The sequence below is a fragment of the Echiichthys vipera genome, assembly GCF_963691815.1.
Source record: "Echiichthys vipera genome assembly, chromosome: 7".
NCBI classification, from domain to species: Eukaryota; Metazoa; Chordata; class Actinopteri; order Perciformes; family Trachinidae; genus Echiichthys; species Echiichthys vipera.
This window is the reverse complement of record NC_139832.1, coordinates 2,828,067-2,948,066: the sequence shown is the minus strand read 5'-3', so window position 1 is coordinate 2,948,066 and position 120,000 is coordinate 2,828,067. Positions and strand designations below refer to the sequence as shown.

Genomic DNA, 120,000 nt, shown 5'->3' with positions numbered 1-120,000 from the left:
CAAAAATAAACACATACAATTCAAATAGACACATAATCATATATTTCCACGATCAAGCAAAGCATTTACCACAGTGACTGCACATAGAGGATGTAACTTTATATACTTTTCTCTCTCATTTGTATGCAGCGTAGTGTTTGAACCCAGTTCAGAGAGAACAAGAAGTGCAGCTTGAGTTAAAATGTCCTGTGACCTGACATTGTAAGTGCTGTATTTCAGTGTAACCAGAGAACAGAGGTAATTCTGTAGGTTTTGCAGCAACGGTGTGTGAACAATTTACCTTTTCTAAAGTCAAATTCAAGCACTTTTCAAGCATTTCAAGTTGCATTTTCAAGCATTTCCAGCACCTTACAGCTGTGGAATATTATATATTTACATACACTAAGTATTGCACTTCTTCAGCACATCAAATTAGATGTTGTTTGCTTTAAACCAAAAACTAAAAGTATGTTCCCTAACAGCGTTCTTCATTCGGGTGAACTATCGAAGTAGAACATTTCATGTTTCTAATTAGACTTGGCATGTCTTTAACATAAACTCCAATCGTTTTTTTAAGCACTTCATTCAAAATCTAAGCACTTTTCAATCCTTGAAAACATCATATGAAAGTGTTTTTACCTGTTTTTACCAGAATGAAAGTTTTGCTTTTCCATAAAATATACAGTATATTTAGTCTGAATTAATATTTTAAAAATGTTTTACGGGTTTGACAATGACTTCCTGTCCCATTCTGTTGCAAGGTAGCCAGGTCTGTCTGTTGTTGGGTGCAGCTACTGTAGGCTGGCACTGGGTGAAATAGAGTTTACCAATCCTGCAGCTGCTTATTTGTCCCAGCAGCTGAGTGAGCAGTGACGGGTAAAAACCAGAGTCAATATAGGCCGAGCATTCACTCCATGGACTGAGAGAAAGGAGAGGAACGCCATTCAAACGCACGCCCACATGGCTACGCTTCTCCCTGATCGGCTAACGCTAACGGCTAACGCTAAGTGTCAGTCAAACTCCTCTAATCCTTGTTTTTATGGTGTGATTTTCTGGAGGGGACGGGTTCAAACAGGTTCAAACAGACTCTACCATGTAGGCTACTGGGCCGGGTCTGACCAACCTGGCAACCCCACTGCTGGACTTATTTTTTGTTGTTGCGACTACGATCTTGAGACACAAGATGGCGGAGTTCTGCCCATTCTCCATATTCAACCTTTAATTAAAGAAACATTTGATTTATGACCTGAAACCCTTGAGACATGATGCTGAGCTGCATCTCAAATTCGATGCAGCTCAGCATCATGTGCCACTTTTTCCACTTCCTCCATGGTCTGACATCATCAAGCCTTTGCCGATTTTCAAATGAGGTCATCCGCTCCAGGCACAGCACGCTGGTCACGCCCACGAATACAGCCGGTTTGCTGCATGTAGCTACATGCTAACGGCAGACAAAGCTGTAATATTTGTTGCTTGTTTTGCTCATTACTCCCTAGTTTCGGAGCACACTCCTGCTGCTCCTGTCCGGTTGTGTTGTGTTTGGTTTAGAAGGCTTTACTTGTTACCGTTGAGCTGCGGTCTCCCCCACGAACGCCCTCTTTCTCCCGCCCTCACCCCTCTAGAGAAAGGGGGATGAATGGTGACACAATAACTACGAATGATAGCAGTGTTTCTTTAAATGCAGCCACTGTTAAATCTTCAATATCCTGACACAGAGCGTCGTTTACTTCCCGCTCGCCTCTTTTGGTTCTCTGGTGAAGATCAGGCGCTCGCCGGTCCGCGCCTTTCAAAATCAATTAGCGACACCTGGACCTGAAGTCTGCAGAGGCTCGAAAAGAGCTACAACCCTTTACAACCTCGTGATTTTGTTTCTGTAATGAGCCCAGGCGGGTCGACTTGTCGGTGTCTGTTAAGACCAGACCGGGGCCGAGCCACGCTGCTCTGTGCTGACAGGAGTTTCCCAGGCCGCGGAGTCACTGACCTCATTGGCAGATAGAATAAAGCTTTTGCATAATATCGCTGCAAAAACTGTTTTTTTACCCCCCGGGACTTCCTCGTCCGACCCTCCCCTCGATCGCACTCCTGCAGCAAATACGAAAATGTCTTTAAATAATCATTTCCTCAGCTCAGTAATCCTATTAACCGTAGATTAAATATCTCCTCTTGTCCGTTTGCCTTTGAAGTCTTTGAACTCTGTCTGCCATCAGCTGCTGCAGGGGTATTTTTGTCCTCTGAGGCCTGATCTCCAGAAAGCCTCGACCTCCTGCAGACACAGCTGAGTCACCGCCTCACATGTTCATCACCTGCTTTTCAAGGTTGTTTTTTTTAGTTTATTATCATTATTTCATAAAGTGCAGTGCAGTAATTACGCCGTGTGGTCACAAAGGCGTGGATCACTGTTTGAAAGTGCTTTTTCTGGAGAGTTTGAATGCAAAACTGCAATGCGACTGATTGGCGGAGGCGGGAACTACCACAGCTTCATGATATCATAGTTGTCTGTGTCAAGATACAGTCACGAAACTTAACAGGTGTGTAGTTGAGATCAAAAAGAAGCCTGAGTTCAAAGACGGGTGTCGTCCGAGCTTGGCCGCATGGAGAGAGGGAGTGTAGAAAGTAGGGAAGCATCCACCACTTTGCACCCCCCTGGCATGATTTGGTGTCACAGTTGGTTTGATCCCATCACAAGAATGAACGTCTTAAAGTGGGATTAAGGTGGACGACGTGACTGCTCCTTGAAAGTGAAGCTGAAGCATCTGCAGTAAAGGTCGTTAGTCCCGCCCCCTTCTTGTTTGCAGATGGGACATGGACCGAACTAAAAATAAAAAGTACATGCAAATACATTTTCCCCTAATATACACGATGGTGTAGTGGTTAGCACTGTCACCTCACAGCGAGAAGGTTCCAGGTTCGTGTGGAGTTGTGGAGTTTGCATGTTTGGAGTTTGCATGTTGTCCCCGTGTCTGCGTGGGTTTTCTCCGGGTTCTCCGGTTTCCTCCCACAGTCCAAAGACGTGCAGGTGTTCGGTTCATTGATGACTCTAAATCACCCGTAGGTGTGAATGGTTGTCTGTCTCTGTTCGTCTCTATGTGTCCTGTGATAGACTGGCATCCTGTCCAGGGTGGACCCCACCTCACGCCCGATAGTCAGCTGGGATCGGCTCCAGCACCCCCGCGACCTCGACCCCGGGATAAGCGGTTGAAGATGAATGAATGAATGATAGTTTCTGTCATAAGTGGGAAGGCTTGACTGCTCCTTGGAGCGGCAGTAGCTCAGTCTATAAGTGACTCAGCTGGGAACCGGAGTGTTGACGGTTTGAGTCCCTGTGTGTGGACCATGAATGGAGCGTGGGCTGGTGGCTGGAGAGGTGCCAGTTCATCTCCTGGGCACTGCTGAGTTGTTGAGCAAGGTACAGAACCCCCAACTGCTCGGGCGCAGGTCCATTGGCAGCCCCCTCGCTCTGACATCTCTCCATTAATTGCATGCATATAGATCCTGAATTTCAAAGTAATTCTTCTTAAAAGTGAAACTGCAGTAAAGGTCGTTAGTCCCGCCCCCCTCTTGTTTGCAGATGGTGCATGGACCGAACTAAAAATAATAAGTACATGCAAATATGGTTTCTGTCCTTTCACGTAGTTTTGATCACACTGATGTTTGTTCCAGTGTCTGAACGGGGGGTTAGACTGTTTATCTTCAGGCTATGACCGACTGCTACCGTAGAGAGAGAGAGAGAGAGAGAGAGAGAGAGACCAGCTCCAAACATCCAGAGCATCAGAGTTTGGACTCAAGAAGTTAATTCTCTTATTTTTAGTTTTCACCTTTTCACTTTGTAAAGTCAGACGACGTTTCCAGGAGGAACAGCAGGAACCACAGTGGAGGCAAAATGGCTTCAGGACACATTCAGGGACCCGCTGTCAGCTGGGAAAAGTGCAGTCACAGATCTTTTTCTGTCTGACTGGATCACACTGTGCAGACTCCACTCGCAGGTTCCTGCTCTGAATCAGGCAGTGGAGGAAATTGGTGAAGTTGCTGGAAAGAAACAGAGGTGAAGAGAGAGTATGAGCTGTGTTGAGTAGAGTTTATTTAGCCCTGATCGTGAACTGTACTACGGCAACTATATACGAATGTCTATTGCTCTGCATCTTCGCTACGCCATTGTTGTTTTGAACTGCCGCCACTCTTGTCCTGTTTGCACGTCTGTCTCTGTCTGTTGTTCCAGACACCGGCTTTTCATCAGGGATCTGTTAAATATCAACTCCTCTGGTGGAAGTTTGGTAAAAACACTTCTTTTCTCCAGCTGTACCGTCAAAATAAAAGCCTGAAAGGCCAAAAAAAATCATCTAATCATCTAAAAAAACAACAACAAGCTCTTCTTTTGTGGGCGCAGTCATCAAACACCACCTGAACAATAACAGCCAGCTGGACCGCATCGCTGAAGTCCACTGACTCATCTGGACCACAAACCCTTTTGCAGCTGTCGATGAAGCTTTGGAGCTTCTGCACTGCATCCAAAGACACTCGTCTACAGCTGTACGTCAATCTTTTATGACCATTGAATGACATCATGCCTCGTTTACAATCCCGCCATGATTGAAGGCCTTTCTATGTCTCATCAGAGTTTACGTCGCTTTAAACGAAGCCTCTGATGCAGAGCTGGCGTTCAGAGGCTGTTGTCCTGGCTCAGATAAGAATTTTGTAACGGAAGTTGTGAACTTTGGCTGATATGCAGTCATGAAGGCATTAATCCCAGATGATACTGATAACACTGATAAAGGTAAGAGCAGGGAAAGCCGTCACCGAAGATGGCTGAAGATATCATCAGAGTGCTCAGTGAAGAACAGCAGGACTGAATCTTTGACGTCTGAGAGTTAAAAAGGAAAAACTAGTCTGTCTGTACGTCGGCGCCAGGCACCACTACCCGCCAAGAAAACCTGGATCGTCCTCCTCTCTCAGCGTGAACTCCGGGCCGACGGCGGGCTGACTCCTCTCTGAACTCAGACCGCCCCCTCCGAAGCTAAATTCAGCTCTGCAGCTGTTAATTACGCGCAGTCTTCAAAACCTGCCGCGTCCGTGGGCTGATGCCGCGGCTCATCTGAGGGTTTTCAGAGAGCTGTTTGTTTGTCTCTCGAGGGGCATTTGTTGTCGTCTTGAAGGCTGAACACTTCATGATGATCACAGCCGGTGAAAGGCTCAAAAGTTTAAGACCCGGAAACAGAAAAAACTCCAAACAATCAAGGATTTACGGCGAATTGGACAATGTCGAATATTTTCTTAACATTTAGGGCGCTGCGTAGGAGAGTTTCGTGTCCTCAGCTCCAACCTTTAGACACGTAACATTGTCTGAAACAGCTGTTTTTATGATTTTAAGTAAAGTTTTCTGGATTTCTAATCTTAGAAGCTTGAGTCTAAGGGCGCACTCACACTGTCCTTCCGCACCGCGCCCCGTGCTTTAGGGTCCTTGTCCCCCCGCGCCCCAGGCCCGTTTGTACTCACACTGCCTGGGCCTCGCGCAAATGCGCACAGGAAATTACCTCAGAACCGCCGTAGGCCTCGTGCTCGTACATGTGCAAACGTGCTTTACTAAAGCCCACCTCTCTCAGGCGGGCCGCGGACGCAAACTACCTTCATCTGGTAAAGTCGGTTGGTTTATTACATTAAGCTAGCAGGAGTTAGAAAACGTTGATACGGTATCAGTGAAGTGAGTGCCCTCGCTCCCCTCTCCTGGCCCTCGTCATCGTTTTCTCACTTCTTGTGTGCCACTCAGTCAAACAGCCTGATAGTTCATTCATTCATCTTCGACCTCTTGTCCCTGTCGGGGTCGCCGGGGGGCTGGAGCCAATCCCAGTTGACATCGGGCGTGAGGCGGGGTCCACCCTGGACAGGACGCCAGTCTATCACAGGACACATAGAGACGAACAGAGACAGACAACCATTCACACCTACGGGTGATTTAGAGTCATCAATGAACCTAACGTGCATGTTTTTGGATTGGATTGAACCTGGAACCTTCTCGCTGTGAGGCGACAGTGCTAACCTCTACACCACCGTGTAGCCCAGCCTGATAGTGACGTACGAAAAGCAAAGACAAGTGTGTGCGTTAGTTTTAGCAAACGAACACTTAAATCTAGATGTGATAAATTTAAAAATTAGTCGCCACGAAGTCGCAGCAGACGCCTGAGAGCTGCAGGCGTGCAGAGAACAGCTGACGGTCGTCATTGATCTGCTCACTCCTTCACTCGTCTGGTGTTTCACTAAAGTGTCACCGAAAGAGCGACTTTCTTCTCTTAAACTCCGCAGAAGATATTCCTCTCATTCAAGCGGTTTACAGTCAAATAGTGTGCGTGTGTGCGTGTGTGTGTGCAGCAGATTAAATGGAGGATGTGATGGTGTTGTGTTTGCGCTGACGTTCTGTCGGCTCAGTGGCGGCGGAGAAACTCTCCGTTTTCGTCCTCAGAAGTGTGAAAGCCTGCAGGAGATAATCTGCTTTCCTTTCTCTCCTTTCTCTCGGCTCCTCATCCTCCTCCATCTTCCTCCTCCTGGACTTCTTTATCCCTTAAACTATTCCTTTCTTTCTCCCTCTTGTATAAGACGTAAATACTCTCGGTCTCACCTCACCTGTCCTGTGTCAAGTTTTCATTTTTTCGCACGTTGCTTTTGTCCGTTCTCGGAGGAATGTTCTCTAGTTCTTTTCTCCTCCTTGTCGCCCGTTAATCCAACTCTCTTCCAATTTTCTCGTCCGCTCTGTTTCTCATTTCTCATTTTTCCTGGAGAGCGGCGTCCCCGTCCAACTGCTCTGCATGCAGCCTGCAGAGTGGATGAATATTTCATGGCGAGGGATCCCTTCACCTCTCCTCCCTCAGGAACACGCTAGCAGAGCAGAATTAATCATCCGTGTAGTCAGCGGCTCACCTTTTTACTCGAACAAATAAAGAACACACGCCGTCCATTAGCGTCCGCTAATCGAAACGTGGCGAGGTGAAAGACGGCTGAACTTGTTTCCTCTCAGGAGTTCAAAAACAAACCGCGCCAAGAAAAAGGACGTGAAAAGGCGACGAGAGTAAGAATTTATTGACTCTGCGTTATTTCTAATGTAATGTGAAGTGTCTCCACTTAAAGCTGCATTCTCTCTAATGCCCAGCAGGAGGAGACTCCACTTAAAGCTGCATTCTCTCTAATGTCCAGCAGGAGGAGACTCCACTTAAAGCTGCATTCTCTCTAATGTCCAGCAGGAGGAGACTCCACTTAAAGCTGCATTCTCTCTAATGTCCAGCAGGAGGAGACTCCACTTAAAGCTGCATTCTCTCTAATGTCCAGCAGGAGGAGACTCCACTTAAAGCTGCATTCTCTCTAATGTCCAGCAGGGGGAGACTCCACTTAAAGCTGCATTCTCTCTAATGTCCAGCAGGGGGAGACTCCACTTAAAGCTGCATTCTCTCTAATGTCCAGCAGGAGGAGACTCCACTTAAAGCTGCATTCTCTCTAATGTCCAGCAGGAGGAGACTCCACTTAAAGCTGCATTCTCTCTAATGTCCAGCAGGAGGAGACTCCACTTAAAGCTGCATTCTCTCTAATGTCCAGCAGGAGGAGACTCCACTTAAAGCTGCATTCTCTCTAATGTCCAGCAGGAGGAGACTCCACTTAAAGCTGCATTCTCTCTAATGTCCAGCAGGAGGAGACTCCACTTAAAGCTGCATTCTCTCTAATGTCCAGCAGGAGGAGACTCCACTTAAAGCTGCATTCTCTCTAATGTCCAGCAGGAGGAGACTCCACTTAAAGCTGCATTCTCTCTAATGTCCAGCAGGAGGAGACGCCACTTAAAGCTGCATTCTCTCTAATGTCCAGCAGGAGGAGACTCCACTTAAAGCTGCATTCTCTCTAATGTCCAGCAGGAGGAGACTCCACTTAAAGCTGCATTCTCTCTAATGTCCAGCAGGAGGAGACGCCACTTAAAGCTGCATTCTCTCTAATGTCCAGCAGGAGGAGACTCCACTTAAAGCTGCATTCTCTCTAATGTCCAGCAGGGGGAGACTCCACTTAAAGCTGCGTTCTCTCTAATGTCCAGCAGGGGGAGACTCCACTTAAAGCTGCATTCTCTCTAATGTCCAGCAGGAGGAGACTCCACTTAAAGCTGCATTCTCTCTAATGTCCAGCAGGGGGAGACTCCACTGGCTCCATAAAGAAGTGTGATTGTATAGAAGTCAATGAGAAAATGAGCCTAAACTTAATTTTCCTAATGAGTTTATGTCTCAGTCTCTAGTTTCAAGTCTTCTTCTGACAGGATAGTAGTTTAGCGATACACGCTGTCTCAGGACTTTGACCCTCTTCACAGTGTTTCACTACTAAATGTCTTGATCAGTTGCACCTTGCTTACGTTAGCTAGCACTAGCGTTAGCTAGTTACTTAAGGAAACTGCCCAATATCAACTGGCTCTGTGTAACTGCAGTGAAGCTCCCAGCTCCCCAGCCGGCTCAAAACTTGCATTAGCCGGTTGAAAAAAGACGAAGAGGACTATTCAAAACATTGTTACATAAACCGATGGAAGATGTCACGGTAGCTTTGTTCGTCTCTATTTCACCGTCTCTGCTTGAAATGTCAAATCATGTGAAGGTTATTCTGCACTGAAGTTATGTGAGAGATATTCATACAAAGTAAAACAGCATAGTTCCTTAAATCCTTGTGTTTCTCATCTCATCTCATCTTCAGCCTCTTATCCGGGGTAGGTCGTGGGGGCAGCAGCTCCAGCAGGGGACCCCAAACTTCCCTTTCCCGGGCCACATTAACCAGCTCTAACTGGGGGATCCTGAGGCGTTCCCAGGCCAGTGTGGAGATCTAATCTCTCCACCTGGTCCTGGGTCTTCCCCGAGGCCTCCTCCCAGCTGGACGTGCCTGGAACACCTCCCTAGGGAGGCGCCCAGGGTTCATCCTTACCAGATGATCCTGAACCACCTCAACTGGCTCCTTTCAACGCAAAGGAGCAGCGGCTCTACTCCGAGTTCCTCACGGATGCTGAACTTCTCCCCCTCTCTCTAAGGGAGACTCCAGCCCCCCTCCTGAGGAAACACATTTCGGCCGCTTGTACCCGCGACCTGGTTCTTTGGGTCCTGACCCAGCTTTCATGACCACAGGTGAGGGTAGGAACCAAGACTGACCGGTAGATCCAGAGCTTTGCCTTCCTCAGCTCTCTTTTCGTCACAACGGTGCGGTAGAGCGACCGCAACGCCGCCCCCGCTGCTCCGATTCTCTCCTTGTGTTTCTGTTTCTTCAAATCTATTTCCGATACGGGGAAAAAACACAAAGGGCATTGTGTTGTTCTGTGTGTTTTCATCGACGTTCCATGACTGAGGGCAGGAAGGCAGCACAAAGAGCTTGCCATTATTTCTCCACCTACCTCGTTAACATCTTATTATTCAGTGAGTCATCTGCACAGGCTGACATCACCGTGGCAACAAAGGCCATCACATAACCTTGATTACCAGATAGAGAGTCTTATTTTTTCGTCTTTTCTTTTTAAGAGGGGAAATATAATTTTGCTTTGGATCTGATTCTCTCTAATGTCCACTTAAAGCTGCATTCTCTCTAATGTCCAGCAGGGGGAGACTCCACTTAAAGCTGCATTTTCTCTAATGTCCAGCAGGAGGAGACTCCACTTGAAGCTGCATTCTCTCTAATGTCCAGCAGGGGGAGACTCCACTTAAAGCTGCATTCTCTCTAATGTCCACTTAAAGCTGCATTCTCTCTAATGTCCAGCAGGGGGAGACACCACTTAAAGCTGCATTCTCTCTAATGTCCAGCAGGAGGAGACTCCACTTGAAGCTGCATTCTCTCTAATGTCCAGCAGGGGGAGACTCCACTTGAAGCTGCATTCTCTCTAATGTCCAGCAGGGGGAGACTCCACTTAAAGCTGCATTCTCTCTAATGTCCAGCAGGAGGAAACTCCACTTAAAGCTGCATGCTCTCTAATGTCCAGCAGGAGGAGACTCCACTTAAAGCTGCATTCTCTCTAATGTCCAGCAGGAGGAGACTCCACTTAAAGCTGCATTCTCTCTAATGTCCAGCAGGGGGAGACTCCACTTAAAGCTGCATTCTCTCTAATGTCCAGCAGGGGGAGACTCCACTTAAAGCTGCATTCTCTCTAATGTCCAGCAGGAGGAGACTCCACTTAAAGCTGCATTCTCTCTAATGTCCAGCAGGGGGAGACTCCACTTAAAGCTGCATTCTCTCTAATGTCCAGCAGGAGTAGACTCCACTTAAAGCTGCATTCTCTCTAATGTCCAGCAGGAGGAGACTCCACTTAAAGCTGCATTCTCTTTAATGTCCAGCAGGAGGAGACTCCACTTAAAGCTGCATTCTCTTTAATGTCCAGCAGGAGGAGACTCCATTTAAAGCTGCATTCTCTCTAATGTCCAGCAGGGGGGAGACTCCACTGTGTTTGTCATTGACCAATGTCAAACACAAATACTACAACTAATATTTGCAAAAGAGGCATCTGGAAGCTCTGCACTTCCTCAAACATACATTTATTCCTTTTATTGTAAAGACATTTTTAGAAATATATCGCATTTATCTTCAAGTTCTCTCAAAGTTTTGACCTCAAACCCCAAATGGACGCGAAACCCCCCCCCCCCCAATCGACACTTACTGGGTTATTGGTCTTCTGACTTGTGTTGTGACTAAACGCTGCTATTTTCCATCTGTCAGCTTTTCCACAATACCAACAAAACGGTTCCCTGGTGCAGGTTTTTACGGCGAAACTCAAACCTCCACTGCCGCCGCTCCTCGGCTTCTCCTTCCACAATGACAGGAAATTGTAATTCGAAATAATCTGCAGGCTTTTTGTGTCGCGCAGTTAAAAAGAGACAGACGTGAAACAAGGGTCCCATTGTGGAGCCCTTTCTGTATCCGAGCATCAGAGCGAGGGAGGAGCTGCTTTTCACTGAATGTATCATCAGCTGCAGGAAAACCAAGAGCGCTCCAATTATCCACAGCTTGTTAGCGATGACGAGGTCGCACTGGAAGACAAAGGTTTCCTTTTTATCAACAGTTCTGTTAAAGAGAAACAGAGAAAATGTGCGTTACATCTTTCTGTTCATTTCAAAATATAGATTCAATGTGGCCACGTTTTGCATAAACATACAATGGCAGCATGTTTTAGGGTTGAAGTTTGATACCGAGGACCTTTTTTCCAACACTTTGTGCATCAACTGTCTTTTAAAAAAGTTGTGGCAGTGTTATGAAATGTGTTACACGACTCTCAGCGCGTCTCGTTGCCTCGTGCAGACACTTTCTCCTTGGGTTTCAACGGAACGAGGATTCATGATTTCTTGTCTTCGTCCCTGTGACGGACACACACAGAACAACCTTGAGTGGTATCACACTATCAAAAGGACAGAAACACAAACCGGTGCTTGTTCTATCTTCATGTCACATTAAGGAGGATGACCTTAAAGGGGTCACTGTCACTGTGCGGGTGTCCCGTTTGATTACATTGCAGCCCGGTTCACGGCGGCCATGCTGCAGCGCTCACACTCGCTACTGGACCAGTTTTGGGTCTTTTTAAGTTCTACTGGAACCTGTGTTGAAGATATTTCATTCATGTATTCATTTATTTCAGGCAGCATTCATTACAACAGCATTTGCACAGGAAACAACAACATTTGAATGCAATTTGTGCCTGAAAAGGAGAAGAAGAAGAACAAATCTTATCAGTTTTAGACTGTAGCAGACGTGTGCATGTGTCGAAACAGGAGTATTTACGCTTTAATTGGAGTTAAAAATATGTAAAACAAGACTCAAAGCTCCGCTCGCTCTCTGTTCTGATTCACGTTAGAAATGATAAAGATCTGAATGTGTTTGAATCCCTGAACGTGCAAAGTTAAGAAGAGATGGGGGAGAGAGAGCAGAGGGAAGTAAAACGTGACGAAAAAGGGCTTAAAGTGCATATTTCAGGTGCTTTTTACGACATTTCAGAGGGGAATATTGTACGTTTTATCCACTGAATATCGCTGCATTTCAGATTGTACGTATGAAACATTAGATTAGTTTGTAAAATATAATGCATTGTTATTATAAAAACTACACTACAGTAAAGTTGCTCACGCGATTCTTTCATATCTCAAAGCAGCTTGGCTCCAACCACCCCGCGACCCTGACAGGGACAAGCGGTTGAAGATGAATGAATGAATGAATGTGTTGGCAGCATTCATTACAACAGCATTGGCACAGGAAACAGCAACATTTGACTGCAATTTGTGCCTGAAAAGGAGAAGAAGAAGAAAAACTCTGTTTCTCATCAAGTGTCTTTAACAGAACGTGTGATGTCACTTCCTGAATTTATGCAAATAAATGTAAATAAACAAAAACACACACAAAACAAACAACACCTTACATCATGTTCAGGTAGCTGATCCACTTGAAGTAACTTAGACTTATTATTATACTTTTATATTCGATCATAACGGCGTTTAGCAAAGCAACAAATAAACAAACAATTGATTTTGATTAAAGATGACCCTCCTTATACATGTTGTGACCAAATAAAGCGTTTGCATAGTAATTTAAAATGCACAATCTAACAAAAACACAGCATTCAAGTGTATTTTTGAGACGTCAAAGATGCAAGTATTTAACGGACACTGTCAGAGTCACAGAGACATGTGGCTGAAGTTACCAGATAACTGTTTAACGAGCCCCCTGGATTTAAAATAATCTCTTTTTTGTTTAGTATAAAGATATGTCATGCCCAACTTAACATATCCTAGAGGGATCCTCTTTAATGCTCTGATAATTGGAGAGCATGACTGCGGGTGTCTCTCAGATCCTCTGGGACCGGTCTGCTCTGTGTCCCCAGAGTCACAGCGAGACACGGAGAGTTTTTGTGCTTTATGCTCCACAAATCTGGAACAAACTCCCAAAAAAGTTCTGTAACTGAGCTCTTTTACATCAGGACTGAGGACTTTTCTGTTTTCTGCATTTCATCAAAAACTGCTTTTACTGCACTTTAACTTCTTTCTTTTATTTGAATGTCATTTTAAATGTGATTTGTATGTAATTTTATTTATGTGCTTCTATTCAGTCTTTTTAAAAGATGTACTTAAGAATTGAGATATGTTGTTTCTAGCGGCCTCTGTGGCGGTGAGATGTAACTGCAGGCGAACCTGTTTGTTCAGAGCCTCCATCTTGTCACGGAGAGAGATAAAGACAGACACAAAGACAGACGAATGGACCGAGAGAGATAAAGACAGACACAAAGACAGACGGATGGACCGAGAGAGATAAAGACAGACACAAAGATGGACAGAGAGAGATAAAGACAGATGGACAGAGAGAGATAAAGACAGACACAAAGACAGACGGATAGACCGAGAGAGATAAAGACAGACGGATGGACCGAGAGAGATAAAGACAGACGGATGGACGGAGAGAGATAAAGACAGACACAAAGATGGACAGAGAGAGATAAAGACAGACACAAAGATGGACAGAGAGAGATAAAGACAGACAGATGGACAGAGAGCGATAAAGACAGACAGATGGACAGAGAGAGATAAAGACAGACACAAAGACAGACAGATGGACAGAGAGAGATAAAGACAGACACAAAGACAGACAGATGGACAGAGAGAGATAAAGACAGACAGATGGACAGAGAGCGATAAAGACAGACACAAAGACAGATAGATGGACAGAGAGAGATAAAGACAGACAGATGGACAGAGAGAGATAAAGACAGACAGATGGACAGAGAGAGATAAAGACAGACACAAAGACAGACAGATGTACAGAGAGAGATAAAGACAGACAGATGGACAGAAAGAGATAAAGACAGACACAAAGACAGACAGATGGACGGAGAGAGATAAAGACAGACACAAAGACAGACAGATGGACGGAGAGAGATAAAGACAGACAGAGATAAAGACAGACACAAAGACAGGTGGATGGACAGATAGAGATTAAGAGACAGATGGACAGAGAGAGATAGACAGACACAAAGATGGACAGAGAGATAAAGACAGACACAAAGATGGACAGAGAGAGACAAAGACAGACACAAAGAAAGACAGATAGACCCTTCTGGAGATGTAAGCAACCACAAAAGTAACAGTAACTATTGTAACTATCGTCATTTGAAATTTTAATATCAAACATGTTCAGTATTTACCATCCGATATCCTGTTTTCATGTGGGAAAGCTACATAACACCCTTTCAAAATAAGATTTCCGGGTCCAAGCCGCTCCGAGCCTCGTATTTCTACAACGCCGCAGTCCTGTGTTGCCCGTGGTTTGAACGGCGCTGATTTTTGAAAAACAACGTAATTGTCATTTTACGTCTTTCTTAAGGATGAAAAAGATTTCAAACTGAAGAAAGAGGCGATCGTAATTGTTCACACGTTCGACTGTTGTTGTTTTGTTTCAACGGAGCGTTTGGACCCGGAAATTGTATTTTGAAAGGGTGTAATGTCAAACTGAACATCCGCATACCATACAAACAACATACTGTCAGATTTTATTCACCGTTCGTCGACCGCCAAAGACTCTGACTCATCAGGTTTCTTCCTTCCCTCCTGTTTTGTCAGCGGGTTCAACAGATGTTGGGTCTAGGCTGTCGGAGCCAGCAGGAACATGGCGCGGCACTGTCCTCCTCACCTCCTCGTTTGCTTCACGACTCATGAAACGATGCTTTAAATGAGCTCATTAGAACTTTTGCGCTCAACCTGAAGGGAAGAGATTTTAATGGGGAGAGACGCACCTTTGCTGGTTACCGTCTCTGATTTAATATTTCACACAGATGCAAAGTTTGTGTGTCTTCTGCTTAGATGCTTGGATTCATATTCGGACAGTGAAGCTTCAGTCACTCCCTCACGTCTTTAGCTTGGTTTTCTAGGTTTTCTCATCTAGCACCACAGGTCATCTCTGCGGCAGTGCAAAAAGATGGATTTCATCGAACCTAGGCCTGTATCTGATTTAGTTTTTATCTTCGGATCAGCTGGATATGAATGACTTTAGCACAAATGTTGGTTTGTAGACTTGAACACAAGATTTTCACCTGGTGGTTGAACAGTACGCAGTAAAACACAGTTCAAGTGAGTTGAGGGTTCATTCTAGTTTTATTTAGTTTATTTTTCATATCATTCTGTTGCTTCCCAGTAGTGTTTCCTTTGTATTCAAATCCAGACATCTACACATCTTTCAAAGTCGTGTCCTTCAAGAAACTTTTTCAAGGTGGTTCAGGATCATCTGGTAAGGATGAACCCTGGGCGCCTCCCTAGGGAGGTGTTCCAGGCACGTCCAGCTGGGAGGAGGCCTCGGGGAAGACCCAGGACCAGGTGGAGAGATTAGATCTCCACACTGGCCTGGGAACGCCTCAGGATCCCGCAGTTAGAGCTGGTTAATGTGGCCCGGGAAAGGGAAGTTTGGGGTCCCCTGTTAGAGCTGCTGCCCACACGACACGACCCTGATAAGAGGCTGAAGATGAGACGAGACCTGACGTAGGTTTCTGTTTGATGATAAGTCGGCTAACTGCAGTAAAATCACTGTTTGTCAAAGGCAACTTTGAATTGAGTGATATGTACAGTAGCCTACTGCCCCACTGTGCAATGTGACGGCTGATTGACGCATTTTCTGTCATTGTTGGACGTCCAATTCGGTTTAGTTACAGCAGGTGACGCCTTTTTTCTACGCTTACTAAACATCCAATTTTGACGTCCGTGGGACCTCCGTGTAAGGGCTATTTATAGTCCAAATGTGGTCATTTGTGGACGTCTTTTCCGCATCAAATTTAGACAAAATTTAGACTACTTCTATAATAATATTAATAATAACAACATGGCAGTTTTGTACAGTCACTACAGGCTCATTCATCCCCTACAGCCCCTTCGACCACCACCTCAAACGTACAGACGGGGCGCGGTGGGTGAAGTGTCTTACCTGCATTTTCTGTCTCGTAGTATTTGACTTTTGGAGAGTTCTGTCATAATAAGGTGATAGATAAATGCAAAAAAACATATATGCATACATAAATACCTTGATTATTTAATATAAACCAGTTTGAAAAACAGGAAAATGTAAAATGACAAAAAAAAACACATCGTACATTTCCTGCACCTCTTCATAGACGTCCAGAAAAGTTCAAAGTTCCAGGTCAAAGATCAAATGATGAACGTCAATATTGGACGTCCAACCATGACCCAACTTGGATGAATAGATGTCCCGAATTGGTCATGGACCAACGGACCCACTATAGACATGATCTGCGTGTCTATCCGATGTCCAGTGTTTTGTGGGGCTGTGGAAAAGAGATGCAGCAAAAGTATTTTAGCCACCTAGATAGTATTTGTGATAGTCTAGTGATAGATAAATGCAAAAATACATATATGCATACATAAATAACTTGATTATTTAAAATAAACCAGTTAAAGAGAAACAGGAAAATGTAACATAACAAAAAAAAACACATCCTGCACCCTTCATAGACGTCCAGAAAAGTTCAAAGTTCCAGTTCAAAGATCAAATGATGAACGTCAATTATGGATAGATAGACACGCAGATCATGTCTATATTGGGTCCGTTGGTCCATGACCAATTCTACCACTATTTGGACGTCCAACCATGACCTAGCTTGGACGTCCAAATAGTGGTAGAATTGGTCATGGACCGACGGACCCACTATAGACATGATCTGCGTGTCGATCCGATGTCCAGTGTTTCGTGGGGCTGTGGAAAAGAGATGCAGCAAAAGTATTTTAGCCACCTAAGTAAAAGTAAAGAAAACCTGCTTGGATCCGGTCGGCTAAAGGTCCGGCGGATAATTTCTCACCAACTGTTTGAAGGTGGACGTCTCTCCCTCAACTACAGTCTACTTCCATCATCACGTCTCTCCTCCTCTTTGCGTTTGAAGATATGGAGCTCATTTTGTGGTATCTTGGCGGACCGTGCCTACCTCTGGTGCCTTTCAAAGGACTCGTAACGCTGTAAGTTGTTTCATGTGGGTCACCGGGGCCGAGCCGGAGCTGGAGCCAAAATCTCTGCTCCTCTTTAACGACGGGCCCAGACTCTGGCTAAAAGAAGACCTTTCCCGCTGCAGCTGAAAGTGTCCCGATTCTGACTTTTATTCCCTGTCGTGTGGATATTTTTAGAGCCGTGTGAAGCTCTAGTTCAAACCTTCTGGTTCTGATAATGTGAGATCTGTGAGTGAAGCGGGCTGTAAATCATCCTCTCCGGTGTGAGTTTTGAACATCAATTTGAAATGGTGGGTTTTATGGCGCACTCACACTGTCCGTCCGTCCCGTGCCCCGTGCTTTAGGGTCCTTGTCCCCCCCTCCAGGCCCGTTTGTACTCACACTACCTGGGCCTCGGCGAATGCTTCTTGCTGCCTATACGTCATCACGCCGTAACACATCACACGCATTGATGACGTCATGGCGATGCGTGGCTTTGTTTCCAGATCTTTCCGTAGACCTCTGAGTTTTTGTGCGTCTTGTCGACTGTTTTTGAATCTTTTCATCGACCAAATCTGCAGTAAACACTCCACCTCCGCATCACACCAACTTGAACCTTTCACCGCCATTGTTTGAAATGTCCGCGCATGGTCCCTCCTTCTTTTTTCTATGTCCCAACAGGCGCACAGGAAATGACCTCAGAACCGCCATAGGCCTCGTGCTCGTGCTCGTACATGCGCAAACGTGCTTTACAAAAGCCCACCTCTCCCAAACGAGCCGTGGCCGGCAAGCTTTACCGCTCCTAGGCGCGGTGCGGTTGCACTCACACTGGTCAAACGAACTAGACTTTAGCCGTGGAACCTGTTTGGGCACGGTACGGATGGACAGTGTGAGTGTGACCTTAAAGAATGAGTCTCAGAGGGAACACTGATGTTTAATTAGACTAGAAAGTGGCTCCACAGGTGCTCGCCAAACAGGCAGCAGCCTTTAAAGCCAAAAGGCTGCAATTATGCTGACTAAACAAATACTCACATGGCTTTTGACTCTCCGTCTCTCCAGTCCTTTCAGTAGTTGTAAAGACAGTTTGCTGTGTGCTTTAGGGTCCATTTGCTTATTGTTCCTTTTGAATTCCTCATTGAACGTAACAGCATTTAGCTTTTAAACTTTGCAAGAAATAAATGGTGCTAAAAGGTTTTCTTTATAGCATTTCCACATCGAAATGTCTAAACACAACTAGACATCTGTAAAGCTCAGTTCAGACCAAAGATTCGTGATGAGACGGATCCGCTTTAAAACGTTGCAGGTGAAAGTTGCAGCGGTGTGAACTGACCCGTCTCGTCTGGACTCACACCGACTGATGTTGTCTCCTGAGACTCACCCGGTCAAATCTTTGTCATAGTCTGTAGCACTTTGTGATTGTTTTTAACCATGAAAAGTGCTTTAAAAACAACACACGTCATCTAACGACGGTCGTTGGCACTTGGAGCACAAAGTGTTCCAGTGACATCATCAGCCTTGTGAGAGGTTAAATACCTGGATCTCACACCAGTTAGTTGGACCAGTCCCAGCCTGGTCCTGGTCCTGGTCCTGGTCCTGGTCCTGGTCCAGTCCCAGCCTGGTCAGATGCGTACATGAACTGATGAAGCCTCTTGGATGAGAGGTGAAACGTCTTCCTAGACAAAATAACCAAGTCCAGTTGCTTTTGACTGAAATTGCTTTTGAGGATAACACACGTCATCAAGTCTTAGCAAAGTCCGCTGGTCAAGTCACTGACAAACAGACATCTGGTTGAAAAGGCCGTTATGGACGGGACTCAATGTGTGTGTGAGAGAGAAAGAGACGGAGAGAGAGAGAGGGTCAAGTGAGTAATAATACAATGAATCAGGGAAATGAAACGGTATTTTCACCGTTTCATCACAACTAGAAATGCAGCTGTAACGAGTGTCTCACTGTCTCTGTCCTCATTTATATTTCATAATGCTACAAATTATATCCAGCCATGAAACAAAGCCTGAAAAGTCGGAGGTTAGAGCAGAAGTACAGAGAGGCGTTGCTATGGAGATGCTACAGCGTCTCGCCTCGGCTCGCCAGTGTGAACTGGCAGGTTCCAGAACGCTGCGGACCTGCAAGTTTCAACTCGTCTCGTCGTGAATCTTTGGTCTGAACTGGACTTTGGATCTGGTATTATGCGAAATCTTTCCAACAGTGTTCAAACCAGAGTAATTTAATCAAAGTAACGGTTGCATTTCGTTGCCTTGAAGGATGTCTGGACATTTTCAGAGAAGCCGAGCAAATGTTAGCGTCAACTCGGTTCACTGCCCCTCCACAAATGAACCATTGAGCATTGGAAAAACACTGATTTCATATGTGAAGATGAAGCATTCAGGGTTTTTATCAGTTTTAATCACAGGGTGTCTGTTTTGTAGAGGATGAGACGTCTTTGGGCATCGTCTCCTGGTAAAAACAGGACGACCGCAGCGTCTTTTCTTATTGTTTTGATTAAAACCTCGGCAGATAATTGCTTCTACTTTCAAAAAGTTCTGTTTAGATCTGTAAACACCTTTCACTATCTTGATGTCTAAACACTGGCAGCCCCGATCGGCTACAGAACTATTAATGATCGGTTTAAATAAATGTTTATTTTGTATTTAATGAAAGTTAAACTGTGAAGGTTCACCTGAGGAAAAGAGTCCCCGCACAAGCCGGGAGAAGCTGCAGCTTTTTGCTTTAAAGGTGGACTGAGAGCTTTGTTGACACACTGCTTTACTTGTTTCATCTGGCTTTCAAGTCAAGGCCGTGCACGAGTTACCCGGGAAACCTTTCATGGTCCGGCGTTCAGCGCCTCAGAGGCGAGGCATGAAAGAGGCGAGCGTGCGCGTCCGTCCTGTTTCTATCAACTCGGTGTTTTTTGAGGAGCGGCAGCAGAGGGGGGTTACTCACTGATTAACACTTGCTTCCATGGTGAACTGTTAATTGAAAGGTCAGCATAAAGGCTTTGCCAGAGGCTATTTGTCATTACCCATAATTCCATTAGACGGCGTGCCTTTGAATGTTCTAGACGTGCTTATTTAGTACGCTTTGAGCTCAGTCGCTCAGTCGCTCCCGCTGTGAGACTTTTCCTCGGCTGAGATGAGAAAGCGCAGTGAAATTGCATTTATTCCCTCTCTTTGGTCCCGTGTCCCTGTGATACGCTTCATTTGATTCCACATCATTAAATCTGTGCCGCATTAAAAAGCTTGTGTTTGCGTGTGAGAAGACAAAAGCTTTAGGTTGAAACACAGTTTTCCAGCTCACATTTGACACTTTTGCTAATATAGAACTTGAACAATCCTCAGGTTTGCCTTGAAATGACACCATGTTTTCCCAATGATGGGGACTGTTATTCATGTATTAGAGTAAAAATTTGAGGTACTTTACGTTCTTTTCATGCTACTTTCTACTTCTACTCCTCTATCCCTTTAACCACGTCACTGTCTTTGCAGTTTGTGTCTCCATATGCCAGTTGTTCCTAAACCTTTTCAGCTTCAGACCCATTTTGAGTCCTGAATATAAAGATGAATATGAAGATCGACAACGCGTGAAGCCAAAATCTTTAGGAAACAGTGTTTAAGTTTTGTAGTCAGCGTCTGCGGCATCGTGATCGGGCGGTACCGATACACCTGTTCCCCCAAACGTGAGTCGATCACAGACGTGCATCATGACGTTCACCCCTGTTTTATAGCATCAGATGACTAATTACAACTAAATTCATAAGAAAAATTAACACTTTTTGAACAAACATCACCCATTCTGCAGCCAGATGTTTTGAGTTTAAGACCCTAACTCTCATGAACATATCTCATCTCAGCTCATCTTCAACCGCTTATCTGGGGTCGGTTCTTGGGGGCAGCAGCTTTAGCAGGGGACCCCAAACTTCCCTTTCCCGGGCCACATTAACCAGCTCTAACTGGGGGATCCTGAGGCGTTCCCAGGCCAGTGTGGAGATCTAATCTCTCCACCTGGTCCTGGGTCTTCCCCGAGGCCTCCTCCCAGCTGGACGTGCCTGGAACACCTCCCTAGGGAGGCGCCCAGGGTTCATCCTTACTAGATGATCCTGAACCACCTCAACTGGCTCCTTTCAACGCAAAGGAGCAGCGGCTCTACTCCGAGTTCCTCACGGATGCTGAACTTCTCCCCCTCTCTCTAAGGGAGACTCCAGCCCCCCTCCTGAGGAAACACACTTTGGCCGCTTGGACCTGGACCTGGTTCTTTGGGTCCTGACCCAGCTTTCATGACCACAGGTGAGGGTAGGAACCAGGACTGAGCGGTAGATCCAGAGCTTTGTCTTCCTCAGCTCTCTTTTGGTCACAACGGTGCGGTAGAGCGACTCCAACACCGCCCCGCTGCTCCGATTCTCTGGCCAAACTCACGCTCCATCGTCCCCTCACTCTGTATGTCCTTTATTTTGAATTTAGCGCTTTCCCGGGTGCTCAAAGACGCCTTCCTTCTGCAATATCTAGAATTCATTTATCGTACATATTACCCTTCTTTTGTACTTGCCCCGTGGGTCGGAGATAAACATACTGTCGCTTCCTCTGTATGTCTGGCACACGTTGCAGAATTGACGTTGACATAAAGTAGAGATAAATCGATTTAACAGAAACTATAGGTCAAATATGAGGATTTAATGTTTTTCCTTGTGATTCTTTTTAAAATGCTGAGGTTTGGATTGTTGGTTGGACAAAACAACATTATAAAAGTGTTTTTTCTGACATTTTGCATGAAAATGATGTTGTAAAATGCCCTAAAAGTTTGATCCTTTAGGTCTAAAATAGTCTGCTGTAGGTCAAATACGAAGCAGTGAACCAGGAAGAATGTCTGTCTCTGAAAACTAATGAATAGAGCAGTCTCTTCAGCCCCTCGGGGATGTTTGTGGCGATGTTTTGAGGTGAGAGTTGAGCTGCTCAGAGTAGATTTATCATCGTGACAGAAAGCAGAAGGTCTCCGCGTAGAGAAAGTAAATGCTACAGGCGACACCAGCTCCAGAGTGATAACAGACTGCAGGTAACCGACGTCCAAATGGGAAACAGTTCAATGAAAATAACCTTTTAATATATATTTGCTTTAAAAAGAGCTACTAAATGAGGTAATTATTTTCTGTAATATATATATATTAGTATATCTGTAGGAGTTTCAGTTCAGTGCAGCAGCTTACAGCAGAGATGTTCCCTTAAGAGCTTAAAGTAAATCCTCAGGATGTTAGAAGCTGCAGGGATTTCCTTATCTATTTCCAGTGAATGGGAACACTTTCCAACATTATCACATCTGTGTGTGTGAGAGAGTGTGTGTGCGTGTGCGTGTGTGTGTGTGTGTGTGTGTGTGTGTGTGTGTGTGTGTGTGTGTGTGTGTGTGTGTGTGTGTGAGGGAGAGAGTGTGACTGTGCTGCATGTCGGAGTGTAAATTGCAAATGACAACACTTCACGTCGGCTCTGTTAACTGATTATTTCCCACTTTGTCGTCCAAAGTTAATTTAATGGATTTGAGCGCAGCAGGCGGAGAAGCCTCAGCCTCAGCCTCTGATTCTCCACTTTGGTTTTCACATCCTGGAAAAAGTCTCCACTGAAGCTGAACCTCATTAAAAACCATGCCGCGTGTGTCCATCTTTATTATTTCCACATTCATCTTCGGTGGATCCAGAGAGCCCCTCGTCCATTCTTACAGATCAACGTGTTTGTCAGAAACAGTTCTGAGCGTAATCTGTGCTGTGCCTTATCTGATGTTTCACCGCGTTCTCATGAACAGGTCCGTACCGAATTCTACGAAAAGTTATGGACAGAAATTCGTACGAAAAAACACCCTGACGGATCACAGGACAGGAAGTAAAATACGCCGAGCCGGACGTGCAACAACGCACTAAAAAACGAACATTACGTGACCGATTTTAGCCAACAAAAGGTAACGGTTAGGGTAAGCCACGAAAAACATCTGGTTAGGATTAGAAAAAATGCTTTAATGGACTGGAAAAGCGTCAAAATGTCGCCAAACCGGAAGTGCAACAATGCCAACAAAAGATGACGGTAAGGGTAAAGCTGCGTTCACACCACCGGGGGGCGACAAATTGCTTTAAATTTGAGTAATGTGTCACGTGACCATATTTGGGCCATCGCTCCAAACGCCTTAATGACAATGATGACGCTAACCTACTTCTACCCGACAGCCGTAAAACAGCAGCTCAGAGTGCCGAAGTGAAACCGTCTGCTCTTAAAAAAGTCGGGTGCCGGCGTGCCGGGTCTCGCCTCGGCACGCTGAGCTGCTGTTAGCTAGCTGTCGGTCGCTCGTTGGTGGGTGGCGCTGTGACAAAACAACTAGGGCCCACATTGGGACGCAACTCGTCTGAGAAGTTCAATATTTTCCATTGGTGCGTTTGACGCGATCGAAGCATCACTGGGTCCACCTTGTGGTGTGAAACTCACCTGATGTACCTAAAAAGTTGCTATAGTGCATTTAATGCTGTAGTCTTAATCAAATAAATCAAACTCCTAATCTCAGACGACTGATCTGATCGACTTTCTTTAAGTAGTTTCTGCAAAAGTAAACAGTTACACGACACGGAGCGCTTTTAAAGATTGAACTTTAGCTCCAAGATATTCATCTACCCATCCATTCACTCCTTCCAAAACACTCATTTCTTCATGTAGCCTTCATGTATCCGGCTAACCCATGTAGCCTGTAGTCCGGATTGGGGGGGGCACGCGTGTCCGGGCTTGTGTGTAACGACACTCGCTCTGATTGGCTACCAACAAAACATGACTCTGCCTTAGCCAATCGCTTCTCCGGTTGTTAACCCACCTGTTCTCCTCGCTACCAGTTTGTGTGTGGAGCATGGAGCCAGGGTTGCGTTCGGGTTACGCAATCAAGACATAGTAACGCACCGCATTTAATGTTCAGTAGCGGTAACGGTGCTATTACGGCAGACACAGTAATTAGTTAGATTACCCCGTTATACTTAAACGCTGTTACTCCCAACACTGATGGGGAATACACCCTAAATGAATACCTGGAAAACACATAAATAACTGTTCATCACTTTCCGTTTTTATATGAACGTAAACTGCTTGAGAACAGCCTGGATGATCACGAACCCACTGACACTGAGGCTAAATCCTAACTCGTCCACCACCATTCACTTGTCTGCTTCGGCCTCTGCAGCACAGATTTCCCCTGCGTTCACTAAGCGTCCATTCAGCGCACTGACCGTCTATGAAAGTCCTTCTGTTGCTGTCCGACTGCGAGCACAGAGCAGAGCTCGGTTTGTTGTGTTGAGATAAAAATCAGCTCTGAGGTTCATTAACTTCAGGAGAGTGAAGGTCACAGCAGAGCCTCGGCATCACCGCTGAGATCTCTGTTGATAAAGTTAATGTGAAATGTTTTTATGAAACCATTATTGATAAAGACGTTCCAACGCGTTCGTTTGTAGATAACACCCGACTGCTGGAACGTAAAGGGGGAAAAAGGTATTTAGGCCTTGTAGTGTGTTACGCTCTACAAGACCAATCAACCCAAGGACATTGGGAACTTTATTTTGAAGGGCTGCTGTAAAGGTCAAGGTCCACAGCTCAACCCAGAACCTTTAAAAACACATGACACACCGTCCTGCTGCCACACACACTCACAAGATCCCCGAATGTGGTTTTAATCTGCTGCTGAAAATAGTCCCTTCACAGTTTCGTAACATTTTACAGATGAAACTTTGAATGAAACTCTCAGGATTTACAGCTTCAGAAGGAACCAGCAAACTTGTGTGTGTGTGTGTGGTATCTTGGTGCAGATGATAGGAAGTTGTTTTGTAGAAAAGCCCGCTGACACCGGTCTTATTCAAGTCTCTAGAAACATTTGGAGACTCTCCAGCCAATATGAGAAGTTTCAGAGCTTCGGTTCTTATAAGGGTGAGGACAAAGGGAGGGCAAACACAACCAAGAACATCTGGTTGGGATTAAAAAAAAGCTCTAACGCACTGGAAAAACGTCAAAATGTCGCCAAACCAGAAGTGCAACAGCGCCAACAAAAGGTGACGGTAAGGGTAAAGCTGCGTTCACACCACCATGGGGTGACAAATTGCTTTAAACTTGAGTAATGTGTCACGTGACCATATTTGTGCCATGGCTCCAAACGCCTTAATGACGATGATGACACGAACCTACTTCTACCCGGCAACTGTTATACAGCAGCTCGGAGCCGAAGTGAAACTGGCTGCCCGGGTCTCGCCTCGGCACGCCAAGCTGCTGTTAGCTAGCTGTCAGTTGCTCGTTGGTGGGTGGCTCTGTGACAGAACAACTAGGTCCCACATTGGGACGCGACTCGTCTGAGAAGTTCATTGTTATCCATTGGTGCGCTTGACGCATCACTGGGTCCACCTTGTCGTGTGAAACTCACCCGACGTGTCGCTCGTCTTGAAGTCAATCTGTACATCGACTTTGTATGTAATACTGTCGCATTTGTCGCGTCTTTCACCCCAAGGTGTGAACGCAGCTTATGGCATGAAAAACACTCTGAAAAACCAGAAGTGCATCAACGCACAAAAAAAGCTGATGTACCTAAAAAGGGAGGGCAAAAACATCTGGCCCAAACAAAGTGAAACATATCAATCATGTGAGGCCCTCTCTTCCCAAAACTGGACGTTTTAACCCAAACATCATATAGGTACCGTATTTCCCGCACTATAAGTTGCACCTAAAAACCTTCAAATGTCTCAAAAGCCGACAGTGCTCCTTATAATGCGGTGCTCCTTATATATGGACCAATATTGAGCCACAACAGGTCTCCAACTACGGTGAGCAGCCGCCGACTCTATTTTCCCCCGTAGAAGAAGTAACGCGCGGTGCATGTTGAGATATACGACTGCGTGAAGCGTGCCGTTTCATTTCCATGTGTGTGTTTGTGTAAAGAGCCCAAAATGGCTCCTGTTAAGAGACACGCTTACGACGCAGAGTTTCAACTCAAGGCCATTAGTCACGCAGGAGAACACGGGAATAGAGCAGCAGCCGGAGAGTTGAACATGAACCAATCAATGGTGCCGAAGTGGAGGAAGCAACAAGACGACCTGCGCCAAGTAAAGAAGACTAAACAGAGTTCAGAGGGAACAGAGCGAGACGGCTGCAGCTGGAGGACAAACTCCAACAGTGGGTTGTTGAACAGAGAGCAGCAAGTAGAAGAGTCCATACAATCACTATTGGACTGAAGGCAACAGCGCTAGCCAATACTGTACAGCTGCAGACCCGGAGCACAAGCCCCTCACTTGACACAAGCCCCTCACTTGTCACAAGCCCCTCACTTGACACAAGCCCCTTGCTTGACGGAAGTGACGCAAACGTTTTTCTCCCAGTGAGGGGCTTGTGCTCCGGGTCTGCAGCTGGATGCTACTCGCGCTAGTACGCAAACTTAACATCAATGAATTTAGAGGCGGTCCTTAACGTAACCCCAGCCTCGACTGTAGCGTCTATTCTATGCGCCTTACAATGTGGAAAATACGGTATATGTCAGATTTCATATGTTCGTATTGAGACAGTGTTTTTGTTTGGGTCCGTCGTGCGCGCTGGTGATGAAATATCTCTATATATGAAGGTTTTTCCTTTAACCAGAGCAGCCGGAGATTCGAGCTTTGTAAATTTTTGAAGGTGTTGTTTGACGGACGTGTGACTGACGGATGTTAAAGGATGGTTAGTTGCCTGCTGTTAAATCCATAATGTAGCTGTCAGTGAGATACCATGATGCAATAACATCACATGGCTGCGTATCAACAACCTTCCCTAAAATATAAATCAGCGCTCTGAGCAGGAATCGTTTCAAAGAGGCTCCGAGTTCCTGAAAAGGAGCGAAATTGCTCAGTCTTCAATGCATCGATTACATAAACCCACTCTTGTTCGTCTGAATACATAATTGCACGACCCGAGATTGTGAAAAGACATAATAACACCTCTGTTTGCTTCCCCTTCCTCCTCTCTGCACCTTGTGAAAATGATTGTTTTACGCATCTTTTTCAAACTGTCTGGTGCTTTGTTTGACGTCCTCCTCCGGTCCGTTCCACTGAGTGGCGAGTAAAGATAACCCCCTCTCTCGACTATTGGAGATATTTCCCTTCACGCTCTAATCAGCCTGACACTCAAACCTTCAAATATATAATCCCTGGAGGTGGGCTCGCGCCTGCACACGAGAGGCGCCGCAGCTCCAATCTCGATGGCCTTATGGACCCGTGTAACGTAGGAATGAGCTCAGAATCAATTTTACTCTGAGAAGCGTCTGCATGAAGCCGCGTCGCCTGGGAGACGGCCCCTCTCAGCGCGCCGTGGACGGAGCGATGATGATGATGATGATGATGATAGTGTGCAGCCGAGTCTTAAATGTTTCTTATCTCCATTTCCTCCCCTGGAGCCTCTGAGATCAGCCTGAACAGATCTGAACTCCGTGACATTTCTTTAATGTTATACAGAGTTCTTCCACCTCTTTATTCTACAGGTCCCTCATTTCTTACTCATTTATTCTTCAGTTTCCTTTGTACTTTAACTGTTCAGGCCGTTCTCATGCATCCAAAACACAGGAATTTAAGCCAGGGGGGCGGGGTTCAATTCCCGTCCGTACTAAACCGATCCACAGCCTTGTTTCTAATCCTAACCAAGTGTTTTTCATGTCTAACCGCCACCTTTTGTTTGCTAAAATTGGTCACTCAACGTCTTTTTGGTGCGTTGTTGCACTTACGGTGGTGCGTATTGTACTTCTGGTCAGGTCCTGTGGTCCATTAGCATGTTGTTGCGTATACATTTCTGTGCATAACTTTTCGTAGAATATGGTACAGGCTTGTTGACCATCCCCGTTTCTTGGCTAAAATCGTTGTTTTTTTTAGCATTATTGCACTTCTGGTTCAGCGATTTGTCGTTTTCTGGTCTGTTGCGGCCTTTCTTCGAATCCTACCCAGATGTTTTTCATGCCTAACCCTAAATGTCACCTTTTGTTGCCTAAAATCGGTCACCCAACGTCTTTTTTTGCACGTTGTTGCATTTCCGGCTTGGCGTATTTGACTTCCGGTTCGGGGGTCCGTCAGCATGTTATTTCGTTTGATGATGATGATGATGATGATGATGATGATGATGATGATGATGATGATAGTGTGCAGCCGAGTCTTAAATGTTTCTTATCTCCATTTCTCCCCCTGGAGCCTCTGAGATCAGCCTGAACAGATCTGATCAGATACTTTAACTGTTCAGGCCGTTCTCATGCATCCTCCGTACAACGGAAAGCAATTTGCTAATTTCCTTATTTTCCACGTATTTATCTTGTGTGTATTTCACGTTTTGAAAGCAGGAGATGTAGAATAAGACGGCGACTCTCTGCTTTAAGAGGCAGGATGGGGCCCAAAACACAGGAATTTAAGCCAGGAGGGCGGGGTTCAATTCCCGTCCGTACTAAACCAATTCACGGCCTTGTTTCTAATTCTAACCAAGTGTTTACCACATTAACCAGCTCTAACTGGAGGATCCTGAGGCGTTCCCAGGCCAGTGTGGAGATCTAATCTCTCCACCTGGTCCTGGGTCTTCCCCGAGGCCTCCTCCCAGCTGGACGTGCCTGGAACACCTCCCTAGGGAGGCGCCCAGGGTTCATCCTTACCAGATGATCCTGAACCACCTCAACCGGCTCCTTTCAACGCAAAGGAGCAGCGGCTCTACTCCGAGTTCCTCACGGATGCTGAACTTCGCCCCCTCTCTCTAAGGGAGACTCCAGCCCCCCTCCTGAGGAAACACATTTCACACGCTTGGACCTGGACCTCGTTCTTTGGGTCCTGACCCAGCTTTCATGACCACAGGTGAGGGTAGGAACCAGGACTGAGGGTAGATCCAGAGCTTTGCCTTCCTCAGCTCTCTTTTCGTCACAACGGTGCGGTAGAGCGACTGCAGCTCCACCCCCCCTGCTCCGATTCTCCGGCCAAACTCACGCTCCATCGTCCCCTCACTCGTGAACAAGATCCCGAGGTACTTGAGCTCCTTCACTTGGGGTCAGGACTCATTATGTTGAAATGAAGCTTCACCTGGTTGTCACACATAAGGTCAGACTTTGGGTCCCTTCAGTCTTCAGAACTAGTTTTACCTTTTGATCCGTTTGCTGCAGTAAACTTTATTCTCTAGTTCCAGTTTCCTCCTGAACCTCTCAGACGTGTCTGCTGTTCAAACAATCGAGGTCAGAACGAACAGACGTGATTCTTTCCAGCTCGTTTTTTCTTTTTCTCTCGAGATTTTCCTGCGACGTCGGCCGGTGAGTCGCAAAAAAGAAACCCCGCTCCAGGGCCAATTAAGCTGGAATATCTTACAGTCTGAGGCTTCTTCTACTGTACTTCACTTCACTTCACGACAGAGGCACAAAGTTCATCCTCACAACTCCGCAGCTGCTCTCATTTATCTGTCCCAGGGGGGGGGGGCGAGGCGATGCTGCAGGAACAATATCGCAAACTTCAAGTGGGTTTACAGCGTCGGAGTCTTCCGTGAGGACGAAGCAGAGGGTTTAATGATGTGACGCAGAAACAACATTAACTTTCAGCACTGAACCGTGAAGAGAAACCAGCTCTTTGCAGCAAACGCAGATGAGGAAGCAGAGCAACAGGAATAAAAGACATGAATACGAAAATATAATAAAGAAAAAAGGACGATTAGATCAAACGATCCTTTTGTAATTATGTTGGAAGTCAACGGTGAGGTGCCTTAAAGCTGCATTCTCTCTAATGTCCAGCAGGAGGAGACTCCACTTAAAGCTGCATTCTCTCTAATGTCCAGCAGGGGGAGACTCCACTTAAAGCTGCATTCTCTCTAATGTCCAGCAGGAGGAGACTCCACTTAAAGCTGTATTCTCCCTAATGTCCAGCAGGAGGAGACTCCACTTAAAGCTGCATACTCTCTAATATCCAGCAGGGGGAGACTCCACTTAAAGCTGCATTCTCTCTAATGTCCAGCAGGAGGAGACTCCACTTAAAGCTGCATTCTCTCTAATGTCCAGCAGGGGGAGACTCCACTTAAAGCTGCATTCTCTCTAATGTCCAGCAGGGGGAGACTCCACTTAAAGCTGCATTCTCTCTAATGTCCAGCAGGAGGAGACTCCACTTAAAGCTGCATTCTCTCTAATGTCCAGCAGGAGGAGACTCCACTTAAAGCTGCATTCTCTCTAATGTCCAGCAGGAGGAGACTCCACTTAAAGCTGCATTCTCTCTAATGTCCAGCAGGGGGAGACTCCACTTAAAGCGGCATACTTTGTTTCCAGATCTTTCCGTAGACCTCTGAGTTTTTTGTGCGTCTTGTCGACTGTTTTTGAATCTTTTCATCGACCAAATCTGCAGTAAACACTCCACCTCCGCATCACACCAACGTGAACCTTTCACCGCCATTGTTTGAAATGTCCGCGCATGGTCCCTCCTTCTTTTTTCTACGTCCCAACAGGCGCACAGGAAATGACCTCAGAACCGCCGTAGGCCTCGTGCTCGTACACGTGTGCATGCTCGTGCTCGTACATGTGCAAACATGCTTTACTAAAGCCCACCTCTCCCAAACGGGCCGAGGCCGGCAAGCGTGCCGCTCCTAGACGCGGTACGGTTGCACTCACACTGGTCAAAGGAACCAGACTTTACCTGTAAAACCTGTTTTGGCCCGGTGCGGATGGACAGTGTGAGTGCGCCCTAAGTCTTTTTTTAAATAGAAGGAGATATTCTTCCTGCTTCTTCCTCGTTCCTCCCTCTCTTCTCTTCTCCATCACCATTACTCTTCTTTTTCCTCGTCTTTCTCTTCATCCACTGGCTGCTCCTCCTCCTCTTCTTCTTCATCCTCTTCCTCGTCCACTGCCTTTAAGCCCGACAAGACAAACCAAAGCAGATCAGGCCGTAAAGTTTGGAACGAGATGAAGTCAACTCAAACCAAAGTCCATTTGTATTTTCTTGATTTCTGGGGTAAAGACTTGATTTCCTGCAGTTCGACGCTGCACGGAGGAAGGATTAGTGAGACGCCGGTGATAATTTGACAGTATTTAGTGTCTTTCAGCATCAATAAACCCCCTGACCTTTGTTTTTACCGACTGCTGATGAAGCTTTAATAATCTCCGCGGTGACAAACCACAGCCGCGCCGCGACGCTAACAAGACAAACCGTGAAGATAATTAAAACATTGAAGGGTAATGATATCGCGGTCAAAAGACAAACAGGAGTGGAGACGAAGCGCCTTCATTCACTGATTTTCAGGTAGAAGCAGATGTGGTAACGCGTTCGATGCCAGATCTTCGCACTGCTGAGCGCAGAGACACAAAGAGAGGAGTGTGTTAGAAACATGTGGAGTAGTTTTGCATCTTTTTGAGATGATTTGCATCTTATTTTGGTAATTTTGCATCTTTTTGGGATGATTTGCATCTTATTTTGGTAATTTTGCGTCTTTTTGAGATGATTTGCATCTAATTTTGGTAATTTTGCGTCTTTTTGAGATGATTTGCATCTTATTTTGGTAATTTTGCGTCTTTTTGAGATGATTTGCATCTCATTTTGGTAATTTTGCATGTTTTTTAGATGATTCGCATCTTATTTTGGTAATTTTGCATCTTTTTGGGATGATTTGCATCTTATTTTGGTAATTTTGCGTCTTTTTGAGATGATTTGCATCTAATTTTGGTAATTTTGCGTCTTTTTGAGATGATTTGCATCTTATTTTGGTAATTTTGCGTCTTTTTGAGATGATTTGCATCTTATTTTGGTAATTTTGCGTCTTTTTGAGATGATTTGCATCTTATTTTGGTAATTTTGCATCTTTTTGAGATGATTTGCATCTTATTTTGGTAATTTTGCAATCTTTTTGAGATGATTTGCATCTTATTTTGGTAATTTTGCAATCTTTTTGAGATGATTTGCATCTTATTTTGGTAATTTTGCGTCTTTTTGAGATTATTTGCATCTTATTTTGGTAATATTGCATCTTTTTGAGATGGTTTGCATCTTATTTTGGTAATTTTGCATCTTTTTGAGATGGTTTGCATCTTATTTTGGTAATTTTGCAATCTTTTTGAGATGATTTGCATCTTATTTTGGTAATTTTGCGTCTTTTTGAGATGATTTGCATCTTATTTTGGCAATTTTGCGTCTTTTTGAGATTATATGCATCTTATTTTGGTAATTTTGCGTCTTTTTGGGATGATTTGCATCTTATTTTGGTAATTTTGCATCTTTTTGAGATGGTTTGCATCTTATTTTGGTAATTTTGAATCTTTTTAAGATGATTTGCATCTTATTTTGGTAATTTTGCATCTTTTTAAGATGATTTGCATCTTATTTTGGTAATTTTGCGTCTTTTTGAGATGATTTGCATCTTATTTTGGTAATTTTGCATCTTTTTGAGATGGTTTGCATCTTATTTTGGTAATTTTGCAATCTTTTTGAGATGATTTGCATCTTATTTTGGTAATTTTGCAATCTTTTTTAGATGATTTTCATCTTATTTTGGTAATTTTGCGTCTTTTTGGGATGATTTGCAACTTATTTTGGTAATCATGCGTCTTTTTGAGATGATTTGCATCTTATTTTGGTAATTTTGCAATCTTTTTGAGATGATTTGCATCTTATTTTGGTATTTTTGCATCTTTTTGAGATGATTTGCATCTTATTTTGGTAATTTTACATCTTTTTGAGATGATTTGCATCTTATTTTGGTAATTTTACATCTTTTTGAGATGATTTGCATGTTGTCCCCGTGTCTGCGTGGGTTTTCTCCGGGTTCTCCGGTTTCCTCCCACAGTCCAAAGACGTGCAGGTGTTGGGTTCATTGATGACTCTAAATCACCCGTAGGTGTGAATGGTTGTCTGTCTCTGTTCGTCTCTATGTGTCCTGTGATAGACTGGCGTCCTGTCCAGGGTGGACCCCGCCTCACGCCCGATGTCAGCTGGGATCGGCTCCAGTGACCCCGCTAGGGACAAGAGGTTGAAGATGAATGGACGACAATGAATATATGTGAAAATAATTGTGTATTTGTCTTTATACCCCCCCCCCCCCTCTCTCTCTCTCCTCTCAGGTGGGGTTTGCATCGCTCAGTCTCTGAAGGTTCCTCGGGAGCCCAGACCCGGCGAGTTTGACAAGATCATCCTGCGTCTGCTGGAGACGCCCAACGCCCGCGCTGTCATCATGTTCGCAAACGAGGACGACATCCGGTAAAACACAAACACACGAGCAAACGCACACACAAGTCTGAGTCTTTACAGGACGCACTGGTTCAGTCATCCTGTCCCTTTAAATTAAATAACAGGTTACGTTTAAATTACTTTAAAATGCTAATGTAAGGATTTTAATATGGAGATTATAGGAGACACCTATAATTTAGTCATTTTGCATCTTTTGTGATGGTTTTGCATCTATTTTTAGTCATTTTGCATCTTTTTTTGGTGGTTTTGCATCTATTTTTAGTCATTTTGCATCTTTTTGTCGTGTTTTGCATCTATTTTTAGTTATTTTGCATCATTTTGTGGTTGTTTTGCATCTATTTTCAGTCATTTTGCATCTTTTTGTGGTGGTTTTGCATCTATTTTTAGTCATTTTGCATCTTTTTGTGGTGTTTTGCATCTATTTTTAGTCATTTTGCATCTTTTTGTGGTTGTTTTGCATCTATTTTTAGTCATTTTGCATCTTTTTGTGGTGGTTTTGCATCTATTTTTAGTCATTTTGCATCTTTTTGTGGTGGTTTTGCGTCTATTTTTAGTCATTTTGCATCTTTTTTTGGTGGTTTTGCATCTATTTTTAGTCATTTTGCATCTTTTTGTCGTGTTTTGCATCTATTTTTAGTTATTTTGCATCATTTTGTGGTTGTTTTGCATCTATTTTCAGTCATTTTGCATCTTTTTGTGGTGGTTCTGCATCTATTTTTAGTCATTTTGCATCTTTTTGTGGTGTTTTGCATCTATTTTTAGTCATTTTGCATCTTTTTGTGGTTGTTTTGCATCTATTTTTAGTCATTTTGCATCTTTTTGTGGTGGTTTTGCATCTATTTTTAGTCATTTTGCATCTTTTTGTGGTGGTTTTGCGTCTATTTTTAGTCATTTTGCAACTTTTTGTGGTGGTTTTGCATCTATTTTTAGTCATTTTACATTTCTATGTCGTCGTTTTTCATCTATTTTCATTCAAGGAGCATCTCTTTTTTTTGCTCCTTCTAACCCGGATCTATGAGGCTGATAAACACTGGTTACAGCCATTTAATGGAGTGATAACGTCTGAAGAGGGTGAATGATGTAGACACACAGACACACACACACACACACACACACACACACACACACACACACACACACACAGACACACACACACACACACACACACACACACACACACACACACACACACACACACACACACAAACACACACACACAAGGTGAAAACAGCTAAATACTGAAATAAATGTGTTGATCATGCACTGAAGGACGCTGCAGTGAATACAAACTACTAACACCCACTTCCCCACAGTTCATCTGAAATGAGTCTCTAAATATAACATCAAACACACACACATGCACAAGCACACACACACACACACACACACACACACACACACACACACACACACACACACACACACACACACACACACACACACACACAGACACACACACTGTATCTGTATCTGTATGTTTCCAGTGTATTTAATCAGTTCATCTACCAGCTGTTAAGTGAAGATTAAGATAACAAGCTTCCAATTATCTATGAGCTAACACACGTGCACACACACACACACACACACACACACACACACACACACACACACACACACACACACTCACACTCTGTATCAGTGTAACAGCTGATGTAGATCTGCAGCTCTGAGTCACAGAGTCTTCATGGAGAACCAGATTGATCGTCTCACTTTGGATCTCACTGTTCTCGTCCTGCACTCGTCACACGCGTCACGTTATTACCGCACGTTTGATGTGTTTATACATGACCATGGTCATTTTATACTGATACGGCGTCGTTGTCAGGACCTGTTTGAAGTCACTGCGCACGCTGTTTGAACCCGGGGAACACCCGTTACGTTGTGAACTTAAATCAAACTACGTTATTTTAGAGTCAGTCGGCCTCAGATGTGCTTTAGTTCAGTGTTTAGTGCTAATCAGCAAATATTAGCATGCTAAACTAGCTTCCCTACCTCCTTTTCCCTTCTCCACCTCCTCCTATCTCCTCCTTCCTTTCTCCACCTCCTTCTTTCACCTCCTTTCATCTCCTCTTTCCTTCTCCACCTCCTCCTTCCTTCTTTACCACCTCCTTGCCTTCTTCACCTTCTTCCTTTCTCCACCTCCTCTTTCTTTCTCCACCTCCTTCTAACTTTCTCCACCTCCTTCTTTCACCTCCTTCCTTTCTCCACCTCCGAACTTTCTCCACCTCCTTCTTTCACCTTCTCCTTCCTTCATCTCCTCTTTCCTTTCTTCACCTCCTCCTTCCTTTCTCCACCTCCTTCTTTCACCTTCTTTCTTTCTCCATCTCCTCTTTCTTTCTCCACCTCCTTCTAACTTTCTCCACTTCCTCCTTTCACCTCCTTCCTTTCTCCACTTCCTTCTTTCACCTCCTCCCTTTCTCCACTTCCTTCTTTCACCTCCTTCCTTTCTCCACCTCTTTCTTTCATCTCCTCCTTCCTTCTTTACCTCCTCCTTCCCTTCTCCACCTCCGAACTTTCTCCACCTCCTTTTTTCCCCTCCTCCTTCCTTTCCCTATCTCCTCTTTCCTTCTCCACCTCCTTCTTTACCTCCTCCTTTCTTTCTCCACCTCCTTCTAACTTTCTCCACCTCCTCCTTTCACCTCCTTCATTTCTTCACCTCCTTCTTTCATCTCCTCTTTCCTTTCTCCACCTCTTTCTTCCTTTCTCCACCTCCTCCTTTCACCTCCTCCTTCCTTTCTCCATCTCCTTCATTTCTCCACCTCCTCCTTTCACCTCCTCCTTTCTTTCTCTAGCTCCTTCTTCCTTTCTCCACCTCCTCCTTCTTCCTTTCTCCACCTCTTTCTTTCATCTCCTCCTTCACCTCCTCCTTCTAACTTTCTCCACCTTCTCCTTTCACCTCCTTCATTTCTCCACCTCCATCTTTCTCCTCCTGCTTCCTTCTCTCTCCTCCTTTCTTTCTCCACCTCCTCCTTTCACCTCCTTTCTCTATCTTCTTCTTCCTTTCTCCACCTCCTCCTTTCACCTCCTCCTTCCTTTCTCCACCTCCTCCTTTCACCTCCTCCTTCCTTTCTCCACCTCCTCCTTTCACCTCCTCCTTCCTTTCTCCACCTCCTTCTTTCACCTTCTTCCATTCTCCACCTCCTTCCTCCTTTCTTGACCTCCTTTCACCTCCTTTTTCCTTCTCTCTCCTTCCTTTCTCCACCTCCTCCTTTCACCTCCTTCCTTTCTCCACCTCTTTCCTTCCTCCTAATGTAACCCTCATAATGTTGGTCTTTAAGCACTTGTGTTTTAAGCGGCTCTAGTTTTAAATATAATTTTACTTTATAAATATAAAATATAATAATAACAAAAAGTTCAGTAGTTTATAGTTTGCGGTTGATATTCACCAGGAAGTGACTCTGGACCGTCTCTCCTGTGATCCGCAGGCGAATCCTGGACGCGGCGAAGCGCAACAACCTGACGGGTCACTTCCTGTGGGTGGGCTCCGACAGCTGGGGCTCCAAGATCTCTCCGGTGGTGCAGCAGGAGCGGGTCGCCGAGGGCGCCGTCACCATCCTCCCGAAGAGGGCGTCGGTGGACGGTGAGGCGGGAAACGGAGCAGAGGAGACATTTCCGAGGAGGTCGTCGTTGTCTCAATTTTAACATTTTTCCTTTTGTTTGTCGGCAGCGTTCGACCGTTACTTCAAGAGCCGCTCGCTGTCCAACAACCGCAGGAACGTCTGGTTCGCCGAGTTCTGGGAGGAGAACTTCGTCTGCAAGCTGGGGATGCACGGCAAGAGACCCGGCAGCCCGAAGAAATGTACAGGTAGGAAACGCCGGGGTCAGAGGTCGTGTCAAAGACTGGGGTCAGAGGTCGAGTCAAAGGCCGGGGTCAGAGGTCGAGTCAAAGGCCGAGGTCAGAGGTCGAGTCAAAGGCCAGGGTCAGAGGTCGAGTCGAAGCCAGAGGTCAGAGGTCGAGTCAAAGACCGAGGTCAGAGGTCGAGTCGAAGCTAGAGGTCGAGTCAAAGGCCGGGGTCAGAGGTCGAGTCAAAGACCGGGGTCAGAGGTCGAGTCAAAGACCGAGGTCAGAGGTTGAGTAAAGGCCGGGGTCAGAGGTCGAGTCAAAGGCTGGGGTCAGAGGTCGAATCAAAGACCGAGGTCAGAGGTCGAGTCAAAGACCGAGTCAAGGTCGAGGTCAGAGGTCGAGTCAAAGGCAGAGGTCAGAGGTCGAGTCAAAGGCCGAGGTCAGAGGTCGAGTCAAAGGCCGAGGTCAGAGGTCGAGTCAAAGACCGAGGTTGAGGTCGAGTCACCTCCTCCTTCCTCTCTTGTATATTTCCTCCTGGGCGGAGGCAAATGAGGCGGAGTCAAAAGTCTGACAAGATGGCGGCTCCCAGAGGTGAGTGCAATTGGATCAAGTTGAGAGAACGGACCTCGACAGAGCGACTACGTCTGTGCGATTTTAGAGCATTGAGTCGGCGTTCAAGGCACTGCAGTTTTGGACACCGAGAGGTTGACTCTTTCTCAAACCTCGATTGTATAAAATAGAGATTTATCTGCACTTTTCATCTGGTGCAACACCTGAATCAGGAACAGCCAGATAGACGTATCTCCCTCCCCCCCAACGTCACATACATGCCCTTTTTTGGTAAGAGGAAATGCGGCGGAGTCAAAGTCAGACAAGATGGCGGCTCCCGTAGACAAGTGCGATTGGATCGAATTGAGAGAATGGACCTCGACGGAGAGACTACATCTGTTTTTTATACAGTCTGCGACATTAGAGCCTCGAGTCGGCTTTCAAGGAACTGCAGTTTTGGACACTTCCACGTTTTTGGACACCGAGAGGTTGACTCTTTCTCAAACCTCGATGATATAAAACAGAGATTTATCTGCACTTTACATCTGGTGCAACACCTGAATCGGGAACAGCGGGTTAATGGACGGCGACACCGAAAGAAAAGGATAAGAACATCTCGATGACCTACATTTACTGTCAAACCGAGTTAATCAGAGGGATTATAGTCCTGTGTAATCCCTCTCTATATTCACTCCCTTCCTGTGAAAATCCACAGAACCTGAGAGACACCGCCGGTTTGATATCCAGGGTTAAAAAGGCTCTGTTGTCTTTTGTCAGGCCGACACTCCAACACTCGACATCTCCTTCATTTATATTCATGAGCGTGATGCTTCTGACCGCCGCTGACTGCCGGTTAACACGCTGGATAATCATTTTTGGGGCCCGAGCTCTCGACCCCGAACGACACGGAGCGTCTCTGACATGCTGCGTAGGTAATGAATCCAGAATCCACTCGATCGGGCCGAGTGTAACGGCGTTTGTAATCACTCCGAGATACGGGAGGTTATTCATGAGTGTCAGGGGGAGAGCGACAATCAGATGGAGGAGGAGAAGGCGACGCTGTCTCTGCTTGAACCTTCTCAGGATTCAACACTTTCTCTTTGGATACTCGAAGCCTGGAAGTATCTCTCACACATCTACAACGTGAGCCAACAAGAGAAATTCAACAGCAAATTGGACGGTTGCATGGACGTACGCTGAGCCAATGGGCCCCTGGGCACAGACCTGTAAGAGGACCCCACTGTGTCTACGTAGGAACCAGCCTTTTTATGCTCCTGCCCCAGACATTTTGCTTTTATTTGGCTTTCTTTGTAGTGCTTTTGCGTTGTTTTACTTTTCTAGCTGGTCGTTTTGTATCTTCTCATGGTCATTTTTATTTTTGAGCGTCTATGTGGTGATTTTTTTGGTTGTTTAGCATCTCTGTGGTGTTTTTTCGCATCTATGTTTTGGTCATTTTGAGTCTCTTTGGGGTCATATGCAGCCCCCTGGTGGTCATTTTGCGTCATCATTCATTCATTCAGTTTCAGCCGCTTGTCCCTGTCAGGGTCGCGGGGGGCTGGAGCCGATCCCAGCTGACATCGGGCGTGAGGCGGGGTCCACCCTGGACAGGACGCCAGTCTATCACAGGACACATAGAGACGAACAGAGACAGACAACCATTCACACCTACGGGTGATTTAGAGTCATCAATGAACCGAACACCTGCACGTCTTTGGACTGTGGGAGGAAACAGGAGAACCCGGAGAAAACCCACGCAGACACGGGGACAACATGCAAACTCCACACAGAAGGGCCCCAGCCGGGATTCAAACCAGGACTCCTCTCGCTGTGAGGCGTCAGTGCAAACCACCACATCACCGTGTCGCCCATTTTGCATCAATTTTTAGTAATTTATATTTCTATGTGGTCGTTTGAGTCGAAACCAACTTCCCACCAACGACTGCCACTCTAACAACGGTTGTTGGCACTTGGAGCACAAAGGGTTCCAGTGACATCATCGGCCTTGTGAGAGGTTAAATACCTGGATCTCACACCAGCTAGTTGGACCAGTCCCAGCCTGGTCCTGGTTCAGTCCCAGCCTGGTCCTGGTCCTGGTCCAGTCCCAGCATGGTCCTTGTCCTTGTCCTTGTCCTGGTCCTGGTCCAGTCCCAGCCTGGTCCTTGTCCTGGTCCTCGTCCTGATCCTGGTCCTGGTCCAGTCCCAGTCTGGTCCTGGTCCTTGTCTTGGACCAGTCCCAGCCTGGTCCTGGTCCTGGTCCAGTCCTGCCTGGTCCTGGTCCAGTCCCAGCCTGGTCCTTGTCCTGGTCCTCGTCCTGATCCAGTCTGGTCCTGGTCCTTGTCTTGGACCAGTCCCAGCCTGGTCCTGGTCCTCGTCCTGGTCCTGGTCCTGGTCCTCGTCCAGTCCCAGTCTGGTCAGATGCGTACATGAACTGATGAAGCCTCTTGGATGAGAGGTGAAACGTCTTCCTGACAAATAACCAAGTCCAGTTGCTTTTGACTGAAATTGCTTTGATGAAAACAATTCATAAATCATTATATATATTATTAGAAATAGTTACGATAACACAAACACGGGGCTTCAGAACGAGATCTCACCATCGTTCCACCATCCAGTCCGACGGACTGGAGAAGATGTCGTCCGACTCGTATATTGGTCTGGATCAAAGTCACATTACTGCCGTTTAAGATGGGTCCAATTCTTCGTCTGGGACTAGTCTGTTCCACTTATACACACTGGTACAGATCAGAACATCACATTTGGACGGTAGTTTGAATTTCAAATCAAAAGTCATTCATCTTGCAGCAGACGGAGAGTTATTTAAGAGTAATCCACTGAACTTCTGGGTTTATTAAAGAGGAATTTACACGACTCGCGTGTAAGGAGGATACCTGGAGAGTATAAACTCAGGACGATAGCGGTCAAAACTCGTCTTCCTCTGTCCTTCCTATGTCAGACGGACTGGAGAAGATGTCGTCCGACTCGTATATTGGTCTGGATCAAACTCACATTACTGCCTTTTTAAGATGTCTGGGCCTCAGTATTCAGTCTGTTCCACTTATACACACTGGTACAGATCTAATCTCTTTTCCTTTCCCTCGCATTTGGACGATAGTTTGAATTTCAAATCAAAAGTTATTCATCTTGCAGCAGACGGAGACGGGCAGATAGTTATTTAAGAGTAATCCACTGAACTTCTGGGTTTATTAAAGAGGAATTTACACGTCAGGAGAATTACCTCGACTCGCATGTGAGGAGGATATCTGGATTGAGTAAACTCAGTACGATAGCGGTCAAAACGTGTCTTCCTCTACCTCAGAGGTGTCAAACATGCGGCCCGTGGGCCAGAACCGGCCCGCCAAAGGGTCCAATCCGGCCCAAGGGATGACTTTGCAAAGTTTAAAAATTAGCAACTGAACTGAATTTTTCAGTAAAAGTGCTGGAGCTGCCGGTGTTCTGCTGTCAGGTCGACTCTTATTCATGAGGACAGACGCACTGAACCAAACCACGGCCTCTGATCTCATCCTAGACCAGGTGGTTTCCATGCCGAACCCTAACCGTCCCCTTTGGTCAGCTAACATCGGCCATGTGACGGTGTTCTTGGTGCAGACACCAATAATAAGCACGCAGATCTATGATCAGGCCCGACCCTGCAGGAACCCACCGTCCAAACCCAACTCCAGCCCGAACCACGGCAGCAGTTTTGGCCCAAACTCAATTTGAATTTTAACTTTAAATGTCAAATTAAATCTAGATTTTATAATATTTAGGATTTTAAGAGGCCTCATAATGTTAAAAGAGAAATTCTAGGTTGTGGTTATTTGTTGTTAAGCTGTGACTTTACTGGTCCGGCCCACCTGAGATCAAACTGGGCTGTTGTGGCCCCTGAACTCAAATGAGTTTGACACCCCTGCTCTACCTCTACCGTCGTTTAAAGTCACCGCGTATTCAGGCCTCCGCTGAAAGCAGATGTAAATTAGAAGCGAACTGAATTCTTGGTCCTGCTGAGTCTCTTAGTGCTGACTGCAGAGGACCTGCAGCGGGATGTAATCCTCCCTGATTCAGGAGCACTTCCTTTGTAGAACAGGGGGCCACTGAGGGCCAAATCCTTTACAAACATGTCCGACACACGAAATAGGATTTGCGGAAGGTGTTGGGTAAATACGGGCGCGCGGATAGATGTGAAACAGCAGAACGACGGCGTCAGCGCTACGAGAATAACTGCAGCATCCTGGTTGCTGATAGCGCGGCGAGTCTCTACCTGAGCTCGGTGGACGGCTTTGATCAGTCCGCTGCTGTCAGGACGCAGCGCCCCGCTGGTTTTGTTCGAGGCTCGGGATCTGCAGCAGAGTCATCACACAGACATACAAACAGCCGAGTCAGCAGGTCATCGTCCACCTGTGTGTGTGTGTGTGTGTGTGTGTGTGTGTGTGTGTGTGTGTGTGTGTGTGTGTGTGTGTGTGTGTGTGTGTGTGTGTGTGTGTGTGTGTGTGTGTGTGTGTGTGTGTGTGTGTGTGTGTGTGTGTGTGTGTGTGTGTGTGTGTGTGTGTGTGTGTGTGTGTGTGTGTGTGTGTGTGTGTGTGTGTGTGTGTGTGTGTGTGTGAGCTGTAAAGAGCGGTGTAAGCTCAGCAGTGAGGGAAGAAACACTCAGATCCTACCTCACTCTAAGCAAATACTCCATTGCAACTAAAAGGGGTGGCTGTGTATCAGAGGTAGGGTGGGTCGTCCTCCATTTGAGAGATCGGCGGTTCGATCCCCGGCTCTTAAATTGTGGTGTGAATTGTTAGATTAGATAGTATGAAGATGTCCACTGCCAACTGTGTGAAAGGGTGAATATGACAGTAGTGTGAAAGCGCCCTGAGTCAGAAGACTAGAGAGGCTGTGAAAGCAAAATGAAATGATATGAGGCCCTGAATTAATGTGTGCAGTGTTTCCAGTGGAGAAGAATGTGTGTGTGTTGTAAATACTTCATATCGGTCGTAAATGTTTGCAGCAGAGGAGAAGCAGCCGTCAGGAGCGTCTCACCGGCTGACGCAGATTAGGGCGCGCTCAGTCCCATCCCTGCAGACAGCACTGGGGAAGTCCAATTTAAATTAATTAGGATAATTAAATATCAGCGCCGCTGGGCGGCCCGGGGTCTGAGGTCGACGCTCCAGCACCCCCCTCGGCTTAGTGTTAATGTCGCTCCGCCACGCTGCCGACGCCACGTTCATGTTCACGGCCAGAGCCGCCACCTTTTAGCACCTCATTTCCTGACAGACAGAGTGTGTCGCTTTGGAAACGCAATCCAATACTGCAATTAGGCCCCACCATTAGAAATCCTCCTCTCTTCCTTTCTCTCCTCCATCTTTTACAAGTTAGCATCAAAATCCCCCTTTACAATTGAGACGTGCACCATAAAACAAAAATCCCTCTAATTAAGCTTTAATTTACACTTTAAACCAAGGTGTTTGCTCGCTTGAGATCCCTTAATTGGTTCATTTGTTGAAAAAAAAAAACTAAAATATCGTTATCCTCAAAGCAATTTCAGTCAAAAGCAACTGGACTTGGTTATTTGTCTTGGAAGACGTTTCACCTCTCATCCAAGAGGCTTCATCAGTTCATGTACGCATCAGACCAGGACCAGGACCAGGACCAGGACCAGGACCAGGCTGGGACTGGACCAGGACCAGGACCAGGCTGGGACTGGTCCAACTATCTGGTGTGGAGATCCAGGTATTTAACCTCTCACAAGGCCGATGATGTCACTGAAACCCTTTGTGCTCCAAGTGCCAACGACCGTCGTTAGAGTGACAGTCGTTGGTGGGAAGTTGGTTTGGACTTGGTTAGTGCTCTATTGAGTCTGAACGACAGTCGTTGGGGTCACAGGAGGGACACCACTTATCTCCAATTTACAATGCTGCCCTTTCATCCCTTCCCAGGAGATTCAACAATCTAATCTCAAAGAACAACTGTTCACAAATGGCCTCCTGTGACTCCAACGACTGTCGTTCAGGCTCAACAGAGCACTAACGAAGTCCAAACCAACTTCACGATCGTTGGCACTTGGAGCACAAAGGGTTCCAGTGACATCATCGGCCTGTGAGAGGTTAAATACCTGGATCTCACACCAGTTAGTTGGACCAGTCCCAGTCTGGTCCTGGTCCTTGTCTAGTCCCAGCCTGGTCCTGGTCCTGGTCCAGTCCCAGCCTGGTCCTGGTCCAGTCCCAGCCTGGTCAGATGCGTCCATGAACTGATGAAGCCACTTGGATGAGAGGTGAAACGTCTTCCTGACAAATAACCAAGTCCAGTTGCTTTTGATTGAAACTGCTTCGAGGATAACGACGACCTGGACACATGAGAACATTCACAGGCCTAAAACATCGTAATTTCTGAAGCGTTTAATCTATAAACTAAGTAGATTTTAAGGGTTGCATGTGTTTATTTACACATTGAAATAATTGAGATATCAAATTAAGATTATTTTAAGGTTATCAGGGTTGATTCGGTTGATTTATGTCAAAGCTCTGAAACATTTATAGCTGCAAAATAATGTTCCAGCCAAATGAATCTGCATCCGTCCGCCTGAAGGTCGACACCTGAACCTCCGTGGCTCTGAACGTCCCCGGTGTCTGCAGCCTGTGAGCCTCTCATTGATTGCGATCTATAATTAGCGTTCTGTTTGTTTGTTTGCGTGCGAGCAGCAGCCAGTGACAGAAAAGGCTTGTTTGGATAATGGAGACACGTTCGTCGCTCGAGCATCTGATCCAGGTGTCGAGATCCTGATGACGGCGCGTTGTTCTCGCTCGATCGGCTTCAGCGGCGGCGGAGCAGAAACAAAGACGAGTTTGTTCTCACACGGGAGGATTTGTTTCAGGTCAGAGGATGAAGACGTCACAGGCTCAACACTTTCAGAGAACATTATCTTTAGAACAGCTCGACTGGTTTACCTGAAATCTACTGAGTACAAAACACTTTTGGTGCTCAGAAATCAAACTGGTCTCTCTCTCTCTCTAGTTTCTCTTTTTATCCAAAGAGACGACCATAAAGGTTGATTGTGCAAACAGCTTATCATTCATTCATTCATCTTCAACCGCTTATCCCGGGGTCGGGGTCGCGGGAGGGCTGGAGCCGATCCCAGCTGACATCAGGCATGAGTCGGGGTCAACCCTGGACAGGACGCCAGTCTATTACAGGACACATGGAGACAAACAGAGACAGACAACCATTCACACCTACGGGTGATTTAGAGTCATCAATGAACCGAACACCTGCACGACTTTGGACTGTGGGAGGAAACCGGAGAACCCGGAGAAAACCCACGCAGACACGGGGACAACATGCAAACTCCACACAGAAGGACCCCAGCCGGGATTCAAACCTGGAACCCTCTTCCTGTGAGGCAACAGTGCAAACCACTACAGCACCGTGTATAGCGACTTATATTTATGTTTGATTTAATTTTTTCACATATCGTTGGAGCACACAAAGAAACCCAAACTCTCTCATCTCTCATCTTCAGCCTCTTATCCGGGGTTGGATCGCGGGGCCAGCTTTAGCAGGGGACCCCAAACTTCCCTTTCCAGGGCCGCATTAACCAGCTCTAACTGGGGGATCCTGAGGCGTTCCCAGGCCAGTGTGGAGATCTAATCTCTCCACCTGGTCCTGGGTCTTCCCCGAGGCCTCCTCCCAGCTGGACGTGCCTGGAACACCTCCCTAGGGAGGCGCCCAGGGTTCATCCTTACCAGATGATCCTGAACCACCTCAACTGGCTCCTTTCAACACAAAGGAGCAGCGGCTCTACTCCGAGTTCCTCACGGATGCTGAACTTCTCCCCCTCTCTCTAAGGGAGACTCCAGCCCCCCTCCTGAGGAAACACATTTCACACGCTTGTACCCGCGATCTCGTTCTTTGGGTCCTGACCCAGCTTTCATGACCACAGGTGAGGGTAGGAACCAGGACTGACCGGTAGATCGAGAGCTTTGCCTTCCGGCTCTGCTAAACTCATAAAGGCTAATTTATGCTCTACCTTAGATACGCTTAGGGATACGGACGGAGCCTTACTCTGCGTACAATTCGTCTGCATTTCTGTTTACAGACGTGTTTGGGTACGTATCCTGCACGGTGGAGGATTTTAAGAAATGAAGGTCAGTCAGTCCCAAAAATTGGGAAAACTTTAAAAGTGTCCCCAAGTGCATCTACAACTTTCATAGTCATGAATATAAAGAAAACTCTTTGAATGAGAAGGTGTGTCCAAACTTTTGGTCTGTACTGTATGTTATGACACTTAATACAGCAGCACAGTAGAAACAAGCACAGCTAAGGTGAATAATTATGGTTGTAAACATGATCAATGATGAGTAGCGACAACAGCAGCTACGGTACAGCGAGACATACCACTGATGGTGTTTTATGGCTACAAATTTTATAGTTTATTAGACTAGTGATAGTATATATGAGTAACAACGTGTCAGTTGCTTCCTCTTCCCTTTTTGCAGTGTAACTCTTCCCTCAGCAGCGGGGATGGTGTTGTGGAGGATACAGAATCTCTTTTTTTCAGGGAAAACCTTGTTTTTCCACTCCGAGGATCAGTTTTTCCGCCCGGAGACGGCACAAACAGTTTGACTCAAGCACATGAATATTTGATTCTGTTCTCCTGCTTTGTTGAATGATGTGTTAGCCGAGTTAAGAGCCTCGTTGTACAACACTCCTCCTTCCCTTTGTACTCCTCTGTGGTGTTGAAAGCCAGATTTGCATTTGAACACCTCTTTTTGTTTCCCTGTGTTTGTTTTTATTTTACCTTTGTGCTGCAGATTGTTTGGTTAGAAAAGTCAGCAGATGAGAAAGTGATGTCGACAAGGGCCGGATATCGTTTCATTTCACTTCTTCTATGAAAGCAGCGACGAGCTCTGCGGGAAAAACATTGTCTCCGTAACAGAGATTGAGCTGCTGTGTGTTCAGCGGCACTCAGGGATGTCTCGCAAAGTGTGTTTTTAGTCAACACTTTGAAAACGAAAGAGTGGCTGCAGCTTTCTGTTTGCTCTTCTACACTGATGATGTTGCAGAGCAAAGAGCTGCGGGTGTTTAAGTGAGCCGGTTTCATCTGACCTTTAACCCCTGAAGACTACACGTCACGATCATGAGATCTGAGCAGACCGAGCTTCAAAGGACCGTCCAGTAAAAGCCTGTAAGGACTATCTGCGTTGACTTTAAACTTAACTTGCGACTTGTCTCTGGACTTACAGATCTTGACTTGTGACATGTGTAGACATTTACCGGTTCTGATTTGCTGGTCATGACTTGATATGTGTTGGTCTTGTCTTAGGACATGTTGGTCTTGACTTGAGACATGTTGGTCTTGACTTGAGACATGTCGGTCTTGACTTGAGACATGTCGGTCTTGACTTGAGAAGTGTCGATCATGAGTTCTTGGTCTTGACTTGAAAAATGATGGTCATGTCTTGGGACTAACCTTAAATTGCTGGTTTTGACTCCAGACTTGTCCGTCTTGACTCTAGACATGTTGCTCTTGGCTTGAGACATTCATCTTCAACCTCTTGTCCCTGTTGGGGTAGCGGGAGGCTGGAGCTGATCCCAGCTGACATCGGGCGTGAGGCGTGGACGCCAGTCTATCACAGGGCACATAGAGACAAACAGAGACAGACAAACATTCACACCTACGGTTTCGACCTGCTGGTCTTGACTTGATATGTCGTGGTCTCGACTTAAGACATGTTGGTCTTTGCTTGTCAGTCTTGACTTGAAAAATGTTGGTTTTGACTTGGGACTAACCCGTCTTGACTTTTCGTTTTTTCCAGGCTACTGTCTGTACTATCTTTATTGGCCATCAAAACACAATAACTGCTACCCGTTGATGCAGCTGTCGTTGCAGTTTTAAATGATCTCAGTGTCAAGTTTACTTTGAAAACTGGTGTCAAACGAATGGAACACGTCATCCGGATCGTTGGTCTGATTGGTTGAAGAAGTGTCTAAGGGCGCACTCCCACTGTCCTTCCGCACCAGGCCAAAACAGGTTTTTCGGGTAAAGCCACACGTTTGACCAGTGTGAGTGCAACCGCTCCGCGCCTAGCTGCGGCCAGTCGGCCATCAACAACCCGTTTGGGAGAGGTGGGCTTTTGTAAAGCACGTGCGCACGTGTACGAGCACAAGCGGTTCTGAGGTCATTTCCTGTGCGCCTGTTGGGACGTAGAAAAAAGAAGGAAGGACCATGCGCGGACATTTAAAACAATGGCGGTGAAAGGTTCACGTTGGTGTGATGCGGAGGTGGAGTGTTTACTGCAGATTTGGTCGATGAAAAGATTCAAAAACAGTCGACAAGACGCACAAAAACTCAGAGGTCTACGGAAAGATTTGTAAACAAAGCCACGCATCGCCATGACGTCATCAATGCGTGTGACGTGTTACGGCGTGATGACGTATAGGCAGCAAGAAGCATTCTCCGAGGCCCAGGTAGTGTGAGTACAAACGGGCCTGGAGGGGGGGACAAGGACCCTAAAGCACGGGGCACGGTGCGGACGCCCAGTGTGAGTGCGCCCTAATTGCGTGCAGCTATTTGAACTACTTCGTCCTCTTGTGCTGAAGAAAACGACAGCAGCCTTTCCCAAACCAGGTTCAGTCGTAGATAGCCAGGCTGTTGACTCATCGGCCTTGACTCGGGACTTGTAAGTCTGTAGTTGTTTTGTTTTTTAATTAAGAAAACTCTTAAATCAAAAGCAGATGTTTCATGTTGCTCTGAATAATAAATCCGAGATGTCACAGACAAGATGGATGTTGTGCTTGGGGACATTTGAGTCACTATTCGGATGATTTATGTCACTTTTCATCTCGAGCTGTCGTTTCATTATTTCCATGCCACGTGCTAGTTTTTTTTATTTATGCAAATCTCTTCCTGAGCATGAAGATAAGCAGCATTTCTAGAATCAAGAATAGTCTTCATTTATGGACGCAGGATGAATTCTGTGGACGAGCAGCTCTCAGACGTGTCATGTCTTTATAACTGTGTTGTGAGGAGACATCCCTTTTAATCGGACCAGGACTAACGTTGCTGATAAACAACAGAACTAATGACAATATTCTATTAATGTAGAGTATATTCAGCCGTGTGAGACGCCCTTTCCCCTTTCTCCTGAACTCATCCCAGCGCCGCTAACCCCCGTAATTACTTTGCCGTTGATCTAATTTGCAAATCTAATTGAAACAGACGTTTGCCTGCAAGAGAGACAGAGAAAGACGTGGAAACAGAAACACGGAATTACATTTAGCCCGTAAGTGATGTGTAATTGAAACGCCAGCAGCCGTGATGAAGCTGTCTGTCTCACCTCAATCAGTGTTAGGGTTTCTCCATCATCATCATCATTATGAGCAACAGCATTCGGGTCGCCGCATGGCCGAACACGCAGCTCGCTTTCTCTCAGGAATCATTTTCTTTCACGCAGCGTCTGATGTTGATGGATAATTCATAACATTGTTGTTTTAGTTCAGTGACGTCTTCGAAGTGAGGAGCTGTTAAAAAGCTGCGACTGTCTCAACCACGCGCTGCGTTTCCGTAAAATCTACAAGAAATGTTTTCTTTTTGGTTATTTCTGTCAAAAGAGGCTAAAGCGGAAGTGCAACAACGCACAAAAAAGAACATTAGGTGACGGATTTCAGCCAACAAAAGGTGACGGTTAGGGTTAGGCATGAAAAACACTTGGTTAGGATCAGAAAAAAGCTGTAACGGAACAATGGTCCACCACGGAAAATCGGCAACCCTGAAGTGCAACAACGCACAAAAAAACACACGATTTCAGCCAACAAAAGGTGACGGTTATAGGGTTAAGCATGAAAAACACTTGGTTAGGGTCAGAAAAGAGGCCTTGGATTGGTTTTTCTGCTGACGGGAATTGAACCCCGCCCCCCTGGCTTAAAGTTTCGTATTTTACGTTCCAGCCATCCACCCCAACCTCCCTGCACAGCGCTTTGTCGTCTTGCGCTTCGTCGTCTTGCACTTCGTCATCTTACGCTACGCCGTCTTACGCTACGTCGTCTTACGCTACCCCCTCTTACACTACGTCGTCTTACACTACGTCGTCTTACACTACGTCGTCTTACACTACGTCGTCTTACACCACGTCGTCTTACACTACGTCGTCTTACACCACGTCGTCTTACACTACGTCGTCTTACGCTACCCCCTCTTACACTACGTCGTCCTACGCTACGTCGTCCTATGCTACGTCGTCCTACGCTACGTCGTCCTACGCTCGCGCTCGTACATGTGCAAACGTGCTTTACAAAAGCCCACCTCTCCGAAACGGCCCGTGGACGGCAAGCGTGCCGCTCCTAGACGTGGAGCGGTTGCACTCACACTGTTGAAACGAACTAGACTTTACCCATAAAACCTGTTTGGGCGCGGTACGGATGGACAGTGTGAGTGCGCCCTAAGTCAGACAGCGTCTCAGAGTCAGCACTCGATTACATAATCCAAACTCAAAACAAACCAGTTAGATTAGATCAATTAAAATAAATTATGCATTGAACGTGTTTGAGAACATCTCCGAGACAGAGGAGCTTCCTCCCCAGATGGAAAGAGCGAGAGAAAGATGTCAGAGTCAGGAACACTGAGCTTCTTCTACATTCAAACAGCTGCGTTCAGGCTCCGTTTGAATTTTGAGGCTTAAACGTGTTTTCTTTAAATATTGAGGAGACTCATCATCTGCAGGGAACAGCGATCATCAGCTGCGCCGCCATACATCTCTGCTCTGCCTCGGCTGTTTGACATCCACCGTTCTCTGCTCTCCGCTCACCGCTCTCCGTCCGCGGCTCGTTTATTACCGCCGTACAGACGTGTAATCAGTCTTCACTGCCGGAGCAAATGTCTCCCCTCGGATAGATCCCCCGCCGCCCGACTGCCATTAAAATTAAATTGGATTTCATTTCTAAGCTCCTATTAATTCAGAGAAGTCTTGTCTGTTGATGGAGGGTCCGGTCCAGCAGTTAGTTCCCTCCTCCTCCTCTGGTTCACTTCCCTCTCTGCCTTCCGGCGCGGCGGCGTGATCGCAGCGGCTCTAATAACGCTAATTACTCAGCGAACATTTTTTGGAAGGGGAGCATTCAAATAAGAGACGACGATTTCTCAGTCCTGTTATTTCATCACAGCTAATGAGATTGAGCTGAATGTATTTCTTTATGGTAACGGGTTAGTTTCATACAAAATGTGTCTCATTTCACATTCCCGTAATCCTTCTGCGAGCGACTCTCTGCCCCGCGGCAAGGACGCACGCCGAACTCCTTTGGTTTGAAAGTGGTGCAAAGAGAGAGCTCAGATGTGAATGAGTCAAGTTCAACAGACTTTCTTTCTGCTTTACCTTCTCAGAGTTTGATGTTCCTGATATATTTCTGCCTCATTAGAAGCAGAGTTTAAAGATTAATACGTCCGTAGGTCACTTTCATCACAACAACTACCGTATTTTCCGCACTATAAGGCGCATAGAACAGACGCTACAGTCGAGGCTGGGGTTACGTTCTGCATCCATTAGATGGAGCTGCGCTAAAGGGAACGTCAACAACACAGTCAGGGGAGGTCGTCTCATTACTTCCTCCACTTCCGCACCATTGATTGGTTCATGTTCAACTCTCTGGCTGCTGCTCTATTCCCGTGTTCTACTGCGTGACTAATGGCCTTGAGTGTAAACTCTGCGTCGTAAGCGTGTCTCTTAACAGGAGCCATTTTGGGCTCTTTACACAAACACACACATGGAAATGAAACGGCACGCTTCACGCAGTCGTATATCTCAACATGCACCGCGCGTTACTTCTTCTACGGGGGGAAATAGAGTCGGCGGCTGCTCACCGTAGTTGCAAGACCCCAAATTTCCATCTTTCCTGATCACTTAAAGTTGAGATTAACAGCAGCTGGCAAAACTATTTCACCACTCAAAAGCGTTCTGGAGCTTTCATCGTACCTCACGAAGATCCCCTGTTTGTTTTCATGTTTTTGATTTCATGACACTGATTAATCCCCTTTCTGTTTCCGGTCCAGGGTTGGAGAAAGTGGGCCGTGACTCCACCTACGAGCAGGAGGGGAAGGTTCAGTTTGTGATGGACGCCGTGTACGCCATGGCCCACGCTCTGCACCACATGCACCGTGAGCTCTGCGCCGGATACCCCGGGCTCTGCCCTCGCATGGCCAACATCGACGGCAAGGAGCTTCTGGCCCACATCCGCGCTGTCGGCTTCAACGGTAAGAGCTGCTCCATCAGTGTCATCGTTCGCCCTCACGTGTGTGTGTGTGCGTGTGTGTGTGTTTGTCAACCCTTTGACGTTCTTTTGATGCAACTGTTCGGTCAGATTCTCTAAAGTTAAAGATTCAGCTTCCTCTCAAGTTCAGTTCAAGTTTTTAAGGTGTTCAAACTTTAACATCACACTTCTTTTATCTGAAATATGTGCTGGATATGGGAATGAGTCCTTACCCCAAGTGAAGGAGTTCAAGTACCTCGGGATCATGTTCACGAGTGAGGGGACGATGGAGCGTGAGTTTGGCCGGAGAATCGGAGCAGCAGGGGCGGAGCTGCAGTCGCTCTACCGCACCGTTGGGACGAAAAGAGAGCTGAGGAAGGCAAAGCTCTGGATCTACCGCTCAGTCCTGGTTCCTACCCTCACCTGTGGTCATGAAAGCTGGGTCAGGACCCAAAGAACCAGGTCCAGGTACAAGCGCCCGAAATGTGTTTCCTCAGGAGGGGGTCTGGAGTCTCCCTTAGAGAGAGGGGGAGAAGTTCAGCATCCGTGAGGAACTCGGAGTAGAGCCGCTGCTCCTTTGTGTTGAAAGGAGCCAGTTGAGGTGGTTCAGGATCATCTGGTAAGGATGAACCCTGGGCGCCTCCCTAGGGAGGTGTTCCAGGCACGTCCAGCTGGGAGGAGGCCTCGGGAAGACCCAGGACCAGGTGGAGAAATTAGATCTCCACACTGGCCTGGGAACGCCTCAGGATCCCCCAGTTAGAGCTGGTTAATGTGGCCCAGGAAAGGGAAGTTTGGGGTCCCCTGCTGGAGCTGCTGCCCCTGTGACCCGACCCCGGATAAGAGGCTGAAGATGAGATGATGTGCTGGATGTTGTAAGGACAAATGACCTCCCAGATCTCACATTAACTTGGTGAATACAGCGTAATTATTAAACCACCTAAATAAAACATCGTCATAATCTGGAATTATCCGTTAAAAATCGCCAGAAGCCTCCGTCACACTTACTTTCACTGACGGCAGATCTGTAAAAACAACATCTCTCAAACGAGGAGGAGTGTGTGATTTAATATCCCGCAGTTACGTGTGCGTGTGTGTGCGTGTGTTTGCACGTGTGTGAAGTTTTGTGATTAGTAAAGTCGTGTGAAAGCAGACGGCAGAGTCTCCCACTGAGCTGAGAATAATGAATGTGGAAAAATAAAAATCCCAGCCACCATATCTGGCGTTTTAATAACGAGCGGGAGGATTCCCCCGATGACGGCGTCAGCATTTGCACTTCCTGCTGACAAGGCCTTCGCCCGCCAGGAGGTCGGTGGGGCTTGGACCGCCATGACGAGGAAGATGAAGAGCGGGGAAATGGAGAGGAGGAGGAATGAAGGATAGAAATAAAAGAAGGGTTAACGAGGGAGTGATGGAGTTAAAATGAAGACGCTGATGAAGGTCAGGACGACTAATAACGCTTTCTCTGGTTAGCACTGTCGCCTCACAGCAAGAAGGTCCCAGGTTCGAATCCCAGCTGGGGCCCTTCTGTGTGGAGTTTGCATGTTCTAAATCACCCGTAGGTGTGAATGGTTGTCAGTCTCTGTTCGTCTCTATGTGTCCTGTTATAGACTGGCGTCCTGTCCAGGGTGGACCCCGCCTCACGCCCGACGTCAGCTGGGTTCGCCTCCAGCCCCCCGCGACAAGCGGTTGAAGATGACGGTTATGTTTTCTAATAAAGATCAATTTTTTGGCTCTTTTGCCTTTATTAGCTGAAGATAGACAGGAAACGGGGCCCTCACTCCCACTTTCCTGAAACGGGATCATTCATTCATTCATCTTCAACCGCTTGTCCCTGTCGGGGTCGCGGGGGAGCTGGAGCCAATCCCAGCTGACATCAGGCGTGAGGCGGGGTCCACCCTGGACAGGACGCCAGTCTATCACAGGACACATAGAGACGAACAGAGACAGACAACCATTCACACCTACGGGTGATTTAGAGTCATCAATGAACCGAACACCTGCACGTCTTTGGACTGTGGGAGGAAACCGGAGAACCCGGAGAAAACCCACGCAGACACGGGGAGAACATGCAAACTCCACACAGAAGGGCCCCAGCTGGGATTCCAACCAGGATCCCTCTCGCTGTGAGGCAACAGTGCTAACCACCACTGCACCGTGTCGCCCTTGAATTTGGTTTTCATCCCATCAAAAAAGCCTAACGACTCCAGTCAGTCGCCTCCTCGGGGATTAAAATGCCGTTGATCCTGGAATTTTGAATCTCCGCGAACAAAACCAGGTGTGCAAGAAAATGTGCAGAACTGTAGGAAGAAGTATTTATCAGAAAAGTGTAGAGATGCTTTTCTCTTCTTCTTTTTCTTCTTCATCTTGAACAGAAGACAACGCAGAGGGATGTCTCTGTCACAGGTTGACTCGCTGTTAGAGCTGAACGCACGTCAAAATGTTCGACTGATTCACCTCGAAACATGAAACGGCTCCTTCATATTGTTGAACCTTCATGTTGTTAGAGAGAAAGCGTTGATCACACTCCAGGCTTTAAGCTGTCAGGTGCAGTTTCATCTGTTAGTTGGTGGTTCCTGTTTTCTCTCTTTTGCTTTTTGTGAAACAAACAAGGTTCACGTTGGTGTGATGCGGAGGTGGAGTGTTTACTGCAGATTTGGTCGATGAAAAGATTCAAAAACAGTCGACAAGACGCACAAAAACTCCGAGGTCTACGGAAAGATCTGGAAACAAAGCCACGCATCGCCATGACGTCATCAATGGGTGTGATGTGTTACGGCGTGATGACGTATAGGCAGCAAGAAGCATTCGCCGAGGCCCAGGTAGTGTGAGTACAGACGGGCCTGGAGGGGGGGACAAGGACCCTAAAGCACGGGGCATGGGACGGATGGACAATGGGAGTGCGCCCTTAATTGCTGTTTTTGTTTTAATTGGCTTTAAAGTGTAACTTTACATTAAGATGGAGTTCAAACCAGCGAGCAGAGGTGTAAATCACACACGTGCAAGTCAAAAGTCAAGTTTTAACCTTCAAGTCTCAAGATACTGTGATGAAAAACCGAGCAAGTCAAATCGAGTCCTCGCTCTTAGTCAAGACAAGACGCCGAGTTTTACTTTTAAACATTAATGGAAACTGCTGCAGCCTCTTTTGTCTGCGGCGTCCTCATTGGTTGCCAGGTTTGCACAGTGGGAGTGCGCCCTAAGTTTCCACCACTGCCAACAGAGAAGCTCTTTTGGTTAAGGATTTTGAAACATGTGAGGGAGAGCGAATATTAAACCTGTGTTCGTATGATTTATTAGCTCCAATAAGAATATTTATGATTTTAAAATGTTCCCTCTCTGGTTGAATCAAGGCCGTCCGCAGGTTTCACAGAAAGCTTTGATGAAGCTCTTTTCTCTCTCCGTGGCTTCTGAACGATGGCATTTATCACCAAGGTCCTTCGTTCTTTTCATAACTCTGCATGGAGAGTTTCTCTCATTTAAAGTGGCAGAAAGGAAACAAAAGAAACGTTTCTAGACACGGCCTCATTTCACTCCTGCTGGAGCTGAATGTGACTTTTTCTTTTCTTTCCCAAGGTGAGCGTGGTCGTCATGCCTGGTATGTTTTCACAGTGACAACGCACACCAGACAATTAGGTCCATTTAATTATTTGTGCTAAAGGTTCTGCAGAAAGGATTAAAACACATAGCACGACACAACGTGACCGAAACACACAGCAGTTGAAAATCATGTGTCTGGGGAGGTTTAGACCTGTGCACGGTTTAGAAACGCCCCGACCTATTAGACCTTTTTTCCAGGATTATAAATGTATTTGGTGTTTCTACTATTATATATATTTACATGCTTACATGCACAATAGACTGTAGTGTTTCGAAAAATACTTTAAAAATACATTTGAGAAGTTCAGCATCCGTGAGGAACTCGGAGTAGAGCCGCTGCTCCTTTGCGTTGAAAGGAGCCAGTTGAGGTGGTTCAGGATCATCTGGTAAGGATGAACCCTGGGCGCCTCCTGTTCCAGGCACGTCCAGCTGGGAGGAGGCCTCGGGGAAGACCCAGGACCAGGTGGAGAGATTAGATCTCCACACTGGCCTGGGAACGCCTCAGGATCCCCCAGTTAGAGCTGGTTAATGTGGCCCGGGAAAGGGAAGTTTGGGGTCCCTTGCTAGAGCTGCTGCCCCGAGACCCGACCCCGGATAAGAGGCTGAAGATGAGATGACCATGGATGCAGTACCCTCTGTCTGGGAGACGCTCCGTTTTAGCGCCAGGCAAAGCTCTCGATCTACCGGTCAATCTCCGACCCTACCCTCACCTGTGGTCATGAAAGCTGGGTCAGGACCCAAAGAACCAGGTCGCGGGTACAAGCAGCCGAAATGTGTTTCCTCAGGAGGGGGGCTGGAGTCTCCCTTAGAGAGAGGGGGAGAAGTTCAGCAAACGTGAGGAACTCGGAGTAGAGCCGCTGCTCCTTTGTGTTGAAAGGAGCCAGTTGAGGTGGTTCAGGATCATCTGGTAAGGATGAACCCTGGGCGCCTCCCTAGCGAGGTGTTCCAGGCACGTCCAGCTGGGAGGAGGCCTCGGGGAAGACCCAGGACCAGGACCTCAGGATCCCCCAGTTAGAGCTGGTTAATGTGGCCCGAGAAAGGGAAGTTTGGGGTCCCCTGCTGGAGCTGCTGCGACCCAAACCCGGATAACTGGTTGAATGTGAGTGAGTGAGGGAATTAGATGTCAGCACCGTGATACACGAGTATTATATCACAGGTAACAATCAATGAGATTGATTTGAGCCATTCGTTTTATAAAAGGCCATTGAACGTATTGTAGCAGTGACTGGAGGGCGGCTCATTTGTGTGCGAATACACCGCAACAGTATCGGTTTTGGCACTACCTCCTGTGATGTTAGCTGGACTCCTGTCTCCACCGTGATCCTCCCATGAATTAAAACATACCAGACAGGAGATTCTCTTTTATATCCCCACGTCTCCTCCCAGCCGCCTACACCTGCAGATGGGGGCAAGGTTCAATTTGAATACATTTTCTATCTACCTGCTCCGCACAGAGAGATACAGGACACAACGGAAACAGAGGGAGGAGGAGATTGAGCCGATTCTGTGGCTGTGGCGTTGAGCTCTCAGGGATTCATCGCTGTGTGTGCCGCGGCCTGATGGATTCCAGGAGCTGCTGGATGTTATTTCTGCAGGAGGAGCAGAGACATTAAACATTGAATCAGCGGTGGGTTTCCACCCGCGGGGCTCCAACAGTTAATCTGTGCACGGTTAAAGTCAGGTCTGAGGGGCTGCACGCCATGGTTTTTAAACATTAAACAGTTAGTCAGCGCGTTCACTGAATTAAAGCAAAGAAACGGGGGCAGAAACAGAAAATGTGTCACAGAGAGGCAGTCGTCTTTCAGAGTAAAGCCCGGGAGGAGGAATCTCATTAAGGAGGAATTCAGGACAATAAAGCCGTGTTTGTGTGTTCCTGTTCTTCTGTCTGTGTGAGGACCAGGGTCTTTTTGTTTTAAAGGGCGCACTCCCACTGTACTTCCGCACCACGCCCCGTGCTTTAGGGTCCTTGTCCCCCCCTCCAGGCCCGTTTGTACTCACACTACCTGGGCCTCGGAGAATGCTTCTTGCTGCCTATACGTCATCACGCCGTAACACGTCACACGCATTGATGACGATGCGATGCGTGGCTTTGTTTCCAGATCTTTCCGTAGACCTCTGAGTTTTTGTGCGTCTTGTCGACTGTTTTTGAATCTTTTCATCGACCAAATCTGCAGTAAACACTCCACCTCCGCATCACACCAACGTGAACCTTTCACCGCCATTGTTTTAAATGTCCGCGCATGGTCCCTCCTTCTTTTTTCTATGTCCCAACAGGCGCACAGGAAATTACCTCAGAGCCGCCGTAGGCCTCGCTCGTACACGTGCGCATGCTCATGCTCGTACACGTGCAAACGTGCTTTACAAAAGCCCACCTCTCTTAAACGGGCCTTGGACGGCCAGCTGGCCGCAGTTATGCACGGTGTGGTTGCACTCACACTGGTCAAACGCACTAGGCTTTACCCGTGAAACCTGTTTTGGCCCGGTGCGGAAGGACAGTGTGAGTGAGCCCTTAGGCTGTTTTTAAAAAGTGTAAACTCGAGTTGTGTAATCCATCACTTTGAACACAGTCATGTTGCTCGGTAATGCTTACAGAAATGTATAGAAAACAATGGTGTTTGTTAACTTTGCACATTAAATAACATTAGCACTTGAGTCCTACATGTGCTTAAGTGCTCAATCTCTATAAAAATGCTTTATAAATGTTGTATCTACGTCTTTTATGGAAGCTAATTTGATGGGGAAACACAGTTATGACACAGTAATGAGAGAGCAGCGCCTGCTCGCCGCTATCGCTATCGTTCATCAGTGCGTACGCTAACGTCGCTATAGTTCTAGTCCTCGGTGTGGACGAGCCTTTACTCAGATTAGTTTGCGGTCTGTAAAGTTTTCACATTAGCGCTCAAACATCACGTCGTAATTTTTCACTTCAGTTCAGTTCAGTTCCTTCGCTCTTTCGTCAGCGTTGACCTGAAGACGATGGTGAAAGAGTCCGTCCGTCCGCAGCCTCGGACAAACGTCTCCTCGTGAAGCTCCAGGTTGCAGCTTCTGCAGCAGCACACGTGCATCGGGACTGAGTTCTGGCTCGGCATGTGGCTCATGTGTGGTTTGTGCCTGATTGAGCTTATTAAGGCCTCCACACACACACACACACACACACACACACACACACACACACTCATGTCACGCTGCTTTTGGGGCTTTTCTGCATGAATCTGTGAACAGCATGCTCGGTTGAACCTTCACATACATCAAACGTTGACATAAATCAAACTCGAGCTGCTCCTGTTTTTTTTCACTTCACTTCTCTGAACGCGGGGCAGCGAGGTTACCCATAATTCCATGTATGAAATGCAGCGAGGGACTCTGTGGCGGCGGTGGCGGCCGGGGGGCTAATCGCCAACTCACCCGTGCTCTCCTCAGCCTTGTGCTTATTTTTAGAGGAGCGTCGGGAGGCTAATCGAGACGCTTGCGCTAATGTTAGAGTTTGCCGCGCTAAAGCCGTCCTATTGTGACGTCCTCTTTTTAAACACGGTCAGCAGAGCGAGGGCGTCGGGAGAGGGAGGGAGGGAGGACATCAGGGAGATTCCCCCCTGATTCGTTTGGACAGCGGATGCTTACTAAGAGGCGATAAAAGCTTGTTGTTGCCTTTTTTAAGAGGGATGCAGCGTGACGGACCCTGCGGGGCTGCAGGAAGAGGAACCCTTTACCGTCCAATCAGTGATGGGGGGGGGGGGAGGAAATACCGTAGGTGAGCGAAGTGATGAATATGTGAGGAGGTAATCTCCCGCTGTGACTTCACTTCAGATACGCAGCTCTTTTTATAAACTGCTGAACAAAGCAGGAAGGGGAAACAACCAGAGAGAGCTCAGGATTAAAGGAAGAGTTCAACATTTTGGGGGAAGGGAACTCCTTCTGCTTAGGAGTTAAATCACTTGTGGTTAGTTAGCTTCGCCCTGGTTCCCTCCACGAAAAGCAAACAGGGTTTCCTTTAGATTTTTGATTAAAGCAGATAAATAAGCTCTGTGGCCAACAAGAGTTCGTAATAATCTTCCCAATCAAACACCAGTTTTAGGATTTTGGATGCATCAATTCGATCTCCAGAAGTAAAAAGCTATTGTTAGGTAATATTGGACGTAGCCTCTCCGTCCAGGTCCGTTCTTTCAACTTGATCCAGTCGTCCTCACCTACTGGAGTCGCCATCTTGTCAGACTTTGACTCCGCCTCATTTCCTCTTACCAAAAAAGGGCATGTATGTGACGTTGTGGGGAGGGAGATACGTCCATCTGGCTGACGTTTACCTCCGAGGGGAAGTGAGGGCCAGAGGCTACCTGTCACTCAAGAGGCCACGCCCCGAAATATTCATACATTTTAACCTCCAATTAAATAAAAACTAGCCCCTCCCCCTCAGTGTTGTCATGGAGATCTGAGCTAAACACACAGACTAGAATGTTCTTTTGTCCTTAAACAGGTTAAATGATGCTGTGTAAACGGCCTGTTTAACATGGGGCTCAATGAGAAACTGCTCTGTTATGAAACCTGCCCCTAGTGGACACTCAGAGAACTGCAGTTTTTGGCACTTCCTGTTTGGATCAACCAGGAAGTCGCTGTGCTGGGGGCGTACGGATGACATCTGGCCTCTCATTGAGCCTCTTGTTAGAAACCACCTTTCAAAGACACATAAAAGCTTCAAAAATCCAGGAGTAGGATCGAAAACACAGAAAACAAAGCAGCAACAGCGTAGTTAGTGAAGCCAGAGTTTATTAAAAGAGTGTTTTAAAGACTAACCTACTGGCCCCTGTACCAGCTCCTCTCATAGTTAAGTCCATTCAAGTGGATTACGAAAGTCAATCCCAAAGGAAGGAGCCCATTGGTGCTTTGTCGTGTGTGTAGGGACTCCTCTCATGCTGCTGCAGAGGTTTGATGTTATTTTCAGCAGCATTAGTGGTTAAAAAAGACCTTTGAATGCACTCAACGTACTGCCCCGAGCTAACCACTGTTAGCCACGTCCAGCTGTCCTGGATTTCTCCGTTAATAGTTGTTACACGCAAAAAACTGTCTCGATGGCTTATTTTATGTGTGTAAGTGTCGAGAAAGACCCTGGGATGATTTTACAACGGAATTTCACAATTTCACACGGGCTCGATCGGACATTACTTTGCATTTTCCCAAACAGCTCCTCCGCGTAATGTCTAGATAATTTGCAGAGCATGTGTTAAACGTCCCTTTCCTCACGTTTTCAGTTGGCAGAGAACAATAAAGTTTCTATAGTCACACGACAGAACGAGTGTGAAATAGGGATTTAATGGTGGCTCATAAATACTACCCATTAACCTGCAGTCATCCCCCAAGCTGCTCTTCATCGGTGATAAAATCATAAAGTTGTTTTACGATCACAGGGTTGTCTGACAAACTACAGGTTAATACACAGAAGCTGTACTGGGTTGAGCCGAAGCCCCTGAACGTGAGTGGGCAGTGTTTAAATCAAAGTTTTGCAAGAGCTCAGTTTCCCTGTTCGCATTAAAAAACCCCAGCTGGGACTTTAAGATTTATCTTTTCCGGACACAGTTTGAAAAGCTCCAAAGTTGGTGCCAAGTTATTGTGTGGACCGAGGGGCTGAAACATCCAGATTAATGTGGATGTACTTTAGGGCGCACTCACACTGTCCTTCCGCACCGGGCCAAAACAGGTTTTTCGGCTAAAGCCTAATGCGTTTGACCAGTGTGAGTGCAACCGCTCCGCGCATAGCTGCGGCCAGCTGACCGTCCATGGCCCGTCTGAGAGAGGTGGGCTTTTGTAGAGCACGTTTGCCCGTGTACGAGCACGACGCCTACGGCAGTTCTGATGTCATTTATGTGTGCCTGTTCGGACATAGAAAATAGAAGGACGGACCATGCGCGGACATTTAACAACAACAATAATGGCGGCTAAAGGTTCATGTTGGTGTGATGTGGATGTGCACAGGTGTACAAGCACGAGCTCTGAGGTCATTTCCTGTGCGCCTGTTGGGACATAGAAAAAAGAAGGAGGGACCATGCGCGGACATTTCAAACAATGGCGGTGAAAGGTTCACGTTGGTGTGATGCGGAGGTGGAGTGTTAACTGCAGATTTGGTCGATGAAAAGATTCAAAAACGGTCGACAAGACGCAAAAAAACCTCCGAGGTCTACGGAAAAATTTGGAAACAAAGCCACGCATCGCCATGACGTCATCAATGCGTGTGACGTGTTACGGCGTGATGACGTATAGGCAGCAAGAAGCATTCGCCGAGGCCCAGGTAGTGTGAGTACAAACGGGCCTGGAGGGGGGGACAAGGACCCTAAAGCACGGGGCACGGGACGGACGCACAGTGGGAGTGCGCCCTTTGTTTAATTTTTACACATAATGGAAGGGTTCATGAAATCTCTCGCTGTCTCATGAGATCAAGGAACCGACCAAAAGTAAATGATCGAAAGTGAGGTTCAAAACCGCTGAACGAGGAGTGAAGGAACCTGGAGGATGCAGGGGTGAGAGCAGAACGTCTTCTCACGCAGGTGAAAGGACGAGCTGCCAGGCTGCAGCTCTGACCGCCCACGCCGTCTGCCAAGGTCTCCCGGAAACAATCGATGCAGGAGGAGCGGTTCAATAAAACTCTTTGGCCTCGCTCCGCTGTGTCTCAAAGCGACACACACACTTTGTCAGCGCGGTGAAGAAGAGCTGCTGTCGGATCTATTCAGGTCAAACAGATGGATTAATGGAGCTTTGGGTCTCTTCCTGCTCTGATTTGATGAAGAACTGCAGCTGTGTTCAAAGTTCACATCAACACCTTGAACGAGTATTTACGGTTTGGATCCTAACGGACGGTCTCAGTGGAAACAAGTAGTGTTCAGTAAGAGAGGCTGTAATTCTCTGTGGCCCTTTAACAGACTCTTCAGCTGTCTCACAGCTGATCCTCACACTGTTGACGTTTGTCCCACCAGCCCAAGAACAGATAACACCAACACCTTGGAAAGAGGACGTCTCCATAATTGATAACAAGGGGAATTTCCACTTAAGGAGGCAGGGTGTGACGGTGGATGGGTCCCAAAACAGAGGACTTTCACCAGGGAGAGCAGGGTTTGTTTCCCGTTGCTGTTCATGTCCCTGATGCACTCAACCAAATCCCAACCAAGTCGTGGCACAGAGCCATCTCATCTTCATCCGCTTATCGGGGGTCGGCTCGCAGGGGCAGCAGCTCCAGCAGGGGACCCCAAACTTCCCTTTCCCGGGCCACATTAACCAGCTCTAACTGGGGGATCCTGAGGCGTTCCCAGGTCGGTGTGGAGATCTAATCTCTCCACCTGGTCCTGGGTCTTCCCCGAGGCCTCCTCCCAGCTGGACGTGCCTGGAACACCTCCCTAGGGAGGCGCCCAGGGTTCACCCTTACCAGATGACCCTGAACCACCTCAACTGGCTCCTTTCAACGCAAAGGAGCAGCGGCTCTACTCCGAGTTCCTCACGGATGCTGAACTTCTCACCCTAAAGCCACAAAACAGGAGGAAAATCAAGGAGACCAAAAGAGCATTCAAAAAAAGGGATAAAAACAGGGAATACAAACACCTGAGCGAGGATACTGAGATCTCAATGACATGAACAAGGCTGTGAAAAAGTGCTGGAAACATTCGACTTGAAGTACGAATAATCTGACAACGGGACGAGGGAGAGGACACGGACTTTAAACACATGAAGGGAGGGGAACCACAGTTGAAAACAACCAAGGATCAAGGGATGACGTCAGACCGGTGACACAAGAGGAAGGGCAAGTGACCTGGAACGAGAGGAGAGTTACCTTTCAAAATAAAACAGGAAATGCACAAGATTAAAAAAAACCCAAAGACAGGACAGACCTCACCGCGGCCTGACAACGACATATTGTTTGTTTGCGGTTCGTCTTACTGCGTTTAATGACAACGCTGCAGCATGTGTAACCAACAGTTATTGTGATTACCATGTCTGGAAATGATGTGCAGCGAGGATGATAATTCTGCATCAACGGAGAGGGTGAGGTGATGGTGGTGGTGGTGATGGTGGAGGGAAGGAGGTTTCTACATCCTGAGGCGAGTTCTGGTGATTCATCGCAACGCTGATGTGATTTGTGATGCTGTTATTCATGTTGAAGAAGCAAATCGGGGGCAGGATAGAATCAAACCGGCGCCCACTCACTTCATTATAAATCTGTTTTCATTCTTTTTTTTTGTTGTCCTGCTCTTTAGCTACAATCTGCTGCTTTCCCCCCTCGGCACCCAAACTAATCCGCTTCCAGTTGGAGACTCTGCTGCTGTCTCCGGTGGTGTATTCGCCCTGCAGCTGAGGAGTCCAGCACCACTGTACAATAACACACAGTACAGTGAATAAAGCAGCTGGAGGAGAAAGGAGGCTGAGTCTGAAAACGTAGCATCAAGTTTAGGAGGATTAGCTCAACATCTGAGTGTTCGCTTTTTTTAATTTTAATTGGTACTAATTGTGTTGTAGGCGTGAATGAGTAAACTTCTCCCAAAGTAGTTTTAACCATCAAATTTCTGTTCCATTCAGTCTTGAATGCTAGAAAGGTTTTGTCTTGTATGAGAAAGGTTAATAATTAAGTGTTAAAGATCATTAATTCATTCATCTTCAACCGCTTGTCCGTGTCGAGGTCGCGGGGGGCTGGAGCTGATCCCAGCTGACATCGGGCGTGAGGCGGGGTCCACCCTGGACAGGACGGCAGTCTATCAGAGGACACATCTATTTAATTGTCTTTAAGGGCGCACTCACACTGTCCTTCCGTCCCGTGCCCCGGGCTTTAGGGTACTTGTCCCCCCCTCCCTCTCCCCCCGCTGGCCCCACCCGTTTGTACTCACACTACCTGGGCCTCGGCGAATGCTTCTTGCTGCCTATACATCATCACGCCGTAACACGTCACACGGATTGATGACGTCATCGCAATGCGTCGCTTTGTTTACCAATCTTTCCATAGACCTCTGAGTTTTTGTGCGTCTCAGGATCACACCTGAACCTTAACTTTCGCCACCATTGTTGTTGTTGTGAAATGTCCGCGCATTGTCCCTCCTTCTATTTTCTATGTCTGATCAGGCGCAACTAAATGACGTCAGAACCGCCGTAGGCCTCGTGCTCGTACACGTGCGCAGGCTCGTGTTCGTACATGTGCAAACGCGCTCTACAAAAGCCCACCTCTCTCCGACGGGCCGTGGACGGTCAGCTGGCCGCAGTAATGCGTGGAGCGGGTGCACTCACACTGGTCAAACGCACTAGGCTTTAGCCGAAAAACCTGTTTTGGCCCGGTGCGGAAGGACAGTGTGAGTGCGCCCTTATAGCAATTCTTTTTCTTTCTTAAATGCTCCTAATAAGCGTACGACACTAAAATGCAAAAGAAATCCAACAGGTGTTGAAACTCATCAATATTTAATTCTCATATATTTCTGATAAAAGACTGAAAAAGCACCAAAGCAATTTCAGTCAAAAGAAACTGGACTTGCTAATTTGTCTAGGAAGACGTTTCTTCGTTACTGGTCCGAGCTGGTTGTTCATGTCCCAGCCTGGTCCTGGTCCTGGTCCAGTCCCAGCCTGGTCCTGGTCCAGTCCCAGCCTGGTCAGATGCGTACATGAACTGATGAAGCCTCTTGGATGAGAGGTCCTGTTGCTTTTGACTGAAATTGCTTTGGGGATAACGACGACCTGGACAAATGAGAACATTCACAGGTTTATGAATTGTTCTAAAAAAGCATTTTATTCGGTCCAAATAAAATAATTTGCCGAGCTTCCTGCCTGTCATCGTCGCTCCGTTTCCCTTGCGCTGCTCATGCTACTTTCAAGTGTCATGGGATGTCTGAAGTTTGACAACGTGTCCCAGCAAACAGACGCCTAAATAAATGTTTCTCAACAACATCTGCTCTTTTTTTTTGTGTGCTTCTGCAGGAAGTGCGGGGACCCCGGTAACCTTTAACGAGAACGGTGACGCTCCCGGACGCTACGACATCTTCCAGTATCAGATCAACAACAGGTCAGCGGCCGAGTACAAAGTCATCGGACACTGGACCAATCAGCTGCATCTAAACGTAAGGAACCGGCGATGTCAGCACCTACCATTTAGTTTTAAAACACATAACGCCCTAAAACGGAGACGTGTGGGAACTCTTCTTAACCCGTCTCGATCATATAATCGCTGTGTCACAACCGTAAGATCCGTAAGCATGTTGACCAGTCTGGTTCTTCCCTGCTCTCCACTCAGATGGAGGTCCTGCAGTGGACAACCGGCGACTCCTCCCTGCCGCTCTCGGTGTGCAGCCTGCCCTGCCGGACCGGCGAGAGGAAGAAGGTGGTGAAAGGCGTCCCGTGTTGTTGGCATTGCGAGCGCTGCGAGGGATACCACTTCCAAGCCAGCGAGTTCACCTGCGAGCTTTGCCCCTACGAGAAGAGACCCGACCAGAACCACACGGGCTGCCAGTCCATCCCCATCATCAAGCTGGAGTGGCACTCGCCGTGGGCGCTGTTGCCCGTCTTCATCTCTGTCCTGGGCATCATCGCCACCACTTTCGTCATTGTCACCTTCGTTCGCTACAACGACACGCCCATTGTTCGCGCCTCGGGGCGGGAGATGAGCTACGTGCTGCTGACGGGCATCTTCTTGTGTTACATCATCACCTTCCCCATGATCGCTGCCCCCGATGTCGTCGTCTGCTCCTTCCGCCGCATATTCCTGGGCCTCGGCATGTGCTTCAGCAACGCCGCGCTGCTCACCAAGACCAACCGCATCCATCGCATCTTCGAGCAGGGCAAGAAGGCTGTGACGGCGCCGCGTTTCATCTCACCGGCCTCCCAGCTGGTCATCACCTTCTCGCTCATCTCCGTTCAGCTTCTTGGTGTTCTCGTGTGGTTCACCGCCGACCCGCCGCACACCTTTGTGGACTACGGGGAGCAGCGCACGCAGGATCCCGGGAATGCTCGCGGCGTCCTCAAGTGTGACATCTCCGACCTGTCGCTCATCTGCTCGCTGGGATACAGCATCCTCTTGATGGTCACATGCACTGTTTACGCCATCAAGACGCGTGGCGTGCCAGAGACCTTCAACGAGGCCAAACCCATTGGATTTACTATGTACACGACCTGCATCATCTGGCTCGCCTTCATCCCCATCTTCTTTGGCACGGCACAGTCTGCGGAGCGGGTAAGTGTGCTTCTCTGATAAATAATGTACTGTCATGTTTTATGTAATGTTCGGTTTATAAATGGAAACACAAAGTCAGCAGCTTCCACATGTTTGCACACACATACTGGATGTTTGTGTGTTTGAACTAAGTTTTCTGTTTTCCCCGTGTGTCTTTTGGAGATAATAATGATTAAGGATGAGACATTACAGTTACTAATAGGTGTGCTTTGGAGTTGAAAACTATTTATTTAATAATTATGTCATTTATCCTTTGAACTACCGTATTGTCCGCACTATAAGTTGCACCTAAAAACCTTCAAATGTCTCCAAAGCCGACAGTGCGCCTTATAATCCGGTGCTCCTTATAAATGGACCAATATTGAGCCACAACAGGTCTCCAACTACGGTGAGCAGCCGCCGACTCTATTTTCCCCCGTAGAAGAAGTAACGCGCGGTGCATGTTGAGATATACGACTGCGTGAAGCGTGCCGTTTCATTTCCATGTGTGTGTTTGTGTAAAGAGCCCAAAATGGCTCCTGTTAAGAGACACGCTTACGACGCAGAGTTTACACTCAAGGCCATTAGTCACGCAGTAGAACACGGGAATAGAGCAGCAGCCAGAGAGTTGAACATGAACCAATCAATGGTGCCGAAGTGGAGGAAGTGACGTAATGTAAGTGGAAGTAATGGATGCAGAACGTAACCCCAGCCTCCACTGTAGCGTCTGTTCTATGCGCCTTATAGTGCGGAAAATACGGTAATTTGAAGTGTATAGGTTTGAAAGTTAATTTAACACTTTAAAGTTCATTTAAAATCTTAGACTCTAAGACGTCATTCATCGAACCACAGCTAACCTAAAATGGCCTCTGCTCACTATTAAAGCTAGCACATCTTGTGACACTGCAATAATTTACCAACACAAGCTTGAAAATACATAAAAGTATGCGTGTTAACAGGAAATTAACTTGCAGTACAGTTAAAGAAGCGTGAGCTGATGAGAAGGGATACGTTAAACGCGCAAATTGTACGTTCACACCGGTCATCTAGGAGCACGTGAAGGGGCTTTGATCATAAACAACCGGGTCTCTTGCCCTTCCTTGCATTTGTTTGATTATTTCGGGGTCAGGCCTAACCGAACGAAGTTCACAAATCTTGTCGTCTTCTAGTGGAGCATTTTCATCGCCATCTTATTGTAAATCGCCTTTCTTCTTCTTCACCATCAGAGGCTTTCTTCCGGCGTTGGCTGCAGCGAGATAGATGCACCAGGCTATGAGTGGCTCTAAGGGCTAACTCTGAGATAAAGAGTCTTTATAGTGGGGTAATGTCTTGATGATTTCAGGTTTGCAGTGCGTGTGTGAAAGGAAACTAATGTATTTAGATGATGAAATGTTCTGTAAAGTACATTAATGCTAGCTAGTACTTTAAGCTTAGCGTTAAAAGGAGCCAGTTGAGGTGGTTCAGGATCATCTGGTAAGGATGAACCCTGGGCGCCTCCCTAGGGAGGTGTTCCAGGCACGTCCAGCTGGGAGGAGGCCTCGGGGAAGACCCAGGACCAGGTGGAGAGATTAGATCTCCACACTGGCCTGGGAACGCCTCAGCATCCCCCAGTTAGAGCTGGTTAATGTGGCCCGGGAAAGGGAAGTTTGGGGTCCCCTGCTAAAGCTGCTGCCCCCGCGACCCGACCCCGGATAAGAGGATGAAGATGAGATGAGATGAGTACTTTAAGCTAGTTAACCGGACATGCTAACAGCTCCTGTTTTACGTTAAAGCAGACAAACACTGTTTAATCGATCCTTTGCACTTTTGTTCTTGTGTTTTTGGTTTTGAAAAGGCAATAAAACGCTTAACAATCTATCAGACTATCATACAAAGAAGGGAATAAAAAGCTTAATGAGTGCAAGTTCCCTGGAGACAGTCACAGGAGCTAATGGTTAGCTGCTAAACCATCCATCAACCCCATCCCTGCACATGTTAATGCAGAGGTTAATGTGTTTTCTGCACACCGTCTTTGCGGACCGGAGTTAACGCTCCATTCTGACTGACTGATTGATTGGTTTCTGATCACCACAGGCTCAGTCCGGCCCGCTCTGCATCCTGTCGACGCAAAGCAAATTAGAGCAGAATTAAATTTAGCACATTCAGACAACCGTTTCTGGGTTGAGTTTGCTGTAAGCGAGCTGCCAGATGGAAGATTTTGCTCATTATCGCGTCTGTGGGGAGATTTAGAGGACACGAGGAGCATTTCACTGTCACTTCTTCCAAACATTGTATTAGTCTTTATCTGCTGCCACTGTGAAGTTAGTAAGGACTTGTTGTTTTTAAATATGCAGTGCATCAGCTGATGATAAGCCTCATTAAGGCTTGATATCTGATTTTCAGTCGGTAGAAACAACATGGCACTTTGAATCACAGCCGGAAAACCGACAGGACATGCCTTAAAAATCATGTCTATCACTTTCAAATTAACAACGTGCTGTTATAATATCATATTGATATTATTGTACAACAAAAACAAAGGGTTAAGGTGCCAACCGTGAATGGCAGCTCATCCCTTTGATGTGATTTGTCGCATGTTGATCTCCATCTCTCGAAGTTAACCTTAACATAGAGACAAAAATGCCTCGTCACATTGCTGACGTTTGCATAGCATGACTACCGTGGATGACCGAGATTTGTCAAAGTCCTTACTCATCATTGTTCGGCCATGTGCACCCGGAGACTGTACCACTGGCGTACTCTTATTGAAAAGGCTGTTCTTGGACGAGTTCCTTCTTACCTGCTGATCTACCCTGTATAAAAACATGAACAGAAGTTACCGTCTTCCCTCCCAGCACTTTTTGTTGGAAAGATGTGCTTTAGTTTGCTGCTCCCTTTTTGTGGAATCAGTCAAAAAAGGAGGTAGTTTCATTGGACCCTTTAAAAGCCATGCCAAAAAACTTGGAAGCCCTAGTAATGGGAGCCGTCTCTCATGGCGCTGTTCCTTCCATAGAGACGTTTAAAAGAGCGGCTCATCGCTCTTTTGTTATACTCAGGGTCACTATTTATCCATGAAAATCGATCAGGCATTATGCATTAACTGCATTTTGGATTTAAAGCGTGTTTGGTGTGTTTTTAGTGTAAAAGCCGTCTGTGCGTCCTGCTGTCAGTGTCACAGCCATAGGAAGAGGCGGAAGTGCTTCGAAGCACCGCCACGCGTTTTGGATACGACGATGCAAAGAACGGCTCTCGAGTACGAGTCGGTTCCTTCGCTTATACCGTTCAAAAGAACCGGATCGTCCGCAAGTGTGTCTTTATTAGGAAGCGAACACGTCCATCTGTAAATGTTGAATAATGTTTTGATATCTATTAAAAAACAAAAGCGGCCGAAATTTGTTTCCTCAGGAGGGGGTCTGGAGTCTCCCTTAGAGAGAGGGGGAGAAGTTCAGCATCCGTGAGGAACTCGGAGTAGAGCCGCTGCTCCTTTGCGTTGAAAGGAGCCAGTTGAGGTGGTTCAGGATCATCTGGTAAGGATGAACCCTGGGCGCCTCCCTAGGGAGGTGTTCCAGGCACGTCCAGCTGGGAGGAGGCCTCGGGGAAGACCCAGGACCAGGTGGAGAGATTAGATCTCCACACTGGCCTGGGAACGCCTCAGGATCCCCCAGTTAGAGCTGGTTAATGTGGCCCGGGAAAGGGAAGTTTGGGGTCCCCTGCTAGAGCTGCTGCCCCCGCGACCCGACCCCGGATAAGAGGCTGAAGATGAGATGAAATGAGATGAGATCCTATAGGACAGTAATTTTTGCCTGTTTTTTTTAAAGGGCATACGTGAATTTGAACATCGGTGACGACATGCGCGATGCTAGTGGTTGTCAAGACGACCTTTCCTAAACTAAAGGAAGACTTGTGTCTTGAGGAGTTGGAGCATTTATCCACCGACAAATAAACTGTTCTAACTGTGCTGCTTTCACCGCATTACTCCATTTCATACTCACAGACACACACACCTCCATCTCTTTCTCTCTCTCGCTCTGCTGTTATCAAAGCTGCCTGTTTGTGCATCCTGCATGTTCTGTGTCCGTAACACTGTCAGCGCCGCTGTTTGCATGAACCATCATGCAGCACGTGTGCAGTAAACAACGAGCCCATCCTGTGTGTCGGCTCGTCCTGATGCTCTCCTCCCTGTGTCCTCGCTCGTACACTTACTAAAAACTCCCGTATATGTTAAGTTTGTTTAATGTCTGAAACTGTTATTTGTGCTGCTTGGCTAGGATACTCTCCTGCTTCAATAAAGGAAAAACAAAAAGGATAAATACGCGTGGCTCTTATTGCAAAGCATGAAAAAATACGCTGGCCTCAGAAGATAAAAGCCTCAGAAATACTGAGTCGCAGACGTTTCCATGAGTCTTGTAAAATCCTGATCTGACGAGGATTAGAAACGGCCGATAGTCTCGGTTTTACCTTGGATGATTTTTACCCAGAGAAATGGCTGCTGCAGCACATTCAGACCGAGCGTTCAGACATGCTCAGTGGAAGATTACATCACCGTCCCCGAGCAGACTGAGATGTCACATCCCATCTAGGAGCTGCCGAACCCCCCACCTGGAGGCGTACAGAAAGTCTGCACTTCCTCTGCATCACATCTCAGGTTTCTCCCTTTAAACCTGGAGACAAAAGAAACCGAATCCAAAAAGAACATTTCAGATACATGTGTTTTCCTGTGAACACGCAGCAGACGGACGGACGTGTTTGTTTTTAAGGCGTTGAAACGACTTCACTGTTAACTTTGGAGAGAAACCCGACGAAGACCTGAGGCCTTTCTCATTCATTATTCATTGAATGCTGTCGTGTTTGCTGTTGGTCTCTTTATTAACCTGCTGCTGCAAACTGACCCGTCCCTCCTGCTGTGAACAGGTTTCATATAATGACACCAGGTAAATCGCACCTGCACGTCAAGTACACATTTAAAGTTAAATCCAAGTCCACCACGGTCGCTTTCGGCTTCGGTTCGTCCGTTTGTTGGTTTGTCTGTGTGTCAACAAGACTATGTAAAAAACTACTTGCCCGTTTTTCATGAAACTTGGTGGAAAAAATGGAGCACGAGCCGAGGAGGAAGCCATTAAAATTTGGAGCACATCCAAATTCGGAAATTAAGAAAACACAGTAAAGTCTGCGTCTTGCTCCTGTAGGCGAGGTGATGCATGTCTGTGCTCAGGGGCCCATTCATCCTCACCATCCACAAAACATCACTGGCAGTGGATCCTGATGAAATATACAGATTACAAGTTAGAACGGTGAAAACAGAGGTCTCCGCCCTATCGTGCTCTCAGCCAGCCAATACAGTACTTCACAGGAACACAATAACGTACAATACAAACTCTTCCAGGCGACACGGGTGTGGTGGTTAGCACTGTCGCCTCACAGTGAGAGGGTTCCTGGTTTGAATCTCAACTGAGGCCCTTCTGTGTGGAGTTTGCATGTTGTCCCCGTGTCTGCGTGGGTTTTCTCTGGGTTCTCCGGTTTCCTCCCACAGTCCAGAGACGTGCACGTGTTAGGTTAATTGATGACTCTAAATCACCCGTAGGTGTGAATGGTTGTCTGTCTCTGTTCGTCTCTATGTGTCCTGTGATAGACTGGCGTCCTGTCCAGGGTGGACCCCGCCTTACGCCCGATGTCAGCTGGGATCGGCTCCAGCCCCCCCGTGACCCCGACAGGGACAAGCGGTTGAAGATGGATGAATGACAAACTCTTCCGAGTCGTTCCAAACTTTTAGACTCTGTGGATTTATTCAGAAACCGTCAAACTTTTTCTTTCAGCACACAAAGCTCTTTGTCTCTGCCAGACTTTTTATTTTCATCCATCAACAGAAAAGTTTAACTCCACTCCGCTTTGCTATACGTGGGGAAATATATCCACTTTCCCGGAGTTTCATCAGCACCATCATCTCTGACATATAACCGCGGTGGAGACGGAGGTAAAAAAAGACTTGTTTTCAACAGGCGCTCAGTTTACTCATCTGCGCTCATGAGCATCACTGTTGTCCTGACTTTTAGAAAGAAGAGGAAACTTTAAGGCGGTCGAGGAGGATTGATGTCGAGCATTTCTTCTCTTTGATCACATCAAGCTGGAGAAACACAGATTTAGTGATTTCATGCCGCTGACCCAGGTTACTCCAGGTAGGGAATGAGTCCTGACCCCCAGTGAAGGAGTTCAAGTACCTCAGGATCTTGTTCACAAGTGAGGGGACGATGGAGCGTGAGTTTGGCCGGAGAATCGGAGCAGCGGGGGCGGAGCTGCAGTCGCTCTACCGCACCGTTGTGACAAAAAGAGAGCTGAGGAAGGCAAAGCTCTGGATCTACCGCTCAGTCCTGGTTCCTACCCTCACCTGTGGTCATGAAAGCTGGGTCAGGACCCAAAGAACCAGGTCGCGGGTACAAGTGGCCGAAATGTGTTTCCTCAGGAGGGGGGCTGGATTCTCCCTTAGAGAGAGGGGGAGAAGTTCAGCATCCGTGAGGAACTCGGAGTAGAGCCGCTGCTCCTTTGCGTTGAAAGGAGCCAGTTGAGGTGGTTCAGGATCATCTGGTACGGATGAACCCTGGGCGCCTCCCTAGGGAGGTGTTCCAGGCACGTCCAGCTGGGAGGAGGCCTCGGGGAAGACCCAGGACCAGGTGGAGAGATTAGATCTCCACACTGGCCTGGGAACGCCTCAGGATCCCCCAGTTAGAGCTGGTTAATGTGGCCCGGGAAAGGGAAGTTTGGGGTCCCCTGCTAAAGCTGCTGCCCCCGAGACCTGACCCCAGATAAGAGGCTGAAGATGAGATGAGATGAAATGGTGCATTTACAGACATAAACAACAACAAACAGAACTTTTGTGTTAACCTCTTTACTTGGATACGAGGAAACTGCAAAAATGCTCATTCCTGCAGTACTTAAATGGGAGCTGCCTCATGATAAAGTGTTGCATCTGCTACCGCCCCCACCTCCATGTTGGTTTTGGATGCGGGGGCGTCTGTGAGGCGGCTGGTACTCTGTCAGCGTCCCCATCTCTGCTGTAAACCTCCTCTCTGTTGAGTCATGGGAACGACTTAATAAAGATCTCCATAGTAAATGCTCTGAAAGCGGAGCGTTCATCGATCCACGCTGCGGATCTTCATCTGTACCTCCAGCTGATGGAGATGACAGCGGAGGGTTTCTGTCATCCTGCGCAGTGTAATTAACTCGTCGAGCACTCGCCTGTCGCTTTGTCACACTCTCACCACATTACTTATCGAGCCGAACGTCTATTTGTGGAGTGAAAAATTCAGTGTGACTTTGTTATGGCTCCGTCAAATATTCACCGTGTGGTCGGAAATTATCACAGTCAAATGAAAGTGACGGATTTAAGTCGACAAATGTCACCAACACACTGTACTCTTTGTTTTTCTGTATCCTCTTAATCAGAGGTGGAAGAAGAACTCACATCTTTGACTTAAGTAAATGACAAAGTGTAGAAATACTTTGTTACGTTGTTGTTAAGTAAAAAACCTGCATTCAAACCTTACTTACTTAAGTAAAAGTACATAAGTATGAGCATCATCATGCAGAAAGGCCCATTTCATAATGTTTGTTATGGGAACCTGGGACAGCTGGGAACCATAGGGTCGCCGGTTCGAGTCCTTGTGTGGACCATGAATGGAGCGTGGACTGGTGGCTGGAGAGGTGCCAGTTCATCTCCTGGGCCCTGCAGAGGTGCTGTTGAGCAAGTCACCGAACCCCCAACTGCTCGGGGCGCCGATCCATTGGCGGCCCCCTCGCTCTGACATCTCTCCATTAATTGCATGGATATAGTTCCTGTTTGTGCATGTGTGTGTATTTCAGGTGTGTGTGTGTGTGTGTGTGTAAACTGTATAATAATAATAACAGAGTGAAAAAGTTGAATTTCCCCTTGCAGGATTAATAAAGTAATAGTTCTTCTTCTTCTTAATGCTGCAGCTGGTTAAAGTGGAGTCTAAAGTGGAGCTAATTCTAATATATTTTATATTTTGCTGGGTAACTTGTGAATTCGTCACCAGTAGGGAAGCTTTTCTGACCTTCGTTAACCGATCGTTAACAGACAAGCAGGCAACAGTCCCAGTTTGAACGTCCAGGAAACTCGAACAGCTGCCGACCGTGCAACCGATCGTGCAACCAACCGAGTTGTCGTGGACACATGCAGCCACTTCCCTGGAAGCGCGCGGTGGTAGTCCAACAAAAATCCTAATTAGTTGCCAACGAAATTAATTATCGATTCATTCATGACGTCGATGCTGAAAACGATGTTTGTCACTGCATGTTATTAAAGAGACAACCTCGGGGCTGAACTGCAGTTCCTCCAGTGACCACTTGAGGCACTCTCCTAGCAAGTCAATCCCCATAGAGCATGATGGGACTTTACAGCAGATATAAACATGTTTATAACTGCTACAAAAAACACTTTTGGTCTCCGGAGCTCATTTCCCTTAAAGTGTAAGTGTAAGTCCAGCGAAAAGGGCGACCCATGGAGAATGCCCGGAGAGACGCTAACAGCTCCAAACGGCTAACACTGATTAGCTCGGGGTGGTGTGCTGAACGCCTCCAAAACTGCATTTTTTAACCACTAAGGCTGCTCAAAATTACACCAAACCTCTGCAGCAGCATGAGTAGAGTCCCTACAACGTAGTTAGAGAACCAGGAGTGTATTTAAAAAGACTGTTTTACAAGTCTGTGCCTCACCACCAGGTCCATGTTGACAGGTCGTAAATTCCTGGTTCACTAACTACGTTGTTGCTGCTTTGTTTTGTGTGTAGGGACTCTTCTCATGCTGCTGCAGAGGTTTGCTGTTATTTTGATCATATTAGTGGTTAAAAAATGTTGTTTTGGATGCGTTCAGCGCCCCAAGCTAATCAGTGTTAGCCCTTTGGAGCTGTTAACGTCTCTCTGGGGTTTCTCTATACATGGTTGATCAACAAAGAAATACGTCTCCATGGTTTATTTGATGTATTTTCATGCCAGAAAAGACCATGGGGTCCATTTTTGGGTGTAGTGGTTAGCACTGTAGACTCACAGCGAGAGGGTTCCTGGTTCGCATCCCGGCCTGGGCCCTTCTGTGTGGAGTTTGCATGTTGTCCCCGTGTCTGCGTGGGGTTTCCCCGGGTTCTCCGGTTTCCTCCCACAGTCCAAAGACGTGCAGGTGTTCGGTTCATTGATGACTCTAAATCACCCGTAGGTGTGAATGGTTGTCTGTCTCTGTTCGTCTCTGTGTGTCCTGTGATAGACTGGCGTCCTGTCCAGGGTGGACCCCGCCTCACGCCCGATGTCAGCTGGGATCGGCTCCAGCCCCCCCACAACCCCGCGGTTGAAGATGAATGAATGAATGATTGATTACTGTTACTATCTACACAAGATACACAGGATTTGGTATGAAAGCTAACACTTTTAATTCATCTGAGTGTCCTGCATCATAAATACATGTCTTACATTTGTTACAAACCAAACCAGTTATGATTTAAAGAGTGAATAGACCTCCTGCCTCCATTGACATACAAAAGAGACTCCGCGCCCCTTTCCCAAGATGTCAGCCGCGTTGACGCATCGCTCCAATAAACAGCAGCGGCGAATGCGTGATCTTATTACTGTGTATATACAGATAGATCTGTAAACTGTATCCTGAACTGATCAGCAGCTCTTTAAGGTCACGACTGTGAATCTGGAGCAGAGCGCTCTCTCGCTGACATTTACAGTAGCAGCGGCAGCAGTTGGCCGAGCGCCGGCTGTGTGGCGTCCGCAGCTGAGGCCGACAGAGAGAGAAGCCAGAGAATCACTAATGAGCACATCAGAGAGGGCCGGGTTACTGAGCGCAGCACCGACCGCTCGGGGGAGCTCGGGGGAGGCGTCCGCATGCATATAGGCAGGTAGACGGAGAGGAGTCAGGGCCGCTGGGAGAGAGAGAGAGAGAGCCGCCACGCTGCCTCCCATGCATAATGAACCAGGCTTTGATATTCAGCCGGAGGATCCCAAAGAAGATTAACATGCAGCTTCCACCCACAGCAGCTCCTCATGGGAATCCAGCTCCTCTGACCTCAACTTATGAGCTTCTTTATCATATTAATTATATGCTAACAGTGTTTTTATTAGTGTTACTATCAACATCTCCATTTCACACAGCCAGGATTTATCTTAAAGGGGGACAAAAATAGGCTTCACTCTTCTCATACATGTACCGTAATTTCCGTACTATAAGGCGCACCTAAAAACCTTCAAATGTCTCAAAAGCCGACAGTGTGCCTTATAATCCGGTGCCTTATATATGGACCAATATTGAGCCACAACAGGTCCTGCAGGTAGGGAGTGAGTCCTTACCCCAAGTGAAGGAGTTCAAGTACCTCGGGATCATGTTCACGAGTGAGGGGACGATGGAGCGTGAGTTTGGCCGGAGAATCGGAGCAGCGGGGGCGGAGCTGCAGTCGCTCTACCGCACCGTTGTGATGAAAAGAGAGCTGAGGAAGACAAAGCTCTGGATCTACCGCTCAGTCCTGGTTCCTACCCTCACCTGTGGTCATGAAAGCTGGGTCATGACCCAAAGAACCAGGTCGCGGGTACAAGTGTCTGAAATGTGTTTCCTCAGGAGGGGGGCTGGAGTCTCCCTTAGAGAGAGGGGGAGAAGTTCAGCATCCGTGAGGAACTCGGAGTAGAGCCGCTGCTCCTTTGCGTTGAAAGGAGCCAGTTGAGGTGGTTCAGGATCATCTGGTAAGGATGAACCCTGGGCGCCTCCCTAGGGAGGTGTTCCAGGCACGTCCAGCTGGGAGGAGGCCTCGGGGAAGACCCAGGACCAGGTGGAGAGATTAGATCTCCACACTGGCCTGGGAACGCCTCAGGATCCCCCAGTTAGAGCTGGTTAATGTGGCCCGGGAAAGGGAAGTTTGGGGTCCCCTGCTAAAGCTGCTGCCCCCGCGACCCGACCCCGGATAAGAGGCTGAAGATGAGATGAGATGAACAGGTCTCCAACTACGATGAGCAGCCGCCGACTCTATTTTCCCCCGTAGAAGAAGTAACGCGCGGTGCATGTTGAGATATACGACTGCGTGAAGCGTGCCGTTTCATTTCCATGTGTGTGTTTGTGTAAAGAGCCCAAAATGGCTCCTGTTAAGAGACACGCTTACGACGCAGAGTTTACACTCAAGGCCATTAGTCACGCAGTAGAACACGGGAATAGAGCAGCAGCCAGAGAGTTGAACATGAACCAATCAATGGTGCCGAAGTGGAGGAAGCAACAAGACGACCTCCCCTGACTGTTTTGTTGACGTTCCCTTTAGAGCAGCTCCATCTAATGGATGCAGAACGTAACCCCAGCCTCGACTGTAGCGTCTGTTCTATGCGCCTTATAATGCGGAAAATACGGTAGTCTTATTCCTCCATGTTTCACAAAGACCACAGAGATGGAAATGAATCAGCTTGGTGTCGGTCTGTTTTGATGCAGCTAGGCTAGCAGCCCCCCCCCCCGTTTACAGTCTTGACTTGACAGAAAACAAAAGACTCTTGACTTGAGACGTGATGACTCGACGTCTGTGTTCAGTTCATGTTTGTAGTTTAACGTCTGTCAGGTTACCCAGTGTCTGTGACACATTCAAAACAAATGGACTCGTTCCGACGTAACGTTTCCAAGGAGTCGTGACGTTATTGGGTCGTCAGCTGGCTTTGGAAGATGTGCGACCCGTTCTCACCCCGAACCGTCACATTGTGCCGTCTTGTCAGGACCTTTTGGCGTCACTTGTCCAACTTTAACTTCGGATTTATCATTTATCCGCTGTATTTACACGATGCCATACACAGTCTCATATATCTACTCTATTTATCCTCTCTACACTTCTTTACATTTATCTTATTTGATCCAGTTTCTATGGATTTTATTTTACTTTTAACTAAGAGTTATTGTTTACTGCCTATTGTTTACTTTCTATATTCTATATCAACACAGGAAATCCTTCAAAACACTTGAATTTTAGTGTTTTCAAGCGTTTTCAAGCATTGGAAAGTGCCTTAACCCTCCTGTTCTCCTAAAGGTCAATTTGACCCCATTTAATGTTTAACATCTCTAAATAACGACATATTTTTTTGTTTTTTTGCTTTATATTCATGACTTTTCCTCATTTTATGGGGACGACTCATAAAAAAACTAAAATTATCATGATTATATATATTTTTTATTGTTCTTATCGTACATGTACTTGTCTCATCGTTGTTCCTTTGGGTCAGTTTGATCATCTGGATGATTGAATCATTATTATTATTGTTTATTTTACAATTAAAATATTATATGAGGTCAAATTCATGCTGCTGTCCTTGATAACGGACGTTACTTTCATTCCAGATGTTACAAATAACACAAAATAGCATTTAAAATAACAGACTTACTTTAAAACACACACACAGAAATCCCTCCATGCAGTTTAACATCAGTGATATTTTTCATTCTGTTAAATAAAAACATAAAGTACCTGACTTAACTTGAGTCACACATTGATTATGATCATTTTAGAGATGTTTAAACTGCTACGGTCAAATTGACCCCAAGAATAAATGGTGTTAGTAAAATCTGAGGGCAACAGGAGGGTTAAATGTCGGTTATTTACTTCTACTTATGTTTAAGTGGCTTATTATGTCGTTGCATATGTGATGATCTGTGTTTGTTTATTTGTTCCGAACAAATAAAGACACAAAATAGGAATTTAAAAAAAACAACAGTGACCTTTTAGCGTCACACTTTAGCGTCACGATGCCATAAACAGTCCAATACATCTACTCTATTTATCCTCTCTACAGTTCTCCGCATTTATCTTATTGGATCCAGTTTCCATGAGTTTTATTTTACTTTTCGCTAAGAGTTTATTGTTTACTGTCTATTGTTTACTTTCTATAGTTAACTGAGAGTTTATTGTTTATCTTGTGCTGTATTCTTTTATGCCTTTTCATCTTCAACACCCGTGTTTTGTAAGCGGTGTCATCCCAAAGGCATCAGTAAAGAGAAGTCCAAGTCTAAAATGGTAGCCATGCACTTTAAGGGCGCACTCCCACTGTGCGTCCGTCCGGTGCCCCGTGCTTTAGGGTCCTTGTCCCCCCCTCCAGGCCCATTTGTACTCACACTACCTGGGCCTCGGAGAATGCTTCTTGCTGCCTATACGTCATCACGCCGTAACACGTCACACGCATTGATGACGTCATGGCGATGCGTGGCTTTGTTTCCAGATCTTTCCGTAGACCTCGGAGTTTTTGTACGTCTTGTCGACTGTTTTTGAATCTTTTCATCGACCAAATCTGCAGTAAACACTCCACCTCCGCATCACACCAACGTGAACCTTTCGCCGCCATTGTTGTTGTTGTTAAATGTCCGTGCATGGTCCCTCCTTCTTTTTTCTATGTCCCAACAGGCGCACAGGAAATGACCTCAGAACCACCATAGGCCTCGTGCTCGTACACATGCGCACGCTCGTGCTCGTACACGTGCAAACGTGCTTTACTAAAGCCCACCTCTCTCAGACGGGCAGTGGACGGCCAGCTGTCCGCAGTTATGCGCGGAGCGGTTGCACTCACACTGGTCAAACGCACTAGGCTTGACCCGAAAAACCTGTTTTGGCCTGGTGCAAAAGGACAGTGTGAGTGCGCCCTAAAGGTATGATGCTCCTAGTGTTGTGACAGGTTCTTCAGGTCATGTTTAAAATGAGACACATAGAGATTAACACATTTGCAGGGATTTATTGGCTTCCCGGGAGAATGCAGTCGATAGGAAGTCTGGAGGTCAATTGCAGTCTGTTTTTATGGCACTAGAGCACCCATCCTTGATGTCTGTATTGACTCCATTTGGATTCTCTCAAATAACCATTCAACACACTCATTTGGGCAGTTCTGTCTTTCCCATATTGGACGACTTACAGATTGGGCCGTCTTTGGACCTGTCCGAGCCAGGTCACTGTGACCATGAGTCGTCACTCAAACGATTGGCAGCTACTCCATTTCCTGTAAACGGTGTATTACCCGAAGTTCTCTGCGACTTATAACCACACTGGTATTTCCAGGAAACCGTCTGTTGTTTAGTCGCACACACACACACACACACACACACACACATTTGCTTAGAAAGAATATATTACGCTGTTTTAAACACAGGGAACACGAAGTTTACTCACATGTGAATCACATAAAAACTGCAACAAAACCACTAAACTTAACACTTGGAATTGATAGATGTGTATATTTTGGGTCACCCATGATCTTTTCCTCGTCCCAACAAAGTGGTTTTGTTGCAGTTTTAATGTGAGTTCACAGCGTTTACATGTTTCTCTTGTTTAAAGCAGAATAAAATAGCCTTTATTATCATGCAAACTCCATTTGGTGCATTAAAAAACACTAATAGAACAATTTAAAACAGTCTAATCTACTACTCACGCTGCATGCCATTGCCATGGGAAGTCTGAAGTTTCGGACCTCCAGGTTGATCTTCCTGAATTCACTAGTATGAGGTTCACTTTAACAGCCATTCAAGAGCACTTTGCCTAGTTGGAGGTCCGAAACTTCGGACTTCCCATTGCGCTCAAACACAGCATTTTTTATTCACCGCAGGTGTCGGGGGAGGAGGTAGCATCAGAGATCAGACAGGGGGAAGAGGGTGGGACTTTGGAGGGAATCTGTTAAGGCAAACCCAAAATATATGCATCCATCAATTTCAAGTGTTAAGTTTACCTGTTTAAGGGAATGAGTTGTCTCTTAGGGCGTACTCACACTGTCCTTCCGCACCGCACCCCGGGCTTTAGGGTACTTGTCCCCCCTCCGTCTCCCCCCGCGCCCCAGGCCTGTTTGTACTCACACTACCTGGGCCTCGGAGAATGCTTCTTGCTGCCTATACGTCATCACGCCGTAACACATCACACGCATTGATGACGTCATGGCGATGCGTGGCTTTGTTTCCAGATCTTTCCGTAGACCTCAGAGTTTTTGTGCGTCTTGTCGACTGTTTTTGAATCTTTTCATCGACCAAATCTGCAGTAAACACTCCACCTCCGCATCACACCAACGTGAACCTTTCACCGCCATTGTTGTTGTTGTTAAAAGGTCCCTCCTTCTATTTTCTATGTCCGAACAGGCGCACATTAATGACGTCAGAACCGCCGTAGGCATCGTGCTCGTACACGTGCGCGCGCTCGTGCTCGTACACGTGCAAACGTGCTTTACAAAAGCCCACCTCTCTCAGACGGGCCGCGGACGGTCAGCTGACCGCAGTCATGGGCAGAGCGGTTGCACTCACACTGGTCAAACGAACTAGGCTTGACCCGAAAAACCTGTTTTGGCCCGGTGCGGAAGGACAGTGTGAGTGCGCCCTAAAATCTCAACTCACAAAAAAAGGAAAAGTTTCCTCCCAAATTGACAAAAATCCCCTCTTGTACAAACCTCTGTGAGGCCTGTATCACCCACAGGTCTTAACACCAACCAACCGTTGACCCCAACGCGTCTCAGAGTTCACTGAGATGTTGTTGTTTTGGGTGACGAACAACAGAAAAACCTTCTGCGGTCGCCTCGCCAATTTATTCTGCTTCTCCTTAAAAAAAAACAGAGCTGTGTGTGAGCAGCGATTAGCTTCGCTCCACTGCTTATCTCTCCCATGAGCGTCAGACTTGTGGAGAGAAAGTCAATACCAACCGCAGCCTTATTGCCTGCCATCCGTAGCTGTCGTTTAAGCCCTGTGTTTTTCATTTATTTTTTTATTGTATGAGAGGGGAAAGGTCGCTCCGGACCAGATGAAGAGAACAAATCGCCAGTTTACAGCAGAAAGAATAAGAGAAAGAGAGAGAGAGAGAGGTGAATTCAGACGTCTCCTCAGTCTTAATCTCCCAGTTGAGATGAGAGAAACCAATCTGCTCTTACTGTAGTTCTGTAAATGTCACTGAAACACATTCGAATAGAGAGATAAACAATTAATAAAGCCCTTTGTTTATGACTGCATGACTACATGAAACACATTTTTAAGAGTTTAAGCCACTTGGTTTCAACCAATAACAGACGAGTGACATTGAATCTGCAGGAACTGTCATGAACGGTTCAGGTATAACACGAAAGGTGGACCCGATGCAGACACAGACAAAAAGTAAAGTTACAAAATAAACGTTGAGTTAGCTCCAAAGGGCTAACACTGATTAGCTCGGGGCGGTGAGCTGAACACATCCAAAACTGCATTTTTTAACCACTAATGCTGCTGAAAATAACAGCAAACCTCTGCAGCAGCATGAGAAGAGTCCCTACACACACAACAAAGCACCAACAACGTTAGATAACCTAGAGTGTATTAAAAAAGACCCCCCAACTGCCCAACTACCAGCTCCTCTCATATTAAAGTCCGTACAAGTGGATTATTATTTTGAGAGCCTGCTCACACTGTCCTTTTGGCCGCGGCCAAAACCGGTTTTTCAGCTAAAGCCTAGTACCTTTAAGCAGTGTGAGTGCACCCGCTCCGCGCATAACTGCGGCCAGCGGACCGTCCACGGCCCGCTTGAAAGAGGTGGGCTTTAGCGGAGCCGTTTGCACATGCACGAGCCTGCTCACGTGTACAAGCACGAGCACGAGCCCTACGGCAGTAGCGTTATGTCCGCCTGTTCGGACATGTAAATAGAAGGAGGGACCATGCGCGGACATTTAACAACAACAACAATGGTGGTGAAAGGTTCACGTTGTGTTTACTGCAGATTTGGTCGGATGAAAATATTCAAAAACAGTCGACAAGACGCACAAAAACTCCGAGGTCTATGGAAAGATCTGGAAACAAAGCCACACACACACGATCAATGCGTGTGACGTGTTACGGCGTGATGGCGTATGGACAGCAAGAAGCATTGGCCGGCCCTGGCAGTGTGAGTACAAACGGGGCTGGGGCGCGGGGGGGAGAGGGAGGGGGGACAAGTACCCTAAAGTCCGGGTCGCGGTCCGGGAGGACGGTGTGAGCACGCTCTGAAACTTACAAATACAACTCCTTCAACACACGCTAGACATCGTCACAAACACACCAGTAATAACGCATTTAAATGGTATTATAAAGGTCAAAACTTTCCTCCTTGGACTGAACTCCAGTGCATTCGATAATCGACTTGTACGGACGACCTGTCAACATGGACCTACTGGTGAGGCCCAGACTTGTAAAACAGTCTTTTTAAATACACTCCTGGTTCTCTAACTACGTTGTTGGTGCTTTGTTTTGTGTGTAGGGACTCTTCTCATGCTGCTGCAGAGGTTTTGTGTTATTTTCAGCAGTATTAGTGGTTAAAAAAGACCTTTGAATGCCTTCACCGTGCTGCCACGAGCTAATCATTGTTAGCCCTTTGGGGCTGTTAGCGTCTCTCCGGACCTTCTCTATACATGGACACCGGATAAATGTCCTGGACTCTGTGGGTCCAGACCATAAAGATCAAAGACGCAACTTCACTTCCCTCTACTCAACAAAAGTGAAGCCAAAATATCCTGCGTACAGGATAGGGGCGCCGCCATGTTGTACTTTCCGAACCAGAGTCTGAGCAGAAGGATCGACCGATCATGTTGCGTCGGCCTGGTCAATCATGTCAATCGTGATGTTTCACCAAGTTTTTATAGCCAGAGAAAAGTGCTCAAATGTGACACGAGGTCTTGATGCATGTTTCACTTCACATGTATGTAAATAACATCCATCCATCATCAATCCATGAAAAGAAGGATCAACTGTTCTGCTTTTTTTGTGTTTTCTGTTCATTTCCTGTCGCCTTGCTTTGTTTCAGAGCCAGTGAGGTCGACGATGAATTACCAAACTGAATATTCCCGTGAACCATTATGGTTTTGAAACGCAGAGAGAGTCGACAAATACTCCAAATGACAAGAGAAGAAGTGATTCAATGGGATATTTTCTACCCTTAATGTGTTGAATCCTTGGGAGTCCCAACCCAATTACAGTGTTTTAGTATGTTTTCTTGTCTGCTTTCATGGGAATGTGTGTTTTTGGTGGATGTGTAGATATTAAACATAGATAGATTTAAATAATTTCCCAAGACATGACCAATTTGGTGCCATTTGGCCAATAAATGGCGCTGTACTGGATTCCTCGATCAATAAATGAGGGAATCTCTCTCTGTATGAATGAATTAATGTACGTTGTTGGTGCTTTGTATTCAGTGTAGGGACTCTTCTCATGCTACTGCAGAGGTTTGCTGTTATTTTCAGCAGCATTAGTGGTTAAAAAATGCCGTTTTGGATGCGTACAGTGCATGACGTGACAAATTTGGTGCCATTTGGCCAGTTAATGGCGCCGTACTCAGTAAATGAGGGAATCTCTCTCTGTATGAATGAATCAATGTCCTTCACATATCTCAAGAACCGATCATCCAATCGACTTCCCGCTGGGCAGGTGCGCTGCTGGGGATCCAGGGGAGCGCAGTGTCGAGTGGGAAGTCGATCCGATGAGTGGTTTCATGAGACCGCTGCAAGCAATGAATGAATTGATTTCTTCCAACCAGACGAAAAACGAGTTAATTCGACTGAATATTATTGGTCGTGGTGGGGGGGTATATCTTTCTGTCTGGTTGGTCCACCTGGTGTCCGCCATGCAGCTGACGTCCGGTTAAAAGATCTGCTGCTCCACTTTACCTCAGGCCTCAGCTGCTCTCGGATCACAGACTCGCAACAGTCCTGAGCTTTAAACCGGCGCTCTTTGATCAGACAGGAAGGTGGCGTCCAGGTCCCAGGACTCAGCCCTCAGCCCTCCATTAACCTCCCCAGACCTCCAAAGTTCCCCGTTAAGGAGCTTTAAAGTTTGATGATTTGGAGGTTTGGTGTGCGCGCCTGCACCGTTGCATGAGAAGGAAATACTCTACATGTTGTGTGCATCATTGAGACATATTTACCCCCCACATGAAATAACAATAATCCACCTTATGTATGTTTTAAACAAACTTTTTGAATACGAACTGGTTTCGTTTGAAACTGCTCCGCTTCTTGATCCCCTGAAGATGAAGTTTAGAGCCACTTTCACGTCCCCCACAGTGCCAGTTAGTGATTTGTCAACAGAAATATGAGTTTTTGGTTATTGTACTGTTCATATTGCATACTTATTATTCCATAAAATCGTATCTTACACACTGGAAACTGCTGCCAACACCAGAGCAATGACCTTTAATATTACACCAGCTAAACACACGTGTTTTAACACCATCAGGGCTGCAGCTATCGATTATTTTAAGTTACTAATTATCGATTGATTAGTCGAGTAATCTGATAAATACGTTAAAGAACAATAGTAAATATTCAAAAGAGGAAATAAGACAGGCCTCCGATTGGTTCCCTTTAGAAAAATCTACATTTTAATGCTTAAGGGCACACTCACACTGTCCATCCGTACCGTTCCCCAGGACGTTTCACGGGTAAAGTGTAGTTTCTTTGACCAGTGTGAGTGCAACTGTACTGCGTCTAGCTGCGGCACACTTGCCGTCCACGGCCCGTTTGGGAGAGGTGGGCTTTAGAAAAACGTTTGCACATGTACGAGCCAGAGCGTGCGCACGTGTACGAGCACGAGGCCTACAGCGGTTCTGAGGTCATTTCCTGTGCGCCTGTTGGGACATAGAAAAAAGAAGGAGGGACCATGCGCGGACATTTCAAACAATGGCGGTGAAAGGTTCACGTTGGTGTGATGCGGAGGTGGAGTGTTTACTGCAGATTTGGTCGATGAAAAGATTCAAAAACAGTCGACAAGACGCACAAAAACTCCGTGGTCTTTGGAAAGATTCACATAAAATGACGTGAGAGCCACCATAGCCATCGTGCTCGTACTTGCACACGTGCGCACGCTCGTGCTCATACATGTGCAAACACGCTTTACAAAAGCCCACCTCTCTCAAACTGGCCGTGGACACCCAACTACAACATAACGCAGTTATGCCCGGTACGGTTGCACTCACACTGGTCAAACGCACTAGGCTCTACCCAAAAAACCTGTTTTGGCCCGGTGCGGAAGGACAGTGTGAGTGTGCCCTTAATGTAACTCTCCAAAACGAGTGCTTGTCTTTCTCTCCTCCTCGTCATCGGCCTCCTCTGACCTTCGCCGTTCGTTCCGTTTGGTTCGGTGACGGCAGCTCGTGTCGGAGAGAAAACATAAATCACTTCAGACCCACAAATGAGTTTATGCTTCGCTGTCTGTCATACATTTTCATAATGGCTCCTTGATGCGTCCCTGGAATAACCGGCACCACCGTTGTTTGGAGCTCTCGGGGAGGGGGGGGGGGGCTGCGGGGGGTTTGGGGGGCTCGCCATCTGTCGCCACGTTTTATCTCCCTCTCCTTCCTGCTCCTTCCTCTCTGTTCCTGGTGGCTGCACGAGCGGAGCCCCACTGAGGATTCCCCGCCGTCAGTTTGACACTCTGTCGTGGGGCCGTTAACCCAGGAACCCGGGCGAAGGCGGTTGCCATGGCAACGTGGGTGGTCCCGCTGTGTGTGTGTGTGCGCGCTCACAGGTGTGTAGGGCGGGGGAGACGATATGGGAGGTTTTTCCTGCTTGTCTGAGCTCTGTGTGTGTGTATGTCTGTATGTGTGCGTGTGTGTGTTTGTGTGTGTGTGTGTGTGTGTGTGTGTGTGTGCGTGTGTGCGTGTGTGTGTTTCTTCGGCATCAACAGTGACGATGAAAGAAACTACAAACGACACTTTAATGCTTCCTGTCACAACTAAAAGCAAACAGCTGTTCTCCGCCTTTTACCCACAGTGTCCAAGTGGATGCTTTGGGCTACGTCACCACTTCGTGTGTCTTTATCGTGCCTCCACGCCGCCGTGTCTGTAGGCGTTTGTTGTTTTTGGGTCGTCCGCGCGTCTGTCCAGCTCATTCTTGTGAGTGCATATTTGAGGAACGCCTTCAGGAAATGTCTTTGTATGTGGCACAAACATCCACTTGGACTCCAGGATGAGCTGATTAGATTTTGGGACATTTCACACAAATGTCTAAAGGGATAAAAATGATGAAGTGTTGACATTTTACTACACGAAAGGTCAAAGGTCACCTTCCCGGTCCCATCACAATGTTTCATAACTCAGGAACAGAAGGGGGAAAAGTTTGCTCCGGGAGAGACGCTAACAGCAGGACGTGGCTAACAGTGATTAGCTCGGGGCAGTATGGTGAAGGCATTCAAAGGTCTTTTTTAACCACTAATGCTGCTGAAAATAACAGCAAACCTCTGCAGCAGCATGAGAAGAGTCCCTACATACACAACAAAGCACCAATGGGCTCCTTCCTTTGGGATTGACTTTGCTAATCCACTGTAATGGACTTTACTATGAGAGGAGCTGGTACAGGGGCCAGTAGGTAAGTCTTTAAAACACTCTTTAATAAACTCTGGGTTCACTAACTACGTTGTTGCTGCTTTGTTGTGTGTGTAGGGACTCTTCTCATGCTGCTGCAGAGGTTTGCTGTTATTTTCAGCAGCGTTAGTGGTTAAAAAAGACCTTTGAATGCCTTCACCGTGCTGCCCCGAGCTAATCACTGTTAGCCACGTCCGACTGTTAGCGACTCTCCCGGATTTCTCAAGTCTCGATGACTTATTTGATGTATGTAAGTGCCGAAAAAACCCCTTGAGGATTTTATGCCGGAATTACACTGATTGTTGAGAGCTGAAGATGTGTGTGAAGGGGGAGAAGTTCAGCATCCGTGAGGAACTCGGAGTAGAGCCGCTGCTCCTTTGCGTTGAAAGGAGCCAGTTGAGGTGGTTCAGGATCATCTGGTAAGGATGAACCCTGGGCGCCTCCCTAGGGAGGTGTTCCAGGCACGTCCAGCTGGGAGGAGGCCTCGGGGAAGACCCAGGACCAGGTGGAGAGATTAGATCTCCACACTGGCCTGGGAACGCCTCAGGATCCCCCAGTTAGAGCTGGTTAATGTGGCCCGGGAAAGGGAAGTTTGGGGTCCCCTGCTAAAGCTGCTGCCCCTGCGACCCGACCCCGGATAAGAGGCTGAAGATGAGATGAGATGTATGTGAATCATCAACGTTTCACCAAAAATAAGCAATTTTCCTAAATTAAATTCCTCCAAAGTCGTCACTTCCTGTTTTCTGCAGGTCTGGACCGTTTGGATCAGCGCTGCACGATAATCGCTTAAAGACTGAACTACACTTCCAAACCCAAAGTCCAGTCTTTCAGTCATTTTGCGCCTCCTTGTGGCCATTTTGTGGTCATTTGTGACCCGTTTTTAGTCATGTTTTTTGTGGCATTTTGCACCTTTTTAAGTTGTTTTGTGTGCTTCCGGCTGTTTGAAGTAATAATGTGTATATTTTTGATAAACTTGTCTCAATCATTGAGCTCTTCTTGCTCGTTTTGCATCGCTGTAGTCATTTTTGTTTCATTTGAGGCTTTGAGGAGATGGGAAGACGTCACACGTGGCTCTTATTACGAAGCTTATCCAAAATGTTTCTATACATATATAATATCAGCAGAGTGTGACTGTGTGGACCAGGTCTCTTACCGCCTCCGTAAAGACTGGTCATTACACACCGAGAGCCTCCCCCAGCACGCTGCAGTCAGAAACAACAACACAGAGAATAAATAGTCTCACACTGACTCATAAACGCAGCACGGAGCGTAATGATGCGTTCAAAGTCATCTGTCAAGCTGCGATGAGGAGAGGGTCCCGACACCGCTCTGCTCTGCGCCGCTCTGTTGTCGATCACGTTTTTTTAAAGAGTTAATGACGGTCCAGCTGCTCACACGATGGAGCGCCACCGCGGTTAAAGAGTCCACTGCTGAGAACATTCTGCTCACAGGCAACGGGCTGAGAGGAGGCGCCTCTTCGAAGGAGGCTCCAGTGTTGCCAGTGTTTTTTTTAATTCTAGGTCATGTGGGTTGTTTCATGGAGTCCATGTTGATTTTTTTAGTATGATGAAGGTCCTCTCATTGTCCACTCAGCTCTTCTTTAATTTAAAACGTTTCTAATCACTTCCTTCGTTGTGATTGCTGTGAACATGGATGGATAAAAGATGCATTATAATAAAGATATCACATTTTAAGCAGAAGTGGTAAACACTTCCTGTCTTCTAGCGGCTCATCTCTGCTCCCATTTGGTGCGTAAATACGACGTACGTTATCAACGTTCATGCTTTCATGCGTCCTCTACGTTGGAATGGACCTTGGGCAAACCATCCTCTAGAGGGCGTCGCTCAGATTCAAAAGTTACTCTAATAAAGTTTGAAGTTTATGACAACAACAAACATGGCGACGACGGAGGAGATAACATTCCTGCGTCTGTTGAGAAGGAGGCAAAATGGCGGCCAGCGTTGTAGACGGCGTCGGTCTGTGAGACACTAAAGACGTCCCAAAGTGTGGACGGAGAATTCCACACGTTGGATTTGAAAGATGAGACAAAGTGACGACTAACGTCTCTATCAGTGTTTCACAATGTCCGTCGGGACTTCGATGACTCGCTCGCTCCTGATAATCACGCCACTGCCCGACACTGCCCCCACGATTTCTGGTGGTACTGCAATGATTGGTCTGTAGCGGTAGTAGGTTTTTAGGTTAGGGTCTTTATTGTAAGTGTTTTCCCAGAAGTCAGTTTGCATCCTTAAGCTTGAAGGATACGGGCAGGAATACGGACGAAATGTACGCAGAGTACGGACAGAAAGCACCGTCCGTGTCCGTACGCGTCTCTAATGTAGAGCATAAATGAGCCTTAAGTGGCCGCCGTCCTCATTTGAAAGTGTAGTGAACATTGTGTGAATGGATGAAAAGTTATATTTGCATAATTTATTTATATTTTATTTTGCAAAAATAAGATATTTACACAGCTTACAGCCTTTTTTAACATCACAAAACGTATTTATCTGAGCGTTCGTGAATGGTAGCTGACGTTAGCTTAGCCGTGTTCCCAGATCTCACGACAGAGATATACAACTAATTTTCTCCTGATATGTCCGTCTGAAAAATGCTATTTTAGTGTCAGAGTGTTCTGACAGAATGTAAGGGATGGGTCATAATCTGTGTTCATGTTCTTCTGAGCTGCGTCTATGGAGGCAGGACGTTTATTCACTATGAAAATCATAATTTTCTGAACATGCTGCAGCCAACTTTAGCACAGACAACGCTGAAGATGCCGCAGCTAACGTTAGCACAGACAACACTGAACACGCTGCAGCTAACATTTGCACAGACAACGCTGAACATGCTGCAGCTAACGTTAGCACAGACAACGCTGAACATGCTGCAGCTAACGTTAGCACAGACAACGCTGAAGATGCCGCAGCTAACATTAGCACAGGCAGCGCTGAACATGCTGCAGCTAACGTTATCACAGACAACGCTGAACATGCCGCAGCTAACGTTTGCACAGACAACTCTGAACATGCTGCAGCTAACGTTAGCACAGACTGAACATGCTGCAGCTAACGTTAGCACAGACTGAACATGCTGCAGCTTACGTTAGCACAGACAACGCTCCTGACTGTCATTAGTTGATGGATCATTTTTGTTTCTGTGTTTTTAAAAACATGGAGAAAAAGCACTCTATGTTAAACTGTTTATTTCATGCAAAGGATATTATTCTAAATATTTTTGCAATGTTACGTTTGTACTTTTCTTGACTCTACCATACTAAGCATATAGCTTATTTCTTATATATATATGTATATTAAGTCATATATCAAAATCCATTTAAATTGAAAAATGTTGCTACTTGAGATACTGAGATTAATCACGATTAATTAATTACGAAGCCTCTAATTAATTCGATTATTTTTGTAATCACGTCCCACCGTTAGTGAAATGTTATTTCATGTTGTGAAGTTTTGGGGTTTCTTTTGTTAGAGCATAAAAGCAGCACGTACAGTCTGTCTTTACGTACAGTCTCTGATGGTGACACGATGGTGGGCGCATCGACGTATTTCCCTCTTTAGATGTGAAGCAAATGTCCAGCGGCTCAAACGGCACAAGCTCTCCCCTTCTTGATAGGGATTTTTGACAGAAGTTTAATTCATCGTAAAAAAAACAGCCAAGTGCCAAAAAATCCCCACTTTAACTTCCCCACCAGTCAGCCGGAGAGTTCAAATCTCTAAGCGGCGGCTGGTTAAGTGCCAAACTCTGCGCCCGCGGGGACGGAGTGATCATCCACAGACACGAGTCACTAGATGGTCCCCAGCAAATGAACCGAGCACTCGACCATCTGTTTGTTTTGAATGGAGTCGTCCCCTGCCACCTTCAGTCCTTCGGTCCTGCAGAGCGTCATTAAGGTGAATCATTTTGCTCAGATCATCGGGTTTGTCATCAGGAAGTGAAGCGGAAAGTGGTTTCAACATCGTCAGCTGGAGAAGAAGAAGAAGAAGTCTCATTGTTCTTGAAATGCACCCGGAGGAAATCCAGACTCCAGCTCAGCCGGCGTCACCTTGTTTCTTTATGAAGAGAGGACGTTGTTGTTGTTTTTACTCAGTTAGGAAAGTGCAGACTGTTACACACCCTTTAGATATATATGTGACAGTGTGAGCACCTATCTGCATCTCACAGGAGCATCTACAGGTATAAATATAAATATGTTGCACAGGTATAAATATAAATATGTTGCACAGGTATGAATATAAATATTTTGCACCGGTTATGAATATAATATACACGTCCAGCTGGGAGGAGGCCTCGGGGAAGACCCAGGACCAGGTGGTGAGATTAGATCTCCACACTGGCCTGGGAACGCCTCAGGATCCCCCAGTTAGAGCTGGTTAATGTGGCCCGGGAAAGGGAAGTTTGGGGTCCCCTGCTAAAGCTGCTGCCCCTGAGACCTGATCCAGGATCAGAGGCTGAAGATGAGATGAGATGAGAGCGTATTTTTACCGTCTGAATGTTAAAATGTTGCACTTGTGAAGTGAAAATCACTTTGTGACCAGGAAGTAAACAGGAAGTTTCTCAGGTTCTGATCAAGATGGCGTCCTTCTGTCTCTCTGAGTGTCGTCGTGCCGTCTGTCAGTAAACCCGTCTGCTCTGTTCCCTTCCCTCAGATGTACATCCAGACCGCCACGCTGACCGTCTCCCTCAGCCTCAGCGCCTCCGTCTCCCTGGGCATGCTCTACATGCCGAAGGTCTACATCATCATCTTCCACCCCGAGCAGAACGTCCCCAAGCGCAAGCGCAGCTTCAAGGCCATCGTCACCGCCGCCACCATGACCAGCAAGCTGTCGCAGCTGGCGGCCGAGCGGCCCAACGGCGAGGTGAAGACGGAGCTGTGCGAGGGGGTGGAGGCCTCAGGTGAGTGGGCGGAGGAGCTTCTTACCTTGGATCACATTGGTTGAGAGGTAGAATTACGGTTTAATGCTTTTGCACTGGTTATGATAGGGCGACACGGTGACGTGGTGGTTAGCACTGTCGCCTCACAGCGAGAGGGTTCCTGGTTTGAATCCCAGCTGGGGCCCTTCTGTGTGCAGTTTGCATGTTCTCCCCGTGTCTGCGTGGGTTTTCTCCGGGTTCTCCGGTTTCCTCCCACAGTCCAAAGACATGCAGGTGTTGGGTTCATTGATGACTCTAAATCACCCGTAGGTGTGAATGGTTGTCTGTCTCTGTTCGTCTCTATGTGTCCTGTGATAGACTGGCGTCCTGTCCAGGGTGGACCCCGCCTCACGCCCAATGACACCCCCGCGACCCCGACAGGGTTGTGGGGCTGAATGAATGAATGTACTAAAATCAATATGGGTCATGGGTCAGGCGGGTGGGCGGTCTGAATACAGAGAGAGCGCTTCCTCTGAGAACAATGTAACTGCTCCTTTAAAATACAGCAGACGCGTGAGAGAAAAATCACTAAGTACTGATGAACAAGAAAAAGACAGATTATACTGTTGATTAGTTTTCTGAACAAAGGCGCTGTGAGACGTAAGACGCGTCTGTGAAGTCGACGCGTGGAGGAGCAGGAGTCAGAGTGTTAATGAGGATTTAACAGGAAGCTGACTGGAGTTTGTTTAGACGTCACCTGAGACCCGAAACTGTTTACGGCTCAGAGTTGCACTTCAAAGACGCCGCTTCCCGGCCCATCAGCAGAAAAGTGCGAGACGTCGGGTTGTTTACTCATCAGAGATGTGCTGACTGAACGGATCTGCTTAATCTAACAAGCAGCCGCTCTCACATCAGGTTTACTGTCTCAGCCGCGCGCAGCAGAGGAGCTTCATGGACCTCTTTCATCCTGCACAGGAAACCACAAAGAAGCTCTTGTGAGGCCCCAACATCTCTCAAAAACTGCTGCATTCAAGTATTAGGCGTGAGTGGTCATGGTCCCCAGAGGATTCAGTAACCTGTCGGACAGTTTTTGGCCAAAATTCGATCAAAATTCCTGTTTAACCTACAGATAAAAATGATGGTGAAATGTTTTGAGTTACCGTATTCTCCGCACTATAAGTTGCACCTGAAAACCTTCAAATGTCTCAAAAGCCGACAGTGCCCCTTATAATGCGGTGCTCCTTATATATGGACCAATATTGAGCCACAACAGGTCTCCAACTACGGTGAGCAGCCGCCGACTCTATTTTCCCCCGTAGAAGAAGTAACGCGCGGTGCATGTTGAGATATACGACTGCGCGAAGCGTGCCGTTTCATTTCCATGTGTGTGTTTGTGTAAAGAGCCCAGAATGGCTCCTGTTAAGAGACACGCTTACGACGCAGAGTTTACACTCAAGGCCATTAGTCACGCAGTAGAACACGGGAATAGAGCAGCAGCCAGAGAGTTGAACATGAACCAATCAATGGTGCGGAAGTGGAGGAAGCAACAAGACGACCTCCCCTGACTGTGTTGTTGACGTTCCCTTTAGCGCAGCTCCATCTAATGGATGCAGAACGTAACCCTAGCCTCCACTGTAGCGTCTGTTCTATGCTCCTTATGTGCTGCGCCTTATAGTGCGGAAAATACGGTAATTTAATGCTGTCAAACTAAAGTCGAACATCTTACCTTTCTAACCAAGTGTCATTTTAACGGCCTACTTTAGCTTTGAGTTTGCAAGAGTCGACAAAAGGTCGCTAACCGTGCAATGACGATGGAGGCGATTAAATTGCCAGGAACGCGGGTTTCTTGTCGTTTGCTCACATTTGTCACATTTTTGACGTAGTTATTTATCATAATCTGCTCATCAAGCATTCACTAGGACGTCTTATCACTCAGTACTTTTTAATCACACGGATAGTGTGAAAGTCTGAGACTTTGCAACTAACGTCTGTCTGCTGAAACACTTTGATTACCAGCTGTGCACATAGGCTCAATGTTTAAAAATCCCCACAAGCCCTTCTGTAGGGAGGCCGGAACGCAAAGCCCTCGATCTACCGGTCAATCTTGGTTCCTACCCTCACCTGTGGTCCTGAAAGCTGGGTCAGGACCCAAAGAACCAGGTCGCGGGTACAAGCGGCCGAAATGTGTTTCCTCAGGAGGGGGGCTGGAGTCTCCCTTAGAGAGAGGGGGAGAAGTTCAGCATCCATGAGGAACTCGGAGTAGAGCCGCTGCTCCTTTGCGTTGAAAGGAGCCAGTTGAGGTGGTTCAGGATCATCTGGTAAGGATGAACCCTGGGCGCCTCCCTAGGGAGGTGTTCCAGGCACGTCCAGCTGGGAGGAGGCCTCGGGGAAGACCCAGGACCAGGTGGAGAGATTAGATCTCCACACTGGCCTGAGAACGCCTCAGGATCCCCCAGTTAGAGCTGGTTAATGTGGCCCGGGAAAGGGAAGTTTGGGGTTCCCTGCTGGAGCTGCTGCCCCCGAGACCCGACCCCGGATAAGAGGCTGAAGATGAGATGAGACAAACGTTAGCATCCAATGGAAGTTTGGGCTCCATGTAATTCATGTCTCGTCATCTGTCTTCTTCTATTGATCAGAAAGTGAAAGTGTCACTTTTCATCAATCCAATCTGCGGTTTCCTTTTCTCTCCTCAGTGCCACCGACGAAAACCACCTACGTCAGCTACACCAACCACGCCATGTGAAGAAAGGACGCCTTCGAGACGAGGGACCTTTTAAAGAAGCCAAGACGTCACCACGAGGCGCTCTGAACGATCCGGACCGATCTGGACGAACTGAACCAATGCATCTGTGGTGTTTTTATGTTTACAGACAGCGGGGAACGGGGCCTGAACGGCGCCCAAAAAAACAACGAAGAGGCCACAAAAAATGAAAGCTGGAGGATGGAGAAGATTAAAAAAATGAATACCAGTCTTTAAAGAGAGATACAAAAAATAACTTGTGGGGACCAACCATATTTGTCGTTATTCTAATCGTGCGTTTTAAGATAAAACCGGAAAAAAAAACTTGTGGTTGTGAAATTTCTTGATTCTTGTCTCATGTCGTCCGTCCGTCGACCTGCATTATGAGACGAGTCCATCGCTGTTGTCGGCTAACTGAATGGTAGCTTTTGGTTGTGAAATGTCTAAATGCCATGGTTGAATTGAAGCATGCCCATTTTTTATACAAATGATCTATTTATAATAAAGGAATGTTTCACAAGTCGGTGCCATGTTGTCGAAGTCTTTGAGCGCGAACAAAAGAAGGAAATGTACATTACTGTTGTTTTGTTGAAGGTTGTCGTTGATTTTCCAGTCTGACGTCGTCTCCGCGGACTTTACACCAGGTATGTTTGGTTCTTGATGCAAAAACTTCACATTATTATCACAACAAATGTTATTTTAGAACATAAAGTAGTTAAAATAAGCTTTGTATTCTGCATAATGAGTATTTTTTTACTTTTTGTAAACCTTTAAACCTGCAGTGCCCCCTGTGGCAATGAGAGGAACAACACAAACGCTGTTGACGCATGCTTATGCCTGCAGGAGAGCTCGCCACATGTGTCCGCCCCCCTCCCCAGGAGCGCCCTCCTCAAGTTTCCTCAGGAGGGGGGCTGGAGTCTCCCTTAGAGAGAGGGGGAGAAGTTCAGCATCCGTGAGGAACTCGGAGTAGAGCCGCTGCTCCTTTGCGTTGAAAGGAGCCAGTTGAGGTGGATCAGGATCATCTGGTAAGGATGAACCCTGGGCGCCTCCCTAGGGAGGTGTTCCAGGCACGTCCAGCTGGGAGGAGGCCTCGGGGAAGACCCAGACCCAGGACCAGGTGGAGAGATTAGATCTCCACACTGGCCTGGGAACGCCTCAGGATCCCCCAGTCAGAGCTGGTTAATGTGGCCCGGGAAAGGGAAATTTGGGGTCCCCTGCTTGAGCTAAAGGAATGTTTCACAAGTCGGTGCCATGTCGTTCTACTCTTTGAGCGCGAACAAAAGAAGGAAATGTACATTACTGTTGTTTTGTTGAAGGTTGTCTTTAATTTTCCAGTCAGACGTCGTCTCCGCGGACTTTACACCAGGTATGTTTGGTTCTTGATGCATAAACTTCACATTATTATCACAACAAATGTGATTATAGAACGTAAAGTAGTTAAAACGAGCTTTGGAATAACACAAACGCTGTTGACACGTGCTTATAACTGCAGGAGAGCTCGCCGCATGTGTCCGCCCCCCTCCCAAGGAGCGCCCTCCTCAAGTCTTCCTGTGCAAATAGTGGCAGAGGGAAGGAAAAGGCCAGCGATGAAGTCGTCAGATGAGGTAATTATATCTGCCCTGAGTCCCTTTTTGTGTTTCGCCGCTCTCCAACGAGAAAAATGGTAACACAATGAATCATTCTGTGTCTAAACACCTATAGATGATTTTATCAGCTTTGCAGCTTTAAGTGGAGTCTCCTCCTGCTGGACATTAGAGAGAACGCAGCTTTAAGTGGAGTCTCCTCCTGCTGGACATTAGAGAGAATACAGCTTTAAGTGGAGTCTCCTCCTGCTGGACATTAGAGAGAATGCAGCTTTAAGTGGAGTCTCCTCCTGCTGGACATTAGAGAGAATGCTGCTTTAAGTGGAGTCTCCCCCTGATGGACATTAGAGAGAATGCAGCTTTAAGTGGAGTCTCCTCCTGCTGGACATTAGAGAGAATGCAGCTTTAAGTGGAGTCTCCCCCTGCTGGACATTAGAGAGAATGCTGCTTTAAGTGGAGTCTCCCCCTGATGGACATTAGAGAGAATGCAGCTTTAAGTGGAGTCTCCTCCTGCTGGACATTAGAGAGAAAGCAGCTTTAAGTGGAGTCTCCTCCTGCTGGACATTAGAGAGAATGCAGCTTTAAGTGGAGTCTCCTCCTGCTGGACATTAGAGAGAATGCAGCTTTAAGTGGAGTCTCCCCCTGATGGACATTAGAGAGAATGCAGCTTTAAGTGGAGTCTCCTCCTGCTGGACATTAGAGAGAATGCAGCTTTAAGTGGAGTCTCCCCCTGATGGACATTAGAGAGAATGCAGCTTTAAGTGGAGTCTCCTCCTGCTGGACATTAGCCTATATTTCTTTGGTTTCAGTGAGTTCTTCTTCATGTCACAGCATGAAGAAGCTGCAGAGCAGGAAACAAACACGAAGTCCGTCCACGCTGCAGATACGACCTTTAACATCCTACGACCCCGAGTCTGGCAGGAAACTCAGCGTGCGCCTCATTACAAACACACAGTCGATGCGATCGATACGCGCTGTGGAACCGGAGAGGCCGGATCGATACGAGCTGCCAGAGAGAACTCCCCATGCATGTAATGAATATTTCTGCATCTCCTGGCAGAGGAGAGGAGGAGGAGGACAGGTGGAGTTGGAGTGTGGAGGCCTACGGGCATCCTGCTTTTATTTCCCTCGACGCCGCTCTCGTTTCTCCGTCTCGCTGCCAACCGAAGGAGGAGAAGCTCCGTCTTCACACCGAAACAACCACTTTCGATGAAACCGGCCACTTGGCTTTTGCTCCTCTGTGAGTTTGCTGTTTGTCCTCAGACCATTAAAGAGTATCATGTGCACCCACGGGTGTATTCTGAGCCGCCGGCCCCCAGGCGCAGACGTAGTCTCTGCTGAGATTGGAAGAAGACGCCCAAATTCTCAGAGAGTCGACTTTTAGACGTTTCGTAGTGATTTTGTTTCTCTTTGTGGTCATTTTACGTCCAGTTCTAGTTGTTTTGTACGTCTTTGTAATTGTTTTGTATTCATTTTGAGTCATTTTGCATCTTTTTGTGGTGGTTTTGCATCAATTTTTAGTAATTTTGCATCTTTTTGTGCTGGTTTTGCATCTTTTTGTGGTGGTTTTGCATCTATTTTTAGTAATTTTGCATCTTTTTGTGCTGGTTTTGCATCTTTTTGTGGGGATTTTGCATCTATTTTTTAGTAATTTTGCATCTTTTTGTGCTGGTTTTGCATCTTTTTGTGGGGATTTTGCATCTATTTTTAGTCATTTTGCATCTTTTTGATGTGATTTGCATCTATTTTTAGTCATTTTGCATCTTTTTGGGGTGGTTTTGCATCTATTTTTAGTCATTCTGCATCTTTTTGTGGTGGTTTTGCATCTATTTTTAGTCATTTTGCATCTTTTTGTGGTGGTTTTGCATCTATTTTTAGTCATTTTGCATCTTTTTGTGGTGGATTTGCATCGTTTTTGGTGGTTTTGCATCTATTTTTAGTCGTTTTTACATCGTTTTCTAGTTGTTACAGTTGTTTCCATCATTTTGTGTATCCTTATCATCATCGTTTGTCTGTATTCAGTCATTTAGAATCTTTTCGTGGTCATTTTCGGTCTCTTTGTGATCCTTTTGTGTGTTTTCAGCGTCAGGGCCTCTGACTTTATGTAGTAATCATCCATGTGTATGTGAGCATCTTGACTTTTCCCCAATTCAGTCTCTAGTCTCGTGTTTCTTGACTCTGAGCAGTTGCCAGGCAACCGGCGGAGAGTCCAGGAAGTTACTGATCCAGCCAAAATCAGTCAAGCGTAGAGCTGCTGTTTGCCACGTTAGCCGTTTGCCCCCCATTTCTGTTCTTTGTGCTAAGCTAAGCTAACCACCTGCTGGCTCTCAGACCCGCGGGTGGTGCTGATCTTCTCTCCTCCGACTATCCCAGAAATGTTGAATTCCTTTTAACTTCCCAAATTGAAGAAGAAGACTCCGCGTCTCAGACAGACGCATTAATGAGTGGATTGATGCAGCGTTCAGATGAAGGAGCCGCTGATAAAGACTGACACTGTCGTCCCAAATCGACCCGTCAACTGCAGCGTGACGTCTGTGCAGCCTCTCTGCATCTGATGAATATATCTTTCTGACTTTACCAGCTGGGACAGCAGCGCGGGTGTTGTTTTAAACCCTAAGAAACCGACTTTTGGAGATCCAAAAGGAACTGCAAGGTTACAGGCTGGCACTTGTCCTGTCTGCTCTGTTGACTCTGTCTTTTCACGTTTATTGAGACAAGATGAGGAGCTCAAACCTTCAGCATTAAAGGAACACTTCACCCATTTGCATTAACCTTTATATCGTTAGAAACAGCCATGTTTTTGAATGGTCGTGCATCATTCTCTCATTATTTCCTGAGACGGGAGAGAGACGTTTCTACCTGTGACACTTCCTGCTTTAGATGCCGTCAAAATGGCCTTGTTGCGTCATTTAGAGCAAGAAGTGTCATAGCAACAGGCTCTGGTGGGACCCACTGATGCCACAGACCTATCACAGATCAGTGGGTGGGACTTCACTTGAAGAAACTAACATCCGCCATCTTACTTGGAAGCTAAGCTAAGCTAAGCTAAGCTAACAGGCGCTGCGGAGAAAGCTGGAGAAGTAAGGAGACTGGCGGAGGATACTCAGTCTGATATGGAAGAAGGGGATTCAGATCTGATGCTTGAATCAGATGTTTGAGCAGCTGAACCTGTCGGGGAAACGGGAGGCGTCTTCTGCGGCTGCTGCAGTCGAGGCAGAGGACCTCCCTGTCGCTGACGAGGTGCATTATGGGAGGTGTCGTTTTCAATCCACAAGCGCCGTAAAGTCACTTTCTGCCCTTTTCTCAGCCCAGAAGGCACCAAATTAGAAATCTGTTACATTTTGACTCCATTTATGACGCACTTTCAACACAGATTGATGTTTCCACCGGTGAAGTCTTCCTTTAAATGTGTCTCAGTTGCTGTTTGTTCAGGTTACATTGATTGGTTTGTTCAGAGAGTTGGAAATAATGGTTTGGTGACCTCTGACCCCCCACAGCTCTGAAACACAAGGGGCCCATCATCCCATCACGTCTCTGGAGGGAAATAAAGATGGACATCTGAGAGAGGTAAAGACAGACACCGACAACTATTAATACAACAGTTGAATGCTGTATTCTATTATTAAAACCTTGGACAGGTTGTTTATTTGTTAAAATGCATAACAATGGTATATGTGAATTTTCGTGGTGGTTTTGCATCTATTTGTAGTCATTTTGCATCTTTTTGTGGTGGTTTTGCATCTATTTTTAGTCATTTTGCATCTTTTGTGGTGGTTGTGCATCTATTTTTAGTCATTTTGCATCTTTTTGTGGTGGTTTTGCATCTATTTTTAGTCATTTTGCATCTTTTTGTGGTGGTTTTGCATCTATTTATAGTCATTTTGCATCTTTTTGTGGTGGTTTTGCATCTATTTTTAGTAATTTTGTATCTTTTTGTGGTGGTTTTGCATCTATTTTTAGTCATTTTGCATCTTTTTGTGGTGGTTTTGCATCTATTTTTAGTCATTTTGCATCTTTTGTGGTGGTTTTGCATCTATTTTTAGTCATTTTGCATCTTTTTGTGTTGGTTTTGCATCTATTTTTAGTCATTTTGCATCTTTTTGGTGGTTTTGCATCTATTTGTAGTCATTTTGCATCCATCTTAAGTAATTTTCAGTACATTTATTTTGTTAATTCATCTTTATTGTTCATTTATTTTTGACATTTGCAGATTGTACTTCTTTAAAAGAAAAAAGAAGGAGAAAGGGGCAACTTAAAGGTGTAAAAACACGTTGTATTACTTTATAAAATCAAAAAAAACATGCTGCACAAATGTCAGCTCTCATAAAGAGACCAGACGGACAGCTTGTGTTTGGCAAACAACGACCAAAATATACACAAAACGTACAACCCATCGTTTTTTCAACAGCTGATTGTGTTCAAACACACAGACACTGTGTCAGAACGCCTTAAATCTCCCAGTAGCACTAATCAATACTAATCATCAGCACTTTCTGCCTGCAGTGAGCGCTGAGCTCGGCCCGAGAGGAGAAGCGTGTGAAACAGAACTGTGACAGACGGGTCTGAATGTGTTCCCATAGAGGAAGAAATCATGCGAGCAGCTTGGCAGAAGACTCCGGTTGTTTTTATGAAGTGACTGCCAGGAAGTGATGAGCTCCAGGTTTGGACACTGCCAGAATAATCAACAAAAGGAAAATTAAATTCAGCCCACTGTGGGCTCCAAAAATAAGAATTTGAGGTGAAAAGACAGACTTCTCATCACCTACATTACTGAAGAGTGCGGTTGTAATGCTGTAACGAATGCCGTAAACATGTTTTCATGTCACAGAAACACAGAAATGTTGATTTATAACTGGGCGTCACTGACGGCAAGTGCTCCAGAAGTCAGGCGACATATAACGAGTGTTACAAACGCCACACGCACTGGACCTGTCACCCAGGAGACGGTTGTTCCCGTCCCCCAACCGTCATCGTTTCCTGACCCTAACCATGAAGTTTTAGTGCTTAAACCTAAGTTACGTCAATGGTTTTGGTTTGATTTCACATGTTTGCAACATGTTTAAAGCTGGCACCGTGGAGCATCAGGAAAGGGTTGAGTAAGGAATGAGACTGGAGTTACAGAAATGTAAAATTCAACGTTTTTGGGTTTTGCAGAAACGTACAATGCCGACGTTTTTAGTCTGGCAACTCGGTCGGTGTGTCTTTCAGAAAACTCTTTGTTGTGTTGAGTGTCATCGGTGTTGTAAGGTACAGTCCCCTGCAGTTCCCTATGTTCCCCACTTTATATGTGACCGAGAATCAGCGGGGAACTTTTTTAAAAAAGGTCCGTTGTTCCCTACTTTCCACAGAAAGGGTCTTATGTTCCCGATCTGTTATTTTCCACAATCAGTGCCGAATTCCCTGGCAAATAGGCCTTTGTAGACCCTAACACTGCCCCCTCACCCTGACCCTAACCGTAACCGTAGCCTCTAACCTCTAACCCCTTACCCTGACAAAATGCTGAATTAAATATGCGACCGGGGAACATCGGACCCGGGGAACATAGGGTTGACCCCATCTGCAATCAGCATCCTGTTGCTCCCACACTCCACAGCCGCAAGCGAGTACCGACCAGAACAGTGAGACTAAACATAACCAACCTGCCTCATATTGGTGTAATCCTGCCAAATGAATTACAGTCATATCGACAGTGAGACTAGCTTGCTGTCACTGCATCAGACAACACCAAGAAGCAACCGACGGCAGATTCATGCAGCCGATCCACAACCAGCTTAGGTTTCGATGGGCTAAGCTAGTATAGCTTGCTTGCTATATATAACTGATACTGTTTACTTAAGTAACTCATCGTTCCACTTCCTCAAACGTGAAGATTTGATGCTTTTTCTTTGAATTACCTCAAATCCTTTTGAGGGTTTTCCTCCAATTGTTCTGCATTGAGTACTTTCACTTTAATGACGTTTACATGCTCTCACTGCAGAAACATTGTCAACAGGTACAGGACTTTTGTTTGAAACGTTGTAAACCTTGTGTTTTTCTTTAGCACACTGCCTCTAACTCAAACGACTGTGACTTCTCTCTGACTGAACGGTGACTCCAGCAGGTTGAGCTTCCTCCTCTCTGTATCTGATCTCCAGTAAAGCAGTTTGACACTGGTGGGGAATCCTGCACCATCAGCTTAATTGGCTCTTTGACAGACACACTGTCTGGTTTTCTCATTACTAAGCACTTTCATCCGGCCGCTGTAGGTGGCCCCGGGGCCAATTACTCCCCGAGAGTTTACATTGTTGTAATGAATCAGCATGTTGCAGAGAGGAGGATGTGAGGAGCCGCAGCTCGATACAAACAGACTTGAGTCGCTCGAAAACGCCAAAGAAAAGTTTTACGCTGAAATGTTCTAAAGAATAGTCCCGTTGTATGTGATTAACATCAGTCAGTCACAGTTTGACTCAGAGTTCAGAGCTGCTGGGGCTTAAACCACGGAGAAAAAGCTGATCCTGTTGGTCGATCTTTATTGAAGAAATCCATTTCCACGTTAAGGGTCAGGTCCGTCATTTACTGGGCGGCACAGAAGACGAGAAGACGACTTCCTGTCTTCCTACTTCCTCTGCACGGATTATTGACATACATGAATAAAACGCTCTTGTTTCGTGTTGATTTTGTCATTAACAGTGAATATATACGTGTTATAACTGCGACGTGATCAGGAGCAACAAACTCAAAAGGACGTGTTTGTCTGCAAACACAGTTTATATTTATATATGTGTGTGTGTGTGTACGGTGTGTGTGTGTGTGTGTGTATGACTCACCACAGACAGACGGATCGCTGCCGCCTGCAGTCTGTTTGTGTGTTTACTGTAACTGTTGGCTGTGTGAGCTATTTAAAATGCAAATATCATATCATAGACAACACCGACTGTGGAACAATGGACACATTTCAGTTCGAGTTCATTTTGGAAAATGACTTTTTGTTACCATTGAAATAATCTGCCGATGCAGAAAAGACCTTCAGATACTTCAGACATCCTGTTGCTAGCATTTTAATGTGTAAGTCTGGAAAAAAAATACCTATAAAAATGGTCTTTTATGGCATAAAAATAAATCAAATAAGCCATTGAGACAGTTTATTCATTGATCAACCAGGTATAGAGAATGCCTCTAGAGATGCTACGGGCGATTTAGAGAGAATTTAGTGTGTGTTGTGGGAATTTTGTATATTTGTAATTTATAATCATAGTTTTGTCCGGTCAGACGCAGTTCAGTGTCTCCTCTATTGAACCTGATCATGTGACCGGTGCAGAGCTCGTTTGTGCTGGTTGGAAAACGTAAATAACGGCCTCATGACGGTATAACGGCAGATCTGTGCTTCTGTACATCCTGTCTCTCGCAGATGACTCAGGACTGTTTTTATGGCCTATGTGGACCCTGTTTTAGAGACCTTGGCCTATGTGGACCCTGTTTTAGAGACCTTGGCCTACGTGGACCCTGTTTTAGAGACCTTGGCCTGTGTGGACCCTGTTTTAGAGACCTTGGCCTGTGTGGACCCTGTGTTAGAGACCTTGGCCTGTGTAGACCCTGTTTTAGAGACCTTGGCCTATGTGGACCCTGTTTTAGAGACCTTGGCCTGTGTGGACCCTGTTTTAGAGACCTTGGCCTGTGTGGACCCTGTTTTAGAGACCTTAGCCTGTGTGGACCCTGTTTTAGAAACCGTGGCCTGTGTGGACCCTGTTTTAGAGACCTTGGCCTGTGTGGACCCTGTTTTAGAGACCTTGGCCTGTGTGGACCCTGTTTTAGAGACCTTGGCCTATGTGGACCCTGTTTTAGAGACCTTGGCCTATGTGGACCCTGTTTTAGAGACCTTGGCCTATGTGGGCCCTGTTTTAGAGACCTTGGCCTGTGTGGACCCTGTTTTAGAGACCTTGGCCTATGTGGGCCCTGTTTTAGAGACCTTGGCCTGTGTGGACCCTGTTTTAGAGACCTTGGCCTGTGTAGACCCTGTTTTAGAGACCTTGGCCTGTGTGGACCCTGTTTTAGAGACCCCAAAGGGCTAACACTGATTAGCTTGGGGCGCTGAACACATCCAGAAAATTAATTTTACTTGAAGGATTCAACACATTAAGGGTAGAAAATATCCCATTGAATCACTTCTTCTATTGTCATTTGGAGTATTTGTCGACTCTCTCTGCGTTTCAAAACCATAATGGTTCACGGGAATATTCAGTTTGGTAATTCATCGTTGACCTCACTGGCTCTGAAACAAAGCAAGGTGACAGGAAATTAACAGAAAACACAAAAAGAGCATAACAGTTGATCCTTCTTTCCATGGATTGAAGATGGATGGATGTTATTTACATACATGTGAAGTGAAACATGCATCAAGGCCTCGTGTTTGAGCACTTTTCTCTGGCTATAAAAACGTGGTGAAACATCACGATTGACATGATTGACCAGACCGACGCAACATGATCGGTTGATCCTTCTGCTCAGACTCTGGTTACAGAAATACAACATGGCGGCACCCCTATCCTGTATGCAGGGTATTTTGGCTTCACTTTTTTTAGAGTAGAGGGAAGTGAAGTTGCGTCTTCGATCTTCTTGGTCTGGACCCACAGAATCCAGGACATTTATCCGGTGTCCATGTATAGAGAAGGTCCGGAGAGACGCTAACAGCCCCAAAGGGCTAACACTGATTAGCTCGGGGCACTGAAAGCATCCAAAACAGCATTATTACTTATTTTCATGTTATTTTCATGTTATCTACATACATGTGAAGTGACACATGCATCAAGGCCTCGTGTCGCATTTGAGCACTTTTCTCTGGCTATAAAAACGTGGTGAAACATCACGATCCACATGATTGACCCCGGCCGATCGATCCTTCAGCTCAGACTCTGGTTACAGAAGTATAACATGGCGGCGCCCCTATCCTGTATGCAGGATAATTTGGCTTCACTTTTGTAGAGTAGAGGGAAATGAAGTTGCGTCTTCGATCTTTATGGTCTGGACCCACAGAGTCCAGGACATTTATCCGGTGTCCATGTATAGAGAAGGTCCGGAGAGACGCTTACAGCCCCAAAGGGCTAACACTGATTAGCTTGGGGGGCTGAACGCGTCCAAAACAGCATTTTTTAACCACTAATATGATCAAAATAACACAATACGTCTGCAGCAGCATGAGAAGAGTCCCTGCACACAAAACAAAGCAGCAACAACGTAGTTAGTGAACCAGGAGTTTATTTAAAAAGACTGTTTTACAAGTCTGGGCCTCACCAGTAGGTCCGTGTTGACAGGTCGTTCGTACAAGTCGATTATCAAATGCAACCCTTCCCCCCAAACCGCTGAAGACAGATGTCCGTCCTCCACAGAGCTGAGTCTGTCTGACGTTCCTGTCTGTTATAGTGAAGGTTTTCGTCGTCGTTTGACACCGCTGCTCTTGTGTCACCGGTCTGACGTCATCCCCTGATCCTTGATTGTTTCCACCTGTGGTCCCCTCCCTTCATGTTTATAAAGTCCGTGTCTTCCCCTGTCTCGTTGCCAGAATATTTCGTCCGTTATGCCGAAAGTTTCCAGCCCTTTTCCACGGCCTTGTTCACGTCAAGAGATCCAAGTATCCTCGTTCAGGTTTTTGTATTCCCCGTTTTTCTATTAAGATTGACTCTGACTTTTGAAAACCTTACCTTACCTGTTCGGAGCGACTTTCGTTTTGTGTTTTATTGGCTCAGTGCCTCACGTTTTAGATTTTGTGACTAAACACCAGCTTGACCTGCGTACCTCCGCATCTGAGTCCTCATTCCTGCCCTGGCCAAGTCGTTTCGATACCTAAACCTAATGGCAGTTCACTTCCAGTCACGTCATACTTCGTAAGATATAATACAAACCTGTTCATGACAAACACACTGTCCGTGGGTAAGAACCTCATACAAACACACTCCGAAATAGCCGAACTATCCCTTTAAGTAAAGTCACTCTCTGATGGAAACCTTTAAATGAGTGAAGCAGCAGCTCTTCCTTCAACATGTCCAGATTGATGACAACAGATCGTCTTCGGCGGTCGATGTTTCTTGTAGCGCGTTCAGCTGCTTCAGCTTCGTATCAAGAATATAAATATTGATCCTTGTCTTCCCGTCACTTCGTCAGCTGATTTCACCACCGACATCCCTCCTGATGCTCTGACGCACGGACAGGGCGTATTTTTAACCTTCTTAGGTATCGATTCACAGATAGGTGTGTGTGTGTGTGTGTGTGTGTGTGTGTGTGTGTGTCGGAGGGGGGTAACAGCTTCTCTCTGAGGTTTTAATTGGCTGCAGGAGGATTCAGTCCCAGGTGGTCTCTGAGGTCGGTCAGCTCACAGGTCACCGCTCACCCTGAAAGAGCCATTCAGGCTGCATGTGCTCACTCGGCACAGCACACACAAACACACACACACACACACACACACATGTATCCTGCATCTGTACAATACAGTATTTAGAAGGAGTGGCAGATGTTGGTTGACTGGTGTGCTGCCGCGCAACTTTACAGGTCATGGACCTTCGTCAGGCTTTAACAACCGAACCGAAAATACAAAAACACCTGAGACAGTTGAGAGGAGACCAATCAAAACACATAGAATAAATACAAATCTCCTTTTTTAAAGTCATTTTTCGGTACTGTTGACTGTCAAGACCATAGACGTTATATAATGATGGGATATGGGGCTAAAGTAGAAACTCAAAGTTCACCGCAAAGACATTTTTCACAAAGATAGTTTCTGTCGATTGTGTAAAAATCAGACGTAGCATCTCCGTTGAGGTCCGTTCTCTCAACTTGATCCAATCGTCCTCGCCTACGGGAGTCGCCATCTTGTCAGACTTTGACTCCGCCTCATTTCCTCTGACCAAAAAAGGGCATGTATGTGACGTTGGGGGGAGGGGCGTACGTCCATCTGGCTGACGTTTACCTCCGAGGAGAAGTGAAGGTCAGAGGCTAGCTGTCACTCAAGAGGCCACGCCCCTAATTATTCATACACTTTAACCTCCAATAAAATAAAAACTAGCCCCTCCCCCTCAGTGTTGTCATGGAGATCTGAGCTAAACACACGGACTAGAATGTTCTTTTGTCCTTAAACAGGTTTAATGATGCTGTGTAAACGGCCTGTTTAACATGGGGCTCAATGAGAAACTGCTCTGTTATGAAACCTGCCCCTAGTGGACACTCGGAGAACTGGCGCTTTTCGCACTTCCTGGTTGGATCAAACAGGAAGTCGCTGTGGTGGGGGCTTGGTCGATTGTTAGTTTAAGCATTTTTCTTGTTAGTTTGGTTTTAATTAGTTATTTGATGCTATAAAAATTGATGAAACATCACGATTCACAGCCGTGATCGACGTTACTCAGCCGCCCGATCTCTACCGCACAGACTCCGGTTACAAAACCTTCTACATGGCGGCGAACGTTTCCAGGATATTTTGGCTTCACTTTTTTTTACAGTGGGAGCAAGTGGAGGCACGTCTTCCATCGTTATATACAGTCTACGGTCAAGACACATCGACGTTCACACCTGTGTCCAGGGAACGACTGTAACAGCGCTGTAGCGTCACTTTCTACCTTTATATAGTACAGTCGTGACATCACAACCTGACAGGAAGTCCTACCGACTCGTTTAAAGGCCCAGTTTCTGAACACTTTGGGCGCACGCCCACTGTTCCTCCGTCCCCTGCCCCGTGCTTTAGGGTCCTTGTCCCCCCCTCCAGGCCCGTTTGTGCTCACTCTACCTGGGCCTCGGAGAATGCTTCTTGCTGCCTATACGTCATCACGCCGTAACACGTCACACGCATTGATGACGTCATGGCGATGCGTGGCTTTGTTTCCAGATCTTTCCACAGACCTCAGAGTTTTTGTGCGTCTTGTCGACTGTTTTTGAATCTTTTCATCGACCAAATCTGCAGTAAACACTCCACCTCCGCATCACACCAACGTGAACCTTTCACCGCCATTGTTTGAAATGTCCGCGCATGGTCCCTCCTTCTTTTCTGTATGTCCCAACAGGCGCACAGGAAATGACCTCAGAACCGCCGTAGGCCTTGTGCTCGTACACGTGCACGCGCTCGTGTTCGTACATGTGCAAACGTGCTTTACTAAAGCCCACCTCTCCCAAACGGGCCGTGGCCGGCAAGCGTGTCGCTCCTAGACGTGGTACGGTTGCACTCACACTGGTCAAACGAGCTAGACTTCACCCGTGGAACCTGTTTGGGCACGGCACGGAGGCACAGTGTGAGTGCGCCCTTAGATGTGTTCACAGTATTTATACAGCACCTTGACCTGCTTTATAATACAAGATTTAAAAAAGACATGGATGGAAATCTCACTTTTTACAATGTGGGACCTTTAACAGCCTCGAAGATAGAAAGCTAAAAATAAAAAAGTGAATCCCAAAGAGCTGAGTTTGCATTTCCCCACTCTTGATTTACGACCGTAGACCAGACTTTCTTTTTTAACCTGAACTCAAAATGCCATCTGTGATGAAACTGCCGGAGTATGTAAAACAGGGAGTGACTCTTAAACCTGTCCAGAAACTACAAATCCTCCAAGGTTGAGATAAAAAAATAAAACCACACTGACGACGGAAGGAACAGCTTGCCTGTTTATGTCCCTCCAAACTAAACTGCTGTCACACTCCGCATTTTATTTCCTGTTTTTGTCTGGAAACCACATTATGCCTGACATTCTCCCAACATAATGCCTCCGCGCGCTGCTCGCAGCATTCTGGGTGTTTTGTTTTTGCAGATTGAACGTGTTCATATTTAGATGTGCTGGGCTCGGAGCGTTCACTGGGACTCCTGTGTGAATGAACATGTAAATCAGATCGGATGATTAGCATTTGAAATCTTCTGTGTGTGTGTGTGTGTGTGTGTGTGTGTGTGTGTGTGTGTGCGTGCGTGTGTGTGTCGACTTTCTATAACCGCACAATGAAAAGACGGGTTTCAACAAACAAACACAAACAGATACCCGTAGACGTCGCAGCAGCTCGTTCCTGCAGACGGTCTTTGCTGTCTGTTTTATAGATATGCACTGTCGCCTCACAGCAAAAGGGTTCCTGGTTCGAATCCCGGCTGGGGCCCTTCTGTGTGGAGTTTGCATGTTGTCCCCGTGTTTGCGTGGGTTTTCTCCGGGTCCTCCGGTTTCCTCCCACAGTCCAAAGACGTGCAGGTGTTCGGTTCATTGATGACTCTAAATCACCCGTAGGTGTGAATGGTTGTCTGTCTCTGTTTGTCTCTATGTGTCCTGTGATAGACTGGCGTCCTGTCCAGGGTGGACCCCGCCTCACGCCCGATGTCAGCTGGGATCGGCTCCAGCCCCCCCACGACCCCGATAGGGACGAGAGAGGCTGAAAACAAAGGTGAAAGGTTCACGTTGGTGTGATGCGGAGGTGGAGTGTTTACTGCAGATTCGGTCGATGAAAAGATTCAAAAACAGTCGACAAGACGCACAAAAACTCCGAGGTCTACGGAAAGATCTGGAAACAAAGCCACGCATCGCCATGACGTCATCAATGCGTGTGACGTGTTACGGCGTGATGACGTATAGGCAGCAAGAAGCATTCTCCGAGGCCCAGGTAGTGTGAGTACAAACGGGCCTGGAGGGGGGACAAGGACCCTAAAGCACGGGGCACGGGACGGACGCACAGTGGGAGGGCGCCCTTAGTGAGCGGCTTGGCAAACTTCTCCAAATGTTCTCCGATGCACGTTACCAGACTGATCTACGAGTAAAATACAACAGAGCTCAGAGATCCGGATGGTCTCATGAGGCTGGTACTTTCATTCTGTACCCCTCAAAACGCCCCGTACGTATTCAACCTTTAACCCTCGTTTGCAGCGTGAATGTGTTCTTATAACAGTGTTTTGAGCACACCGGCGTGGTCTCACCAAAAGGCGTGTGAATGACACGCTATTTCTCTCAAGCCATCTCGCGTATAATTACAACGCATGTCATGATTTTTGCGTGTCATTTCACGCCATGTAGTCTCAATAGACTTGTATACGCACAAATGTCATTGAGGGAAAATCCACGTGTTCGTATTTCTCCGCAAGGTGGTGGAGCTTTCTGTCAGAGGGTTGTTTTTAAATCAATATTTCATGTGAAGGATGGCTGAAATAACGGGCGTGAAATGCCCTAACCCTAACCCTGACCCTAACCCCTAACCCTAACCCCCTAACCCTCTAACCCTACCCTAACCTTTACCCTAAACCCTTACCCTAACCCCTAACCCTCTAACCCTAACCCTAACCCTTACCCTAAACCCTTACCCTAACCCTAACCCTTACCCTAAACCCTTACCCTAACCCTAACCCTTACCCTAACCCTAACCCTAACCCTTATCCCTAACCCTAACCCTCTAACCCTAACCCTGACCCTAACCCCTAACCCTAACCCCCTAACCCTCTAACCCTACCCTAACCCTTACCCTAAACCCTTACCCTAACCCCTAACCCTCTAACCCTAACCCTAACCCTTACCCTAAACCCTTACCCTAACCCTAACCCTTACCCTAACCCTAACCCTTATCCCTAACCCTAACCCTCTAACCCTAACCCTAACCCTCTAACCCTAACCCTAACCCTAACCCCTAACCCTAACCCTTACCCTAACCCTAACCCTAACCCTGGGGAACTACGGGCGTTAAATGACACGCGAAAAGCTTAATATGCGTAGACATGCACGCGAAAAGTCATGAAAGTCCCGAAAAGTGGCGTGCTATTTATACGCCCTCCCATGAGACCACGCAGTTTGAGCAGGACTGTGTGAGGGAACAAGTAACTCTGGTTGTACTATGCAGTTATATTTAAGTTTGCTGCTGTTTTACTTTTACGCTCATGTGTGAGCTTCTGTCCCCACCTGCCGGAGCCTCTGACGGCGGTGAGCTGCCCAAGTCCCGCTCCAGGGTTTGAACAGTTCCTTCTGTCACAAGATCCTCGTCGTTCTCTCTTCCAGGCATTATTTGTACACATTATTATTATTTCAGCCTGCTTCCAGTCAATTATACCTTCACTTTTATCCCACGTTCCGGTTTTTAATTGGTGGCTTTTCTGTGACTGAGGGAGAAAAATGAGAAATTAAACGTGGGGAAATTGAGTTTCCACCGCGAGCAACAGTTGTAATCTTTAAGTGAGTGTCCCGAGGTTACACTTCGAATGAGAAGACGTCACGATGGTGTTTTAATCCGTACTCGCTTCACACTCCAAATAAACTCGATACATACACACACAGGTGCTGAACACACACACACACACCAACACACTCCTGCTGACACAGACACACAGACACAATCAGTGTTTAAAAACTCTCTCTCTCTCTCTCTCTCTCTCTCTCTCTCTCTCTCTCTCTCTCTCTCTCTCTCTCTCTCTCTCTCTCTCTCTCTCTCTCTTGCAGCCTCCACTTCATCATCTCTCGCCTGGGCTCAGACTATAATTAGCAGCAGCCCCCGGGGCCCCTGCAGGCGCAGATGACCCATCCTGGACGCTCTGAAATTAATGATCCACATGCTGTCCTGTCACGCACACGGTTGCGTTATTTACTGTTAACTTTGGCAGTGAGGGGGAGCACTGCATTTTTCTTCATTAAGGCATCACCGCGAGGCGCCGTGTTTACTCACAAAGACACCCCGAGGATCGTGGGAGACAGAAACCGGCTCCGGAGCCAAGGACGGTGTCGGAGCTAATAGCTGCTCGTTTTCCTCTTCCTCTTCCTCTTCTTCTTCCTCACCGCCGGGCCATCTGTCTGCAGATGTGATTATCAGGAGCTCGCTGCTGCAGAGTCTGAGCCGAGGGCGTGAGGTGGATTTCAATACATGAGGAACTCAAACTGGAAAAAAAGGAAACCAGTAAGAGTTCAGATGGAAACAGCTCAACTTTACTTCATGGTTTTACACAAAACTTGCAATAATGCGACCAATGCACTGACTGGAGCTTTCTTTATATATGTTTACAATCTATCTTCAATGTTGTCCGTGCTCTAATTTTATTATGTTGGTTCACATGACATCTATTTCCTGTCCTGTAAAAAAATGGACGTAGCGTCTCCATCAAGGTCCGTTCTCTCTACTTGATCCAATCGTCCTCGCCTACGGGAGCCGCCATCTTGTCAGACTTTGACTCTGCGTCATTTCCTCTGACCAAAAAAGAGCATGTATGACGTGACGTTGGGGGGAGGAGCGTACGTCCATCTGGCTGGCTCTGAGGAGTAGTGAGGGCCAGAGGCTAGCTGTCACTCAAGAGGCCACGCCTCTAATTATTTATTATGTGACTCAGCTAAATGTGACGTAACGAAATGTGACTCAACGAAACTTGACTGAACGAAATGTGACGTAACGAAATGTGACTCAGCTAAAGGTGACTTAACGAAATGTGACTCAACGAAATGTGACGTAACGAAATGTGACTCAGCTAAAGGTGACTTAACGAAATGTGACTCAACGAAACTTGACTGAACGAAATGTGACGTAACGAAATGTGACTCAGCTAAAGGTGACTTAACGAAATGTGACTCAACGAAATGTGACTCAACGAAATGTGACGTAACAAAATGTAACTGAACAAAATGTAACTTAACGAAACGTGACGTAACGAAAAAGTTCATATGGAAACAGCTCAACTTTACTTCATGGTTTTACACAAAACTTGCAATAATGGGACCAATGCACTGACTGAAGCTTTCTTTATATATGTTTGCAATCTATCTTCAATGTTGTCCGTGCTGTAATTTTATTATGTTGGTTCACATGACATCTATTTCCTGTCCTGTAAAAAATGGACGTAGCGTCTCCATCAAGGTCCGTTCTCTCTACTTGATCCAATCGTCCTCGCCTACGGGAGTCTCCATCTTGTCAGATTTTGACTCCGCCTCATTTCCTCTGACCAAAAAAGGGCATGTATGTGACGTTGGGGGGAGGGGCGTACGTCCATCTGGCTGACGTTTACCTCCGAGGAGAAGTGAGGGCCAGGGGCTAGCTGTCACTCAAGAGGCCACGCCCCTAATTATTCATAAACTTTAACCTTTAATAAAATAAAAACTAGCCCCTCCCCCTCAGCGTTGTCATGGAGATCTGAGTTAAACACACAGACTAGAATGTTCTTTTGTCCTTAAACAGGTTTAATGATGCTGTGTAAACGGCCTGTTTAACATGGGGCTCAATGAGAAACTGCTCTGTTATGAAACCTGCCCCTAGTGGACACTCAGAGAACTGACGCTGACGGAGCTTCCTGATTGGATCAAACAGGAAGTCGCTGTGGTCGGGGCTTGGTGTCCACGGAGAAAGACCCCTTTTCTGTACAGTTTTTCCTGCTGCTGTTTGCTGTACAGACTGTGAAAAGGCACATATGTGTTGACCGGACTTGACCGGACTTCAAGACTTGGATCATGTCCACATAGTGTTTTTCCCCCCAAGCATCAGTAATAATCGTTCCCAGTGAGGAGTGTGTATGCAGCAGAAAGGGCACTGCTAGTGTTATTGTGTGTCCGCTCTGAGCGCTGCTAGTTGAAATTCTCTTAACTTTTCCAAAATGCGTTGGTGTCCTTCAGGAAACACAGAAAAGCCCATTTGTGGGAGAAGATCGACCGTACACTGATTGTTGCTGGTGACTTTTCTCACCATACGTTGTTAGCTTATTGTTAGCTGTGTAGCTACAGAGCTAACGAAAATGCAGTTCACACAAACGTAACATAAAGAATGTGATGTAATGAAATGTAAGGGGCGGCAGTAGCTCAGTCCATAGGTGACTTGGCTGGGAACCGTAGGGTCGCTGTTTCAAGTCCCTGTGTGGACCATGTTTGGAGCGTGGACTGGTGGCTGGAGAGGTGCCAGTTCATCTACTGGGCACCTTGAGGTGCTGTTGAGCAAGGCACCGAACCCCCAACTGTCACTGGCAGCCCCCTCGCTCTGACATCTCTCCTTAATTGCATGTATATAGGACCTGTGTGTGTGTGTGTGTGTGTGTGTGTGTGTGTGTGTGTGTGTGTGTGTGTGTAACATGTATAATTTCATAAGATGCCGTTTTTCTGCATTAGTTTCCTTATGATATCCTTTACCTGTTGATGAGAAAACACTGATTATTTGATGATGATGAAGAGGAGGAAGAGGATGAAGACCCAGAGGACGATGAACATGACAGAGATCACCCATCTCGTTTACCTGAGGCTGCCGCCGCACTCCGCCCGTGCGCGGCCTCCACCTGGAGTTCTCTGATTAAGATAACCTTCCTCATAACACAACAAGGGCGCCTGCTTTAATTTCTTTTCCACATCAGTGCAGTTATTGATTTGGAGTGCGAGGTAGTTGAGACGAGGCTTCCTCCGCGTCTTCGAGAGATGCTGCAGATAAAAACGGAGGTAATTTGTTCCTCTGAGGTCAAACTCTTCCTGAAACATGAAAGAAGAAGTCAAAAATGGATGCCTCCCCGAGTCCTGTGCTTCATTCACACCGTGCAAAGGGAAGAACCGGAGAAGCCTTTATGCAGCGCTCGCCTGTATTAAAAGATACGTTTTCTCTCTCTCTCTCTCCTTCTCTTCCTCTCTCCGGTGCAGACAGATGTGCGTCCTCCACAGAGCTGGGTCTGTCTGACGTTCCTGTCTGTTATAGTGAAGGTTTTCGTTGCCACCGTACTCTACGGGGGAATTGTTGGGTCTCTGTAAATCATAAATAAGTCATAGAGTGTGGTCTTTACCTACTCTGTAAAGTGTCCTGAGATAACTTTGGTTATGATTTGGCGCTGTAAAATTGAGGGCGACACACTGATGTGGCTGTTAGCACTGTCGCCTCACAGTTCGAATCCCGGCTTCTGTGTGGAGTTTGCGTGTTCTCCCCGTGTCTGCGTGGGTTTTCTCCGGGTTCTCCGGTTTCCTCCCACAGTCCAAAGACGTGCAGGTGTTCGGTTCATTGATGACTCTAAATCACCCGTAGGTGTGAATGGTTGTCTGTCTCTGTTCGTCTCTATGTGTCCTGTGATAGACTGGCGTCCTGTCCAGGGTGGACCCCGCCTCACGCATGATGTCAGCTGGGACATCAGGCGGGACAGCCCCCTGATTCGTCCGTCATCTCCTCGTTCCTGTTTTCTACTACTTTTACTTAGTGTCCTTGTCTGCATTGGGTCCACCCGTTCTTTGTGTGTTATCTCCGTACCGTTCATGACAGCACCTCTCCTACTTGTCCAAACCCCGCACTGAACCGTTGATCCTCGGGCTCCTCGACCAGCTCTTCATCTCGATGTGAATATTTGCAGCTTGATTCGTGTCATTATGTTCTCCCACTCTGCTCTCCTGTCATCCCCCCCCTGACCTGCAGTAACCTCTGCTCCCACCTCATCACCTGTCAGCTCCGCCCACCTGCTCACCTGTTCCCACTTCCCTCATCAACGCGTCTAAAGCTGCGTCCAAACAGGGGATGTGTCACCACGTTCACCAGAAGAGTCCGTGTGAATGATGCCCCTCGCAGCCTTGAAGTAAGTGGATATTTTTTTGTTGTAGTTGCTGACATTTTCAGAAGTGCAAGTTCATTTGGTAAGTTAATGTATTTTCACTTTAGTTTAGTTTTTCTTCCTGATTTTATTCGTCAGGGGAAATTGTTGATATTTCCTGCATTAAATTCCCCTGCTCGTTATAGCTCTCTAATTTGTTAGCCTCTGTGGCGTCTGTGCTGCCGTTGCCTCGCACAAACTTTTATCTGGGTCCACGTCTACTTTTACTGGGTTGTTACGCAAAACAGCAGTGGATGAATACCAAGCCCCCACCACAGCGACTTCCTGTTTAATCCAAACAGGAAGTGCCAAAAGCGTCAGTTCTCTGAGTGTCCACTAGGGGCAGGTTTCATAACAGAGCAGTTTCTCATTGAGCCCCATGTTAAACAGGCCGTTTACACAGCATCATTAAACCTGTTTAAGGACAAAAGAACATTCTAGTCTGTGTGTTTAGCTCATATCTCCATGACAACACTGAGGGGGCTGAATTTTTTTGTGTCTCTATCGTCTAAAAAATCCCGTTCCCATTACAAAATTTTTAAATAAGTCTGTTTGAGCCTGTTTGAACCCATCCCCTCCGGCAAATTACACCATAAAACTGAAGGTTAGCATCAGCTGTTAGCCATTCCAAGTAAAGATGAAAGTGATATTAGCGATCCAGGAGAAGCGTAGCCATGTGGGCGTGCGTTTGAATGGCGTTCCTCTCCTTTCTCTCAGTCCATGGAGTGAATGCTCGGCCTATAGTGACTCTGGTTGTTGCCCGTCTCCACCCACTCAGCTGCTGGGACAAAGAACGCCCCCCTTCACTGAGGCTCCCAAGCAGCTGCAGGATTGGCAAACTCCATTTGCCTCTTGGAGTCGCCATCTTGTTGGACTTCGACTCCTCCTTATTTCCTCTTAAGAAAGGGCATTGATGCGTCATTGGGGGGGGGGGATATATCTGTCTGGCTGACGTATACTGGATTAGCAACCTTAGCTCCGCCGCCCGGGAGCTAGGCTAACAGAACTTGCTGCTAGACAAATGGGAGCGGGAGACAAATGTGAGTGGGAGTCAGCGTTGATTTTACTTTCTGCCCAGTCAAATCCCTCGTATGTGTAAATACTTACTCGCCCGTTAATCTGGAGTCTGATATGCACATCATGTGTTCAGTTGTAGTTGTTGTAAATAGGATTCGGGACCCTTTGATGTTTTGCGAATGGAAACACGGCTCATAAGAAACTTTCCAAACACACTTCAGGCTCAATGATGGATCGAGCCGACTACAAGACAACCGCAGTGAGGATGTCAACGCGTTCTCTGCTGCTCAGCATTCCTCCGCAGTGATCCTGTGTGTTTTTGATTTCGCCGTCAGAACCACTTGAATAATTCGGAGCTGCAGGCTTTCCAGCAGCATGTTTTCCCCCTCAGCAGCAGAGCGAGTGGAGTGAATGTAAATAGGACGGCGGGGATAGAAGAGAATCAGTGAAGCGTATCTGGGCCTACAGGTGTACTCGTAGACAGAGGATGAATGTTTTTGGTGTCATGCATTCAGAGTGATGCGGGGAGCCGGGGAGACCACATGCTGTGCACAGATAAGTGTGATGACTAACGCCTAAACACACCGAGCAAAGCAATGCTTTTGTGATTCAGCAGAGGATCACAGGAGTCCCGGTGAGACAACATCGACCCAGCTGCCGTTACACAATAGACCGTTCTGCTAAATATTCTCAGGGACGAGCTTTGTTTTCCCAAAAGTTAGTCGAGGACGATGTCTTAAAAATGCAAATGAGAGCAGGAGAGGGAGATGCTTCTTAGCGGGAAAACAAACCAAACAAAAAGTGTTTAACAAGAGACTTAATGTTGTGAAAACATCAGTGAGTTATAGCACTTTCCGTAACTGCAAAAATGTTTTCTTGGATTATTAATTGATTGATAGGTTCATTAATCATTTCATCCATCAAGCAGCAATATAAAAATTGTGATCTTTGAATTGTTCAAAAATCCCAAACACAAAGAAAGTTAACGATCAACGAAGAAAAGCAAGAAACTCGAGAGGCTGCTGCCACAAATGTTTCGCTGGAATCGTTGCTTCATCTTTGGTTTCAAAGTTTAAAATGTATCCTCAAGCAAATGGAGACAAGGCATTACTCATTCAGCACCTTTCATAACACAAAACAAGTCAATAACACTGGTAATAAAACAGAAAACACAGGGTGAAAACTATACAATGACGTTAAAGTGGAAATCAATTAAAAGCAGTATTGTTTGTTTCAAACACGTCACCATTCAAAAGTCATTTTTAGTACTTTTTGTTTCTGTTTTCTTAGTGTTGATGTCTTTACGGGGGCGGCAGTAGCTCTGTCCATAGGTGAATTGGCTGGGACGGCAGTAGCTCAGTCCATAGGTGACTTGGCTGGGACGGCAGTAGCTCAGTCCATAGGTGAATTGGCTCGGACGGCAGTAGCTCAGTCCATAGGTGACTTGGCTGGGGCGGCAGTAGCTCAGTCCATAGGTGACTTGGCTGGGACGGCAGTAGCTCAGTCCATAGGTGACTTGGCTGGGACGGCAGCAGCTCAGTCCATAGGTGACTTGGCTGGGACGGCAGTAGCTGAGTCCATAGGTGACTTGGCTGGGACGGCAGTAGCTCAGTCCATAGGTGACTTGGCTGGGACGGCAGTAGCTCAGTCCATAGGTGACTTGGCTGGGACGGCAGCAGCTCAGTCCATAGGTGAATTGGCTGGGAACCGGAGGGTTGCCGGTCCGAGTCCTTGTGTGGACCATGAATGAACCGTGGACTGGTGGCTGGAGAGGTGCCATTTCATCTCCTGGGCACTGCTGAGGTGTTGTTGGCACCGAACCACCGAACTCCCAACTGCTCAGGGCGCTGGTCACTGGCAGCCCCCTCGCTCTGACATCTCTCCATTACTTGCATGTATACAGGTCCTGTTTGTGCATGTGTGTGTATTTTGGGCCTGTGTGTGTGTGTGTGTTTGTGTGTAACATGAATAATAATAATAGAGTGAAAAAATCTAATTTCCCCGTTGTGGGACTAAAAGAGGAATTCTTCTTCTTTACACAGCAACACAAGAATGAGTCCCTGTTTGTTTAGTGTACCCGGCAACATGCTTCTTCACAACACGTGCGGCGACTGCTCTTCTATCTTGCTGATACAAATTGTGATGTCGCCGTCCTGAATCTGTCAGTGCAGATGAGACGTGGAGCTGCACAGGAACCTTTAGCTCAGCTGTTACTCATGAGTCGTCCGCCGCTGTCGTCCGACATGTTGTCTTCAGACGTCGCTTTACGATGAGACGGAGCGACTGAATCCCATTGTCTTGTCTGAGTGCATCAAAATCAAACGCACCTCCTTTGAAAGTACAGTTGTGTCACATGCAGCAGTAAGTCAGAAGAAATCCTCTTCTCGATGCTCATTTCTCCCGCTTTGTTGCCGCTGACAACCATCAGCGACTGTAATATAAGCACGTATCACAACACTGAGCGTTCACCGGAGGGAAATACGTATCAAACTGTTAATGATTAACGCTTTGGAAGTTCCAGGTTTGGAAGATGAAAGCTCCTCCTGCCCTCAGGTATAAATCTGATCCAGGTGCACATTCACTTCAACATGTGTGCAAACAGTGATGA

The 120,000-nt window shown here is 46.6% G+C and overlaps 1 protein-coding gene across 1 annotated transcript; it reads left to right on the top strand.

Annotated features, from left to right (window-relative positions):
* Nucleotides 1–33,061: 33,061 nt before the first annotated feature.
* On the top strand, nt 33,062–95,315 carry LOC310949241 (metabotropic glutamate receptor 8-like; the record flags this gene model as incomplete). The annotated part of the gene is made up of 8 exons (XM_083916606.1): nt 33,062–33,102; nt 36,519–36,673; nt 36,761–36,898; nt 51,444–51,644; nt 65,162–65,301; nt 65,475–66,410; nt 92,368–92,614; nt 95,266–95,315. The coding sequence occupies exons 1-8, from the start codon at nt 33,077–33,079 to the stop codon at nt 95,313–95,315; spliced, it is 1,893 nt and encodes a 630-aa protein (XP_083772732.1). The 5' UTR covers nt 33,062–33,076.
* Nucleotides 95,316–120,000: the final 24,685 nt, after the last annotated feature.